This window comes from Pleuronectes platessa, chromosome 20 (assembly GCF_947347685.1).
Source record: "Pleuronectes platessa chromosome 20, fPlePla1.1, whole genome shotgun sequence".
NCBI lineage: Eukaryota > Metazoa > Chordata > Actinopteri > Pleuronectiformes > Pleuronectidae > Pleuronectes > Pleuronectes platessa.
This window is the reverse complement of record NC_070645.1, coordinates 13,463,373-13,607,551: the sequence shown is the minus strand read 5'-3', so window position 1 is coordinate 13,607,551 and position 144,179 is coordinate 13,463,373. Positions and strand designations below refer to the sequence as shown.

Here is a 144,179-nt window from a genome sequence, read left to right as displayed (position 1 = left end):
ACTCGCAGCCCTCAGGCTTTTCTATAATTTCGGTCAAATGGGTTGCCAGTGTGGTCCTGCGGTCAGGGAGGCCACAGCTTTGATCTGTTCAGCAGCCAGGGTTTCTGCCTGTTGAAGGCTCACAGTAGGTCATTGTGTTTGGGATTGAATGCAACTATTAGAGGTTTGTTCATTGCAATTTGACACCTTCGTTGAAACAATGAAATAGACTGTATGTCATCACTGATATCAGTGGGGATCACCTGACGGGGCCCCCTTGAGCATGGAGCCCAGTGTTTCACTCAGATATGGGTTTGCATTTGGAAAGCAAATCATATTCACAGATGTGAAACACAGGAAAACAGATATTCTTAGCAGATTAAATGAGACAACAGCAGCAAGATTTTTTATTTCTTACATTCATAAGAAACAGTCAATTCTGTATGAGCAATTTAAAACAGTCGTCTTTTATTGTGCACATCTAAAGCTGGGAGAATTCCCTTTTGATTCATCAATCTTGAATACATCTAACGTGCACTGTACTGATGGTTGGTAAGGGAAGATTTTTTAAATTGGTATCCATTTAAAATTATGTTTCCTGCCTGAAGCTGTTGATATTTACATATTTTGTTTCATTGAAAAATATTCCATCAAAGAAAAAGAGAAAAGAAAACATAATTCCTCAGCTTTTTTCCCCTGTTCTTCTATGAGTTGTTAGAGTCCAATCCTCCATTGAAACTAATGAAGTTCCTGTGTGGAAGCTTCTTAAGGCAAATTCTTCGCATTTTCCATAATAAAATAAATCTTCCACTGCCCCTTCAGGGAGAAGTGTGAACACAACTAAAGTCTCAAAGCCAGAACTGCTGTGCCCAGCAGCACCACATCAAAATGACAGCTTAAGCTGACTGGAACACTAATTTGACATGTTGCCCATCGGAGGCAACTGGTTTGAAAGGCCCCGTTCAGACTTGGGACATCTTTTATAAAATGTAGCATTCATGAAGTGGACGTACGCACAAAGGCTGAAAATGACGTACGCAAGAATAAGTGAGAATGCAGATGAGAGAGAGAGAGAGAGAGAGAGAGAGAGAGAGAGAGAGAGAGAGAGAGAGAGAGAGAGAGAGAGAGAGAGAGAGAGAGAGAGAGAGAGAGAGAGAGAGAGAGAGAGAGAGAGAGAGAAGTCAGGGGGTGAAACGTCACAATTGACAGCTAAGACTGACTTGTGATCAGTTCAGTGTTATATCGGCAGGTCCTTGAAACTATGGCTCCACACCACGATTACTACTCCACAGAATCTGGCTCCAAATGATGTCAAAAGCACAATATGGCATTTCCTGGATAGTTTGTCATCATTTTTTCACAACATGAGAAGGTGGAGACTCTTCGTCCATCTATATATACAGTCTATGGTGTAGACTAGGAAATGCTTGCGGTTTGCAACCCTTCAGCCAATGAGGACGATCAGAACATCTGCCTCGTCCTGTTGTCTGATCACTGACTGATTCAAACAATAAACCATCACACACACATAAGGCTTCTATTTGTTTCTCGTGATATCCTTTCAATACACCATGAATCAAAGAAAAATGAACATTTAAAATAAACCCACTTTTTCTCAGCTTTTTCCAATACAAGTCCGTCCTCTTACTGACCGAGTGAACAGGGACCAGGGGCATAGAGAAATCTGAGAGGGCGTAGATGTATGCGGACAAAGGGGCAGATTATCCATGTAGACCCAGGTTCTTCAGGCCATATTAAATCACCTGATGCTCAGTATCCAGTGGTTGAAGCTGCTCACAGCGCCACAGGCAGCTCATAATGGCGTGAGCTTTCTGGCTGTAACCTCCGGTCTGACAGGGCTTTAATAAGCTGCAGGCCGACACTTAGACTGAGGCAGAGGAACTCCAGCGCGCTCCTCGCTCTCTGTGACGAGTGAGTGTGTGGCTTAGTTATGGAAAGGGCTGCAGGAACATCCCCGGCTGAAGTGAAATCATAAGATTTTAAATGAGATGTCAAAATTTCATGCCAATGACAGCTGAGTCTGGAGATGGAGCCAGAGCTTTGTGATATGTAATATGTAGTAGAGTAGTTACACACAATAACTGCAGAATTAGGGAAAAAGATAGTGTTTTATTTCCAGCGGTCATGCTGTGTAATAAATCTAGTGTATTGGAGGGGAATAGTGCCGCCCCATTTTACAATGGTGCTCATACACAGTGATAATAGCCTCAAGCAAATCCAATCTCATGATGGGGAGATAAATAAAATAGTAGATCTACATTCAAGTCACCTGGAAGTATCGGAGCGCCCGTTATTACTTGAGTCGCGACAATAAGAACCCAGGCAAACTATTAAAGTTTCCGGGACTAACATTAAGAGAAATGGAACAAATCAAAAGTGTTCACTTAATTGCGTTCAGGCAAAGGCTGTGAATCCTGCAGGAAATAACCTGGCTGTGTGCATCTCATGAGCGGGACATGTTTAATATCCTCCCCCCGAAGAGAGCATTCGAACGGTCGAGGTTTATCAACAACTGCTTTTATTCATCAGGCTTTTTACAGCCTTTTTTCAATTCAGCCTCGAGGAACAACTTATTACTTAGGCTTTCACTAAAGGCCATCTCTCAGAGCGCTGCAGTGAATCTACTGTACATCAATGAAAAGTGCTGCTGCCGCATGAAATTTTTAAATAAGCGTGTAAGCAGTCTGATATGCTGGCTCTCCAGGCGAGGGGCATCCTGAGACTTCATGCACAGTGACCTGATGGTCTACAGAGCTGCTATACTTCCCCCTTTCCTCACCTCTAAGGTCTTGTCAACACCACTGTGGATGCTTTCCCGCCCTTTAAAAAAAAAAATCCACACCGAAACAAATCTTTGTCTCAGCGTGTGAGTGTGGACGAGAGGTTCAAATGCAGAGAAATAAAAGTTTATCTTGTATAATATCTGCACAAGTGTGGATAGGTCATGAAATAAATTCACTCAGACATTTACACCCCCTACCTTTTAAATAGTATTCCTATCAGCCGTCCGATTGACTGAGCGACTTGCCACGTAAAAGAATGGCACTGCCTGTTACAGATTAGAGCCCTATCGCACTGCGTTTCCATTGCAGGGCAATAAAGAGTAATATACCTGGCTGTCACTCACAGCTCACATCGTGCTCAGAGAATATGGAGCTGTGCAGTTTAAACGCAGACAGATAAGCCAGCTGTAATAATGCAGCTGTGGCCCCTTTAGTGGCAGGAGCTGGGAAATCCGTAGCAAACCTTGAGTATTGTTTCGTGGTCGAAGTTTAATTACACAGCTACAGACGAAGTAAAACCACATCAAGTCTTTAAATCGTGGAGAACGAGCAGATACACATCAGAGTCACACATGTTGCCATGGTGACCAGTCCTAACCTTGATGTTCTATGTCTGGATTCTAAAAGCTCTGCCCACTGACACCAGTGTTTTAAAGTCGTCCGGCCAATTAGACTTTGAGCTGCAGTGATGGAAATGATGTGCTGTCAGTATTAACAGTCCTTGTGTGTACAATGCACTTATGCAACCAGGTTACAGTCGGCTAACTCCACTTCTCTTCAACGTCACGTTTATATAAAAACGGTTTGGAAACTGTCCTAATGCCTGATTCCCACAGCTGGATTTCTCCTGGTAGCGCTGGTTTCTGAACCATGTCCGCAGGTAGCTGTGTGTCCAATCAGCTTTATACACAGGATAAAGACAAGAGACAGCAGCAAGGTGGAAATATCACTTTTTGTACTTTCTATTGAGCAAAATGTTACCTTAACTTCACATCTGTACAATGCTCTCCACTGTGTGTGTGTGTGTGTGTGTGTGTGTGTGTTTTTTGAGAAAAGGTCAGTAAAGCTAGCTGACCATCAGTGACAGTACTTTGTATCTTCTTTCTTTTTATTTACATGTACCATGACATTGCTCCTAAGTATTATAATGATCAGGAAAATCTGCTGTCGTTTGCTAGTTTCAGACTGACACAGTTTCATTTTCTTCCAGTGCCCACATCGTTTAAGAAGAAAATACACTATTGTCCACCTGAGCGTCCATGGGCGTGTTGTGGTGAACTTTCTATTTTGAAGCAATGGAGACACATTGACCAACGGATCCCTGCTCTGAAGTCAGAGCTGCAGTATTTCACTGAAATTTTAAGGCTCATATCAAGACAGTGTTCTCTTTTACGTCCTGGAAAAGCCACCATTATAATATCAATCCACCAAGGTGCAAACTCAACAGAACAACAACGATAATGGGAAATAGCATCCTCATTGGTTTACTGCATATGACTCACTCTTGATTCATTGAGCGTGCACCCCTTGTTAATCATGTGGCTGGTGTAGTGACCTTTTTCTTTGCTGTTACAAAGATGTGGACACGTTCTACATGCACTGAACACCATTTGCATTAGACCCTGTGGTTAGATCGTTAAAATAGAGGCCACTGTGCTGAACTACAATGTGAATCTCCATAGAAAATGTTTGCGCTTCCTGTTGTGGTGTGTGTTATCCTGTATTGAGAACATGGATTTCTGGGGTTTGATTACCCCCCCCCCCCCCCCCCGTGACTATCCATCCTGACCAAAATTATTCCAGTCATTCCATTCCAACAACTCGGCGTCCTATCTCTGAGCTTTTTCTGTGTGTGTGGTCTTATTTGATAGCCGGCCCATATGATTTATTTTACATGAAAGGCTGTGAAACGAGGCTTTATCTGTTGTTGTATGTTAATGAGACATCTGGACTCGCAATCTCAGGGTGTTTACCATAGAAAGTTGATGTTCAGGAATCATCCCTCTCCTTCGCTGGTAATAAACTCTTGTCTTCCGAATCTTTGCATATTAGTTGGTCATGTGTTCAGTGTTGCCCACTTGTGAAAACGATGGCTCACTTGTTTGTCTGATTCCTGTTCTGTGTTTGAATACCTCACCAGATCTCAATTGGAGGTCTGTCGCAGCCAAGTCCACAGTTTTGCTAAATCACTCTCGATTAGGGAACAGTCAATTATGCTCAATAGTTATTGTACATTAGAGGACTGATCTCAGATATACCAGTTATAAAAACTGAAATACCTTTATCTCAGTAATGTAGCCAGTTTTACCTCTCATAGAAAATCCAATGTGCGTAGTAATTGCACCCAAGTGCCCTGGTGATTTGCAGGATGTTTAATACCAGTCTCATTGTTCTGAGGTTGTGAAATGAATCCTCTGCTAACAATGCCAACAATGTCAGGAAAAAGAACAGGAACACTTTATGTCCAAGGCTAAAGCACTAACCCCACCCCAAATCTTTTTTTAACTTCAAAAACTCACCCCTTAAGGCTTAAAAGGTGGTTGCGAGAAAGGCTGGCAGTTTCATTCTTCACAGAGTACAGCTACTGCGGTCAGGTTGAATCCATGTCAGCTGGATCACTTTTGCAGCTACGGGTGACTGTGTGTTTAATTCCAAAAAAATTACACTTTTAGGCACTGGAAGCAGAAAACGAGTAAGTGGGAGAAAGGGATTGATTGGTGCTGCGAAAGCCCAAAACCCGGGGAACATATTAGTGCACATTACATTTATGAAGACATCAAATGTTTTAAATAAAACAAAATGTTGTCTTCCAGCTTGGTTGTAGTTCAAGTTAGATTCCCTGATAGTCAGTGGTGGCTGACACCCAAGTCAACAGCTTGCCAGCACAGCCAGGCTGGTTGTGGATAGCAGTAATTAGTTTCAATTTGTACAATAAAGTAAGTGAAACAATTGAATCACCCTCCTGGAGCATCTAATTGAAAATGCATTTTACCGCTGTGGTATGCATAAATCATGCAGAAACCTTTGGTCCAGAAAGTTATCCAAATCTAAATGTGGCCACGACACCTTATCAGCTTTTTACATATAACTTATGAGTAGAACGACTTTTAAAATGCAGATGAATGCTCTTAAAGCCTACGTCACACTGCACAATTTGAATCCCGATTTCCCAGTTACCGGTGAGTTTTGCAAATCTTCTGCGAAAGGTCCTAATCGGCGTTCGATCAATGGTTGCCACTCGCTATGTGGGATCTCCTCAAAGACGAGATTAGAGAGGCTACCGTCGGAAATTACGATCAGAGTTCCTGGCTGCCAGGAGAGGTTGAAGGTGGTGAGGGTGCCTGTAGTTATGAGGTGCCCCCGGATTTTTTAGAACACACATGACTTGAAATCTAATCGGGCAAATCCATCCATAACCATTCGTGTGATGGACAGCCACAGGGTGAGAGAAGAGCTGGAGGCTCGGTCGGAGTCATGGTGTCTCCTCTCGTGTAGTTTGGAGACGAGTCATTGGTTTTTTCCCTGGAGATCGTGAAGTCTGTGCCTTAAGGCTACCATGTAGTGTAAACAGTGTTCTAGCGACTTTGAAGATCGTTCAGTGAGAACTTGGCTTTAGCGATATCCTGTCTAATATGTGTTATATAGCAACAAGTGGCAGCTCAATAACTACAGCTTTTTAGGTCTACGATTCACCATATGCTCCAATGGGGTTGCGTGAGGCAAACACGCAGTGTCAAAGAAAGATTGGCTCATGAGGAAGACATGTCTGTACACGGCGCTTTGATCCATCAGCCTCAACTGCCACCGAAATGTAGCCATGGAAATGCCAAGTGCACCTATACTGCAGGTAGCGTTAGGCTGCACATTAAGAGCTATAGTGTTGGACAAGACTGAACAGAGGCGAGCTAGCCCTGATGCTAACAGACACAAGTGATCTACAGCACAGCATACAACTCCAAACATTCATTTGATGTCAGTGATACCTGCCATCTGTTCTGGGTTCATAGACACACAGATGAATTGAACACATTTGGAGGTGGCTCAGCATTCAGGCTGAGGGCTGCCAGACACCGGACCCCCCCGAGCTTTTCAGAGACACGAGATAAAGAATCTCCTGCTTGCCTCGCAGGTCACTGGCACAGACGCAGCCCTTTGTTAAAGACACTCCTCCCATGGGAAGTGCACTATGTTCGGCCCACAGGACGCTGCCGGAGTGCAGAGGAGTTAGAACAAGGAAGTGTAAGCTGACATTTCCCTTTGTTATTAAGACCCTGTTTTAGGAAACACTGCAGAAAATTACCAGCTTCAGGGAATTTAATGTTACTTTGTGAGCTGGATGTAAAAACCTTGGCAGTGTCTCTTTTGTTTTCGACTTTTCAACAAATGAAACCATCACAGAACCACAAGTTTTACAATCTTTGATAATTATTTTCTGTATATTCAGTATGCAATATGCTCTTCATCATCATTAGTGGATAGACTATGTATCACACATATGTTCACACTGAAATCTAAACTCAACAGGCTTTAGGCCAGTAATACCTGCTTTTAAAGAAACAATTAAGAATGTACTGCTATCCAGTCCATCTTCATTATATCCCATTAATAATAACGTTACTCTTTAGGATTCACTCTCTTTTCAGTTAACTTTTATTTATAAAGCACCAAATGGGAACATGCATTATGTCAGGGCACTTAACAGAGTGACTGCAATATAATGGAGAGCAGTTGTGACCACCTGGAGCAAGCGCTCTTTACACATCTCATCAGATCTGTACTTACTGCAGATACAATCCCAACATTTCCTAGTGCTGCCAGTTCCCATTAAGTGCGTTCAGCTGACAATACACAGGGAGGAGACACAGGAAATGCAATGAATTTGTCAGTGATGTCAGCATTAACCATGGCCATTCATCATAAGTGCATCTGAAAAGCAAGACAACTGCAGGTCAGTTTTGAATATTACAAGACGTCATCGCACAAGAGGAGCAGCCACAGTGGTACATGGAGAGTGTAAAGGGTAAACCCAGTAAAAAAGCCAATTGACTCCTTTCCCATGGCAAGTAGAGGAGTTTACCTCAAATGAGTTTCCATCACTGCCGATAGGAGCCAATCAAACCCTGTGTCTACTACAGAGTCACTTCATTTAATCCATTCCCATTGTAGATAAAAGCCAGATGTCGGTTTTTGACCAGTAAAAAAGGGGCTTTACCTTTTCATTTGAGTGAGCATGTTCTGATTTTGTGTGACCACACGCTCACATTTTCAAATTTGGGAATACACTAAAGATGGAACAGAGAAAAGCAAGAAATCAGGAACTGCCCTTAAATCTGACCCTTAAGGCTTTTTCAAATTTCAGGGGACTCCCCTACCCTTTAGATATTTGGGTAGGTCAAGTGTTTCAGTTTGAAGTAACTACACCCATTTGGCTCCACCTGCTCTTGCTCTCTGACCCTCGGTGACTCCTCACAGGTCACTTCACATCTCATCTGAGATAAACCAGACCGCTACACTTGCTCCGTTTGCTGCGGCTGCTGAGGCAAAGGGACAGGAAATCATTGCCATCAAAACAAGTCTGGCAAAGGTCAGTCAAATCAGGGAAATTAAATTAGTCACCTTGAAGAAAAGCAGAGGGCCAGTAACAGATGTGGGGGAAAGACCGGGAGGAGGAGACGAGCAGTGAACTGCACATGATGGAATGGATTTTGTTTGTGGTTGCGGTTGCGTGTGTGTTTGTGTGTGTGTGTGTGTGTGTGTGTGTGTGTGTGTGTGTGTGTGTGTGTGTGCGTGTGTGTGTGTGTGTGTATGTGAAGGTATGTAATTGGGTCATTCCCATTTCTTAGTGAACATGACAATAAGTAAAAGGATTAAAATGATGAAATGCAGCTGTTTAGTTATATTTGGAAGAAGATAAAAAATAAAAAATAAATCTTTTTCATCTTCTGCACATCACGATGAAGCACTGCATGCGTTTCTACAGCCTGTTTATTAGAGTTAAATGCTGTGAAACGCTTTGTAACGTCTTTGGCTCCAGAGAAAAAGCGTCTCAAGCCAGGCCTCTGCAGCTGGACAATTCTGATGAGGGAACATCTTTCATTAGCAGTTGCATTTAATTTGCAGACCACAGTTTGCAATGTCCTCTCAAAGAAAGGTCTCGTTCGAGCTATCACAGGGAAATATGAGGAAAGGCTGAAAAGGTTGCGACTGGCAAATTTGTTCCTATTGTAGGAGACACAGAGGAGCTGCTGGGTCCGAGAGGGGGATTCATTAAAAGTGCGATTCATCTGGTCGTTAGCGAGGTCTCATTATGTCAGATACACAAAGGCCGCGGCTTTATTCATAGAGTCATCAAGCATTCTGGCACTTGTCACACATTGTAGGAAATATACAATTACACCCAACATAGTGAAGCAGTGGGGAATTGGATCATGTACACAAAAAAATTTAATTTAAGTTTGCACACTGACAGAGCTCGGTTCATTTGGTTTTCTCTGTACAATGTTATCCGTGAAAGAGAAGGAATATAATGCAGCGCTGGACATTTAGTTTAAATTCTTCAGTATTTTAGTGTTGAATGTGGCAAAATCACAGTTAAAGTGAAGCAAAATACATCTCGGTTAAACACTCTGTGGACAAATTTTCTCCCTCACATCTGATTGGTGCACAATCCACCCATTTCAGACCAATGAGCAAATCACAAACAAAACAACAAATACTGAATTTACGTAAAAATGTTGTCTTCATGTAGGAGCTCAGGAAAGTGGTACTTGCTTCGGGTTGTTAATCTTTCTGTATATATCTCTATAGTTCTGTGTGTGTGTGTGTGTGTGTGTGTGTGTGTGTGTGTGTCAGTGGCAAAACCAATGGCCTGCAATAAAGATGGCTGACGTGAAAGCTCCCTTTACATGGTCAATGGTCTGTATTTGTATGGAGCTTTTCTAATCTTGATGACCACTCAAAGGACTTTGCGGTACAGTTTGCCATTTAACCATTTCCCACACATTCATACAGTGCATCTATAAGCAGCCATTTTTTCTATGAGGGGGCAATTCGGGGTTCAGCACCTTTCCCAAATTCACTTCGTCATTCAGATGGGAATGCTGGGATCGAACTGCCAGCCTTGTGGGTGGAGGACAACCCGCTCAGCCAAAGCCAAAACATCTGGATCACCCCCTGCTGGTCCCTGACTTCAGTTCAGGTCACAAGCCACGCCCCTTCCTTGTTCACAGCTGGGAAAGGGACCGGGAAGTGAATCAAAGTATACTTAAATTGTTATATCCCGAATTGTAGACAAGTCCTGCCGTTTATGAAGCCATATTGACTTTATATGTAAATTTAATGGTTTAAGAATAATAAAGTTTGTTTATCGGATATTTATTATTTATGTTTGGGACAATGTGTTCTCTCAGTTTTAATCACCAACACAGGAGGACAGTATGATGACATGATTTCCCCAGTTCGGTGCTGTAAATTATTTTGGATTTAACAACTTTGCATGAGAGACCACGTTTTATTAAGGTTTTTTTTTGAAAATCTGCTGCATCAGAGAGAATATGAGCTCGAGCTTTTCTTATTTAAATAAAGGATTTCTTGACACAACAGACTGGAGCTCGAGTTTGCTTAATCATCAGTCTGTATTTACCGACAGTCGGATATGAAGGTGTTTTTTTATTATGAATGCTGGTGCTGACAGCTGCATACGACCCAGGGTAGGAAATTAAATGCAATTGCTCTGAAGAAAATTTTACATAAGAATTTAAACATTTAAGAACAGCTTGCATCCCACTTCCTGCTCTTGAATATCGCTCTGCTGGATATGAAGAGATTTATTAAAACTCCAAACATTCCCTGGTGCTACAGATTGCCTCTTTTGACAAGAATAGGAGCCATTTTGAGCCGTTCATGAAAGCCAGCGTACATCTGACCAGTTTGCACATGACAACAGTCATCTGAAGTAAGGGAGTAACTATTTAATGTCCCACAATGCAATGGGCCAAATGTGTTGACAAACTCTGCGCAGAACTGCAGAGTAGCTTGATAGTTCAAGGAAGCCAATCTTTTTTTTATACCACACAGCCATCCAATCCTTTGTTTTTGAAAAATAATAATCACTGCAGCTTTAAAAAAATAAAAATGCAAAGTCCAAAAAAAAGTTCTCACTTGAGAATAAGAAACATCAACCCAGGTAGTAAAGTCCATCCCTGTCAGAGTCGCTGACATGAGCGACTCGCTCTCCACATCATTGGTTCTTCTGACTTCTCTCCTCCCGTTCACCACCTACGGCTGCTCTATTTCTGAAAAAGGAAAATGCCAGAGCGAGTTCACATTGATTTATCGCAAAAACAAAGGGTCACTGAGAGTGCGCCGAGGCCCCCCTGTCCGTAATTTACCTCCATGTTATTCCAAGGTAATGCCGCAAAAGAAGGGGATGCTTCAGGAGGGACCCATTCCCCACGCAGTTAGAAAAAGCTCCATCCAACTGAGCGTTTTCTTATTATGCTCGAAAGAACAGAGAAAAAGAGAGGAGTGAAGCCCGGCCGATTATTTACAGCTTATTAGCCGGATGCAGTGGGGCATTACGTAGCTCCACGCTGCGCCGCCTGCCATCCTGACTGCGCCCAGGGACCGCGCAGCGAAATCCTGTCATCCTCCAGCACATTGTACGTCTTTGCACTTTTCTTCCAGGCAATGTGGCAAACTCTTTACCGACTCTCCAGGGACGGAGAATGACCAACTTTAACTAAATGTCCTGTGCAGTGGCTCAGAGTAGCCATTTAGGAAGGCAGCGTAATGCCCCCTTCGGCGCAGACCACCTCGCCAATTAGAGGTCAGGACGGAGGTATTTCTGCAGAGCACCGCTCCAGATAGATGATGTCATTGGTTGGGGAACCGAACACAAAGCAAAAATGAGGAGTCATGGCTCACTGGATCTCCAAGTGCAACTTTTTAAAAAGCTCCAAGTAAAAGTAGCAGAAGTTAAACTCTGAGTAAAGGGATGAGGCAGTGCCCGCTGTTTATATCACATTCAACACATAGCTATAAATCGACCAGACGGCTGCTGCAAAGTTTCCCTGTGTGGAAACCAGTGTGAAATTTGTGTTGGACAGTAGCACTTTGTTTATCCTGCCTGAGGACACTGGCTGTATTTCCCGGGGGCCACATAGTCGCCATGACAGCTTCAGAAAGAGGCATCAAAACCAACTAGGGCAAAACTTTACATCTTATTTTGGGTCAGCTTTATGTAATAAGAATCTCACGTTTCCACACACCAAGGAGGCTCCAGTTTACTAAACGTGTATTAAATTCATTATATTTGGAAAAAGCAGAAAGTAGTTGTGTGAAGGGGGAAAATATTTCAATAGATGAATTAATATTTCAAATCAGTTTAGGTTCTGTTGACCTTCAGGCTCTTAATGTGAAGTCAATGCAAAACGTTAGAAAAACTGAAACACCTAAGGCTAAAAGATACAGGTGAATAATTGAAAACTTTATCAAAATGTATTTATTTATATATGTATTTACTTAAATTAACAGATATATCACCAATTAACTTCCCCACTTGATACCTACATTGAGACAATTAGTTTTTGGACCCAATTTTTTCTGAAATTGTGTGTTCAAATATGCATATTAGGCATTGTCTAATTTAATTAAACCTGCAGTGATTTCCATAAATTTAGACAAAAGAAATCTGAACATTGGACTGAAATGTCTCGTTCCATTTCCGTTTGAAATGTTAGAGCCAAAGGTTTCTACTTAGGGGGTTTTGGATCATATTATCAAAAGCAACAGCCATTAAAAAAAAAATCCATACTCATGATATTTTTATGAATAAAATGTTCCATAAATAAGGCTATAAATTATATATGAACAAATCCCCCCCAGTGAAAACCTCCAGAATATAGACAGGAATACAAGTGGAGAGTTTGGTGAATGTAAGTGATGCTGAAGTGGAGATTTCAGATTCATTTTGAGAAACGCAGCCTTCAAATATTTGATTTAATTCTTGGGAGGGACCATTTTCAGGCTTTAAAATGCACAAAGGATAATTTCACAGATAGGATCCAATGTTGAAAATAAATTAGGGAAAGCACAAGCAGCGGAAATTTAAATAAAAAAAAAAATTATAGCTTGATATAAAGAATAATCATCCAGAGCATGTTTAAAAAACCTTGTATGGCACAGGAGTGATTTGTGCAGAGGCCACATTCATGCACACTTGAATTATTCATCAGTCTAAGCTGAAGAGACCTGACTCTAAAGCTCAGCAAAATCCACCTCAGCTCTGTGTGATCACGCTCTGCAGCGACCGCTTCTATTCATCATGTCTGAATCGGACTGAGGCAGGAATTCCTCTCCGTCCCGGTTTAATTTCACAATTCTGTTTGAGCTGGAGGGAGCTTGAGGACAGATCGATGTGTGCAATTAGACACACAGAGCCTAGCAATTAGCAGTTGCACTAATGTGCCTGCATGGATTTTCTGATTCGGTCAGGGGGGGGAAGCAATACTACACAACTAAATCTCCTGACACCTGTCCTCAGACGGTGTGGTCAGAGCAGCCTGCAGCACTCCGGTCCTACGTCTCTGTGCACCCTGGGGTTATTACTAAAAACCAAGAACAAGGTTTTACTTTTAGGATTTAAACAACTGGTGGTTTAAAGTTTTATTTTTTGGTTTGATAGAAAAATGATTGACATTGACTATAACCTCAATGCTTCAAAGGATTCAGGTGAAATCTATTTAAAATTTGTTATGTTTTTCTCGGCTGTATTAAACATTATAAATTAACATTCATTCATTCATTAAAACATAGCAAATAATGATTACATATTAAGAAAATAATGTTAGATACCGAAGGTCTGACTGATGCCTGTCATTTCTCAGACAGAGAACACAGCTGAGTTGTTTAAACTTTTTTAATTTTGACATTTTGGTTTACCTTCGTGAATCTTTCTGTCTCTATACAGACTTTTATGTTATGGACTTGTTTGTATTTTGAGGTCACTGATTCCTATCCACTATTTTACTTTGAACAGTTTTTCTTTGTGTGTTTCTTTTACTTAACTTCCTGTCTTTGTCTGCTCTGCCTGCTTCTGCATGTCACTGTCCCTATGTATCTCACCTGAGTTCAGTACTGGATCTCCCGAATTCTGCCTATTGAGTGTAGGCCTTTTAATGTCTACAGTGAATATGTTTTTCCCTGCACTTCCGTTTTTTTTGTGAAAATTGGAGTATTAAGAAACACAAGAATTATAAATCTAAGTCTAAATCTCAGTTTCTGCACGACAGATATAATCTTGTTTGTTCTGTGTGGTCTGCAGCAACTCTTGAGGTAAATATCCAGCTCCGTAGCAGCTAGCTGGTCTCTAATTATGTGACCATAAAGAAGCACATGACATCTCCCCAAAAGCAAAGCCAAAAACGTCCTGAGAGTCACCTGGTGGCTGGCTGCAGTACTGGTCATAAATCCCACCTCCTCCATGTTAGTGGATGGGACATTGGCCAAGCTAGGCTTCATTTCTAGACAGTGGGAGGAAGTGGAGATACATCGTTCATCTTTATTTAAAGTCTATGGTGTATATCCGCTGCATAGGAACCAACAAAGTTGGCTATATGACCAAAACATTGAGCTGAAAGACTATAAAGTTCTATAGAATGGATGCTGAAGGATATCTGGAGGTACGTCTCTACAGTGGAGACCTTTCCCCCTTTTACATCCAATCATTTCATCCATTCTAAAGATGAAAATAAAGACATTTCAAGCTGCTATTGAGGTTTGTGCTGTTGGTGTCAGCAGCTCCTACAGGCAGAGAGAGTCAAGTTTGATTGGAGATAAATGAATCCGGCAGCCTGATCCCTGTGTGCCAGTATCACTGACCCCATCCTTTAATGTCTACACCAGTGTCTTCGTGTGTGTCTCTCAGTTCAGATAGACCACTCCACTGACACGCACTCGCTAACACCACAGGTCTCCTCTTCCCCCTGTCTGGCCCAGTGTGGAAGATGCACAGTACTTTAACAGAAAGTGAATGCAGCCTTCTGTCCCTCTGAAAGGACATTGATTTTTTACTTTGCAGCACCCAAGGTCAGCGAGGAGAACAAGCCGGGAGGATCTTATCACCTCAGAAGTACAGGCCTTCCTCTCAGTCTGTTTATTGGAGGGCGAGTAACACAAATGAAGTAGAGAACACAGCCGTCTGACTTATTGTGACCTTGCATAATGGCAGAGAAACAAATAGCGAAATGTTCTCAACTCTGAAGTGAATTTAAAAGAAGAATGAGCAGTGTGTTAAGTTGTTACACGTATCACCTCATTTCATGGCTCCTGCTGGAAGCGATGCATGTCATTGCTTTCAGATCGCTCCATGCCTATTTGTCTAACCCTAAATTTAGAAATGCTTTGGCTGTGGGTGATATCATATTTTATTTACTAAAAAAAAAGGCAACACAGTGGCACACACACTCACAACCCCCCCCACACACACACACACACACTCATCGCCTCTGAGGCAGTGAATAAGTAATGGGCCTAATCACGGCAGGTGACAACTCCTCCAAATGAATTGTTTCCCAGTGAATGACTTAAACTTGGCCCAGAGTACATAAGCAGAATTAGAACTGGCAGCAGAACACAGGAGGCAGCGCTGCATCAAAGGGAGGAATGAAGAGGATGCAAATCGCCCAAACACAGACATTACTCATTACGTGGCTGTGTTGTTGTGTTGTTGTTGTCTTGGAAATTCCCCCGACACATACAGTACCACAATGTGGTATGAATCACGCACAGAGAACCAGTTGCTTTCCTTCATGTTTGCGATTGAAACATGAAGTCTCCCAGCTGACATGATGCCAGTGTATTACAGGGCTGACATACAGGCTACATCCACACTAATACTAGGACAGTATTTATATGATGCTTATCCAGTCTTATCGATCACTTCAAGCTTTAGAGTACTAGTTCCAGTCACACCCTGTTTCTATATGCAGCACTTTTTTGATCATCCACCGTTCAGAGTCGGCAGGTGTAGCCGTGGGGGGCAATGTGGGGGTTCTACATTTTCCTTTCAAATGCATCAATGTTTCTACTTTTCTCCTACCCACACAACTCCTTTTGAGCGCCTAAAGAGGATAAATCTGGAAATGTCGCTGACCCCATTTTAGTTAGAAAACTCTGATACTGCATTCTAGTATGGACAGGAAAAAAAGAATGGGAATCATCACTTTCTGATTGGTTCTAATGCCCTATAGGTGGAGACAAAAGTGTACATGATTTGTCATGTGATATGTGTTGAACGCTCATTCGGACGTGGATGGTTTTAGTTTTAAAACACCATTTTAAAATACAAAGACTGGATAAAGCTAAAAGACAAGCAGCCTTCACACCTACAGGCATAGAGTCTCCAACTAACCTAAGCTGCATGTCCTTAGACTGTGGGAGGAAGCTGGATTACCATGCAGCCAAACTCCAGAAAGAACCCGGCAGCCCGGCAGGTTCAAACTTACAATCTTCTTACCGTGAGGGGACAGAGTTGACCACTGTACTGCCTCTAAATGTAAATATAAATGCCTTAGTAGCCTGTGTTAAGCCATCTGCTTCATTCAAAGGGGCTTTTAAAGATCCAGTGTCCTCATAATGAGAAAGAGTGTGAAAGCTTCTGGAGGCGTTACACAAAATGCCGTCCTCCTCAGCCACCATCCATTGATCCTCTCATGGTAAACTCAGTATGCATTTGCATGAAATTAGCTGAATGCTCAGCCCCTCCTCTGCCCTTTGCCTTGTGTTGCGTGCCTGCTTTGCACCACAAATGAATTACTCTCCTCTTGTAGTAAAAGAATGGAGGCAGGATTGATTTCTCAGTGGTTGGTGTGGACCACACTGATGAGTCATAGTCACTGTCCTGACTCCTGATGTCACTGTGGACGAAGCAGAAGAAGAGTCAGATTCTCACGTACAAGGCAGCATTACCCGATCAACTTGAAATTACTGGTCACCTGACAGACACTTCCAGCTAACAGGTTGTATCTGGGTCAGCTGGTCTATCTGAAATGTACAAATTGTGAACATGTTTTTAGAATTTTCTCAATCAAAATTATTTTACTTGTACTATTACATACATACACAAATAGAATTGCTGGGCCACAGGTTATGGTCACAGTTGCAGATGGAGCAGTTCTCGGACCATCTAAATTTCACCTAAAGAAAACTGTGCACGAGTTGTGCAGCTATTTGATATAACAAACCCATTATTTTTAATGCACAGAATTCAGTGGATTACTGTTCACAGTGGTGGAGGTCTGTGAACTCTGTACTTTCCAGATTGGCCACCACTTTGGTGCAGACAAAGCAGACGCTGGATGGATTATTCTAGAATCATCATCAGGTTAAACTAACTTGTCAAATACTTAGGTTTATCTATGTTAAGTCTGGCTTCATGTTAAGATTACATTAGCACAGCCTCACAGAGTCATTCATTTATTTCTTGTTTTATTGAGGCATTGCTTTTGACATGTGGGAGATGACCTGTATTTATTGCCTTTCTGCAGAGTTAGATGAGAAGAGTCAATGAAGCTAACCAAACCAACCAGCAGGTAATTAGCTCCGCCTAAAACTGCCCTGCTGATGTGGTCCAAAGTTTAACTGCAATTCCATTGTAGCAACTTTCCATGTATAGAGTAAATATTAGATTTTAATAATCACATACAGAGTATCACTTGGTTTTAGTTCAACTTGAGGTTAAGATTTTAGGATTTCTGTTCATCTCATCCAGAGCAGAGTCGTCTTATGTTGTTGGCGGGATACAAAGCCTGTAAAGATAGAAGATGTATCTCCACTTCCTCTCAAAAATGAAGTCTAAATATCCAGGATACAAACACTGCCATCTTGCTCATTTGAATCAGGAGTGGGCACCCTAGCGATCGGAGAATGGAGGCACTTTATTTTTATACACAAACTTGACCAATTGTGAGTCAATTTCAGCTTTAAGTTATGATGTTTTAACCCGTTGTATCAAGTATCAAAAACCCAAACCTATCTGAAACATGAAAATACATCACTGTGATAAATAAAACCTGAAATGACTGAAATCATTTTTGAAAAAACAAATCTCTGAATCGTTTCAGTTTGGTTCATGTCCCATTCACTAACATGGATGAAGCGGGATTCATGGCCTAGCTTGCTGCCAGCCACCAGGTGGCGAATGAGACACTTTGGCTTCACATTTGATGAGCGGTCATGTCTTCGGTCATTATGTACAGTCCATAGTTCTATACGTCAGGAAATTTCACATGTTGTTTGTTTTACCTTTAAACAAATACAAATTTAATTCAACATATTAATATATCATAATAATTTGTCCCTTTTTAAGGAGTACAAGGCTAGCTGCTTCATCCTGTTTCCAGTCACAATGCTAAGCTAAGCTAAGCTAACCAGTGGCTGGCTGTAGCTTCATATTTAGCATCTAGACAGAAAAGGGCTATCAGTCGTCTCATCTGACTTCCAGCAGAAAAGCGAATAATTGCATTTCCCTAAATGTCAAACTATTCCTCTGGAGGCTTAATGCATCTTACATTATCTATATCGATAAATTAACCTATATTTCATTAATTGCTCATTATGGGCCATATTTTGCATTTGTAGAATATGCAAATAATTCTTTTCAAGCAGCAAAGTTACCTCAGCCTGTGGGATTTTGATTTGTTGAATCTCGATGGGACTACTCCAGTATCTCCTCATTTATGTAGTTATCAAATAACTCCCATTAACAAACACACAATATTTTCATTTTACAAATTGCACAGTCGTTTTTTCAGGGAGTCTGCCTAATACCCCCCTGACGCCATAATAATGCCTGTCATATGCAGGTTGTACCTAGTAATTTAATCTAATTGCAGTGTAATGTCAGTGATACTGGGGGAAGTGAGGCTGCAGGGAAAGGGATGTAATTAATGAATTGATCACCAGGGCCCTGGATTGACAGACCAAGATCCTGTGAAGTGATTGGTTACTGTGTGTGTGTGTCTGTGTGCATGTGTGTGCATGTGTGTGTGTGTATGTGGTGGTTTGTGAGGAAGGAAAACGCCCTGGGCAGGGAAATGTAGAGCTGGCCACTGTTAAAACTTCTCCCCTGATAAGTACTGGCACACACTGTGCTCATGCAGAGAGATGTCGAAGCATGAAACTAGATAACACACTTTTGGAAAAGGTAAATCCACACAGATCCGTGTGTGGAACCGTTTCAGATGAGTTGACTCATGTTTGCTGCAAGAAACCGATGAATGAAGAGGTGGAGGAAGAGATGGAAAGTGTGTTATGACACACACAGGCCTCTTTCTCTGGGAGAGAGATATCAAAGTAGAAGGGGTTTCGATCCCCGGGAACAATCAATACGAAGCCGGTGCACCTTAGAATTTGTTGCTCTGCAGTGGGCTTGACTCTTAAAAGGCTGATCATGACACACAATCCCCAAAACTGAAGGCAGAGTGTGCTTGTGATGAAAATGTATTCTTTGCAGGATGTGCCACACGGCCACTGTGGGCTGAAGTGTCTTGAAGAGGCCTGTGTGTGATGTGTGTGCAGGTTAGTATGCATGTGTGTTTCTATGCATGCAAGGTAGGGTTGTTTTGTGTGTATGTGTGTGCCTTAGAAGATGACAGGTCCACGGTAGCCCTGACAAGAAGCAGGCATTTCCCATGAGGCTGTGCATGCTGACAGCATCTGGCCTATAGAAGAACAACAGCTGCTGATGGGCTTCCAGTACATGGAGCCCACATAGTGTCCCTCCTTCACCTCTCCACCCATTTCTACATCTGCATTCACTTATTGTATTATTCACTTTCCCTTTTCTTTCTTCCTTTATTATAATGTCCCTCTCTCTTTCTGTCTCTCTGCATTCATGACACACACACATACACACACCATGAATTCTACGATTCTGTCTTCACACACAACCTTCGGAGCTGGAGCGAGGGGAGGACGAGGGTGAAGAAAGCCGGTTATCGATTTTTACGCGACACCGCTCATTGTCCAAAGTGAGAGGGCTTCCACTCGCCCTGCCACGCTCGACCAGCCCTCACCTCCCAAGCTTCCTCCACCATCTCTCTGGATTTACTCAACATGTTTCAGCCACAAATGGGGCACTGGCACACACACACACTGGCACACACACTGGCGCACACACGTGTACGCTCACACACGCCTCTGCCCTTCCTCGGACCTAATAATCAGTCGTGTGTGTGCCTATGATTTTGATATGCAAACAGGAACTGGCCAGGTTTAATTAAAGAGGATGAGCTGTGTGTGTCTGTGCAAATATGTGGACTTTTTTCCCCTCAAAATCCTGCACTCACCTCGGAGAGAGGAAAATATCCCAAAAGGCAGGAATTCAAATGCCGTGTTTAGGACTGGGTGGTTGTGTAATGTGTGAATGTACAATGTGTGGAGAAGAGGCACAGCGGTATAATTGTACATGTATCAATGATTCCATACCTTGTGATTTATGACCACTGCTAGGTTTTATTGCCCTTTTCCACCTTTCCAATTTTCTGTCCAAGTCCGACAGAGCCTGAGTAAGAATCAACTGAGCCGGACCCGAACCCGACAGGCATTTTTTTTTTCTGTGACTTGTACTCAACCCTTATCCAATTTGTCTCAATTGGAGGCACTTGCAGCATAAAAACAATTAAACATTTTCCTTTGTGTTAACTGTAATCATGATCTCTACCTTATCTTGACTTTACCTGGACCATAGTTTATTTACCACGACACAATCTGTCCCTGACCTTAAACATTGTCTTGTGCAGATTTGATAGAAAGTGAGACTTTAGCGGGGTCCCTCATACAGAGGATTGAGTCATCCTGCAGTGAGTGACCATGAGTTTGGTTCCGACCATTTTGCTTCTGCAATAGCCATACAATGGTCACACAACCGCAATGGGAGTGAGCGAAAACGGATGTGATATATCAGCAGAGCTACTTGATAAGGGTTAGGTGAAAGGTTAATTGAAAACGGTTGTGTTCTTCCTTTTTGGGGGCTCTGAGCACCTGTACACCTCAACACCTCAAAGAGAAACACATCAGATTTTAAGCAGCACCTGGCTTGTCCTGTTTTTCACACGGTTGACCTGACCCATACATCCGTGACTCGACAGGAGTAAGTTACTCGTTTCACTGCCACCTGCTGCTGTCGCTCACCTCCCGTGGGACTGTTATTTGGTTCTGTGGTTTTTGCCGTTGCGTTGCAGTTTTTGCATTCGTGTTTGCCATTATTTAATTTGTGTGAGACATCTCAGCCACCTTCGAAGGCCTGATCTCTCAGTTTTTGAGAATGGAAAAGACGTCTTGATAAGGTTTTGTTTTCATCCTAGCCTGAGACATCTGCTCGCAAAGCCGATCTCCCTTTGTCTCAACACAGATATGCTGTGGTTTACTCCCAGAAAGGATAAAGGTAAATGGTGGGAGCTGGGTGGTGTTGGCTGCATCTGGCCGTGGCATCACTTCTACCTTAAGCTTGAGAGGAGGAGGCGAAGACGACACGGCCAGCAGCTGCTTGTCTGTCTGTTCTGTCCATGCAGCTACAACAACGCCTGCAAATTGCATCACATTTGAATCCCCCAGCCAGCGTTTCACATTCAGATCATCTATCGTGTTGTAGATTCCTGTCCCTCCTCTATTCTCCCTCCAATTTTTCTCTCTCACCAAATGCTCGTGGGTGGCCAGCTTTGATATTTGGCTGGATTACACCACATCTTTGAGATAATGTTTGGCTTCATTGTGTTTCTCGGTTCATCATAAATAAAACATATCCAGAAGGGAAAACTGCAGCTTTGAATGTAAAGTCGGTGTTTACTAGTACAAAGGAATGACTCATGTTCCCTTGATGGTTGCTGGTCCCATCGCTGGACCTGGAAACAATCCAGCTCGTGCAGAAATTACTTCATGCTTGATTCCTCGTATAGTTTGAAAAGACCTAATTATTCGATGAATATACATTTTCCCAAGAGTGGCAGTGCTATAGATACAAATTTAGAAGAAGCATGCAAACACATATACCCACTACAACCCCCCCACACAAACACACACACAATATCTCCTTCTTATTTTGCAGTGCTATTTTGTTTTACATTTCCTGCATAACCATGGGCTGTCTTCTTGTTTTAAGCATGTGCTTCCTCCTCTTCCGGCTGTACTTGGATAGTGTTCACATGAGCCTCCTCCTCTCCCGACGTTAGCTCTGCTTTCAGACATGCACTTGACCTGTGGATAATCTCCCAGCATTCTTCGGAGGGGATGTATGTGAGAACGCAGTTTCTCTGGCCAGGCCCCAGGTAAAAACTCAGGAAACCAGTAAAATATCTGAATAAGCTGACATCAAGGTGAAATAAAGAGCCACACACGGTGTCAAGGGAACAGGGCCAACGCCGGTGTGATGAGCTGTATTATATATATGTTCATGAAATGTGACCAGATCCACTATTAATCACATGCTTATATCAAAGTATTGATGGGATATTCACATAACCAAAAGTATTCAAATGAAACTTTATAAATAATGTCATTTTTTGTTATAGTTCTGAATGTGCAGGTTCTCTACCATTTGACAGGGAGTGCTGCATCCCCCCCCCCCCTACTTCTTCCAGCCTTGCAAACTGCCCCCCTGCCTCTGGTTGTATTCCTCCCCTCAAACCACTGCTTCCTCTCTCTTTTTTCACCCTCATAAATGGGATGTAGCTCCTGCTCATTTGTCCAGTATCTGCTGCCAAACATCTCTGAAACAGAGTGGAGAGGCTCCCACAGGACTGTCCACGAGAGAGGGAGCTGAGCCACAAGCAGCTGTGTTCTGCCTGCCAGAACGTTGGGAAAGATGGATCTGCTGTAGAGGTGCTTATAAATGATAACAACCAGAAATTCTTCAAATTCTGTGAGTCTCTCACAGATGCACCTAAAATGTAAAACCCTTTATATTCTGTTTGACAAGAGGATACCGATTATCTGATCATGTTGGTTTTCCCCTGACCTTAATTTTGCACAGAGCTATAAACAAGAAACCAGTTTGCTCTAACTGGTGTGAGAGGTGGTGATGATAAAGAGCTTCAGGCTAAGTCCATGCGTTTTGGCTCCGTTTCAGTTTTAATCTTGTGCATTGTCATGTGACCACTCACGTACACTGGGCGTGCTCATGCTGGGGTAAACAAATTGCTTGAATAATAGTTTGTCTCCTACACATGTAAGCTGTTGTGTCACTGCAGAATGAAACTGCACAAAAGCTGTTAGCAAAGATCATCAATCAATCAATCAAATGTTATTTGTCGAGTCCATATTCACATTCGTTTTTAACCTTAAAGATCCAACCAGCAAGCAGTTGTGAATGATTTCAAACAAAACTAAATTGTATGGATGTAGCCTCAGGTTCTTTTGTACAGAGCAGTTAGATGTAAGCTTGTGGGTAACATCTCAGCCATTACAAACAAGAAGGCTATGTGGGTTCAGTGGTTTTACAGATGTACTTTTAGATGTCTTAGAATTCATAATGGCGTACATAGATTGAAAAGTAAATGGCACCTTAACCACCCCGACACCAAAGAAAGATTTTTGCAGGAAAAGAAACCTTTCAAGGTTTCTTAGGAAGCACTAAAGTGTTACAGATTAGAGTACGGAGGGTTTAGTGAAAATGGAAAACTTACTGTGCAAGTTGTTTGTGTCTTTCGGCACAGGTCAGAGACACATTAGAGCTAAAAGTACTTATAAAACCAAGTTGCAGTAAAAACCAAATGTCAAAGAAACAATTATAAAATATCTGTTTATTTCTATTTTGGAACATTCCATCAATGTCTCAAATATTAAATAATGTATAATTCCATGGAACAATTGTGTCTGTACTGTCAAATTCCAGTGTAAGCCTGTTGTTCTCAAACACTTTATTCTCCCCTAGAAAACCCTAAATAGCAAGAGCTCCATTTATTATGATGTGAAAATCCAGTGATGTCACAACTCACTGCCTGGTTTGGGTTTTGATTTGTCGTACAATTACCCTCACATGACACATTTGTCCACACACTTAAAAGAAAGGAAACCCAGAGAGAAAAATAATACTGTGTGAAAAATGTACAACAGAGATGATTAAAAAACAAACCTCAAGAGGCAAATGAAGAAAACAAAGTGCTCTGCTTCGAACTGGAGCATGACACTGGATAAAAACACTGAAATAACTTATTTCTACTGTGGTTCTGGCCTGACCTGAATTAAGATTACATATCAACCACTCCTACTCTTACCATTTTGGTATACATTTTTTTTTTGCTGTTATCATTATCATCATCATCTCATAAGCGGCTCCAAATTCCATTATCCACACGTTGAAACATTTTAAATCCCAAAGCACCCTGATCTTTGAATTTAAACCGTATCGCTCCTCTGTTAATCTCCAGGACATCACCTGTTAATAGACTGGTACCATTTAGACATGTATACACGATGACTCCTATGAACGCTATCGGTAAATTAATGGCTTATTGTAGTGAATTAAAATGTTCTATACTGAAATTCATTATTTATAATAAAATATCTAACAAATCATCTGTACAGAGTCCTATCCTGGTATGAAAAGAACATTAGAACACATTAAATATTGGTTAAGTACATCTTTGATTGCATCAAGTCATTTTATGACATTAATATTCAATTGACATTAATACACTTTTTTCTATTTGAAACATTGTGAGGGTAGTTTTACATGATAATGGATCTGGCTCTGATATTAGGTCCAAGCAAGGTGTTTCCCATCATACTTTGCAAAGTAACAACTTCCTTGGTTCCAATGCGTCTCTTCTCATATCACTTCCTCACAGATGATTTTCAACTAAACCTTTCGCTCCTGCCAGATGAGCCCACGTGGATTAGAGAACACCTCCTTCCACTAAAACCTCTTAAGACTGAACTTTAAGTCAGGTCTGAAAATCAGTCTCACCAGCTTAACATCAAAATCGCCTCTTTATCTCGTACACCCACAAAGATCACGAGAAAACCTGGGGGTCATGTTTGTTGACCAGCCGTCCTCGGATCGTGTTTCATCTGTGTCCCAGTTGTGACTCAGTGTGTCACCTCGCTCTTGATACAAGCCACAGATATCTACTACTTATCTGCCCCTGTGGCAGGCCTCCCTTCACGTGCACATGACCTAAGCTGCTCTTTCACCTCCAATGACCACCCACAGTCCCCAGAATAGTTCAAGCCACTAATGTTTGTCTACTGAGAGACTTGTGAGTCTGCACCCATTGATTGAACTCTACTATACAGTCTCCTTCATCTCATCATCTCTTCTGACAGCACCTCCTCTCCTAACACCCCAATGTGCCACACTGTACCGAAGTGTACCCCAGTTCACTTGGGAACAACAATCATCTATTTTAAGTCACAAGATTATTTTCTGTTTTCATAAAATACAAAACGGGAGATCTTAAAATCCTTATACTTTTTGTCTGAAAAATTCTGAAAGTCCTGAGGTGCCTGCACAAAACCACAAACTAATAAGTAACACAAGATTATTCTATAACGATGTTACCTACTTTGTCATTCTCTAGACCGAAAGTGCAAGGATTATGAGCCACGTTGTTAATTTTAAAACAAAAACAGCCGACAACTGAGCACCTCACTTTGACTGCAATTGTTTACCTGATGTTCTGCACTTTGTCTTATTGAACAATTCATATTTCAGGCTCTGGTTCTTTACTGAAGTCTGTCGGTTGTGAATGGCTTTGGACAAAATAGTTTGATAAATGAGTAAATGTAATGCAGCGAGTAAGAGCTCACATTTACCATATTCCCCCTGACTGTGAACGCAGTACCAGAACCCCCTGCGTCACTGTTCTTTGTCTCTGGGAGATGTAGTCTTTTAAAACGCATGCCTCGCGTGTTGTCTGCCGTGTGAAACTACAACTCCCAGGATTATGAGCCCGGAAGTAGCGGAAGTTAACAGAGCAGTTGTTAGCGGTTCTGTGAGGAAGATGTCTCATGTTGTGAAGAAGAGAAAATTGGACAAAAACCGTCAAGATAGACTTTATTTCAACAGCTACACAGATGTGACCATCCATGAGGAGATGATCGCCGACTACCAGCGGACCAACACGTACCGGACAGCGATCCTGAGGAACACCGAGCTAATCCGGGGGAAGGTTGTGCTGGACGTCGGTGCGGGAACCGGCGTTTTGAGCATCTTCTGCGCACAGGCCGGAGCCAAGAAGGTGTACGCCGTCGAGGCGTGCTCCATCGCGGAGCAGGCGGCGAGGATAGTCCGCCAGAACAACCTGCAGGACCGCGTGGAGGTGATCCGGGGCACGCTGGAGACCGCGGAGCTGCCGGAGCAAGTGGATGTGATCGTGAGCGAGTGGATGGGCTACGCGCTCCTCCACGAGTCCATGCTCAACTCGGTGCTGTACGCGCGGGACAAGTGGCTGAAGCCAGGCGGCCTCATCCTGCCCAACAGAGCCGAGCTGTTCATCGCGCCGATCAACGACCCGGTGGTGGAGGACCGGCTGAACTTCTGGTACACGGTCGAAGAGCAGTACGGCGTGGACATGTCCTGCATGAGCAACTTCGCCCAGCGGTGCATCATGAACTCTGAGATCACGATGAACACGGTGTCGGGGCAGGACGTGCTCTCGCACCCGGCGCGCTTCGCCGAGCTGGACCTGCACACCGTGACCGTGGAGGAGCTGCGGTCGGTGCGGGGCCCGTTCCGGTGCGAGGCGTTCGGCTCCGCGTCTCTTGGCGCCTTCTGCGTGTTCTTCACGGTGACCTTCCCGTGCCCGGACAACAAGCCGCTGGTGCTCTCCACGTCCCCGTTCATGCCCGAGACGCACTGGAAGCAGGCGGTGCTGTACCTGGACGCTCCGGTGGAGGTGGTGCAGGACACGGTGGTTGAAGGCGAGATCTGCTTGTTTCCCTCGGAGGAGAGCTCCAGACACGTATGCATCCACGTGGACTTCACTATAGGAGAGGAGAAGAAACAGGGCAAGACCTTCTCCATCTCGGACTGGAGCGCCGAGGCCCAGTCATAAGACTGTAGTTTACTGGTTAGTCTCTGTGGGTTTACAGACGAAGGGGACCGGTGTGGTCATCTGTTATTACTGTCATGTAAAACCGTTAGATCCCGTCTGGTGCAGGGGGATGAATGAAGGGGCTGCAGCAGACACCCTGACCCACAGGCCTCATCCATACTACTACCTCTTTGTTTGAAAACGCATCAGCTCTGCCAGGGTCCACACTCCTCCAACAGTTTAGGAAATGCTGCAATCCAAGCTGCTGCTAACCCTGTTGTGACGTTAACTTCTGCATTTTAATATGATACTTCTTCTTTACGTGCTTTTATTTGAGCAATTCCCATTTACAACAGCACACGCATCCCCAGTGTAACACGTGTGATGTGCGTTCTCAGGCATGTTGGTATTAACGGGGATTAAAGCTGTTACGGATCGGAAACGCTTGTGTGGACAGGGATCGTTTTTGTTTGTAAATGCAGTTTTCCAATGGAGATGTCGTGGTTATGGATGGACCCACAGACTCATGCAGCAGCTACTGTCACCTAACCTGTGAACTGCAGCACACGCAGTTGAATTGAAGCTTCGATGTTGTGTTTCTGCCTAATAAATAATTTGACACCTAAACTGCTAAACTTCTCGACAACCTTTCTACGCCTTTTTATTTTTATAAACTTCACTCAGCCACACAGAAGTGTTTGTATTCCTCATACGTCCATTTTCATGTCACAACACTGCAGTCGTTCAGGGGCTGAGCATCTTTGTATTCAGGTCACGGCGCAAACAGCATTTGAAAACCGAATTTAAAGCGTCACATTGGAGACTTACACCCGCCCTGAACATCAGACGAGTGGAGTGGATGTAGGTGGGTGAGGAGCGAGTGCGGGTTTCCCAAAGCCGCCGAATAAATTCCACGCCACGCCGCAGACTTCTGACATTCTAATACATTCATTCATGCATATGGTGTAGAATCTGATCCAAGAACTGCATTCGGATGAGGATTAAAACAATATATTGACTTGGAGCATCGCACAGGAGGTGCCTGACTTTGACTGCTGTTCAGCTTCTCTTTTTAATTCACAATTTGGCTCATCGGTTTAGTTTAGAACACACACACACATCTGCAGACTGAAACTTCTGATGACAAAAAAAAAATTGTAGTGTGTAAGTGTTTTCTCCAGCCATAGTAGGCACTACTACCAGGCAGCTGTAATTAACCAGTTTTAATAAAAAAAATAAAAATAAAAGTTAAAATTTCACAGCTTAATGGAAACATTTAATGATGAATCAGTGATAATTGGCCAAACTGTGGAATCTGGTCCCCGTTCAGACGCTGATTCAAACCTCCGAGTCAAAGCACGGTGCGTTTGGGCATCTTTGCTGCATCGCACTGTTTTGTTAGAGAAAAAGTAAAAGATCAATATTTTGTTTTATCATCTGTGTTCATTATGGAACAAGTGGGAACAAAGATGCAATAAATACTTCCACTTTTTCATGTGTCACGACTCTTGACTTGTAAAATGCAGGAAGGATCTCTGGTGTGTTTTAACATTCCTAGCAGTAATGTTTCACCCATCTCCATGCTGGTTTTAAACCTCCATATTAAAGCACAGAACTACTGTGCTGTCAGTTGGCTGCTCTGTTAATGTGGCTCTGAGCACCATGTGAGCTTTAGTAGGAGGATTATGACTTTAGAAAGTTCTGTTTTCTATTTATATCTGATGGATTGTTGACAAAACTTCAGAATATGCTGCCAATAATTATATTTTCATACAACTGACACAGAAGAAAAAATGCAGGATATAGCACAAAAACAATAAATAAAATGCCAAATATTAATTCCATAAATGTAGATTTCTTGTTGTGAATTTAGATACATACAAAAATATATAATATTTGGTGGAATATGAATTGTGTGTTTGAATGATTTAAAAATATATTAATGTTATACCAATACAAATAATTGAATCAGGTACTATATTTGTTTAGACACAAAATGGAATTGTTTTTTGGGGGGGACATTACGCAGGTCAAACCAAAGACAGGAGAGCGGATCAAACCTTTTCTGTATCGTGGTCTGGGCTGATACAGGCACTCAGTTGGAGCCACAGCTTGTGGCTGAGTATTAAAGCATAAAGCACCTTTTATTCAGTGTAATTACACAGCAGTTAACAGGCAGTCTTAGATTCTTATGAGTTGAACTGAGGCCCCATCATCACTTGAAACACGGTCTCCATTCACTTCAGTGTCATCAGATCGAAACGTGAAGCCGCTCTCTAATGAATGCATTGGAAACGAATCATGAGCTAGAGTGTTCATTAATCAGGGCCATTGTCAGTCAGATATCTAAAGAGTGACTCATGACCCAGTCCCATTTGAAAAGAAGCCACATATAAAGAGCAACAGGCTGTTTTGTGGCTCTCAACATGCGACCAAGCAGGTGTTTCTTCTCATTGTAGACACATAGTAAAATGTTAAAGAGGTGTGATCGGCTACTGGCTGAAAAAGTATTTCCTTTATTTATAGTGTTGTATCTTAAGTGAAAGCAGCTGTAAAGGAGTCCTTCAGACACAACCTGAGATTCAAGCATTTTGTGAAGATAAAATTTTTTTTTAAATCGACCATCCACAAACATGAACACTCTGGACTGGGATTGTCCTGTGTGCTGGGATGGCAACAACAGCTGAGGTTCCTTGGAGGAATGCAATGGAAGAGCAGGAGTCCGTATGATCGAGTTCAGGTAGAGAGAATATAAACTGATTAAATGTGTAAGTTGTGAGGATGATGAATAGAGAAAAGCAAGGTAAAGTTATTTAAATATCAAGTCAAAGCCCCTCGAACAATTTAAATTGTAAATCTGGCCTTGAATTGTTTTCTCGACCCTAAATGTTCTGTTATTGAAGAGTTGACAGAGGGAAGTGGAAGGAGGCTGCGGGTCATCAGGACCAAAACCTCCCGCCCCAAAAACATTTTTTTACCCCGACCGCTGCTGACCTCATCAATAAGTCACTGTACTGCACTAATGTCCTCGTCTGTGACACTTCAACTTCCTGTGGTCAATAACAGACTAACTGTACTTTGAAAAATCCTTCCTCCAGTGTTTATTCACAACGTATTGCACAAGGGCACGAGGCCCTATTGAAATTGTAAGGATTATTATTATAATATTATTATTATTATTGTTATTCAGGCAAATGAATTGGCTTTTTGAGGGCTTTAACATGCTCAAATTCTTACCAAAATTTGCAGCAAGTTAGAAAGTGGTGAAAATTTACATATTCTGGAGGAATTTTCAATGGGCGTCACAAAATTGCTCAATGGTGCCCCCGAGACCCCCGAAACGTATTCACATTGACCGATCTTCACAAAAATCAATACACAGGTGTATCTTGACCAGACAAACAATAGCCTGCTATTATGCATTTAGTGGCCATGAATCACCAAAGGAGACGATGTTGTCAGAACTCCACTGTGCATTGTCCTATCACTACCATATTTCTGTCTCATGATCAGAGTCCAAGCCTGAACAGCTCTATGTGTCAATATTATTATTTATTTTTTCAGGCAAAACGCATGCAACGCTTCAAAATACATGTGCTCGGGCCCGCCCCAGTGCTGTTTTGCAGTCCTAAAACTTGTAGTTGTTATTGTTATTATTCATATTATATATACATATATATATTTATTTGCTATTGTCATTTGATACAAAACACTCATAATTTGGTGGGATTGTAACCAACCCAACATTTGATTTTGTTTATATGGCCAGAAGTGTCTTCTGTTATTTTATTGTGAAATGTTACAAGCTTTTATTTTGAAATAGTACCGGTAGAGTCACAAACTTCCTGGGACGACGCAAACTTCTTGAATGAAAAGGTTTATGTTTTTAGCGACCCTCCAAGGAAGCACAAGTTCTTACGGTGTCAACGGTTGTTTTAAGGTGTTTCCAGTTGTATTAAGGTGTTTACGGAGATATACTTTGCTTTTGAAACTTAATTTCACTAAAATAAGAGCATTATTCAGTCAGTTTGTATCAATTATTCAACTTATCCAAATATATCTATATCTCAGTTTCTATTCCTTTATCCAGTTCATCTATTAAGTAATTCCAGATATATTTAATTATTATTGTTTGGTTGACATTAATATATAGATTTGACCAAATGTAATAAAGATAAGACACATTGTTTGTCTTCTGTTGCTGTGCTGTGTTCGTATGAATAGTAGCAAATTAAATGAATCACACTGATTTGTTTCACTCCAACACTGTTAATTGATCAAGGAATCCATATATTCAGAAAGACAGAGGTAGATGTTACTGTACTAGTCATATTTATTCAAAAAGTTCAATATATTTACAACATTCACATCATTTAATTATTTCAAATATGTACAAAAGGGGACAGGGGAGGGGTTTGTTTTGAGGAATAGGAAAAGGGTGAGGATGGCAGGGGCAAGGAGGGAAGGAATGGGTGAGGTAAGTGCTTCTCCACCTCTTCTCTCTCCTCCAGCTCATCTCGGCCTCCTCCTTTCTGCAGCTCAGTCCCATAGTTGGAGTTGTCTCCTGCTGCAGATTGTCTCCTTTCGGCCCTGAAGCGAGCACCTTCTCCTTGTTGACCTCCACCGCACTGCTCCGTCTTGTCTCAGGCTCCTGGTGCAGGCTCCTGGTGCAGACTTTCTTCAAGAATCTTAACCTTGGCCTGAGAGTCAGTGAGCTCGGCCAGGCAATCAAGATAGGCCCTGAGGCGAGCGCGCCGTTTCTTGACCTCCTTCGATATGACACCATCTTTGTCTTTCAGCTGATGTTGCAGTTGCCCGACCTGCTCCTTCAGGGCCTGGATCTCCTTCTCCTTCTCCTTCTCCTTCTCCTTCTCCTTCTCCTTCTCCATCTCCTTTTCCTTCTCCGTCTCCTTCTCCTTCTCCTTCTCCTTCTCCTTCTCCACCTCCATCTCACAGCTAAAGCTTGTATCAGGCTGGGGTGGCTCCTGGTGCAGACTTGCTTCAAGAATCTGGGCCTTGGCCTGACAGTCAGTTAGCTCAGCCAGGCAGTCAAGATAGGCCCTGAGGCGAGCGCGCCGTTTCTTGACCTCCTTTGCTATGACACCATCTTTGTCTTTCAGCTGGTTTTCAAGCTGCTCCACCTTCTCCTTCAGGGCCTGAATCTCCTTCTCCTTCTCCTTCTCCATCTCCTTCTCCTTCTCCTTCTCCTTCTCCATCTCCTTCTCCATCTCCTTCTCCTTCTCCTTCTCCTTCTCCTTCTCCATCTCCATCTCCTTCTCCTTCTCCATCTCTTTCTCCTTCTCCTTCTCCTTCTCCTTCTCCACCTCCTTTATGGCATCATCTCTGTCTTTAAGCTGGTTTTCAAGCTGCTCCACCTTCTCCTTAAGAGACACGGTTCCATTTTCAAGAGCCGTGATCTTGTTGATGGCTCGGAGGAGTTCGATCCTGAGGCTCATCACAATATCGGGTTGCTCCATGGTTTACAACAGAGAGTATATCTATTCGTTGTTGAAGCTGTTGGAACAGTTGATGCACTATTTTCCGAAGAAGTTTCCCTTCTTGTCTGGATCTTTAAGTCAAAAGGCTTTATGTCTGCAGGTGACAGGATGAAATAGTGTGTAAGATTTAGGTGAATTTGATCTATCAAACATTCAATAAAAACAATTGACACAGATAGAGAGACACACGCAGAGAGAAGGAGAGAGAGAGAGAGAGAGAGAGAGAGACAGACTGGCTGGTTTAAGCGAGAGAGAGAGAGAGAGAGAGAGAGAGAGAGAGAGAGAGAGAGAGAGAGAGAGAGAGAGAGAGAGACTCCCCTCCTGCTATGTGTGTATCTGGTTGCCATGGAAACTCAGCTGAATGCACCTGTTCTCTCCTCACTGGGACAAGAGAGAAATCTAAACTCTGAGTGCACCACTCAAACAACTATATTTCACAAACTATAAGTCCTATCGGTGAAATAAAGACATCGTGAGAATACCAAGACTTTGCCGGACACACGGATATATTTGAAATTTGTGGGAGTAAAAAAATGGGACCGTGTGAGCAAGTTATGCGACTTGATTCTCCTTCCAGCAAAGTTTTCTCTGAAATAACATTAGACCCAATGTAGAGGGATTGTTTTTTTCCTTCAAGGAGCTACACACCTCATGTAATGTTACAAAAATCACATCGTTTGGTAGAATAAGGTGTGAAATGTGAAAATATCCTGGTGCTACAGGTGTTTTGTCCACAATGCCTCGCTCTGCCTGGCCTAGGCGACCTAACGCTACTTAGCATCACGTTATCACATATCAGTCATTAAGATAAGCAGCAGAAAACACAAAAGAAGCCAGCAACAATATTTTCACCTGTCATAAAACAGCACATTATCAACATGTAACAGCAACAGCAGCCATATTAGACAGTGGTGTCATTTCAAACTTGAATAATGAGCCTGAATTGTATTGGTTAGCATGCTGGGTTAATACATAGAGAGAGAGTGAGACATGACTTACCTCAGTCAAGGTCAGAGTGCAATAGCTACTGTCTGAAACTTAACAGTATTTAAAGTAATCAGCAGCCAATCAGATGTCTCCTACCTTTGATGCTGCTCATTAAAGCATCAAAGGAGGTATTGAGAGGGGGCCCCTGTCAATCAAAATAATCTTCTATTTCAAATCTTAGCATCTGGTTGCTATGGTGATAGAACCACCTACTGATGAGGAAGTTTTGCGATCATTTATTTTTATATATATACTATGTATGCTTGCACAAACACAACATCAAATTACCTGTATGTGTAAACCTACTTGGCAAAAACCCTGATTCGGATTCTGAAACACAAAATCCTTCATATTAGTAGGACGGTTGATAAATGTACGTGAGATTGTAGCTTCCATGAAGTTAGTTGTTTCGTCACTGTCTCACCACTGGTGATGATAAGAAGACAACTTTATGGATGGGAATATAAGTAATATAAAGAAAGAAAGATCTAAGAAGATTATCTGGCCCTTTTTTTGTAGTCACTCAAGGTTCCTAATACACTGTACCTAAGTGTAGCATTTATATCTCACAGATAGTCAATAAAGTCAGATTTCAAATCTCCAGTGTCTGCATTTGTGGTTTCATACATGACTGTGCTAGACATGTCTTTTAGCAACACTGAAGCAGCAAACATTCAACATGATGGACGATGTGATTTTTCAGATATCATGTTCAGCATGGTTATTATGATACAAATCATGATGAAACATGTTTTTGTGGATCTATAGTCTTTAAACCGTGATCATGTTCCTATTCCTCTCATACGTCGCCACATGTGACCAAGTTCGAATCATTATTGTCAAACGTCAAACCTCGTGTCCTTGCTGAGAAAGGGACATATGGAGTTTCTTTTTGTGGGCACCTCTGTGTCTGAGAAAAAAACGATTAAATCCACACTCAGCCACAGAGTCTGAATCTCTTCTCAGCTTCTGCAGGTCCCTGAAAGTAAGAAAGCTCTGCAGGCAGAGCAAGGGACAGGGTCCTGAGAATGGAAGTGTCAAGTGCAGCACAGGCAGCCGCTGTTGAACCCAGAATCACACTTTTGCATGCACGGCCACTGCCGGCTGCTAAACGCTAAACTAATTGTGATCCATTCCTGCCTGGAATGATTTGGAAACCATTAGAAACAAGTGTTGAAACTTGAAATGGGATTATTTGCCTTGTATTGCACAGCAATTTAGGAGCAAATCAATAGACAATATGGTTAATCTGGTTGATTTCAAGACCCATTGCTTACCCATTGAGGAGGACGGCTGGCACAGACAGAGACACCACCGTCCAGGACTCGCTGACCTGGTGTCACAACATGCGCACTTGTCTTCAACTTTACAATAACAGAGACAGTTAGTGAGAAAGGATGAGATTAGATTATACTTTGTGAATATGAAATTGTTTCCAATTCAGATTGTCTAAGATCTCTGAGTATGAGGAAGTCAGGGACGAGATGTCAGGGTTCTACCACACTGTCATATAAGATAGAATGGTATGTAGGGGTTTGGGGGCCACAAGCAAAAGGGACCTAATCCAGACTAAACCCCCCCAAACACCCAAAAGAAACTCATGATACTACCTCCTTCAAATCTTAAACAATTATTTTAGTATCAATATTTTTTTTAAAAGGGCCCCTGAAAAAATGTACACATTCATCACACGTGTCACAACTTGAAATAAAAACAGATTAAATTGTGATTTGATGCTCTTAAACATAAAGTATCTCATTATACAAAGTTCCCTGTAAAAGGTTTCACATATTAACTGAGAACAAACAAATAGAAGTGCAACTTAGTCAGTCGTAACTTGTCAGTTGCTTTCATCACAGAGCTCCATATCTTGAAGTCCTGAAGTACAGTTGCTCACAAGGGTTTCTTGCACATGCAGTACATTTGAACAAACTGTCTCCATTCTGTCTAAATGTTCTCATGCCCAAAGAGCTGTGCAGCTCAGTCAGGGAGCTCCATGATGTTTGACGTCCACAGTCCCCCCAGTCCTGTCTCTCAGCTGGTATGGACACTATAGCTCGGCTCAGCTCTTTGGACATCACAGTCCCATCTCCTCAATTACACTTGTTCTCCTCTTCATTTTCACACTGTAACTATCACTTGAAAATATGAGCATCCCAGTGAATCTCATCCAACTTGTCAAATGTACAAAAAACGAATGCATGCAACATAATTAGGCAAAGACATCACGCTCTCAAAAACTATTTACAAAATGTATTCAAGTGCATAAACTTGTATTTATGTTGATAGCTTTTTGTATATAGATATATGACAAGGACTAAACATTGACAAGCTACATATACAACTGACCATCAATACTCATATATCACATATAACAATTACTTCCAACATATGCCGTATGATACAAAATCAAACAGCTTGAAAAAATAAATAATCCTGGTGGCTGGGGGTGCAATTTAAATTCGGTTTAATCATAAAAGCAATTTTCCAAATATGATCTTATAAAGATCCATGGTGTTGTCTCCAGGGTTATATTAAAAAAGGTCAGAGGCTGCCCTTTCCATTGATAATACATGAATCAAGTGTTATAGTCAATCATCAATACGCCACTAAAGAAATTTGTTTGTGTAATTTTTGTTTATAAATAAGATGCTTTAACCAATACAATACAATACTATCCAGTACGTTTGTATAAACTGTAGCTTAGTTTATGACATCAACATAATGATATGTTATTTGTGCTTGTGTGTATTTTCAGGATATAAGTATCCAGTATATTGTAGTGATAAATGAGTTGATTTTACTTTTTGATATTGAAAGTACAATATTTTCCTCTTAATTTTCCTCTTCCTCTTAAAGAAAGTAGCAAGGTACAAGTACTGCTATTTTGTAGGCTAAGTAAGTACTAGAGTAAATGTACTTAGTTAGTTCCATTCCACATCTGATTTATTTCTTATTTTTCTAAGTGTACTTCCAGAACATCCCTGGAGACAGATCTGACGACAAAACCCTCATGTCCCAGGTCAAAGGAGGACAGGACATGTGGGTGCGTGTCTTTTATGTGGCCACATTGACTCGTCCTTGAGTTGTCAGCCTATTAAAGATGAGAACTCACTTTCCAGCTGCTCACATCTGTGTTGGCCAATCCGTGCCATTCGGTCCAAAACACAAGGACACTGTTGTTCCGTTTAAAAATAACAGCTTTGACATGACTGTAACACGATTGTATGAAAACAATACCAGTTAACAATATGTAAACCAGCTCACACCCCTTCAAATGCAGGATACGCTGTATAAATCATTCAGCGCCTCGTGGTCACCTGAGTAAAATGAAACAGTGCCCCCTGTGACAAACATCATGAATAATGCATTCTGAAACTAAAAGTGTAAATCTCTATTGTGTGATCTGGTTTGATTGGAGATAATTGTCAGCAGAGGTGGATTTCCATTTGAATTCTTGCATCTTTCAATAACCAGATGAACTGTCATAGCTCCCTGGTTGTTGCAGCACAAATGCAAAAATGTAGTCGTCATATAAAAAGTGGAAAATCACTGTGTGTGTTTCTGCCGAGCTGAAACCCGACTGGACTCTGGCGGCGCGCAATGTCTAATCATGGCCGCTCATTCATCCTCCTATGCTAACGACACCAGGAATAAGCCAATAGGATTCAATTCCCACCATTGGTTACAGTAACCGATATAACTGTCAGCATATCCTGTGAGGACAAATTAGGAACACGGTATTGACAAAAGCTAATTTGTGGACAAACCCCCAGAGACGTGGACTTCATTTCCCTGGGACTCAGCACGACGGACAATTTGTCATCGTTATCACCGGCAACAGGAACTGACCCGTGTGCCTACTGTAAAAAACAAACACCGAAATAACTCTGTCCGACTACATATCCGTGTGTTTTTTTTCACTGTAATAATAGAAGATACACTTATTCAAATGAGACAGTGCATTTATTTTAGCCCTGAGCAGCAAATCTCAAGCCGAGAGAGCCGCGGCCTATCCCGATTTGCGTCCAGCTGAAAGCACCGAGGTGTGACTTCCATGGGCGGACACACACCGCACAGCCAGGACCAATCTGGATGGCGCCTGTAAAGAAAGCAAATCCCAAATCGCTCGCGGGGGCCACGTAAATCTGACCGGGTTGCCCCGATTCACAATCAGCCTGAGGCAGACGGCCCTGCGCTTGTGACCAAAGTGTAAATCCACCCAAACAGTGCAGCCACATCATCCCCCTCCTCCTCCTCCTCCTCCTCCTCCCCGCCGCTAATCCCTTTTCAATCATGCACTTTTTGGATTACGCGCCCATGTAATTCTTCTCAGGTATTGTTTTATAACTTAATATGATATTTCAATTTGGGCGAGTTGGGTTATGGGTTCAGGACACCATGCAGGATTGGATAAGCTGCCGAGGTCTGCACGCGGCAGATTGGAGCCGAGGTTAGTGCCAGGCAGAGAGGAGGGAAGCGTGATAAACCTCATGGTCCAAACGGAGCAGATGCATAAAGGTGGAGGAAACTGACCTGATTCCTTCCCGAGGCATCCCATAATGCGATGTGAGCTCCTGCGTTTGCGATGACTCTTTCCAGTTGTCTCGCCTCCTGGGAGAAGTCTGGAAGCTTTGTGTGGTCAGACTCTTTATGAAAGACGCAGAGATAGCAGGTCTAAAGCTGCCATCTTGATTCACCTTGTCCATAGCATGGCAGGAAAGCAAGAAATAGAAAGATACGTAGGAGTGACTGCAAAGAAAAACACATTCCTTTCAGTTTCCTCTTTGCAGGTTTCACCTTGTCGGACAATTCACTGGCAACAAAAGACAGGAGGACAGAATGTCTTCCTCTGAGATGCAAGGATTCACAACGTTCAATGCAATATTATCATTTTGTGACTTAAAGATGAATAATCGTCGTATTAGTTTTACTCATCACCTTCACTGTCTAGAGAAGCTTGTAGCAGCTGAGGTCACATCACACTCTTTACTCTTTATACTTAAATTTGTTCACATCAGCTGCCTCCTGAGATTTAGATTTGACATTTTAGAAACTTCACGTAATAGAGATCAATTTCTAAAAAATATCATGCATGAGTTGAGTACATAAATGATCTAGGTTTTTCAGTGCAGTAATAATTATGTAAGGTCTTATAAAACCTTAAATATGACACATATACTCACGTGTCCATGCTATATGGTATATCATCATATAAGCCAAATATGAATCTATAATAATACTCCATGAGTAAAAGTTTTAAAAACAGAAATTTAAATTGATTATTTTTATTCACATTTTTACAATACTTTCAGGTTAGGTATCCGACTCCCTCGACTTTAGCACAAGCTTGAGTATGCTCACTTTATTAGGAACACACCTGTTTATTCATGCAAATATCCGATCAGCCAATCATGTGACAGCAGTGCAACACATAAAATCCCGCAGATAGAGGGAGTGTGATTTTAACCCTGACATGATTGTTGGTGTATCTCTGAAACTGCTGATCTCCTGTGATTTTCACACACAACAGTCTCCAGAGTTTTTTACTCAGAATTAAGACATACACTAAAAAAAACATAAACCCTCCTGTGAGCAGCCGCTCTGTGGATGGAAACATCTCGTTGATGAGAGAGGTCAGAGGAGACTGGTCACATTGGTTGGAGCAGACAGAAAAGCTCCAGTAACTCAGATAACCACTCTATAACTGTGGTGAGCTGAAAAGAGCTTCTCACATTGAACAATGCCGTCCAAGCTTGAGGTTGATGATCTGTAACTGCAGAGAGCATGTCAGGTTCCCCTCAGAGAGGCTGCAGTGGCACAGGCTCACTGACACTGGACAGTCGAGAAATGGAAACACGTAGCGTCTGCTGATGAATTGAAAAAGCCGTAAATACTGAGGTCAGAATTTGACATCAACAGCATTAATCAACGGTCCCAACCTGCTTTGTGTCAGCAGCCCAGGCAGGTGGTGATGACGGGAGGGAGTATTTTCTTTCCACACTTGGGGCCTTTCATACCAATCAGTCATGTGTTTGAATGCCAAAAGTTATCTGAGGTTTGTTGCTCATCCCTTTCCGGCCACGGTTAATCATCCTCTAACGGCTACTTCCTGCAAGATAATGCTCCGTACCGCACAGCTCGAGTCGTCTCAAACTGGTTCTGTGAACATGTCGGTGAGTTCAGGCCTGATGTGAATCCACCTCTGAAATGTGGTTGAACAGGAGTGACGCACAATTTGAATAAGCAGCAGAAATGATGTGACGAAATCATGAATTTAAAAGGAAAGAACTGAGGCCGTTTGATAGGAAAAGGAAGGACTGGCCTAGGGTCTGTGGAGTCCCTAACAAAGTGCTCGCTGAGTGCACTATAGATCTTTATGAATATCCTGCCCTCCTGCAACTAACACAAACCTCCGGATGAACACAATATCACTCTCCTTTGAACAGGCATAAAAATCCAATACGTCTGTCCCGGGCGTCACCAGACATTGATGAGCGGAATTCAATTTTCTGCAAACCATCAGAAGATATGACACAAAGGGAAAGAAGGAGAAAGAAGGGTGGAGGTGAGATATTGGAACATGGGGCCATGTGATTATTGGTCTTCCCAAGTTAAGAGCCATGTATTGAACCGGCTGATGGATTCGAAGCCACGTGGTCATCTTATGTGTGTTTGAGTGTGTGTGTGTGTGTGTTATCATTTCAACACATCCTCCTTTCACTCTCCTTACTTTAAAGCAGCAATGTTAATACACACAAGCTGTCTATTGAAGCATTTCAGTCGTCTGTGGGCTCCTGATTTCAGTCAGCCCGAGCGCCCTGTGTCTTATGCCTCCGAAGAAAAGACGGAGAAGAGCTTGACCGTGTGCAGACGAGCCTCCGAAATGTGCTGTGAGGGAACATATTATACGGTGCCATTGCGGTGAGTCAATAAGTGAGAATTAAATGTGCTCGTTGGTAGCTTTCCACTGCGCGCTCCTCTCTCCTCTCCCTCTCTCTCTCTCGCCACTGAGTGAATAAAAAATAGAAAAGAAGAGAGGTTCATGTCAGCAAAAGTTGCCCCTGGGCTCAGGGAGAGGCGAGAGGAGGAGAGCGGGGGGGGGGGGGGCTTCGTGAAGAGCTGTCTTCACCGTGTCCTCAGACTCCGTGCCACAAAGAAACTGCAAGGAGCCACTGATCTGTCCCACAAAGTGAAATGGACATATTGACTGAAAGAAAAGAAAAGAGTTTACCGACTTAAAACGCTCCTTCAATTGGAAACACATAAATGAATCAAGATTGATCAAATAAAAGATATATTAGCACAATTGGCCACTTTAGTTTTGAAGAACTTAATAATTTGTGTGGTATCAATTGAAGGAATTATTCAAGATGGTAGACCGTTTAATTTAATGCATTGTAGTCCACAGCTGCAGGGATTGACAGATTGGACTGATTGATAACAATGACTCAACTAAACCTGTTTGGTTTTTGAGATTGTTGCTTCTTCCTATTTTTAACAGCTTTTCCTGCTATGAAATGGGAACAACTGAGCAGCAAGCAATGTATTTTTTTATTTTACAAAACAAATCACCCACAATATAAATAGCCTCCTGCAGGGGAATGTTTCTGTTTGACTATTGTGGACTAAATAGTCCAGTTTAAATAGAGCAACAGCATGCTTCTAGCAGTTATAGTCCACTTCATCTTCTGAATAGAGGTCTTGATTATCATCCATAAAATATAACCATCCATGGTAGACTTGCTACAAGATCGTAAAACGATGTTAGGTGCTCCTGTAGAAGCCACAAGTCTGTATGATATCAACCATGTTTTAAGAAAAACTTGTTGTATTCGCAATGTCAAGTAGAAGAACTACACTACCCACAATCCTAAGGTTTCTGATGGTTGGAATTACCATTGAAATATTTACCTCCCCTCGGGAAACAATGCCGGCTATGATCGGATTTTTTCAGAGTTACATTATGTTTAGTTACGCCCTAATTTCCCACAGTTGCAGTCGGGAATGAAGCACTGGACCATGAGAACACTAACGTTACAACACTAGGTAGCTACAGTATATTCTGTATGAAATGCTACATACACACAAGCTATGATATATAACAACACTATATTAACAACAAGATTAATAGAGAGAGGCACACTGGGAGCTTTCAAAAGGGATTATTCGGATTCTGGGAAACATAGTTCCTTCACTCTAAATAATTGCGTACACAGTCTTGTACCTGTGTTACGGTTTACCAATATTTTTGTTTGCTCTGAACTGTACCAATTTTTGTATGGTCACTTGATCATCTTGTATCTGATCTTTCGGTTTCAGACTTGCAACTCTTTTCATAAGGATTTTCTCAAACGTCAATGGAGAAACTTAATAAGGAACTTAATTCTGGAATTAAAAACTGTTGCGCTTTACGGTCTCCGATCAAGACCTAGCAGGTTCAAGCATCCAAGTATTAATGTCAAATAAGTTGGCATGCTCTTAAATCACAACATCACACCACGTTCCCCATAACCCTCGTTGCTCAGTGTCCCCTGATGTCCCAGCATTGGGAGGGGATCAGTGTGGCCTATCTGTGCAGTGCAGCAGTCCCTTTGTGCCATACAGCAGTTTAACACATGTCCCACCTCTGGCTGCCACTCATGATGCTGCTGCTGATAATCAGATCTGAGTGATATTTCTACAGGGAAACGTGCGGACTGAAGGAAACTAAAACAAACAGCTGATCCCTGCACTGAACATAGAGTAAATGACTCGGGGCAGTAGGAGACAGTCGGAGGTGTATGTGGTGGTGTGAGCCCTCAGCTACACCTCACAGGCTCCAGCTCAGGAATAAACTTGAGGTGAAGTCAGTTGTCAGTGGCTCTCTGCGCATCAGTGTGTGTGGGAGCGGAGTCTGGTCACTGTGCGTCTCCGAGCATCTTTCCGCAGGAGCCACTTTGGATCTGTTGTTCCTCCTTTATACCACCGCTTCATTTTCTCCTACTGTTTTTAAATAACAATTCTTGGAGGGATTTTTCTCCTGTCGTCTCCTCGCGTGTGTCCGGGTCGAAGCGAAGTCGCGTGGGTACACCGGGAGCAGCTACTCCATTCCCCGGGAGCTCCGGAGACAAGTGGGTCGCTTCCTCACGGCGGAGTCTCCGGTTCCTGTAGGATGTCCCGATTCAAAGCGGATATATTTGGCTGCTATGACCTGCGTCCCTCGACGGCATGAAGCCCTGGAGACCGAGGTGAGAGGCTCAGGCTGCACATTTCCCCTGGATGGTGGCTGCTGGGGGGGGGCGCGTAAAGTTTTGAAGCTTCGATGCGACGCGCGCCGGGTGGGTGGTCAAAATTGTGCGTCGTGATTACACAAAGTGAGACCGAGAGTATTCTGAGAACAGACAAATACAGACGCAGTTTCTAATTTTCTTGGGGTAATCGTGTAATACATTCATTCAGCAAACCACATCACCTTTTCCATACGTGGTCTCCTCACATGCGAACCGTTTGGTGCCACAGCCAAAGATAATTCAGGTGTAAATCTCAATGCCGATCAGAGGGAAAACCTGCTTCACATTTCATTTCACAAAAACTTCATTTTGTTTTTTATTTTACGCACAACTCAGCCGCATACAGGAGAAAATGCAGACACATGGACGCGCTGTGAGCGCACAGGTCCAAGGTATTGAAATGCGATCTGTATGTTCACATGCAGTGTGTCCTGTTGTAATGGAAGCGTGTGCACATTATAGCACACATGCACGATTCATTGTCGTTTGTAAATGGCACGGAGCACAGCGTCCATGTCATCCATTCTCCTCCTCACCTTGATAAACAACCTCTCTGCTTAAAATAAGACAAAGGCACGTTTCTTTCTTTCTTTCTTTTTTCTATCTTTCTTTCTTTTTTTTTCCTATCTTTCTATCTTTCTTTATTTCTGTCTTTCTTTCTTTCTTTCTTTCTTTCTATATCTTTCTTTCTTTCTTTCTTTCTTTCTTTCTTTATGTATATCGATCTTTCTTTCTTTCCTTCTTTCTTTCTTTCTTTCTTTCTTTCTTTCTTTCTTTCTTTCTTTCTTTCTTTCTTTCTTCCTTCCTTTCAGCACAGTGCGGGGGTTGAAGGCTGGGGCCCTCTCTGGGGCATATACATGCTGTTGCGTAAACATCGACACATTCAGCTGGTCAACCTGCTGCGTGGTTGACCTGTGCGCAATGTGCCATGACCTGACTTCTGCACCACCCCCATCGCCCTTTTTATCCCACTGTTAGTGGGATTCAACTAAGGTGTGAGGGGGTGTTGTGGCCGTACACTTCCCATGACACACCCTTTTTATTATGAATTTAATATTGTATTTCATCTGGGATTATTTGGAAACACATTTCCATGTCCCCCTGAAATATGACTTTAAAACAGCGGATGTGAGACTTGCAGGATGGCAAATTATCATAAATGTGTTATGATATAACACTCTGTTCTCCCACAGACATTTAATAAATGCGCAATTAAGCACGGCTAATTTAACGCCTCGTTTTTTGAGAGTGGCACCTTCACGTGCGCACCGGAGAGACGCCTTCTTCCTCTTAACATCATTAATAATATTATTTTATCAAGACGATTGAGGGACTTTCACTCTCTCTTTATGTGAACCTAATGTGGAGTTTAAATCAGATTTTATTATAAGAATCAGCAGAAGTTACGTCTCAGCCATGCGCGTAAACAGAAACACAAATTATCACTTCTCCTAGCACACTTTGATTTTTCTCCACATCATCGCCTGGTTGTAACAATCCTCCATTCTGTCTTTATGCCATCATCCCTTTGGGAACATCCACACCCCCGATCTGTGGATAATTTAACGCCACTCGGGAGAACTCCACCTAAACTACATGCGATTCTCCTCCCTCCTGAGTTTCCACGAAGGTCCCGAAAGAGGACTGTGCGTGTGTCGATCTGACTGTGTGTGTGTGTGTGTGTGTGTGTGTGTGTGTGTGTGTGTGTGTGTGTGTGTGTGTGTTGTGTGTGTGTGTGTGTGGTGAGATGGAGACGGACTGGACGGGTAGGTGGGGGGAGAGGAAACCATAGGTGTGCGTGAAACAAGCTGAGTGTGCGTCTCATCTATTAAGAGCCTCGGAGCGCATTTTCTCTTCCCCCCCCTCCCCGCGTCATCTCCGTCTGGGCGGTCGGTGCATGGTGCGCCGTGGCCGGGGAGGAGAAGTGCGTGCGGCCAGGAGGAGACGCGCTGATGCGAGCGGATATTCGAAGCAGCTGAGCGCAATTGGTGTGACTCCTGTCCCCGGTCCCGGTTGAAGTGGCAGGAAACGGTCAACAGCAGAGTGAGAAGTAGACGAGGAGCAGGAGCTGTGTGGAGACGAAGGGATTCAAGACAGGGTGGGAAACAGAGGAGGGACGCGCACGGCTGCGGGTCAAAGTTTGTTTTGCAGTAGTGGTGGAGGTTTTGTTCGCTGCGGACAGCACTGTGCCTTTAGATTGACGCTGCGTGATGGAATGCCACTTGGAGAGAGAGAGCGTGATGGACACTTTGGCACCTGGGCTCGCGCGCAGAGAATCCTCCCGTCTCCAGCAGGCGCGGTGCTGACTGAGCCCCCGGGACGGTGATCAGTCATTTGTTTTGTGTTGTCCTCTGAGTGGCAGGGACACCCTCCTCATCCTCCTCGACCCCAGCCTCATCGTTTTCTCCCGACGGAGAGCGAGAGATGGTGCGCGCAGCGATTCCTCAGAGACTGACGTGCGCACTCATCACATTCCCGCCGGGGAGCGCGTCTTAAAGAAGAGCCTCGTCCCCCATTCATGTTCATTCCGCTGCTGTGAACTTGTTGAGCTGTGTCAAAGAGCAGAGGGGCGACTGGAGAGATGTAAGTTCCACCTTTTCATTGTAAAGTTAAGTTAATGTTTGCGTAAAATCTTCTCTCGTGCGTTAAAGTGGCCGCTGATGTTTCTCAGCTCTGGGCCTGGATGCGTCAATCTCGCGTCCTCAACTTCCAAGACTTTGGAAACACCTAAAACTTTTAAAAGGTTACACACGAGGCCACCTTGAAAGGGGCCGCCTCCTCTGGCCATTGCTGGAGGCGGCCCCTTTGTGGCACATTTACCTAATGTTGCCCAATCCATCACGGATAATTACATTAGTGTCACGCTGCAGCCAATTGACCTACCTTTAATACGTCATTATATGAGCAGCCTATTACAGATGGCTGCGGTGGTCTCAATATGCTTTGCTGCCGGAATCCAGTGTCATCTGTGGCTCGTTATCACTCTCACGTTAGTAGTTATGATATTATTCACATATAATCTGCAACACAGCCATGACTTCACCTCGGCCTCGCTCTGGATAATACCCAGTGACTACTCTCTTTAAAGGGTCGCTCATAAGCTTTCTCATTAAACACGGTGGCCCCCTGGGTTCACGTGCTGAATGGATGAACAATCTGTGTGTTTAAAGTAGTGTCTAAACACTGCAGCTGCTCCTTTACACTGACTATACACGTGTGACTGATAGTGACTGATTATTGCAACGCCATAGTAATTTGTGAGTTTTCAATGACAGCCACCATGAGTCATTCTGTGTGTGGTTCAAAGCAGCTGTCGCTTTAAACCTCCGACCTTCTCCCAGTGTTTCCAGCCTCAGAGCGAGAGAGAGGAGCTACCTGGCTGAGCACATTCTTTGCAGCTAAAGTGGACATTTCCAGTCGCCACGCATGTCACTGTGGTTGCAGAATAATGTGCTAGCAGCCTTTTAGGAAAAGTGTCCTCAATAATGCATTAGGGTGCTCCTACATGTGTCGCAAAGAGAGCATGCTTGGTGGCGAGGGGAGAGGGAGGGATGGAGGCAGGGTGGCGGTGGAGGAGCCTTGTCTCACTGTCTCATTGGGTGCCCTCTGCGGAGTAACTGACGCCCGAGGGTGTTCGGCTCGACTTGGGGGCAGCGTCGCCGGAGTCACCCCTGTCAAACACGCTGCTCCCTGCACACACACACACACACTCCATCGTGCATGTGGCGGCTTCGGCTGCTCAGAGAGGAGGAGGAGGAGGCGGCGTCAGACTGGTGGGAGTGATGGAGGACTGTGGCAGATGCAGCTGGTTGGAGGCAGGTTGAGCACGTCTGGAACACTCGGGGACCTCGCCGTGTCCTCGGAGGCCTGACCTGTGGGGATGTGAGGGGAGGCTGCAGACACGCTCCTGGCAAAGGAATGATTACCTCAGCAGCAGTTGAACCAGCACGGCTTTTTGATAGGAACAGCAAATCTGATATTTCTGAATTGTCAGGACAGAAAAGCCCAAAACTCCAAACTAATATTTCCTTCAGGGCTCAAAACTCGACTTGGCTTTTCCTTGCGTGCAAGTTTCACAGATCTCTGATTATTTATCACATTGCAGGTGGAAAACAAACCAAGGTACAACCCACCGGTTAAAAACCCCAAACAGGCAAACTATGAGTCTAACCCTCGAGCAGAGCCGCAGCTTTGATTCCTCCTGAATCTGCCCACCCATCCCCACCACAGTCGGTTAACCAGCTGTCAGCGCTCCACCCATTCACTACCTGTCATCATTATTAAAAGATCATAAGCCTGCCGATTCAGGGCGGCGACATTTTAAGGAGAGGGAAAGAGCTCTAAGTGATGGGCTGACTCGGAGGCAAGCCCCAGGGATGCATTATAGGCACGCTCGCTCCACGGCGGGAACGCTGGCTGTCATGTTTGCAGGACCATGCTCCACTCGCCATATGTTTATTCATGAGGACAGCGGCCCGATTGGCAGGTTGTTAACAGGCAAGATTAGGGATTCTGGGAAGAGAAATCTGGTGAGTGGAGCGGGGAGAGAGAGCAGGAGGCTTGTTTTCTTTTAATTTTCTTCTTTTGTGAAGCCCAGCCAGATTCTATCTTTATCCATCTTTCATCTGCTTCTGACTGCCTGCCCTCCTGTCTTTCGGCCCCACACTCGCTCCTGCGCGCGTGTTTCTCCTTTAGTGAGGCACTGGTGGAGAATATGAAACAGGTCGAGTCAGAAAAGATGAAAGAAGGAAGAGACAGGACAGAGGCAAGGTCAGAAACTCCCCTTGAAAGTGCATCAAATGTGTAAAATAAAAAATGCAAAAATAGCCGAGACACGAGGAGTAAAACATGTAATTATGCAACCTAACTCATGGATGAGCAAATCCTTAAAGCTAGAGTGGTGAAGCTGAATTGGTATGTAGTTAAGACAGGCAGGTGTGAAAGTACTGCCCCCTGTGGGCCATCGCAGATGATCCCTGAGAGATTAGGACTTAACACTTGGACAATTGGGCCTTTTTCATCACAGAAGGAGTCGAGCCGTGGAAAATGTTTGCACCACACAGCCAGCAGCAGGAGAAAGTGCTGAACCCACACAAACCTCTGGTCAACAAAACAAATACAACAATCAATATGAGCAAAAACAAACTGAAAAGAGGAACAGTGGGAGGAGAAGAAGTGGCGGATGACAGAGGAAGGAAAAGAACTTCAAATCGAGACCTGTTTAGAAGTGAGAGCGAGTAGCTGGATGAAACGTAGGAGGAGCGGGGCGTAAAATGACGCGTGTGTTTATATCCGCTCGTCGGGAGATATGCATGATTTACCAGCGACCCCCTCAGTGGCAGAGAGCTGCTCCAGGGACACACGTGTAAAATTTCCCCCAATGGTTTGGAGAAACACTCAGTCACGCTCGAGTGGCCCCGGGGATGAAATGGAAGTGGACACCAGGGGCTGTTCCACCGGCGAAAGGTTTGGGTGTAATGGGCGGGTGTTTGGTGCGAGGAGAGGGGAGGGTTTGGGCGGGTGGGCGGGTTGGTGACCTCACCGAGGCAAACGAACCCTCGCAGACTGTGTGAAAGATTCATGTGTTTGAATATGAAATAGAAAAACTAAAAGTCCAGCTTGCAGTTTGCAGCAGTGGCAGGACGGGACCTGCAGGCAGCACACATCACAAACTGCTCCACAGTGTGTGCTTCACTAGAATCATATAATTAAGCTCTATATCACTCAATCTTATATATGTTTATTTAAAAAACAATTGTTACTTTACTTGGATGTTTGAGCTTTGAGCTACATCTTGTTGATTTAATTTTAAAGCACTTCAGTTTAATAAATAAATAAAATTGTTCCCAGTGAAATAAATATACGTCTTAAGGGGTCTTTAGAGAATTGTCTCTGTCCCACCACTTTTTATCGCTTCAATAATAATCTTAGTTTTTAATGTGAGACGTATGTATCTCAGTCACATCAAAGAAGAATCACACATTAAACGAGGCCGGCAGAGTAAATACAAACCTACGTTCAGAACACTTCACTTCACAAGTCCCCTCTAATATACTACTTTCATGTTTTTTAAGTCAGTGTGTCACATGTTTTAATTCATTTAACTCCTTTGATTGTGACACAATGATATTGTGCATTAGCCCTAATTGTTTTTTGAACTTAAAATATGCTCTCAAGTTATTTTCTCTCATTTGAAACAACAGTCTGTAACTGTTTTTTTTTTTTTTTTGTTTCTAGTTTTGAAGTCAACAAAATATGGACAACTTAAATAAATGAAGTTAACAAAACTTAAAATCAATTGATAGTTACATAAATGGTTAGAAGAAAATGTTATTTTATATATATACGATAGGATCATGTTTCTAATGGTTTTACATCCACACAAGCAAAAATGTAATTTGTCCTGCTGTTGCACTCAACTTGTTTTAAACGTTAATTTTCATTTTTGTAAGAATATTCGATAAATAAACATCACAGCGACTTAACAAGTGAAAATAGGTGTTTACTCAGACCCCTCCCCCCATTTGACGACCTCCCACATTTACTGTAAGTGTTGATCGCTCTGCGCCCGACGTGTATATTCCTGTAAAAGGCAGAATTCCAGACTTCCTGCTTCCCTCTGATGTCCTCAAACCTTGATCGATGGCCGGAGGAAGCGTCCTGCCCTAAAATAAACCCCCTCTTTTTTTCCCTTTCCCCTCGCTTAAAATGCACGTCCACACTTCTTCTTCCATCTGCTCTCCCTTCCCCTCTCCGTCACCCCGGCTCCATGGGGCGATGGAGGGTTATGAGCAGAGAGTAATGAGAGGAAGGGGGCCGCTATGTCCAGGACGGCGAGGTGATAATGACCCGACGCTTTTGTGATCTCTGTTGCTTGTTATCGAAGCCTCGCCGGCGCTTGTTGTCTCATTACCCAAGACTCCAGCTTCCCTTTATCCAGAGGTTGCAAGTCAAGCACACACACACACACACACACAGACACTTTTGCGGCCATCCCTTACACTCCTCCTTAACACGGTAATATTATGTCTCGTAATGGGAACAGGAAGCTCAGTGCCAAGAGTTCCTCTGGATAATTTGCTCCTTCTTCACCTGCTGACATCTCCCCCATTGACATTCTTACATTTTACATTGAAGGTGCTTCATTTCTCTCCCCCGCTCACCTCGTCCTCCTCCCTCCTCCGTCCTCCGACTCGCAGTGCTCGCTCCTGTATTCCTTTTTTTTTCTTTTTCTCGTGCTGATTTCACATTGCCGCTCTCAATCATCCTCTGCAAAAAATGTAATCCAACTCTCCAGACGTATCTGTGGGTAACACTCATTTTGATTGATGTGACGGGTTTTTCCCTTTTGAACTAGAATGAATGGTATTAAATTCCCGGACTTATATGCAATAGTGTATGCAATCATTCTTTTTCAGTTTGCAGGGTTTTGGAGAATATTTTTGAACTTCTCGTGTCATAGCAAGTTTTTCTGCCATCATCTTTTTTTCCAGCAGCGTTAAATTGTTTTTTTTTTCATATGCATTTGCTGCTTTTTACAGGACCTAGCGAATAACTGCTCCCTGATCTTAGCTTTTCCTTAAAAAGATGATTTACATTCTACCAGACTGAAGTGACTCAGGTAGAAAATATAAAACAATAGGTTGAATTTACTGAATTTATGAATAGGCAAATCGTGAATAGTGTACATCCACTTGAAACTGAGCAAACTGCTACTTCACGAGGTCTCTTCGTATTTACGTCAAACCCTCACATCACTACTGTTCATCACTGGCTCTCTGTAATGACGTCAATCATCTGGAGGGTGTGTGCTTGTGTTTGTCTTCAGGCCACAGCCCGACTGTTAAATGTGAACACAACTCCCATATACTGTTCGCTTTAGTGTCAGCTCGTCAGTCCGTCACAGCGTGGTGCTCATCAAGCTCAGGCTGAAACGCAAACTTTCTATACAGCTGTACGGTCTTTATGCAAATACACACCACCCCCTACTCTTCTTTTAATTTCACGTATTGCTGCTCTTCTCACTGTGTGGTAATAAGTAGCACCAGTCTGTCCCTCCTGTGTCCGACCGGTGACTCCGGTCTCCATTAGTCACCTGCTGCTTAAAGCCGAGAAACCTGCACTCAGCTCTGTCCTTTGGTGCTGTATGAAGATGATGATGATGATGATGATGATGAGGAAAGACAAGGTTACAAAGATTTAATTTAACACTAAAGTCCTTTATGATATAAATGAGTGTGTGCAGTTTAGGTAAGGATCCAAATGGACATTTTATAGTGGTTTCTTGAGGGGACTGTTTTCCTTGTGGCTTGTTGGAAGGATTACACAAAGACAGATTTCATTTCAACTTTGTGGAAGGGTTGAGTATTTATACTTCGGGCTGGATTGGATCCAGGAATTTTTTCATTTTCTTTAACATCGAGAGAATTTCTCAAGAAGCCACTTGAAACTGTTTATATGAACAGATGAATTTAGCTGCGGCTCCAGGTAATGATCAGGTTGTGTCCGATCTCAATGAACGTGTTTACAATATGGTGATAAAGTGGTGCGGGGGGGGGGGGGGGGGGGTGCGCTCTTCATGTGTCCGATTGATGCACAAAACTTTGTATCTGTGGTCTGATGGTAACAGTCTGTGTTCACATGCTCAGGGCGAGTTTGAAGGTCACAGACAGTGTTAAAATGATGAGCTGATTCATTGGTTAACCTTCAGTCTAACTTGAATATAGTGCACAGACACTTGGAGCTATATGATTTTACAGTAACGCCGAACCATAGTGATTAGAGTAAAGTAAAGAAGTTAAAAAAAGACCTGAGGGGAAGAGAAAAGATCGTCTTGAGATATGAGAGAAAGGTGGTTGACAGAGCCCCGTTTTCTTTGTATCAATCTTAAGAACATTAGGATCAAGGAACACGCTGGTTGGAAACCATCTGATTTAAAATACATCTTAAAGTCAATTCAAAAACAGAGGAACAAAGACCCGTGAAAGAGGGGTTAGGAGAAAAGTTCATCATGTTTAATACTGCATCTGTTCCAATACTAAAACTTTAGACAAAAGGAAAAGTGAGGCCATGGCCCACAACGGTTGGCAGTTATAAATGGATGCTTTGCGTGCTGGGAAGTAAATCACTGTGTGTGATGTAGTGCAGTGACTCCTGCTGTGGACAGAGCCACCATTTAAACAGACGAAAGATGAAAACAGTCTCAAGATATTTATGTTAAGTGGCAAAGTGGGGCTGTGCAAAGTAATGTGGCCCCTTTATTCCGTGAAAGAGAAACTCTGCTGTTTATACTTTCAGTCGATCAGTGGAAATCAAATGAAAGCAACTGTTGACTTTATTTTTTAGATCAGTGTGTGTGTGATGTGTGATCAGTGTGTGTGATGTGAAAGGTGTCGCCTGTATAGACGAACCCATAGACCCAACATGGAGGAAGCAGGGTGTATTACCCATATTGCAGCCAGCCACCACAAGGCTATGGTATCTGTCAGCTCACCGTTTAGATTTGATGGTTAAAAGGAGATTGCCATACATAAGGGGAACACAAGTGTGGCACCACATCTGCGAACAAGTTTGCCTGATCAGCTGATGATAAATAGGGTGTTTACAACTTGTTTCAATGCACCCAAGGGACCAAGGAATGCACATGCTTACTTTTTGAAAGCCCTACCCTCAATATGTTATCTTCTGTATTTAATGACATCCAGATAAAAACACCTATAACTCCACAGCAACAGGTTGTTGTTTAACTGCAATTATACTGTATTTAATTTATGGCAACACAGACGCACGTCACCCCCGAGTCTCTGGTGAGTCACTGTGTTCAGCCCTGTGGGATAGCACTTTAAATATCAGAGCTCAATACAGTGGATGTTTTTGTCCAGCTTTTATTTTCCATGCACAGATATTCTACCAGCGGACACAGAAGAGTTGAACAGTAAAAGGCTACGATTGCTGGATTTTAATATACAACCTTAAGCATTCAACATTAGCCCGTTCTTGAGTTTGTATGATTAGGATTTCTAGCTTCACTTGATGCTAGAAATCAGAACATGTTGGGTAAAAATGGCCACGCTTTATTTATTTCCTCTTCCCAAATGCTCGTTATCATTTCCACCCATGCAGCGTGAGGTGTTAGAGGTGTGCAGGGTGCGAGCAGTGTGCGGAGACGGAGGTGGGGTGAGCTGTGACACTGTGCGCCTGACACCGCTGAGTGAGATGAGGGTTTCATGTGTGAAAGCAGCAAGATCCAATTTACCCTGATGGCATCGCTTACCGACTTGCTCTATTTGGATGCACAACAAACACCGACATGGCAGCCCGTCCCAACGCCGTCCCAAAACCCATCCGGCTCCCTATTCACACATTTCACCCTCGCCATGGCGCCAGCTTGTGTTTCCATACTGTCAATATTCACTCATCCCCTCTCTCCTCCCCCTTGTTTCTCGTTTCTCTCTGCAGCCGCATCGCCACACAGGACGAGGACCATGACTGACGGCCAGGCGAGCTGAAGGGACTTGTCACTCATCTTCCTATCTCCGTGTCAGGGGGGGACTATCTCCTTGCTCACCTCCCCTCCTCTTCCTCCACCTTCTCCTCCACCGTCCTCCTCCCTCCCTCAGTCCTCTCCTCTTGTCTTCTCAATGGGCTGGTGACCTCAGCATCATTGTAGTTATCCACCGATCCAGAGAACTCCCCAGAGGCCGAGACGTAGCAACAAAGAACTTCAGAGGACAACTCTGAACCGACCCTCGCTCCACCTGACGGGAGTGTGGCATGCCTCCTCCCTCCAGCTGAGTGACCTTTACTGAGCGGAAGTAGAAGAAGAAGGGATCCCTTGTCCGTCCACCTTCAGCGGGAGATACAGCTTCTGGAGAAGGAGCCGCGAGAGGACCAGTCATGCGTTTCCGTTTTGCGTTGACGCTGCAGGCGCTGTGGACCGCGGTTTGCCAGGCGGCCATGCAGCACTACCCTGCAGCGTGGGGCCACTACGACGTGTGCAAGTCCCAGATTTATACAGACGAAGGCCTTACCTGGGACTACATGGCCTGCCAACCCGAGGCGACAGACATGACCCATTACTTGAAGGTTACTCTGGATCCCCCCAACATCACCTGTGGAGACCCTCCGGAGACGTACTGCGCCCTGGTGAGTACAAGCCAAACTGACAAAACTGTGTTTTCAAACTACAACTATCTCTGTTCAGACAAATGTTTGGGATATCACATGACCACTCACGTACACTGAGCATGTGCAGCTGTGTTCAAGTGATAGGAGCCAAATGAATCAGCAAAGGCTAAGTTATGACTGAAAAGACCCAATCAGCAGGCGGCTGTGAGCATCTCTGCTATTGTTACAAACTTGTTTCTGTACGTCTAGACTAAAACGTAGCCCTGGAGATTTGAAACGAAAACGGGTCAGCACTGTTTCCAAATCCTCAGTTTACTACTCGACTCTACGTTCTCTAGGACCCTGGAGTAGTTTGGACAGCAGGTGTATCCGTACCAGAGTTGACGCATTTTCAAGCAAAACAATAGTAAATTGGGTGTTGCAAAAATCTTTCCATTAAAAAGAGCAAAGTGCAACTAGTTCAAACAACAACAGGGCAGCTTCATCATCCCTGTCTGTATCTTGTGTATCTACTCAAGCTGAGAGACACCTCCACAGCCTGTGTGGCTCAGATACGTGGCTGCAGATGAAGTAGGAGGTTTTTGCCCATTGACGTCACATTCTGCTGTTTGGAGAGCTGCCTCCCTGTGTGTGTGCACAGCAAACGGCGTCTCATGTGCTGTTGATGCTGCTGACGCTCAGTAAAACACAGTGTAATGCGACTTAAACACTGAAAAACAACACGTCTCGCTCCCACAGAAACACAGCAGCCTCAGTCGCTGGGACTTTCAAAGTGAGAAGGCGTCCCAGTGTGTCTTTTGCCAGAGCGGGATGAATGAGTGGCCTTATAATTCAAATTCAAGTGCACAGGATGGATAAAAATACAAACATAGTGGAGCACTATTTATGTGAAAATACAACCATTTCCCGTTGTGGTGCTTTAAGTGGCCATTGTTTCCTCAATCAAATACATTAGCCCGATTAATATATCATAATATTCTGTTTCAGCTTTCGTAATAGATTTTTATTTTACTCTAAGAATTTATCGGTGGAATCCAGGGAACTTTGCTTTCCAGTCATTTGCTCCTTATTCAGGCATTTGGGGATTTTAGTTTAAATATGTTCTGCAGAAGTTGTGTCTCGGCTACATTCTCTGTTCTCCTGTTAACCACAAGCAGTTTTTTTGGGACAAAATTCCAGTTGTTACTAAAACAGTAACATCTGCCTCAGCTGTAATTTGTTATATCTACAAAAAGTGAAGCCAAAATGTCTTGTTCACCACCCGGTGGCTGGCTGGAGTAAAGGTCAGACAACTTGTTCTTAAAGATGGTCTCAGTTCAGTTTGGATTGTTTATTTGATGTTGTGCAGACTCTGGCAGCAAATGTGCAAGATGGCAGAAGTGGTGTCTGGGATATTTTGGCTTCATTTCTGGATAGTGGGTGGATAGTGTCTATTGGCTCTATTTGGATGTCTTTGACTTTCGTCCAAAGGGAAAAACCTCAGCAACAATCAGATTCATTGCCAAGAAAATCTTTTCAGACATTCATGGTCCTCAGAGGTTGAATCTTACCAACATTACAGCTTGTATGACTTTTCCTCTATAGCGCCATCATCACTTCAACATTTGTGGATGTATTTGCGATTACATTTTGTACCAACATCCTGTTTTGATTCATCCAAAACTTTGGTTCATGACTTAAACAGTAACATCTGCCTCAGCTGTAATTTGTTATATCTACAAAGTGGTTAGCGTAAGAATGCTAACATTGTCACATAACACTGTGAGCATGTTAGCTGGTTGACATTAGCATTTAGGTCAAACTAACGTGGCTGCAGACTCTTCTTCTCTTGTTTCTGAGCAAACTATGAACTGAATGTAATGCTGTGCAACAGATATGGTTTTTCTCATGGGTCAAATCATTATTGTGGTGTTTGAGTCACAGAGTTAAAGAGTCTTAATTGCCAGTTTCCAAATGATATAATTGAGTCAATCAGCTTACTTAAAAATGAGTTGTGCCTAACAGTGTATTATGACCCAAACACTTAAAATCTAATGAAGCTTTTTAAAATAATGAGCTGATTAGCCCTTTTTTCTGTTTAATTGAGTGCAAGCCTTGTTGAGCCGCAGAGCAAATTTGCCATGATTGACTTGAGTTGATAAAAAGGCTCCACATGGTTGCACGCCGGTGAAATCCTAATGCATCAGATGTGCTGTTCTGTTGAATGAGAGGGATTTAAGATTTAAACGGCGCAATAAAAAGCAGTGATTGGATGAGTGGTTTGCACTGATGCTGTTGATTCTGCAAATTACACTGCATCATGAAAACCAACAATATCTGCTGGAGCTGAAAGGAACTATCACAGGACAAGAGACATATCAGGTCAAGTATTTAATTATCAATCCACTGCGCTCTTTACTCCGGGCCCCTCCCGCTTTGAAACTCGTAGAGTCGCCTCCGATTAACGCTAAATGACGAGTCCATCTCGGGTCTGTTACCGAGTCATCAAAGATTCTCTCAGAACAAACGCACCCCTCGCTCCGACAGCTTCGAGAGCGCTTCAGATAAACTGGGAGACGTTCCAGGAAAAAAAAAAAGAAAAAAAAAAGTAGTAACTTGAGGAGTATAAATAGACAGTCGCGTCAGCAGAAAGTCAGCTGAGAGCAGAGAGGGATTAACAAAACGCAGATGACAAAGACAGCGACTAAATGATCAAGAGAGAAGTGAGAGGGAGCGAGGGCGGGGGGGGGGACGGAGGCTCGGAGGACTCGGTGCAAAGCAAACTGTGACGGAGGAACTAATATCTCCTGCGTGGGGCGGGATGGAGGCTCTGAAATGTGAATTATTCAGCATGTTTTGTAGCTAATGTGTTTTATTCATAGGACACATTATTCAGCCCGACGTCTCTCAGGCACTTTTGGGGGAAAAAAAACACTTCCTCCCTTGATCGGCAACTGTTGGTTTAAGGCACAGTGAGTCAGGGTTAGAGTTGAGGGATGATCTACCCCCCCCCCCCCCCCCCCGTGACCTCTGATTGATCCACATTTGAACCCTAAGCCTGTCTGGTTTTTAGCTTTGCAGCGATCGTGTTGTGGGTAAACTGGCCGTGTCTGATTCGTCACCGGAGCAGCTCTGTTTCTGGACGCACGGCTTCAAACGAGGTTTATTATTAATATTATTGCCAACCTTTTAACTGATGATCGCTTATTGAATAAGTGGCAGTTTGTCGCGCACCGCCACCCGCAGGTCTCCGGCAGTCAATGTGATAGAAGTGCTTCAATTAAAGAGGCAGCGGTTAGATCCCACATCACCATATCCTCCCTCCACTGTACTCGGCTCATCACAAATCACACAACCATCACTGAAATATGACCCCGGCCGCTTACCATAGAGGCTAATTGCTTTATGTTTACCCCTGGCAGTAACATGGCTCCGAATCAACATGGAATAATTACCATTGATATTCCAGCTACTCCGGCTGCCAGTACGCTGCTGCAATGCCAATAGTGGTTTGTATCGTAAGTCAGATCATTGCAAATTCGGGGCAATTATCATTAGGCCGCGTTATCGGAGAATTTCTTCTCTCTGGTAATTGATTTTACGCTCGCAGAGGCGGGCGCATCTCAAAGCCCGGTGTCTGCTTCCTGGAGTGCTGAAGGTAACGGACACCAACGCCTGACGAGAGGAGACGGAGACAGAGGGAGAAGCTGCAGCTCCAGGGCGTGGTGCTTATATGAGCATGGTTAGCTCAGGTTGCGGCCTTCGTCCCAGGGTCACAGAGAGGAAGACGGCATCACACACACACACACACACACACACACACACACACACCCTCTCCAGTAAAGACTTTTCATTCTGCTTATAGCCCAGTGACCTTTTCTATAGCAATAAGCTGGCATTCACTGAACTTTGGCACAGGAATCTGCCATCATATGAGATTTCACTGTCCCCTCCAGTTAGACTCAGACTGGCCTTTAGAAACATGGACAGGTTGCACACACTCAACACCGCTGAGGATGACAGAGTGTGTGCAGGCTTCGGGAGAGCAGCTTTGACTTGAATACAGAAAGTGAGGGAGCTGAGTCGTGTTCCAAAATGACCGACTGACGGCTTTGTGTGTTCGGAAAACCTTCAAACCTTTAGAACAAAAAGTATGACATGACAGATGATTGGGTTTTTGCTGACTGGTGCAGGTAGATTAGACTGAGCAGCAATGGTGCTTTCTCTCTATTTCCAGTGGTTGTGCCATTCGGTAAACAGGAGGACACAAAAACCTTGTCTACGCCACAGCAAATATTTTATGAACGGATATTTGTGCTATGATTTGATAACAATCTTCATCCACACGACCGTTGTTTTACAGAATATCTCCGTCTAGACACACAAAGACTACAAACACATGATATTTACATCAACAATAAATCAAATAGACATAAACGCAGCAGAGAAACTGTTATGTTACCACTGTTGTCGTTAAATCTGGCACATGATCAAACAAAGCAACAGTGAGCATACTCAAAGTAAACTGTGACATCAGCGTTTCCCAAACACGGCATTTGAAAATGATTTGTTCTTCTGAATTCATACAAATCTCTGTTTAAGTGACTTAAAGCCAGAGCCTGAGTGACATTCTGACACAGCCGCTCCCTGACTTCATAATTTACACGTTTCTATTGTGACTCGTCAAAATGTCGGAGAACGAGACCCCAGTGGTGTAAACTATAACAACATCACTTACATGTGTTGGTTCTTGTTTGATGCACATGGCATTAAACATTTCTAGGTGTAACTCCATAATTAATACTACATTTAAAAAACATGCATGCTTGTCTGTGTGTGCTTCTGTGTGTGAGTGTCCTCACGCCTTCGCATGCCAGCACTCGATGTCTCCATTTGTGCCATCAATTTACAACAAGGAAATGCTGATGAATGCTGAAACCTGAGTCCCAGCAGGCCGGTGCATTTCATAGCCAATCAAATCTAAATGAGGAAACCAAGCAGATTATTAAAAAGGCTGTGCAGCATGCGGCTGTGTGTTTCCCTTGTTTTAGCACCAATGAGGGGTCATGATATAGAGAAGGTAGATCACCAGAGTGCTCGTTATTCCTCTGCTTTGCTAATAAGAAAAATAATGTTATAAACTGAATTAAGCTGTCAAAAGTGGACGCTGGGCTCTTTTCTAACCATGTGATTTTTATTGTTCCCCTCAAGCTGCAGTGTGAAACATGTTTTTCCTTTTCTCCCCAAAACCTACATTGGAACTCTGTGTACCCATGTTCCAATTTGGGTTTGACGGAAACGGTTATATAATGATGTTGTCATAATATATATTGTCCATTCATGCAGAAAGTACTTTGTAGTATACATGTTTGATGGATGGAAAAGTGTCCTATGCAGAGAGGTAAATAAAACAGGATATTAAGCAGTGAAGATAAATTGACAGAGCTCAACAAACAACCGACCATCCCCTTAAAGTATTAAGGCCTTAACTGATCAATGGAAATAAACAATACGAAAAAGTTTATTTTTCTGAGGCAAATTTCGGGGCACCTGATTATTCACATTAAGTGTGATAAAGGGTTTAACAAAATAATGCCTCAAAGACTTTATTTATATTATTTTTAAATAGCCGAGCAGAGAAAGTTTAGTTTCACAGCTTGGTTGACAAGCCTAAGTTGACAATAGCTGCTTTAGGACAGATTTCAGAGAGGAGCGGACAGTTTGAAGAACTGCTGCAACATCTGGCACAGCTGTTTCACTTCGACTGCTTCTGAGAATGATGTTGTCAACAACATGCTTTCTGATTTGGATACCTAACGTAGAGACAATTTGTAGCAGAAATTTAGCTCAGCTCAATTCCAATGCTGATGTGATAAATATTAATATTTGAAATTGTGGTTTTAGATTGAACTGCTGAAATGGTTAAACCCACTGAAGATTAGTTTTGAGGATTTTTTTTGTTTGCATTTTAGGAGAGGACGGGTCGGTGCTGTAGAAAGTATAAAGGTTTTTTATTTGGTCGATCACACTCTATAATACTATGTGTGCTAGATTGCTGTTCTTATATCTGTAATGCACATAAGTGTCAGTGTTCAAATTTAGAATACTTGTACCCGGAGGAACCCCCCCTGTGCTTACCTGAGCAGATGGTACATTCCAGTTGAAAGGAGGCTGTGACAGGAGCAGAGTGGCTCACGTCTCTGCAGGGGGGAGAGAAGCAGGAGCGCATTGTGAAAGACTTTGTTTCCTTCACTGTCGTGGCTTCGATTTTAAGGTGTTGTTCTTGAACTCTGGCTGTTAAATTATTCCTGTTATTAGATGGTTCATTGTTCATCGGCTCTGTCGAACATTTCCAGCACTCGAGCCACACTCATGATGGTATTTTAGAGAAGAAGTGATTCAAGCACCAGTACATGATGCTGTTGGTGTTGTGGTGGTGGTGCCATCAGCTCCCTCTTACATTGTGATATACAAATCTGACCTTTTTTGCAAAGCTGATCCTGATTAGAGGTTTTCAGACACACAAAGCATTTCAACACCCCCCCCCCACACACACACACACACACACACACACTCGCACACTGTGCCGCCTCTCAATAGGCTCCATGCTGATATTTCCTTGACAAACAGTGCGCTGTCAGCAGCAGTATGTCTCATCTCATATTGTAACACTCAGTCAATGTAAGGGTTAGAGGAGATGAGAGGGAGAGAAGAGAGACGGCGGCTGGTTCTCGGGGCTTCAGCGCGTCTCTGACATTCTGTCTCCTCAACTTGTTTATCCTGCCTCTTTGTTTTTGTTCACGAGCGGGGGGGGGGGGGGGCAGATTAGAAAAATGAGCAGTGAGACAGCTCCTCAGATCTGCGCCTTGACTCAAGAAAGGGTCACTTTTCAGGAACGTAGTAGCAATTATGCAGCATTGAAAACCTAATTGCTCTTTCAGCAGGACGGTTTAACATCAGAGGACTGAGTCGACCCGATCCAGTTCATGGGTTTTCTCTCATCTTTGTCAGAACAAACCGAATCAAAGCTTTCTTAAAATGTAAGGTAATTGGCAATTCACAAGATCCTGCAGCACAAGTCATCGTTTTTTTGTCTGCTGGATTTTCACACATGGCCTCAATCTTTTTTAATGTTTTCAAATTCTTAAGTCTTATCAGCCCTGTGCAAACTTTTTTTTTTAAGTTAAGTGAGTAAACACAGCACTTTACAGTAAATTCATGATTGCACTGGACAGAAAACTCTTCTATGAGTAGAGCAACTGTCATTATGCAGAAGCCATAAAGTACACTGGTTCAACAAGGTTAAAGCTCATGAGTCACATTACCACCAAACATAAACTCTCTCTCTCTCTATACTCTATATTGCTGTGATCAGTCCATTAATGCAGATGGGATTTGGAGTTTGACTGGAATCATTTATTTAATTTTTCAATTTAAAAAAAGGCTTTAAAATAAGGATTTAAAGCTTTTTAATGTGAAGAACTGTAATCGCTTTGGGTCTTAGACTCTTGGTCGAACAAACCAGAGAGTCCAAAGCCCGTCCTGCTGGGCACGGGTCAGGTATCCTCACTCTGCTTCAGACACCTGCACATGTTCACTGTGCCTTATAAACCCAGAGGGGTATCAAATCTCTTTCACGCAACCAACAAAATGGCTGACCAATGCTGTCATTCTTAAGACAGCACGTGAGAAAATGTGTCTTGCACAAGATAATAATATGTTTAAAGCAAAGCAGAGTTATTAAAAAACCTTTAAATCATCCTTCTTGACAATTTTTGGTTCTGAGACAAACACCAATCAGATTCTCCGGCGGGTCCTTGTAGTCAGAACCTCCAAATCTGCCTCTTTGAAACCTGCAGCCCGTTCACCTTTTTCTCGTGTTCTCCTAATCTGAACTCAGCAGCATAACAAGCTTTCAGTTTGTAGCTTGATACATTCAGCTGAAACTCTACCACTGCAGAGAGAATAGTTTGAATACTGTCTAACACAGCACAGAGCTGTCGGACAGTCAGACTGCATCTATCCGGCCCGTGTGAAGGTTATACGTGCTGCAGTCACAGGAGGCTCTCATCATATTCACTCCGACCCATCCTGCCATAAAGTTTGCATGAGCGCCGGGCCCTGTCTGAATTTTTATCGTTTTCTTATTTCCTGCAACCACTCGGCTCTTCCAGGCCTTCAAGTGCCAAGACAAACACAGACTTGTCAGGCAGCCCAGACCGGGCTCAAGAGAAGTCCATTAAACAGGTGTTGGCAGAAAAACCCACACTTCCTGTTATGGGCATGTTGTGGCTCAGCATGGTTCACAGGCTGTGGAAGACCGAGTGAGGAAACATCCATCCTTCTTCTCTCGTGTGTGTGTGTGTGTGTGTGTGTGTGTGTGCCACATTTACTGAAGGTCCCAGAGTGTCTTTCGTACACAACCAGTAAATGTATATTATTAGTGTGATCAGATGTAGTTTTGATCATCGTTTGTAATCAGACTTGTGCTTTGTGGTACAAAGTGACTTTAGTATAACTGGCTTTCAATATAAGCGCTCGTGATAGAAACACATGTCGTATGAAACACATTTGTCCACGTTCTTGACAGACACATTTCTATAAATAAGGATAAGTTTGACTTCCTCAACCCCACTGAACAACGCTATGTGAGCTGTGAACTTATTCCTCTCGCCTTCAAATTTCACAAGTCCCCCCCCCATGGTGATTGCGATAAATCACATGATCAGAGCTGATATTGCACACACTCGCTTCCAGGGCCGGGTCTAGACAGGCATGTATGAGGGGGCAGCCACAAATCTTGAGGGGGCATTGTGCCTAACCCTAACCCTAACCCTATTTAGTTTGAGGGGGCACAACATTTATTTGAGGGGGCCAGGCCCCCTCTTGCCCCTGCCTAGACCCGGCCCTGCTCGCTTCTATTCAGATCCATAAGTAAAACACAGTTGAAGGACTTTTCCTCTCATCAAAGACCGGGTTGGCACCTGGCTGAAGTATCTGTGTTAAGTCCCGCCTTCTCCATGTTAACAGATGGGACATTGACCATACTCAAAAGGCAAAGTACTTTTTCAAAGATGCTTTCTGTCAATCTAAGTAATCGTAATTGACAGCTGAGGCTTCCATTGCTCCAGAATATTAGTCCATCCCCTGATGGCTACTGCACAGACTCTGGCAAGACGGCGGCATTCACGGCACCAGCTCTACACTGATACAAGAGAAATCCTGGTTTCCACCATTTTCCGCCGTTACCATCTCCACATTATTATCATGGGGCTTTGTTTTTCTGTTTCACAAGTGTGAATGGCAATGAGAGTACCGCCTAAAGAGAAAAGCAAACAAACAGTCGGACGTGTTCACTCCCAGGGAGAAAAGTTTTGCAGAAGTGAAGTTGGTGAGAAGTTGGCATGCAGACAACATCAGGTGTTTCTCTGTGATGTTGCGCTGTGCGAGCGTGCGCCTCGTCTATCTGGGCTCCATCAAGGTGTTCAGTGTTGTCTCACCGTTTACACTGCCATAACAAGATAACAGGGGGCCACCTTGACTCCCGCCTCCCACAGGGTGTTTTTGTTGACTTTTTACTTTCAAAGTTTGGAGGAAAAAAACATCTCTTCCCTTTGCAGGGGAAGAGCTCGGAGAGGCTGGAGGTTTGGAAAAGCATTCGCGTTGTACAAAGCTGAAACTCGGAAACTATTCCTTTGCACAAATGAGACTGAAATCGTAAAGAAGAGCTAATCTATCTTTTAGGGAAACAACGACATGTTTGAGTCCGGTTCAGTCTCATTTCAGATCTATCATAGCTCAGATTTAGCCCCTGAATATCTTGAAGAGACTCAGTATTAACTAGAAGTCAACCAGAAGTAAAGGGTTGCCTGGTGGTTATACACTCAGCCCACTCACTGGGTTTGAGGACTCATGCGTTATAGAAACCAACCACACAGGCCTTTCTATGACACAGGGATTTGTCTCTCTCTCCCTCATGTATAGATTATTATTTAACAAATGACCTTTACCCCCTTTTCTCTTCAATTGCTCTTCAGGCTCTCAGTCCTCTGTGTGGTAACAGGGGGGCTTTTGTTGCCTTTCACAGTTCAACACTCAACACACAAATTATAGTTTGAAACCCCCCCCCCCCGCCCCCCCGACATTATCCACCTCTGGCCGCTGGAGAAATCGGCTGACTTTTAACTGATCTCGGAACCTCTGGCGTAGATTCCCAGCGCCAACCTCCTCCGACGCTCATCTTCACGATACCCCCCCCTCTGCGACACGGCTAATAAATGGTAAGCACACGACACAGGCAGGCTGACACAGACAAGCTTACAGAGCCCAAAGCATCGCACTCATATTTACAGGCACTCGTGATTTCATTTGTGTGTGTTGGGGCCTTTTTAATGTTAATTGCAGCAGATAAGTGGGAGTTTTCTGAATACAGCAATCCCACTAATCCCATCCCTCATTTTTTATCCATGGTGGGGGGTCAGATGCTCCTACAACCGTGGCACATGCTCCTCTCCTTAGCATTTCAAAGCAGCAGCAGCGCCTCCCGTCCTTTATCAGCACGATAAATACCTGTTTTTTGTGTGCTTGTGCCTGTGCGAGCGTGCCTCACTGTCCGTTTCTATTTGTGTCTGTATCTACATCCACACCACAGACTTTCATGGATTCCGAGCTCACATCTCAGTGTTTCAGATGACTGTTCACATCTATTTTAGGATGCAAGCTACTGTGCAGGGCCAAACCCATGTGAACTGCTGTGCTGGTGTTAAACAGAAGAGAAAAAAAAAGCCAAAGATGTGCAAGGTAACAGTTTCTTAACAGCTTTGAGTCACAACCAGCATTAACGGCAATTACCGTTATCTGTCTCAGGTTGAGCAGCGTTGACTCACTGCAATGGCAACGCCGACAAATCCACACTGCAGAGTTGAGATACACACCCCACATAGGCCACACACCCTGGGATCAGGCTTGTGTGACGATCCCATGTCGTCCTGACTGGAAGTGAAAAAACTTCCATGTTCAACGTCATGGAAGTAGATAGCAGCATGGGGGCTGGGGACTATATTGCAGAGATTACTTTTCATTTCTTATCTCTTCAAACTCGGTGTTGGATCGCTGCTTGAACAGAGATGAGTGGAATGGGTCTCTGAGGAGCCAGAGAGGGACAGAAGTTACTGAAACATTCACAAATTAAACGTAAGTCATATAATTGAGTATGAAAAGGTGCTGTAATTTGCATCGGGGTGTGGTGAACAAAGCAGGAGCCAATAAAGAAATACTGCAGAGCCATGTGATGCAGGAAGGTACCGGGTCAGACTGAGGCCAGATGTTAGTCGGCTACTAAAAGATCCTTAAATGTGCCAGAGTTTTTTTTCATCAAGATCCATTAATCGTACCTTGGAAAAAAGATGACTGTCAGAAAAGATGACAGAAGGGTTTTCCCTGATGTTCATACCACATCCCTTCACCCAGTGTTTGGAGGTCATTAAATGAAAGCAGAAGTTGACTCAATGCTTTAGTTAGTGATTATTTTACCTCAGAAGAATATTTTAAGTGGAAGACTCTTTGACAGACGTTTAATGTCTCCTATTTGGTCTCAGTGCCTGTTCCTCTGGAGCTCCCCTCCCCTCTCAGACAGCATTTAGGCCCAATCTGTCATCCTTCCTGTTTGAGGGGAAATGTGAGGCCGTCAGCCTGACAGCCTGCGAGAAAGACTCCCGGATTACCTTGACTGACAGCTCCCAAACCCTGAGATCTGTTGTGCCTGGCCCGCGCAGAGCAGTGGGCAAACTCCCAATCAATACCAACGCTATCACTGATGGAAACTGAAGGCAGAATCTGAACACGAGTACCCCCTCGTGAACTACATAAGAGCATTTTTCCGCTGCTCATCTCAGGTAGTTGAACAGACAGCTGCTGAGAGGGTGTAGCGTTTTGTTGGGACGTGCACCTTTTTTCTTGGAGGATCAAACAAATAGAAGTCAGGGAGACGAGAGGCCACAGATGGAAATGTCTTTAAAACACTGAGTCGGCTGCGATAACTACAGTTCCCTGCAAGATCAGCTTGATCCCTGCACCGAGAGGTAATTGGACGTTTGCTGCCATGTATCATTTGGGATGAGTGCTCATCCACTCTGGATTACTACTTCAAAAAGACAGCACCAGTACAAAACAAGTCAAAGGGAGTGAAATTCGAGCTCGAAACCCTCACACTCACAATTAAACAGCTTTATGAGCTGTCACTGACACTTTTAGCCATTTCCACCTTTAGGGAGAGCTCTGAAAATGGCCGCTCCGCGCACCTCCCTACACATGACAGAGTTGCATCGTAAGCTAACATCTGCCCCGCAGAGGGTCCGACTCGCCGCACAGGACGAAGGCCCGGAGAAAGTGCTGGCATAATTAAAGAAGGGGAATAACCAGTGCAGCTATTTACACCTAGTTCTGACATAAATCTGTAGTTATCGCACTGGTGAGACTGTCCTCTCCCCAATTTAGAAAGCACCCGAGAGCTTTTCCTTAATAAGCAATCCTACTGATTAAGCAGAGGCAAGAGTTACAGACTCTTTCCGTGGGAGAGAAAGAGGACAAGAGGAGCTGTATTTAACTAGAGGGGAGGTGGTTAGCAGAGTGCAGTCATGGATATTGAGATGGTTAGCATTTTATTAACCCGAGTCAGGACAGCGGGAGAGCAAATTGGTAAATTGGGTGTAGACTTGCAGTGTCTGCAGGCCTTTGGCCTGAGGGTGCTGGGATACAGACACTTGGCATTTCAACCTCTCCATCTCCCGAGTCGTCCACTCGGGCGATACTGTCAGCCTCAGTCCATTTCTCCACTAATTAGTGAGTGAGTTTTATTTCCTGTGGCTGCTAAACTAGTTTCAGTCATTATCGCTTGGGCCTCACTCTCTGGAACGAGAGGACAGGCACTGAAAAACACCCCCCTCAAGGTGCCAGCCACTCGTCGGAGGAGCACAATGGGACAAGGGTGCAAACGGTAATCTGTTCATTATGTTCGCAAGGACAGCGAGCGATTGAGAAGCTTGGCGTGGAAATGCATTTTACATCCCCTCTGTCTGAGCATCAGAGGCTCTAAATGAAATGATTTAGCTAGAGGTGCCAGACATTAGCTGTTACTCTGGGACAGACATTGTTGTCACGTTGAAGGCTCTCTTTCAACGACGCTCAGCGCGGCTTCAGACTGTTCCCACACCGTAAACACGGGGGCAAGACGCCAAGCTGCAGACTCTGTGGCAGGGAGCGTTGGCGTTTGATATGAGTCTGCTACCCCTTCCTCGCCTGAATTCCCTTGGATCACATCAAGGGCTTTCTTCTACTCGTATTATTAGCTGGCCTGCTGTCTTGCCATCACCCTTGCTGCTTTGGTGAATAGCAGAGAAATACTGAGAAGCAGACGATAACCGATCCGTTGTCAATTGCACAAATACTCGATTTTCATATGGATGATGTCTTCATGTCTTGCCTATCAGCACATGCGGCATCCCCCTGTTGTGTGGTTGCCTGCATGAATCCTAACACTGCCTCGGTGCATCGCTTTGGAGTTTTTAGGTGAAAAAAGTCCAAGAGGCAACAAAAGTCTTTACTGCAACGAAACATGAAAGTGTGTCACAGGTTTAAAATGTGACACCTCATGCTATTTCACATTTTCCACCCGGTGTAATCCAGGTGATAATCCCAGTGATACCTGCACTGTCTAGTTCTACCTTGATGTCTAGACACTCTGTGGTTGTTCACGTTGGGTAATCCTCTCAGGAAGATGCCTCTGATCCTGACCAGGTACCATCTCCTCTCAGTAACGCACAGGAAGATGAAAAATCTCCTGCTTTGACAAGTGAGCCGTGTTTTTCCCAGAGAACCCCTTCCCCGTTAAATCAGCTTCTTTTTTTCACCAGATTTGGTTTATAACAATATCCTGCAGCTGGTGACACAGAGGACTTTAATCTCCAGTTTGTCGTCGAGAGGCAGTTTCAGATGTATGTGGTAGGAAATAATCCACTTAAGTCTTGTAGACACGGCTGCTATCAGCTGATGACTCCTGCCTGTCACTAGCTGCATAGCAAAGGGGTCAAAACCACCTGATGTCAGATCTGTTATCTGATTTTGTTTCCTTTTATTTTCCGAGACTTTGGACGTGGATAGTTTTGTTTTACCACTCGAGGAACTAGACCTTTTTGAAGTCTAGGACATTGTGTATTATTTTGTTCTTTGGTTAGACATGTAGAAAAATATGCTTATTTTCCTTCTCACTGAGAGTCGCCACCCAGACACATGGAAGGACATCTCATGCATCATTCAATATGTAACCACATCCTAATCTGGCTGGACCAAAATCGTACCTTTGCATTTTAGCTGAAAGTCTGACACTCAGTTTTAAATTTGCTCTGCAGCGACTGAGCAATTAGTTTTAGTCCCACCACATAAAACAGGTCCTGCTAATTATCCTAGTTACCCTATTGAAGCCCCCCCCATCCTCCTTGAAATTCTCTCCATGAACCCGTTCAGACCTGTCACCACCCTCCTCTGCAAGTCTGATGGATCGGGACTGATGTCTCTCATTTCATATTTCTTTTATTTGGTCCACTCATTCCAAACAGTAGCTATATTACATGTTCATAAAGAAGTTGTTGATATTATAGAAACATTTTAAATGATGCAACCATCAAAGCCCGTGCCACACTGTCTGTGTAACGGCTGCAGAACGGCTTGGTCTTCATTTCCTTGCCTATGTTAACAGATTAGAGCCGCCACGCTGCCTGTGGTTGAGCCGCGGTCGAGCCGCTGTTCAGCTGCTCTGCTCCAGAGGTTTGAGGTCTTGTTTTTTTTTTCTTTCCTGCGTTCCCATCAGCAATACACAGAGAAAAGCTGTGAGATCACTTTGAACGTCTGAATATCTCAATGTCTTGCTCAAGAGCACAATTACAGGAGAGTTGTTTCACTTAAACACTTTAAAACCAGCCTCATCTTCACATCTCGGAATTCAAACCAGTCTTTCTCCTCTTCCTGCTAAATTGTGTCTGATGCACCTGCTACTGTGTACGAGTGCACAAAGAGGGAACACAACCGTTTTTAGATCAGATGCAATGGCCATGTTTCCAGCTTTTACATAAAAGCCAGTGTGTGTCTACGTGTGAGTCGGTGGCTGCGTCTCTCTGTGTGTATCCGGGAGCCATGTGGCACCGAGCGACTCAGCGCTGCTCTGCCAACAGATAAGAACACGGGGCAAAGCGCTCGCTGCGCCAGCCGACTGGATTTCACCTACCAGTCGCCTCCGTTGGAAGTTGTGGGGCTGTTCTATTTCTAATGTGACGGTTCTCACAGAGCTCCTTATTGACTTCATATGCTGTACACGCTCAGTGTGAGAACCTGAAATAGATTATTAATGACAAAGCACTTGTGAGCGGGTGAGAGAGAGAGAGAGAGAGAGAGAGAGGGAGGAAAAAAGCTGTTAAATCCTGTGAGCTCCGGAGAGTGTAAGGTTGTGAGCATTGTTCATGGATGACAGGTTCACATGATGATTAGCAATATCCTCATGTAATAGGCTCTTCTAATTGTTTTCATTGTGTAAGTACTTCAATCTTGAGCACTTTATATCATTATACCATCACAGAGATGATGCGAGAGATGCTGTTTAATCTGGTGTGTTGCTGCCGATCAGTGCACGGTGAAATAAAAAGGGCGCCTGGCTCCTGAAGCCAAGGTGTTAGACTGTTGTGCTGACTGGACGCATGCCTTAACAGAAGAGTTTCTGCCAGTGAAATGTTGGCAGCAGTCAGCCAACAGGTCTGCAACAAGAGGGCAGTGCCTGCTGGGAAGTGTAGGCGGGGACTGGCATGTGGTCAGCGGCTCGCAGGCCTTTGCTTCACTAGTGCTCGCCCTTGTTACGCCGCCTTTTTAGCTGGTTTCCAAGTGTGCAGAGCTGAGATAATTCAATCCGACAGGGGTGACTGGGATTCAGACTCTTTTCTTTTTGTCCCAATAAGATGTGTCATTCCAGTTGTTACAGGGACAGATTTATCTAAATTGAGGTTTTACGTAATACATTTTCTAAAGCACATTGGTGTCTTCTGCTGTATGTGTGTCGCTCCCCGTTTTTAATCCCCTAAATATTAGTGTTGTCTTTTCTTTTTTCAGTTTTGCAGCCCATACATGCTCCAAATGTCACCAACACTCCCACTGAGTTAAATCCTCCAGAGGATCTCCTGCTGTTACATGATCTTACACTGACATTATCCAGAGTTCTTACTCAGGGGCTGCCAGGGGTAAATTGGGAGAATGTCCGCACCAACTGACTCAGACATTTGTGTTCTCACATACAGCCTAATCGAAAAAATTCAGAGCAGAAGCAGAGTTCTAACTGCAGAAGCGCAGGCTGGTTGGGGCAGCTACTGATCAACTTCACTATTCAAAAGTACATATCTTGTCCCCCCCCTGGCTTTAAGTGGCGCAGGTTGATTTTCTCACTGGTATTCTGGACGTTGTCCTCTCACCGTCCTGCTACCAGCGCACAATTGGGAGAAGATGTGAGGAGGTTAAAATGTTTATACCCTCCTGAGATGCCTTCAGTTTTTACTCTCTGCTCAGAGCTGTGTGCAGCAGTGAGCGCTCTGAAGACAGGCTGAGGTCCCTTGTTGGGGCTGAGTGTGAAAACCTGTAGACACTCCACAGGGCTGAATTAAAGGTGATGACAGCTTTACCTGCTGATTAATAGTTATAGTTAGTTGTAGTTGTATTGTGCCTTTTATCCAGATTAAATGTATATAAATATTAGTTAGGTCCATATATGTAAACATGTATATTATTGGTGAGATAACTTATTTTGAAAGTCTGTTCTATTGGAGTTTGTGTAGCCTGCTGTGAAACCGCTGTGGAGGATTATTCTGTGGTCCAAGAACTGAGACCACCAGCAAATTTTGATGATGATCACACTTTGTTTCACTGATGCAGCTCATTATTCGATTGCTTTGCCTCCCTCACCCCAGTCCTGTAAAATACAAAAAAAAAAGTATTGCATAGGCAATTTGATTTTTAAAAATCATCACTTCCTCCCCAGGATTTACTGCTGGTGATTTGCAAAGTGTTCTGTTGCGGTGCGTTTGTGGGAAGTGGTGCCGTGGTACCGCAACTTCCTGTTCAGGGAACATGAAGAACGAGATTGCACATTTATTGTTTTTTGATGATTTCTATGTTATTCGTGTTCTGTGTTTGTTTGTCTAACAACAGTGTAGATGACTGTGTGTAATGTAATAGAACCGAAGCACAAGATGTAATGGAACATAATTGCACCAGTTTTTCCCGGTGCTCTGGCTACAATCCATTTTTCCAATGCTGCTCTAAATGATCTCTAATCTCATATTAAAATCCTGTTTGGATTATCGGTAGAAACTGTATGTGGTTTATAACTACACTCATCAACCACTACATTTTAGTGAGGATATTCTTTGGGCTTTAAGCTTTTATTTGGGACAGTGTAAGTGTGACAGAGGGGGAGAGAGAGAGTGGGGAAGACGTGCATCTAAGAGCGGGTTGGAACCGAACCTGTGACTGACTGTAAGTTAAAACCAGTTTCATATTTGTGGCTCATTTGTGTATTTAGATGATAAGGTATAGGGCAGTACGTTGCTCCCTGAAACACTTATAGTCCATATGAAAAACTTGCTGTGTTTTCAGCTCCTGCTCACAGAAGCAGTGTTTACCTTTGTTATATAATTGCTCGTGGCGTAGTTCTTGTTTGTGCCTTTTTTCGGGACAGTTATAAGTCATCGCTTATGAATATTCAGCACTGGAACATCTACCACATAAAGGTCTGGCGGAGCGACGATATACGTTTGAGTGACAGCCGCTAAACAGACCCTCTCCTCCCAAACCTTGTCTTTTCAAATCCCTTCTGGACACCGCCTGGCTGCCTCCAGCATAACAATTTAAATCCCACCTGATAATACCTCTTGTCACACTGACAGCTGTCATCAAGTCAGCCGTGTTTCGCTGTTTAGTTTGCTTTTCAAATTAGCAAGTGGATGTTCTCGCCGTGGTCTTTGTTTTTCCTCTTCAGAAAGAGGAGAAGTGCACCCTGAGGGAATGCAACCACACAGGCAGCGAGTTTTGTTCATGTTGCTGAGAGTTGACGGGCAGCTTGATTTGACATGTACTTTGGTTTGCTGCAGCAATTATTGAAGTTCAGAAGTTTTGCAGTTTGGATTCAGCAGTTTGCTGCAAAATTTTCGTTGGTTGTAAACTGTGCCCCTGACAAGCTGCTTGCATCTGGATCTTTATCAGGTTCATTATAGAGACTATAAAGCTTCCGATCTCTTTTTGAAACAACCCTGTGAGGTAGTTGTCAAAGTTTTATTTCTAGATAGCTGCGCTTTCCCGTATCCAGTCGTCAATTTGGGCAAACAGGCTGATTATTGTGCAATATCTGATTTGAAGACATGCTTTGTATTTCTGAATTCTAGTCCAGATGCCAGCCGACGCACTGGCTATTTAAATCAATGCCTCTGCTGTGAAAAGGTAGTTACAGGGAAGTGTTCATTCCTCAGCTGCGTGCGAAATCCCAACAAATCATTACGTTGAATTACACCAGCATGATGCCGGTGATTGTGGGCCATAAAGCAAAGTATAAGTGGATCCTGTGGAATCATCAGCTAATGTTCTGAAAGCAACAAACAATAATATGAAATCAGCTGCGGGGTTGAGGCAGGGCCAGCCGGTAATCACTCACCTCCTGCCCCGCGACCCGTGACTTGGGTGGTAGCGGCATGCAGAGCGTGTAGGCTGGAGGTGAAGTGGTTGTACAGTGAGTCACCTGGCGCGGTGTTGGTACAGGAACCAGGCAGAACTCAGCTTTTTTCGGAAAGGGAGCTGGGCGTGAAGCAGACGAGCCTGAATTATTGAGATGCAGCCTGGCCGCTGATCCCACCCCCCCCCCTGCTGTAAGGAGATTCAGGTTGAGGTAAACACACCGGGGCTCCTCAGTAACACGTCCACGTCCACATCGCTTTTTCTCTGCATCGCTTCGTTGTTGCTCAGAGTTTCCGAGCTAAAAACGATTTAACTCCAACAACACAAAGCACATTTTTGGAACGATGAGGTTACATATAAAGTCAATACAGTCGTAAATGTGACATTCAGTCCAAGCCACTCCCACAAAATCAGCACAGGCAGATTCATGAGCATCAGGCAACAGATGACCCACGCACATTTTATTAGGCTTATTGTCCAATACGCTTTTACACTCTATTTTCATTATTCAGTCTTCCTTTTTTTGTATTGCTATGGCAGTTGTTGCCATTGCTGGAATTGCGACCTTCCCTGCATTTTGTATTTTCCACCATTAATTAAGTGCTGTGTTCTCTAAGAAGGAACGGGCCCATAGGTCTGCCCTCTCTGTGAACTCCCCTGTGATTGGTCCAAGGGGCCAGATTTTCCCAAGGCTGGAAACAGAGCATAGAGGAGTGCAGCGTTCCTGTTTTCTCTCAGAGCACTTGATAAACATTATGTTGAAAGGTTGTTTTGAGATTATTCTTACTCAATGTCAACATGAAATGTAAGATAGCCCAGCTTCATCTTAAACCCAGCACGACTACACAACCACAGGACAGTACACACAAATCCCACCGGGTGAAGCTCCCCTCTCAGGGTCTCCTGTGTTCATCTGTATTCTTTCCTCCACATCTGAATTTCTCCCGAGCACGAGCACATGACCTCTGTTACCCAGCCGAGAACAACACGCCTTCCCTTGCTGCACAGCTAAGCCTTCAGAATCCAATCAGGTCGCCCGTGCGACCTCTTTCCATATTACAAGACAAACTGAGGGAGAGGGAAGCAGCTCCTGACAACATACTAATTATCTCTTGTCATTTTGAAAGACGTTCAATGATATTGTGTGTTTGTGGTTGTGTCTTTCAACCATACTCATATAGATTATATTATATATGAACATTCTCAGGATATAAAAGCTTTTAATAAAGAAGCAGGATTTGAGCTCATCTTCCTGGGAAATGGGATTGAAGGCAGATGAACAACACCTCCGCCCCCCCCCTCTTTCTAACAGTTACCACTGTAGGTGTTCTGATCACATTTGTTCCAGTGCAGCTACAATAAAGCGTTAACACACTCTTCCTTTTCATAATAGACTTACTGTACTTTAGGTGACTACCCTTTTGTGTTTGTGCAGAACATACATCAGCTGTTTACAATGGACCTCAAGGTCTTTACACTAAACTGAAGACAGGCAATGTGCCATCTGCACACTGTAGCCTTTATTCACCACACATGAGAGTGCACTTTGTGTTACATGGCTGCTTTTGTGTTCTTCTGCAGCTCGAAGGGCAACAAACATGCTTCTAATTAAAACTCCAGTGGGTGCAGCATCAAATTCCAAAACCTCTCCTGAACTTTACCTTCACACTTTTGTGGAGGAGGAAATGTTTGTTAGTGTTGGACTGTGGGTCTATCATTGGTAACATCTGCGTTAATTCATAGAGACTTTATGGTTTCTCACAAAAATAGGATTGGTTCAAGATTTTAGATTCTTAAGCAGTACAAGTCTGGTTCTCCATGCTGGCCGTGGTTCCATGCCCAGTTTTCCATGCTGCATATTTCCTCAGAAATAATGTTTCCCCATTATTCTCTTAAAATTTAGCTTTTCTTCTCAATTACAACATTATTCGCTTAAAATTACAGGTTTCTTTCTGACGAAAATAGACGATAAATGAAACAGTATGTGACCAATTAGCAAAGCTAGGATGTTTAACAGTCTTGATATTCAACGCAACACAATCATTTCACAACCAGCTTCATTAAAGTGAACCGGATTTCTATTAAAAGACGGTTCTGTTGAGTTAACAGCAGCAGCTGTGAACCTCTGACTGTAACACGCTGTTTGAGGTGAAATTGACACTCACACTCTCAATTATGTTCAATTTCAACACAGCACCACACTCTGCTTTCAGGGGTTTATTGATATTTAGGAGGTTTATTAATTCAGGTGAATTGGATGCCATATTCCCATTAAGAAGTTAAAACTAGAGGGAGATTTGGCAAAGCTGTTCTGTCTCGCTGCCAACAGACTCTCTCCAAGGGTTTGAGTCTAGAACTCCAGGCAGACACACACACACACACACACACACACACACACACACACACACACACACACACACACACACACACACACTCACACAGTTTAGAGCCAGTGAAATGAAACCTCTTCACTGTGAGTGTCTGTGCGTGCATGCAGCCTTGTGTGCTCAGGCTTCATTTTTGGGATAAGAGTAACCTAACAACCCAATTTTTTTTTTTTTTTATGAATTAGCACTGAATTCACATTTACATATTTTGTCTCGCTAATTACTAAAAGACAAGAAAGACTCCATAAACCTCAAATCGCTGTTTCTAATTCCTGATAATCCGAGAAACTCTCAGACGCACACAAGTAGAAGAAGAGAGGAGAAAATGAAATGTACCTATGAGTCAGTGTCTGGCCTTTGTAATTGTTGACAGCCTCCATAATGCCAATCCCACACTGCTGCATCATCATACAACTAGGTAGTTTGTTATTGTTACAAACACAACCTGTCGCCATTTTGTTGGAAACACAAATATTTTATACCATTTTATTTGTTTAAGCAAGTGACAGTTTCTTGAGAATGGGAGCCCTCACACACTGGGTATCTGCTGATTCCACGGTGTCACCTCTGTTAAACTAGATGTTCATTAAATATTTATGTGGCACACTGGAATAAAATACAACTGTATCTTACTCAATTTAGACCAGCATATATTTCCACAGGCTTCCTGGAGGTCCTGAATTAAAACTGTATTGTTTACTGGTATAAATTGTTGATATGATGTGGTTGAAAGTTTAACTGGGAGGATGTGACTTAGATCAGCTGTTAGGTTTGTATTGTTTTAGGTCAGTATTCCAGCGTTTCCTCTAGGAGTCCGTGTGTGTGTGTGTGTGTGTGTGTGTGTGTGTCTCATCACACACATACTCACAGTCACATGTATTTAGGTATTAATTGATTGTGTATATCATGAATTCGGATCATAGTGTCCTTGCTGTGCATCTCGTGTTGTGTGTGTCAGGTTAACTGAGTGTGCACTAAATGTGTGAGTGAGTGTGGGCGGGGCCAACCTGTGTGAGTGGGAGAAACGGCAACTCGCAAAATATTGTTGACTTTCCTATACAAATAAACAAATGTAAACACGATGGGCAATTTATCAAGGTCAGCAAAATGATCAGGTTCATGTTTATATATCGTCTGATAAGTCGATATAATAATTATCGTGACAGGCTTGACATTAATAAAGTTCAACAACCTGGTTCCAGAAGTAAAAACCCCATCCGTTTTTCTAAATATAGATTTTGATTATCATCAAGTTATTAACCGTCCAAGGTAGACATCTTATAAAAGTGGGCGGTCACCGTTTAGTTCTATTCGACAATTGACCTTTGTCACAGGTCAAAACGTTGTGTGTGCTTTGTGTAATCCTGAAGCACCACCACCACACACACACACACACACACACACACATGCATACACACACACTCGGGCATTAGATCTTTTTTTCGAATCGAGGAGGTGGGCTGATAATGCAACAGAGATTAGATCTATAAGGAAGACTGAATTACAGCCGCCTAATGCTGTTGAGTCAGAGGAGAGGGCGAAGTTTGATACTCCGCAGTGGCATGCATTAACTTTTATTTTTTCCACCACCGCTGCACTGATGCCTTATTTACGCTGAACTCAAACGCCTGTTCGAGTGCTATTGACATCGCCGATCCCCGCTGCATCATGAAAAGCTGCCGTTGTTTGCTCCGCACTGCTCAGCGCTTCTGATCATGTGTCTCGTTTGTAGATCTGCCCGAAACCTACAGTAGGTGTGTTTAACCAAACAGCGAACTGTGTTTACTCTTCCATGCCTCATTGAAGCCATACATATTTCCCTTCACCCGGCGCTCGCCTCACCTCTCCCCCCCCCCCCCCCCCCCCCCCCCCCCCCCTCGCCGCCGCTTCCCCTTCAGCACATTCATTCTCAAAACTAGGCCAGCAGAGCAGGGTAGGCAGTAGGCACGGAGCAGTTTGCCGGTGTGGGTGAGATGAGAGATAGAGGCTGAAGTCAAACAGGCGGTGGCGAGGCAGAGCACTGACGCCAATTTTCCCATGCCGCATCCGAGAGCTGTCGAGGCGCTCGCTTCCTGCCATGTTTAGAGCGGTGACAAAGCATTTGTAACACCTCCGCCCGTGGCTTCCACAACTGTCACGTCAGATGAAATCAACTGTGGGGAGGGGAGACGTAAAAGGGAGGGGGGGGGGGGGGGGGTTGGAGGAAACAGAGAGGGAGAGAGAGATGCAGGACTGAGAGAGAGATCTTTTTTTCTGCTTGGCGAGTTTGAGATGTTGTAGGGGCTGCAAACACAGAAGCTGCAGCCCTGGTTCCACCACTTATTGTTGTTGTTGTTGTCAGTCACAGGTGGAAGCTTCCAGCCTCGGCTTAGGGTGATTGGATGGGGGGGTGGTAGGGTGGTAGTCGAACAGGGAAATCAAGGGTGAGAAATTAACTTAAGGAGAGAAACCCATTTTACTTGATTTAAAAAAAAAATGTGGAAGCTTCTACGCTTGAATAACTAATGATGACCACAGGTAATAAATGGTCAAATAAAGAAATGCCGATTTGGGGCACAGCACCATTCCAGTGTAATTCATGAATTCAAAATGGGCTTTTTAATTCAAAGATAATGGTTACAAACAGTCGTTCTTCAATAAGGACTTCTGACATTTGATGGCATAAATTGACTCAGTAAATACATTTTCAAGTTTCCAAATAAAGATCTTCAAGGTTCATTATATATGTTTACATGGCTGAAGTACCAATTTGCATTAACCTGTGATCATAGCTGTAAAGCAAGAGGCCTAGCAGAGGAAAGTGATGATTTAGACTCTCAGGGTATAATCCCACGTGTGAACGATAAGAGGCTTCAGGTGCTTCTGCCTGAGTGGTTCTTTAATGGAACAGTGTGTGATTGCAAGATGGACGCTTTATAAAGAGGGATAACATGACAGTCTCCCCAAAGTAAAGCCAAATCAGCTTGATCACCCCCTGGAGGCTGGTGGCAGTATGAAAATAGAGTCAAAGTCAACGTTAAAAACACATTTGTTCAATTAAATTGTTCTGTTTTGTTTTACTTCATTATTTGATGCTATAATGTAGTAGTGGGACCTCGATACTGTGGCTCCACACCACAATCACATTCTGCACAAACCACAGATCCAGTATTTTGTTTTGTATATTCAGGTCAGGTAAACATGAACCAAACTTGTTATACTTTTATGAACATGAACGATGGAGCAGTCTGGTATGAATCTGAAGTCATAGTAGACAAATATGGCAAATAAAGTTATTTTCTGGGTACAGACTGTCTATCTGGCACATTGCCTGTTATTTCAGATATTTTAAGCCGTAATCTGTCGGCTACTTATGAGCACAGCCTGTGTGCAGCGATCACAAGATCAACTGCTGCTTCTAATCCTGCTTTAAAGTGGGTTGCAGCCCCAAACCAGTGTGTTTCCACACCCGCACACACACACACACACACACACACACACACACACACACACACAGCTCTGTGTGGTCTCATTAGTTTGAATCTCTTGGTTTAATTAATCACTAACAGAGTGCTTAATTCATCTATAATTTCAGCAGAGCGGAGTTGATTATTGCAGTATCTCCCTCAAGCCCTGTTAAAGTTTGTGATTTCCATTTCTTTTTTCTTTTTTTTCTTCTTTTTCCCCCCCACCACCCCTCACTTCCCTCTCATCTCGTGTAATGGCGTCTCATCAAGAGCTCACATACAATCAGCCGGTGGAGAACCCTTGACTCCCCTGTTTTTGAAGGGTTGTGATTACAATGGCGACGGATGCTTGATGTCATTGTCGTTGGAATCAAGTGGATCTGCTTGTGATTCACTGTTGCCGGCTGCAGGCGGTTAGAGCCGGTTCCTTTTATAGGTTCTGATTTACGGCCTTCTGTGAGCCTGACAGGTCATGAGGAGATGTTTTAAGACGTGACAGTGAACATCACAATGCGGTCCATTGATGCCTGCGCTTCAGAAATGTTCTCTTGTTTTGACCTGTGATGCTCCGGAGCTACTTTAGAATTATTTATTGCCATTTGTGCGTCTCCTCAAACAGTTCTACAATATACTGTCAGTTTGTGGTGCAGGGTGAAGTTAGACAACTTTATGTACATCCTTGGTTTATCTGCAGTGAAGATTTCACAGTAAAAACATCTTTTACAAGATAAAACTGAAGTTGCCTAATGACCGTTAATGTTTGTGGCTTTTATGTAAGTTTGAATGATTGACTCCTCTGGTTACCTTTTCATCCATTACTGAACTTGAACCTGAGGTTTGACCCAATTGCAAACCAACTCCCCGCTCCCAGTGACAGTGTATTGTTTTCAAATCGCACCAGAATCAACATTGCACGTTCTTGGGGAATTTACAACTGACATGCCAGGTGTGAAACTAATAAGTTGGTATACTAGACATTCGTTCCACATACAGACTGACAAATAGACGGTTGGGGAACTGGAAGGTTTTATATTTCATTATTTGATTTGTCATTCATGTTTTTTTCTTATGGCTGCCTTTGTATCGGGGAGTGTTTTTCTGTAGCTTCAAACTAAAAGAAAGTCATATATTCGTCACACTGAAACCACTTTGAAAACAAAATCCTGAGGCAAAGTTTGAAGTGGCGACTGCGAGGGAACCAAATGGTGCTCTGTGGTTACAGCTGCTGCTGATACTGGGTATGAAGCCCTTTTATAAAGAGAACAAGGGTTTAAGAGTTTCATTAATTTTTTGTAAATATACTAAGCTGTCGCAGGAATAGTGCTAAGTCAATTCCTCTGTGTGTGTGTCCTTATTTATATTCAGCCTTCTGTGCGACTTGCCTTTAAGATGTGTGTTTGAGTGTCGTGAGCAGAGAGAGAGAGGAAAAGGCCCGGGCTCTTTTTTCCCAGGAGTCGTCTGCCAATCATCTTCTCCGATTCAGTGGAAACAGAAAAGGAAGAAAAAAAAATGTAGGGAGGGGAGGAGACAGAGGAAGAAGAATAAACGGTGAAAAAGGAAAAGAAGAAAGTCTCCCTGTAGAATGACTAAATAGACCTTCAGTGATCTGACAGCGAGGCCTGGAGCTGAATCCCAACTACGCTGCGCACAGTTAAATATCCACACAGGGAACACCGAGCTTTACCACACTATTGATTTTAATCATCTCTTAAAAGCTCAGTTTAAAAATAAAAAATAATATAAGAGGCCCTGAAGACTGGAGCGAAGAAAATAGAAATCTTTTAAATCCTGAAGATTTTTTTTCTTCTTTTCTAGTGAACATGCCCACTCCTCTCAGCTCCTGTGTAGACCCCTTTGAGATAATAATAGGGGGCTAAATCCCCCCCCATGCCCTGGTCGCTGCTGACCGAGTCACAGAGCCGCTCATTAACAGGCGTAGACTACTCGTGTACTCGCAGCGCTCTGTAGAGCCACTAATGAGGGGTGAAGCTTGATGACGGGAGCTTGATTGAAAAGGCTTCACCTCGAGTCAAATGTGGTGGCACTTAAATGACTGTAAGAGCTTTCAGAGGGAAAAAAAACATGCGGTAGACACTATGCTGCACACTTATTTTCATCACTGCTTGTTTTTTTTTTATGCGAGAAACTGGCAAATGTCCAATAACTCATATCTCTTGATTGATTTGAGGCCATTTTCAGAGTGAGCGATCAAAATAAGATATTCAGAAGGACTGATTTTATTGATTGAAAATGGTCCTTACATTTCCGTCCACTTCATGTGACCCACGGTTCTAAATCCGTAGTGTGAGTCTGTGTAACTCTGATCTACAGCGATGCTAGAATACAGTTCTACCATGTTGTGTAGCAGGTATGTTCATTATTTCAGTTAAATTTGTGGTATGGCTTGCTCTCATGGGTATTTGGTCATAAACAAATGTAACGCACAAATTCACATTTTGGCCTGATGATGCCAGATAGAAAATTAAGGGAACACCAAAGCCATCTGGAGACATGAATGTATGTACATAAAGTGATAATTGAACAGTTGTTTGGGACTATTAACTTAAAACTGCAAACTTCAGCCACGTGGTGACATTAGAGGAGGCAGCGGCAGATCTGGGATTTTCTAAAATCAGGGGCCATAAAAGGGCCACGATTTACAACCAATTATATCTCCAACACCCATATGCAATTCCCTATTCAGCACATTTAAGTCATCCCTTGTTTATTGTTAGCTCTATAGCTTTGAGCAAAGCCACACATCCTCAATATATTTTTGAAAATTCCTGCTTGTGAAGAAAAAAACGTAGAAAAAAATATTCTTAACAAATAGCCGTATTTATTGTTTGGAATTTTATTGTGGATCAGGGGAACTTCAGGGGCCAATCAGATTTCGGCAGGAGCCAGTGCCCCCCTGGCCCCGCTCCTGGAGTTGCCCCTGAGAGGAGAAATGGTGGTACACCAAAGTCATCATCATAAATCTGGGGACAATGAATCTCTGTTTAAATATCTGTGGAAATGTTGCACTGGATAAGTGAAACATTACACCTGTTGGTGGCGCTAGATAAAAATGAGGGGACCACTTAAATGTTCAGGATTCATCCTGAGTGTCAAGGCTTTTCATTGCATTAGGTGTTGATGTTCAGTATTTTAGTCTGGACCAAAGTAGTTGACCAGCCAGCAACAGGCTAAATAAAGGTTACAAATATATGTTGTAATACAAATAGCCCTATATAGACTAAGACTAATAGACTGTTATAAATCCCAGCTACTGTTTATATCCACATTCTTCCGCCTGTTGGAGGTGTAAGGAGCGGAGGGAGTGTCATTGCTGCAGGAGGTTGAGGTTTGCGTCCACGTGGGAGCAGCTCCTTGCGGTTGATGTTTGCCTCTTAGCTTGGTCAAGGTGACACTGATGCGTGTGTCTCTGGAGACCTGCTTCACAGGATCCGTGGCGTTATTATACCATTAAAAAAATACTAGGAGGAATAGCGATGGGGGAGGGGGCGGCGATGACAGCGTCGCGATGTCAGCTCCATAGGGATTCCTCATCTAAAAAGATCAGGGGTGATCATGGCCACAGGCCGGTCTTAATGTGCAGTGAAAAATGCCAAAGTCTTCCCGTTATGTGATGGGACACTTTGATTGAGAGATGTAGCTCTGCAGCAGGCAGCGGATCGATTATGCCCTGGTGTATCGGCTCATCGTGGAAGGACGTCTTCATAAAAGATGAATGACACTTGTCGAGACGATGGTGGGAAATAACAGTGATCTGTTCCTGATTTGGTGAAGCAGCCAACGTAGGAGAAAATTGTCTGAGAGTACAAAGAACCAGATGAATTGTCTACCTGGGAGTTAGGTTTTCACTGCATGACTCAGTTTGATCTAACAAGTATAATGTATAATCCAAATATCTGTGACCTGTTCCAGACTGCACTCAGCCCACAATGTTTCCGTTTGATTTACTCATACATTTATAATCCTTCATTTCTGTTTAAGGCTTTGGTCTGCTAAATAAAAACTTCCAGTTTCTCCTAACATTTCAAAACACTGCCACCACCACCACCACCACCACTGCTGTGTTTTCATAAAATACTCCACACAGCTAATTCATTGTTGTTCACATTGGATCAACTGCATTGGGACCCAATTGTCTAAACAGGTGGTTTCCAAAAAGGATCACTCATATTCTCCACTGCAGAGGTGAAAAGAGCGATAGTAGCACAATTGAAGAAACTTCTGCAACAAGTAAAACATACAAAATATAAACAAGTAATGTAGATGTCTCAATTGGAAGTGTAGAATACTTTTTGCTGGCAGTAGAATAGTTGAAATATTAGTCCAATGACTGCAATACTCTTCTGATAGGACTCAATTCATGTGTAGTGAAACTCTTACAAATGGTTCAGAGTGCGGCAGCACCTCTGGTCTTCAATCAGCCTAAAAGGGCAGACATCCCTCTGCTACCCATCAACTTCTACTGGTTGACCATGGCTGCCAGAAGCAAATTGCAGTCACCAGTTTGTTTCAAGAACAACTTGTGAACTCAATCAAAGAGAAGTGACGTGCCTCTTTTCCACTGTGTTCCTTCAAGGATAGTGGTCCTGCATTGCCATCCCTGCTCACAAGCCAATCACAGTCCGGACTATTCTCATTTGTGGTTCTTGCGCTTGTTTAAAATAAATCATTCACCTTTTCACTTGTATTACATGTATATATATATATATATATATATATATATATACATATTATAAATCTCAGTTGATGCATCAGTATCGACATTTTTCACTCTAATATTGTTATCGGCATCATTACCAAGAAATCCATGTCAGGGGCTAATGTTTTTTTACACAAAACACAACTTACTTGTCTAGATAGAGATGCAGTGGATTGCATGTTTTGCGCTGCATGAATGAGAGTCCTTAACTCAAAGTTAACTGTGCGGTGTGCTGTACCATTATCCTGTCAAGTTAACGGCCTGTGTTAAAGGAATACCTACAGCCATCAAACAACTTTGGCTATAAATCTTGATGTGTGTACTCGCCGCGCTCTCGCAGATATACCATCACCTAAGCAGGGGATATCGTCCTGTCCTCCAGACCGTATCACAGTGGCACCCGGTGGGGCTTGCCACATAAAAGATAATGGAATATAAAATTGTTTATTATATCCCGCCAATGCGCAGAAGCTGGCTGCCGGAGGCCTTCCTCACTATTGTTCTAGGGCTCATGAATCTTCTAAATCGTCGCCACTGATCACGACGATCGCAACACGAGGACATTTACACATCGCCGCGCCTCATAACCTCCGCTCGGTCGACTGGACAGCCCACACTGCGGTGCTTAGGGCGGCTGAACGGTGCTGCGCGCTGCCTTTGGATCACTGTAGGATTTCCCCCGCGGTGCCACTAAACGGCCTAATTCATGTGTTGGACTGCGAGCTGTTCGACCTCAGTCCACTTCAAGCTGAGGGCTGGTGGAGCATCACTGCTGCTTGTGTAACTGTGCATTTAAAAGGCAGGCTAGCAGTGCCCCTGTTTCCAGGTTTAATGCTAAACTAAGCTAATTTTGACTACTAGCAGTTTTAATCGAGGTAGTTTGCCTTTGGGATTTTATGGCTGATGAGGTAATCGTATACTTAAAAAAACAAAATGCAGATCAATTAGCCGATCACCTGATTATCGGCCGATAATGATCGATCAATTTGATCATTCCTGAGAGCTCTGTCAATCTTCTCATGTATCAAATAACAATCTAATCTATCTATCTAATAATCTCTGCTCAACACTTAAAAACCATGCTAAATCTTTTGCTTTTTATCCATTCATTATAACAAATTAATTGTTTAAATGCTCTATCAAAATCTATGACGATATATGCTAACCCTACCTGACACAGACATAATCTGCAAGAGAACCTGGTGAGTGTGGGGGGGGGGGGTGTGTGTGTGTCCTATGTCTCCTTGTTGACCGTGGTCCAGGCTGCTCGACCTCCGGCCGACCCTGAGCCATATGAAAATATGATTGTAATCCTTGTGAGGATTTGGCCTGGGTGTCTATTACCACTGTAATCTGTCACACTGGCATCCAATATTCCTTCCACGTCCAGGTTAAGCCCCTCTCTCTGTCTGCTCCTCCCACCACCATGGGACAGACACAGAGAGAGAGAGAGAGAGAGAGAGAGAGAGAGAGAGAGAGAGAGCAGGATAGGGGGTCCAGTAAAGGTGTTGGCAAGACAGGAAAGAGAGAAAGAGGGGGAGGGAGAGAGAGAGAGAGAGAGAGAGGTTTTGAAATTGAGAGAGCGCTGCTTCAATCAAGCCGCTGGCTCGAGGTGAAGAAATCTATCGTGGAACACAAGGTCTCATTAATGCAGCAGGGATAGCTTTAACCCCCCCCCCCACACACACACACACACACCTTGCTGAATAAAGAGAGGTGGGAACATGCCATAGAAATGGATGTAAGAAAACAGATGGTGTATTTCTGAGCAGGAATCCACACCGTTGATGCAATGAAATGTCCACACACAGTTGGAGCAGGAGTGTTCGAACAATAAATGTTTATTTCCATTTATTTCCGGATTTTTATTCTGGGTCCTGGTTTTATATCACGTCACCCATGGGCCACTTCTCTCAGGATCTCATCACTCTCACAAGTTGCACCTTCTATGGCTCTACTGCAAAATTGAATGTGATACCCAGTGTTTATTTAAATTAAGAATCAATCTTACTTCTTTTGATTTTTGTTATTAATCTGGATAAATACTCTTTTATTTATCAAGTGATAAGAAACAGATTATACATACAAAACAATAAAAGAAACAAGCCAAAAATCTTCAGCTCACACTATCAGTTGTTTAAGAATTATATGTTTTTACTCCTTAAAAGTATTAGTTTTCAATATCAAATCCCATGTATACATGACATTCCCTTTGATGTATCCTGTCTGATCCCTTTTTAAATGAACTGTTTTAGTATGAGAACTAAAGAAAGAGAAGGGGGAAAGGTAGAAGGAGGAAAAACATGGAGGGCGGATCTGTTCACTATCTGGGTAACAAGAGCAAGACATCTGTCACACAAGCTGATGGGTTTGATTGGTGGGGGCCCATCCATCTCGTTGGCTTGTCGGCAGTCAGGAAATTTATATTCCCCCAAGTCTCATCCTCCATCAGCGGTTACGGTGTGATCGGGCCAAGGCTGTCAGCCGCCACGGTCATATCTTATTTTAAAACTAGGCACAGTCATAACATCAGTAACTTATCTGCGCCACACTTCTGCTGTATGAGTACAGTATATGGAGCTCGACTTTAGTATCAAAGAGAGAATAGAAAAAGAAACTCACAGATTTTTATGTTGTACACAGAGCCTCAATGAGAACACAGTCAGTGTGTTGTTTTTTCCCGGGACCAACAGAATCATTCACATATTGAAGTGGAGTAATAAATTTAAAAACATGAGAATTTCATGGTTGATGAAGTTCGATTTCTTTGTAAAAAAGATAGTGCAGCAGAGGAGCTTGACTGATTGATCAATGATCAGTAGAACCGTGAACGAGGCTCGATCAAATCAAATATTTCAAAATGGAAAATTGCAGTCGAAGTGTTACCTCGATTTTTAGACGTTTGAGAGTCAAATTGCCTCGGATGAGCTTTGACGCATTGTTTTAAGAGGTTTATTTTTTCTACCAATGAAAAGCCTCGGTTGGCAAAACAAAAGAAGCAACACTTCCCAGTGACCGAAACCCGACAGATATCGTAGTCGGTGGAGTGCAAAATTAGCCTGAACACTTTGACAATAAGTCCACCCACAAACACACAACATGCACATGAACCCCCCGACTCGTGCGCTCCCCCCCTCTCTCTCTATCGCGCTGCCACACAATGCTAATAATGGGATTAAGCCACGGTGTGTTCTGGGTGTGTCGTCAGCATCTCTATTAACGCCGATTTACTGTGACCTATCAGCTCTTGCAGACTCAGCTCTTGCAGCCCCTTCCTCCTACTGGTCACTTCTCATCACACTGGGATTAATAGAAACAGCATTTGTCACGCTGTAATTGCCGTGCCGGGTGCCGTCAGTGATTTTTAATGTGCGTACAAACCGTCAGCCCCCCCAGCAGTACCCCCCCCCCCCCCCACAGTAAAACAGGAAAATCTCCGTTTCATGAGGACCTATACTCAGCATTTCATCTCCTTTCTCTCCTACGGCCTGACCGGTGAGGATATTGATCTTCATAAAGGCAGTATTTTGTCATTAGGCCAGAAGCGGAGGAGACAGTAATGAAAGCTTTTTAACCTGTGTGTTCGGGGCACCTCCGGACAACTGGCTAAGGTTGCCAGGTGCTACACACAGCAGATTTCAGCGCCCCAGCCGCAGGGATCGATAGGGATACATCTTTGTCTGATTACAGAGATGTGCTGGTGAGGGCGGCACTTTGTGTGTCTGTGTGTGTGTGTGTGTGTGTGTGTGTGTGTTGCAGTGATAGCTGCATCATTGGATCTCCCTGATTTAGACACAAAGGTACAAAAAGGTTTCACCACAGACATGATACAGTTTCTCACAATGAGACGCACTAAGATCCATTATCTTGTTTACAGAGGGACGTTTTGGGACAGTCACACTGGTGCACTGTGGGTAAATGCGTCCCTACTTTGCTGGAACATCACCCGATATACTTAATTTAATATTTACAATACTGAAGTGCAAGGTTAACGGTACCTTTACTTTGAATACTTCCATTTGCTGCTACTTTATTCATTAACTCCATCACATTTTCACATTTAATTAATAGTTTTTGCAGAATATGGGAATTACACAAATATGAAATAAAAAAGAATAATCTACCCCACAGTGAGTTAAGATATTAAAATAGTGTTACAATGCTAAATATTTATAATTGTATATATATAAATACCAGTAATAATAATCCAATAATCTCATAATGTAACCAGATCAGGTGGCATTTTGTTGGATTTCATGAAACTTTAGGTGCAAGTGTTTGGGTGGATGGCTTTTAAGGACTTTATCCACCTCTGTTTATACAGTGAGAGTGAAGCAAATATTACACAAGAACAGACTGAATGTTGGGAAATGAATCATCTCTTTCCCCTCCTCCCCAAAAAATAGAACATTGTGCCATTTGAGGCAGTTTTAATTAACATGTTACAACACATAACATTTTAAGCACACTTAAACAATTTACAATAGAATATTTGTTTTTTTCTGCTACTCCTCAGTTAGTTTTATGCATTAAACATACAGAATAATCACCAATAATTAACGGGACAAGAAGACAGGAATAAATCTAGTTCCATTCAGGCAGAGCCCTCCACTGTCAGTGAAATAAGGTTTTAGGTCTCCCTCGATGAGTGCGTGTTCCCGACACAACTGCAGCAACACAGACAGCCGTCCTGCATGCCAATGTGTCTTTCAGAGACTCTCCTCACCCCCGAAGCAGGCATAACTGTCGCATATGAGATATTACACATCTGTCTGTGGATACCCCGTGCACCAGATGCTGCAGTTAATAGCACACCTAACCTCCCGCCACGAGATGGTACACGGAAAAAACCCAGGTGGAATATTCTACTGCCTTCTTCCTCCTTCCCGTTTTCTCCTCCCAGCCGCTGCCGTCCAGTGCTGGGAGACGCCTGTAGGGGATGGTCCAGACAGGATATTAATGGGGCCCTCCAGCAGTCAGAAAGCCTGACAGAGCCTTGTTTCATTGTCACCTTGCCTTGGAGGACGTGGAAAAACTTGCAAAGCTTATGAGCCCAGATGGAGCCGTCTCTCCCTCGAACTTACTCGATCTCTGCCTCACCGCTTCATTAGACTGTCTTACATCAGAGGCCCGGCTCCTCTCCCGGTTTCCTCAGCACCACTTCAACACACACACGCACTCACACACACACACACACACACATGCACAGGCAGAGGATGACATCTCCCACCTAATCAAGTAGTGGATTATCTTGTCCTGATAAATTGGAGCTTGTAGCACTTGAAAGGTCCTCGTGGAGGAGTGCCTCCTCCCCCCCGACAGCTAGATCGAGTCCCCAGGGAGGAAGGAGCGAACATCGCCTGGTAATGATTTGTGGTAAATCGGACAGATGTTTTTGGGCAGACCTTTTTCAACCGAGGAGCTTGAAAACATGGAGAGACAAAAAAAGTCAAATTGAGATGTGACAGAAAAATACCTGAAGAGATAAGGTGCCATGCTGTTAAGAGACTGAATGTATTTTTATTGTTCACCAAAACTAACTTTCCCTTCCTTCCTCTTTCTCTTTGCAGGAGAATCCTTACATGTGTAATAATGAATGTGATGCCAGCACTGACGAGCTCGCCCACCCTCCAGAGCTCATGTTCGACATCGAGGGCCGCAACCCCACCACCTTCTGGCAGTCCACCTCCTGGAAGAAGTACCCAAAGGCCCTCCTGGTCAACCTCACGCTCTCTTGGAACAAGACCATCGAGCTGACTGACGACATCGTCCTCACCTTTGAGTCAGGCCGGCCCGAACAGATGGTCCTGGAGAAGTCTCTGGATTACGGCCGAACCTGGCAGCCCTACCAGTTCTACGCCACCGACTGCCTGGACGCCTTCACCATGGAGCCCAAGACGGTGCAGGACTTGACCCAGCACACCCTGCTGGACATCATCTGCACTGAGGACTACTCGCGAGGTTATGTGTGGAAGAATGACAAAACTGTGCGCTTTGAGATCAAGGAGCGCTTTGCCCTGTTCGCCGGGCCCCGGCTCCACAACATGGCCTCGCTTTACGGCCAACTGGACACGACCAAGAACCTGAGGGACTTCTTTACCATCACAGACCTGAGAATCCGCCTGCTCCGGCCTGCCACGGGAGCTACGATGGTGGACGAGACCAACCTGTCCAGATACTTCTACGCCATCTCGGACATCAAAGTGCAGGGCAGGTAAGACCTTCATTTATCTGTTCACGTCTTATAGGGAATTTCCAAATGGTTAAAATGGACTGCTCACTGCCTCGGGCTCTCAGTGGTCCTGAGGGGGCTTGACAATTGGTTCTTGTCACTGGATTAATGGAAAATTTTCACCAATCAACTCAAGTGGGGTCATTAACGCCCCAACAAGACACGTCTGGCCCCTGGGTGTCCTAACGGATTAGTCCGACCGTGGATGTAATGACGACTCTGCGGGCCGACACCTCAGCAGCTAAGTTCTGTGGTGTTACCGCAGCGACAGTACAGCCACACAGGCGTTGGAAGAAGAATGCGTTTACCGTTACAATTCTCTCCAATTAGGCGGCGGATCCATAATGATGTGCAGAGTTCATCAGCTGTCAGCATGTCTTAATTAACCAGGCCTGCTGAAGCACTCTACATTTTGACGCCGAATCCACTCAGCTGTCCTCGAGCCTGTAAAAGACATTAGACGTAGCATTTCAGACGGCAGGTCAGTGCGCCTTGTAATTGGTGTTTGATTTACAGAATCCACACGGGGTCATATAGCATGAAAACAAGACGCCATTATGCCGTGAGGGGGGGAGACTGACGAACGCTCACCCTGCTGCCTCGAAAACACTATGAGAGCCACTGGGGCATACACTCAAGTGGATCTGTTTTACACTCTGCGTTTTATTTTATTTTCAATTTACCAGATGTGAATATGGTCGTATGGGGCTGAAGGAATGAAGATTTAATTACTCTTGTTTTGCTCTTCACACTTGAGAGGGTCGCGGTGCCGGAGCGCAGAGTGGCGGAACGTCACAACAATTTGAGGATGAGGGTAGAGGCGTTGAAGTCGGGGATGCCAGGCTGTGGCTCGTGAAGAGGGAATAGAGACGTCACTAGTGTCCTGCTCATCTGCAGCAAACTTGTTGGAACCAGTGTGGAAGAATAACTCAGAGTTCAGTCAGCTGAATAAGAGGGTTAGCGTCAGGTGATCATTTAAAGAAGTGGGGCTTCAGTTGCTGTCTGTCTCATGCTGCGCTGGCTAATAGACAGTGGCGCTGTAATAACTGGTTTGCTATTGTTTATGAACAGATTGTCAAAGGCTATCAAACTTCAGTTAGACCATTAAGACGAATAAAATGCACTGTAAAACAACCATTTAAAACCCTTTTCTGAAAAGCTGACACAATTGCCATTGTTAACAAATACTTTAATTTCTCAGCCTCTGAGGCAGAAAGAGAAATGGAATAAAAACATTTACTTTATATAAATCTTTTCCATAAACTGAAAAAACATGAAATACTTCAAACATCCTCAAACATGTATCCCACAGACCGAGCCTTGGTCAGTGGCTCAACAAGATTGTCTTGGTCTAAATTTTCTTCTCTGTTATTTGAATCAATGAAACTCTTCTGTAATCTGCTTCAACATCATTAATGTCGTTTAGATCGTCAGCCATTGTTTGAAACAATTACTTTAAAAATGTTCTTGCAAACTAAGAGCAACAACAAACACACAAACTACATTTCCCTTCCCTGTGTGTATTTCAGAGAACTTAGATCTATTTCACATGACACACACGTTTTACCTGCTCTAAAGGGAGAAGTATGTGAACAGCAACTAGTCTTAATGGTATATATGTTGCATCCAATCTAAATGGGTTAATAAACCTCTGATTTGCTGATTTCCTTAATATCACACTGCATATTCCATTAAAATTGTGTATTTCTGCAGGTGCCCTTGAACAACGGGGATATTATAATAAATGTCTCACTCAGAAAATGGAATTTTTGACTTTTCTCGTGATTGAGAAGGTCATTGAGCAAAAATAACTGGAGGGAATTTACTAACACAAAAGAGCTGCATTGGACATCCATTCACCACCCGCTGAAATGAAGGGGGCTGTCACGAGCGCAGATTATTTATTCTATCTGACTAATCATGACCGCACTCATACCTCCCTGTGGGGCTGTAGATTTGAGCAATGGCTGCGCGCCACCATCGGGCCGCGGTCGTTTACCAGCCCGCTGCGTTTAGAGTGACGCTCGCCTGAGAAATGTTCCCCCACTGTTTACCAAAGGTAACACACAGTTCAGCCATAATGAGATACACTCTACACAGAGAGGCTTCACTCCCCCCCCCCCCCTCCCATGGCAAATCACTGCTCAGCCCCTTTCTCCATGCATCGTATACAAGACATAAGCTCCTTAACCCCCAGAATACAGTTGGGTGAGACTCGCTGGGAGCGATTTTGCAGGGGCAGTGAGGTTGAATCTGGCATATTTCAATGTGCTGGACTCGGCCGCTATTGGCCCGGATCGGGAGTGTGTGGGGGGGGGGGGGGGGGGGGGGGGGGAGGGAAATACAGTAGGAGGTTTTTCTCTTCTTGCCACAACAGTGTGAGAAACAAAGACAGGAACGTAAGCTCTTTGCCGAAGTAGGTCAACCCAGAACAGATAGAGAGGGAAGGAGCGCAACTCTGCAGAAGTGCTCGTCTTTGCATCTGGTGCTAAAGTTGTTGCAGGGAAGTGCCAGAAGTGTCATGCATGACCATTCCATTGGGCTTGTCTACAGGGAAGGCCTGCACCACAAAGTCGCTTGGGTGGGGGGGGAATCAATGCAAAGAATTTCAAATCAAACCAAGCATGGAGCTGTGAGATGGATGTGAACATTGCATACTGCCCGCTGACTTTAATAAATCTGACACGCTCACTGTTTCATTGTAGCAGCCGCGAAAAATGGGGTTTGTGGAGAGAGAGAGAGCGTGGAGAGTCGGGCCGATTTTTCTAATTATCTACTGTATGACTTTGCCGTAATTGCTCTGCCTCTGTTTTTTCCCGTGCTTTACAGTAACCGCAGCCGGCAATTTCACCAGCTGTCACTCCCCCCCCTCTCGCTCTCCCCCCCCCCCCCCTCCCCTCCTCTTCCTCTCCACCCTGTGATCAATACAGTGTAATTAAAGTCGGAGAAGATTCAGGCGACTAAAAGATCTCGTTCTGGCTCCTGGTTTTCTCTCGTTTGCCCACTACTCCCAGTCGTTGTCAGGTTTTCCTCTGCAGATTTGGGTCGTTGTCTTGAATTATGAGAGAAGACCAAGCCCCTCTCCATACCTCTACAGCTATTTTTGAGGGATAAACACCTACCACAGAGTGTAGCTGCTAATACACTACCCACCACACACCAAAGAATAGCATTGTGAGAACTCTAGGTGGGACTTCTGGCACTTTTTAAATGCCAGAATGAACCAGAAAAGCTCTTTTGGTGACTGAGCAGAAAACAGAACTCAGGGAAAGCAACAGCTTGTTTTGGCCGGTTTACAGCAGTGCGAGTTGTGATACAGCATATGTGTGCCGCAGGACATTATCGGTGAAGAACCGAAACAACCTTAAGGGTTCACAATCACTTTGACTGCAGGGTAGACACGGGAGGGGGAGAATCGGTTAGTAGACCTTTTATCTCTGGTCTAGATTTCCCGCGGCCTCACGGAAGGAAGCTACCTCTTTGACTGTGAATCCCCATGCTGACAATGAACCCCCGCCTCTCGAGATAATACTCTCGGTCTGGTTTTAATTGTTTCATTGGGACCGCTACTGTACGCTTCAGCTCACTTACAGTATAACTTTGCATATTCAAAACTCATTTCGGGTGAGGAATGGTCTCGCCTTTGTCTTTAGGCCCTGAAATCCAGGAATTTTGTAGAAGTCAATATTGCAGTTGTGAGTTCACTAGGAAGGAGCAAGCTCACCAGACCTCTACCCTGATGACGGCTCCAGGGTGCACATAATATATTTAAAATTATATTTTCGAGAGATTAGAATGTGTGGAATAAACAAAAAAAGACTTCTCCAGCTGCTTCGATGTTACAGGACTGCGAAGCTCTGCAGCTGTAGTGCTTCCATTTACATCTTAATGCACGTGGTTGACTTAATCTGTGGATCTGGATGTTACACCGGTGAAAAAGTCTCCATCGGTGAAGCACTGTATGGATTCAGATCAGTCCTCCAAAACATATTGAATTGTACGTCGAGACTGATTGACGTATTGATCGAAGCTGAGGCCAAATCCATCTGCAGTGATCAGATGTGTATTTATTTATTCATTTGGCTCATTACACTGCGTAACTGCAATAAGAGGACTGTGTATTTGTGAGCTTGTGCCAAATGCAGCGCAGCACATTACACTAACACTGGGGATGAATTATAAGCACCGAAGCGCCGCCGCTACTCTTTAGATATTTGGATCAAGTCCACACGAGTGCAAATCAATAATATTCACAAGTGTGATAAAGGGAAGCTCTTATCTGAGGCGCACAAAATATACCATATGTGGGAGATTAGACACTTCATCTGTCCCCGGGTGCAGGGGTCATGCTTTTGGTGCATTCTAATCACCGTGTACTTTAGTGCATGTGTGCTTTGGATACAGCTGTTTCAACCACAGCTCAGCAGTTTGGTGAATGATGGCTCTATCGGCTCTCCCCTAAGGGAGGAACAAACAAGAAGTCAATCTGCTTTTTCTCCCCGCTCCCTCTCCCGCCATAGTGCTTGGCTTGCTCTTAGGCCGGCCCCTGGTCGACAGATAATCTATTTGTGCTAATTTCATGTTTCTTGCTGCCCACTTCCCCCCTGAATAAGTCATTCCACTTGTCTGCCCTCCTTAGTCTCACTCCGTCTGCCTGACTCCGTGCCACCATAAGCATCTATTCACCTCACCTTGCGCTGTGCTCTGCATTTCAGCCTCTTTTTTTCGGGTTTTTGAATCAGCAGTCTACATTAGTCATTGTGTTGGAGGGTGCCATGTCTGTAGGATGGGCTTTGTGATTGGTCCAGATAACTTGGGCCATCTGTTAACATCCACGCCACATGTTCCTTTAATGGCTGTAAGTGACCCCCGCCCTTTTATCAGCCGAACACTGAGTTAAGTGAGGTTTCTCTAATGTCTCTAATGTGAGTACATGGAGTAAAAAGTAAAAGTACTCAATCTGCAGAAAAATGTCTCCTATAACTAATATAGTATTTATTGGTTTGATAATGATGCATAAAATATATAACAATTTCCTTTATATACAGTATAGTAGTTAACCAAGGGCTGGGGCTTCCTCCAAAGAGTGCCAGCATTAATATGGGAATACATCTTACTTCTCTAGGTGATGATGTCAATCTATGATGAAATAACTCATAACTCACTGCCATTCAATATGACATGAGGACTTTAAAAGGACATATTTTAAGAAGCATACAAAAAAGTTTGAATCCGATCTCTAACCATACATTGTATTTTATGAGCTTAACCTTTTTTTGAAACTGTAAAAAAAATATTAGTCCATGTAATAACTTTCAAATAAGTATCATCTCTGAAATTCAGTAAAGGTGTAGAATAGCTTTAAACAGATACACTCAAGTAAAGTACAGTAACTTCACATCTAAGAGTACTTTTGCAGAATACTTGAGTAAATGTTCTCTCCAGCCGAAGAGGAATCTTAAGGTAGTTTCTTAATGGTTGACCTATAGACTGCCTTTGAATTTGAAGTCTGAATGAAGGTTCACAGTCACCTGCTGATACTTAGCGTCTTTGTTTCAAGTTGTTATTCCCCAGCGGACGTCACAGAGGTCCCACTCTGCCTTTGACCAGCTCCGAACCTTCATTTATCTCAGTATGACACCGGTCCTCAGCTGATCTGTATCTGTGCTTGTTACTGACAGAACTCAGTGAGCCTCAAACACAGCCCAACAGCCTGCAGCTGCCCGCCTATGCCCTTTGTCTCTCGCCTCCTTCTTCCTCCTGACTTCTGTCCAGGCCACTTCTCCACCTCCCTGCCTTTGATCGCCCCCAACCCCCGCCGGTTCATCTCTCACTGACGCCCTCCCTGCCTCCGTCTGCCAGGTTGAGGGTTCCAAAGGAGATTCTAATCACTCATGGCAGGAACCTGCTCAGCCTGCTCCTGTGCTCTGGAAGTGCCTTCTTGATGAGGCTGTCTTTGAAAGTATGCGTAGGCTCGGACAACGGCATCTTAAAAGTTTTTGGGGGCGAGCCGACAGACAGAGAAACCTACCTGAATGAAATAAACCCAAATGTGGTATATTCTTTCCCTCTGTTCTTGTGGAGCCTCAAGCCAAGCCACCTGCACCCCCCTTCTATCAGGCTCTAGTGACGTTACCCAACGACCAACAGTCAACAGTCATTTACTCAAACACATACTCATCTAGAGCCAGCTGTGGTGGGTGTGTGTATCTGTAAGAGGCAGTGTTAATATAGAAGTTGACCCCTTCTATCCAATTAATTGGTTATTCCCAGCAGCAACAAAACCTCCCCAAGCAGTGCACATGTGAACCGTGAAGGTAAGAATAAAGAGAGGTGGGGGTGGATTTAAAAGCTGCGGTAGTGTACAGGCGGGGGCAGAATAGGAAGTGCATTGCGTTGGCAGCAGCAGGAGTGCACTGCACCGTATCTGGAGGCCCCAGCTGCCTGTGCACAGTCATCTGCATATGGCTGCTGGCAACATGGAACCATCGTGGTCACGTCTGTGTCCTTTATGGCAACAGACAAAAACAGGGATATTACTGGATGGCGGGACGGAAATATTCTGTGTGGTGATGCTTTTGCTGTCAATCAAGCCTCGGTTCAGATGATTAATTAGCTTTTATCAGGGAGCGGTGACATGTTTGAAACCACGCTAGCGGCAGAGACATATTACCACTGTGCAGCCATTGTTATGAATCTAAATATAGGCACTTAGGAAGAAATGACATGTATTGCTTGATTCACAAAGTGGAGGCCAATTAAAAGGCAAAGAATCTGCTTTTGAGAACGAGGACATTGTATCACAAGAATAAAGTCATAGTATTATGATATATATATCATTTTACACTATGAATTTCACATTAAGTTACAACGTTGTTCTTCTAATATTCTGACTTTTTTCATCAAAATTACTTTTTTATTCTTGTAGTATTAAGATTTCTTCTTAATTACGACTTCATCGTTGAAATCTTCAATATGGCCCTAATACTCCATTGTAACAAACTGTTAATTGCTTCCAAAAAGTGTTTTTAATTAAGCAATTATTTTGTTGTGTGATATTACTCTTCAGCTGCAGCCCACAGGGTTACGCGAAAGGGAACATCATTTCTTGAAACACATTGGGCAAGTGTATTTTGTCTGAAATGAGGGAACAGCATGTTACATTGTCTGTCTCACTGGGGGCTGTGAGGGGAACTTAAGAGGGGAGTCGGGAACCTTGGTCGTACCGATGTTTGGTCCTAATTAGCTGGTACTGTGGTTACTGCCAGCAGAATCATTGTATACAGTATGAGTGCAGGGGACAGCTGAGTTGTTAAAGTTATCTCCCCAAGCATTCTCTCGTCCAGACTCATTTGTTCTGCTTTCATTTGACATCACTGCAAAACTTTTTGACTGAGCAAGTTGTGGTACTATACGTTTGCATCTTCGTCCTCATGAGAGGAAGAGTGGTGATGTGTCACTTCCTCTGGAGGAATAAAAATCTAACAAAATATCCTGTAGTGTGTGATGTGCCATTAATTTCAAATCCTGTAGTGTGTGCATGTGTGAGATTACAGTGGAGAATATTTGCAGACAGTGTATGATGCAACCTGAAGTTAATTTTGAGAGAAAAAGGGCATTTCATTATGTTTACTCGGAATGTATTGTCTTGAATGAAATTCAACTAAATTTGGTGTAAAAACCACAAGCTGATTAAATTATGAGAATTTAGTTTGACAATTGTGATACATTTACATACACTTGCTTTAGTACAGCTGAGATCTCAGCGAAAATATGATCACACCACTCAGACGCTTTATACTGTGAAAAGTAAAACAAACAGTTTATCCAAGGTTCAGGGAAGGAACGGACACCAAAACGAAGTGTCTGTTGTTCTGCGTGTTGTTTTCATTCTGAGAATAAATATGATCTTGAAGGAAACTTTATTGTCAGTGTTCAAGGGCGTCTGTCTGAGTGGCACATTTCATGTTTCCGTCTTTAGTAGGTGAACAGAAGTGTGTGTGACCCAGAGTGTTTCCACACATAAACTAACTTTCTCCAGGCAAAGATGTTTTTCTAAAACCTCCCGTCTTTCCCCCTCACTGCCGACCACTCTCTCATACAAATAGCAGGATGAAAGAAGGATGGATTTTCACTGCTTAGTCTCTGTTTGCTGAATTGACCCTTTTCCATAGACAATCCAGCTTAAAACCTATTGTGCTGTACTTTCACAAGAGCCCTGATATTTCTTGTTTTTATTATTATTCATGACAAAAACAGCAGCGTGTTGACTTTTAGTTGTTTTCAGTCTGAATGAAGTCCCTGCAGATGAGGCCGTGCTTTAGAGAAGGCTGCCTATAGAAACCTGTTTAGGTGCAGGTGATAAATGGCAGTGACGTGAAGGATGCAATCTCTGCTTTCCAGGCAGATCAAACTTTGAAATGACTGGTGACTTAAAGAACTGATTGCTGACTTCTCCTGATCGGTTGGTTTGTATGAAAGCTGATTCAGCAGTTTGTTTTCCTTTACTTTTTGCACAGGACAGCTCTGCCTAACTTTCTGGAGTGGTAACATCCTGCATTGTTTACCAACTCAGCATTCACTCTGCATTTTCACCAGGAAATTGATTTTCAAATATGTGATATGTGTCAAGAAAATATCATTTTAAGTCAAAATGATGCAGTTGCAGTAGAAGTTAGTTTGTCACAAAGTAAGCAGTTATTTTAAGTACTTTATTTAGTTTTGTTATGTATTGTGTGCATCAGTGAGGTATAACAAATTTTAATGTCCTGCACATAAACCAAAGCTTTTATAAATCCCTTTATCTTTGTCTCGGTTCACCCTTTTCTGTCTTTGTTCACCCATCATCGCCACCAGCTGGTCTTCACCAGAACTGTTTGAAACTTGCGGCAGGATTGTGTTTGAAGAAAATAATTTCGCGTAATCCCTCTGACTGCAATAATAACATAACCTCCTTGGCTGGTGTAATAAAAATTACTGCAAAACACTACCAGTAGTCAGAAATCCCAAAAGGTGATTATACTAGAAACATATACAGAATATTCCAACTAGATTCTTCCACTTCACCTGTGGTGTCTCGTCTGAAGTCTCCCAGCGACGATGAACATGAAAATGAAATCCTGGGAACAGTGTTAGAAGTAGAGAACAGCTCAAGTGTAAGATAAAATCAAGTCTCTGAAAGCTTTATGTACGAATAAAATCAAATGATAAGCCGCCATGTCACTGAAATTGAACCCACAGAATGTGTACTAGCCAATTCCTCACTGTTTATCACAGACCAGAGGAGTCGACTGGGTCCAGAGATATGAGGAGCAAAGCTACGAGTGACATGAAGATTTTATCTGCCGAGCAGAGGACAGGAGGCCTCGCCTCAACAAATCCCTCTCCCCGTCTCAGGGATGAGGCAACACTCATTTTCCTCCTCAGAGAATGAAGGTTACACTTCAGCTTGATACAATATCGCTTGTTTTCCTATTGAGCGCCGCAGTGCTGCATAATGCAGATCTTATATTTTGAGCATTGATTTCCCCTCCCAGTGGGTTTACCATTATTAGAAGCCGGCGCAGGCAACAAATTGGATTTATTTCCTCGTACTGGAAGAGTGTACTGCTGATGTGCCCGGCATGACCAGACAACTCGCACTTCACTGGTATATGTTGTGTGGGAACGAGACGACCACAAGCTCAAAAACACAAGAGGAGGGCGGCATGTCAGAGTAACAGTTAAAGCAATACATGTTTTATCAACAAAATAATATCATTAGATTAAACCCTGGGAGTGTGGAGGCCTGGCCAAAAAGATCTTGAGTGATAGATAGATCAGGACCAGGCCGTCAGACCCAGAAACCTCCCCCTGACTAAGTGTATGGGAACAAAAAAAATGCACTAACAATGATGAACTGGTGGAGAGAGGGACTTCCTCACCAGCCTCCCTTTAAATCCCCCTCTGCGTTATCACTGTCATCACATCCACCTGCAGGAGAACATGAGGGAGGAGAAGGAGGAGGAGAAAAAACACAAGGGGGAGTTCGTTACATGGAATCATCGGCGACATATGCAGAATATTCACAGCTAAGTCCGGGTGTGTTTGTGTGTATATGTGTAGACTTCAGACACACTTCCACCCACAAACACTTCCACCCACACACACACACAGGCAGGCAGGCAGGCATCATCTTTGATTCCCTCCACGATTCTTACATGAATATACATGGACATATACCACATGATAAGTCAAACGTTTACCACAGAGTTCCCTTATATCACGACCGTCTTTGGTTCCACTGAGCCGTCACGCGAGCTGATTTCTCACAAAGCTTTTTTGTGTCCAGGGTAGGGCCGGCCAGATTCCTCCATTGTGTAGAAAAGGGGTCTCGGCACAGATATGGTCCATATCTGAGGCGTTTTTCTCTTTCTTACTGTCGACGGAGCACATTCAACATTCATGCGGTGACCCATTTCATTAATGGAGGAGCCTTTTTTCCACTCCCCCCACCCCTGTCTTCATCGTGCATAATGGCCCCTCCTGTCAGGGCCTGGTGACGAATCCCCTCATTGACCTCTCCTTCACTTGCAGCCCCCACCAGCTCGCTGAAGACATGGTATCTATAAGCGAGTGGGGGGGGCAGTTCTCCTCCATGTTAGCATTTCTTGTGAAGTCACATTTAATCACGCGACTGCTCCACACTCCCGTTCAGAAGGTGGTGGTGATGCAGAAGTTGTTTGCCAATCGCCAAAAAGAAACTGAAGAAGAAGAAGAAGAAGAAGAAGAAGAAGAAGAAGAAGAAGAAGAAGAAGATATTGCAAGTTTCTGTAAGACTTCAAGTCTCTGGAATCGCCGCTGTGAAATTGTTTCCTACAAACAGCAAGTGTGTGGTTGTACGTTCTGAGCCAATCATCTAGTGTGTACATTCTGAAGATTATACGATTATAAAACTTGTTAAATCTATCATCATATCTACTGCAGTGTATCTCGAGCTGTCAGTGGAATCATTTGATTTTAAAAGGCAGCATGTTTATCAAATGAAACAAGTGTATTTGTTCAGATTTCATTGAGATATGATTGAATGTGTAATAAATACGGAGATGAATGGGATGCCTAGGGCTTAAATAGAAGAGAAACACATCTGCCCTGTTTGTGTCTTTGTGGGAAATGAATACAGAATTATGATTACAAATTGATATGATGATGATCTTTTGCAGATTTATGGATAGATAATTATCAGACATTATCAGTGCAGCATCCGCGTCTAGACTGACAAATTAGAGAGAAAGACATTTGTTCACTCAGATGTTTCCATCCCTACGGCAGTCATCTGACCTGTGAGTGAATGCTGATTGTATCAACTCCCATTTCAGACAAAACCCCGATGTTAGTGAGTGTTAGTGGGTTTTTTAACCAGTAGAAAAGGGGCTAGGGTCATGTTAGCCTCGCTCACCCTCTCCTATGCTTTGTTGCTCTCTCACCCAGATACACTCTCAGCTACCGACAATTTGATTCAACGTGAATCGGCTCTCAGTTGTACCAATGTCATTGGGTCTTTACCCTTAAAAGCACACACATACACACACACACACTCAGACACACACACACACACACAAAGACAAACACACACACACACACATCCACAGTACTGACGTGGTAAGGTCCTGAACCTCCCCAAGCGAGATATTTGATTCTGAAGACGACAGGGAGTGATGAATAAAAACTGCTTGATAATGGGATCATTGAGTCATGAAAATCGATTCTGACTGAGTTATCTTTTGCGGAGGCCAATGAATGCAGGCGCTCATTATGCGTGGCCATCGTATGGTGCTTTAGCCTTCAAGCAGAACAGGAGCGCACAATAGAGCTGCAACCCGACAAAAGAGGAGAAGAATAACAATCAAACAAAGAAAGAGTGCTGTATTGAATTTTCCAGACCTTTGCTCCTTTAGCAGGTAATGTGACTTACTGGAGCACGATGACTCAGTGGTGACGCGGGGGCGACGGCCGAGATGATGGTGATTATGATGTTGGCTGATGGTGATTAGTGGGTCTGGGCAGAGTTTGACTCTCTTAGCTGACCACAAATCAGCAGCAATGGCAGCGTACATCTGCTCCCCCACTGCTTCTTAAGCAGCGGGCTCACTGACCGAGTTCACGTGTTGAAGAGCTGAACCCTGAGCTGTTATAAGTTATAATCCTTCACTTCTGGTCCGCTCACTACCTGACACCAGTGGTTATTGCTGCCAACAATGAGAACGTCTTGATAATTAAATGTCACATTAATCATTATGTGGTGGCAGGACACTTGTATAAAGACAAATGTATTTCTTTCCTCATCTTTGCCTCTGATTAGTTGCCTCTTCAGAGGGTTTCCTCTTCAGGCTGTTCCACTTTCCAGGATGTGCGTTCTGAACTTTGACGTGTACAGTGTCAAGTCCTGCAGATCCCTTGTGTATGTATCTACTACGCAAAGCTGGGGTTGGAAATTCTGAAATATTCAACAGATACATCCCACCCCTCCCATTGGCCCCTCCGTCAAAGCCACACCCCCAAAACACATGAACGTGCACTGCCTGACAACTTCTGGCAGCGGACTTCTTCGTGAGTCACTCGCTAGCTCTGCTTCAGCGGCGTCTCACACGCAGTGACAAGCACAGACAGTGTGAGTGCAGGCAGGCAGCTTGTTTACTGACAGGTACGCAGACCAATCTGTCCAAATGGAATGATTGGTCTGTGTTTATTACAGTTCTTCAAGGCCACAGAACCCTTCTTTATTTATTATTTTTTTCCTTTTTATATGATTTCAAGGCTATCAGTTTCATCAAATGAGATCAAATCCAACCGTTTAATCCATTTGAATTTACACACTTTAAAAGGTCAAAACAACATAAATTGTATAAGAAGTTGTGTTTGATAGGATGTACTTTTAAATTACGTTAACTTTAACTTGTGTATTGTTCAAATTTGAAAAGAAAAAGTCTCCTCAAGCTGAAGATATTAGTCTGAATAAATTATGGAATTTGAATCATACATCTTTGAGCAAGAAGGAAGGTCGCACAGAGGAGATTTACCTCTGTGTTCTTTATGCATGTTTAAGCTGCTGTGTTTGTGCCCATTGTTTATATGACATATCACTTCTCAGCATCCAGAAGCTGCCCTGTTTTATGGCTGCTGGGTTATCACTGACCCATTAAGCTCTAATGAGCCACTGATTACTTAAACATTGCTTAAACACTGCTGTCAGCACTCAGCTAAGAGGTCAGGGATTTAATTGAGAGGGCCTCTCGGTATTACAAACAATGAATATGGAAATCTTTGTGTTTTGTGTTTGGAAATACAGACCCGGCTGCTGTTAACGCTCAGTGGGTCTTCTGGCTTGTGCTGTGGTTTTGTGGTGCTGAATGGACAGCTCCCTGTACCGTTAAATCTCTGGAATAGAAATGGTCCTCCAGTGCTCCATTCACATTTTGGCTGACTGTGGTGTCATTTCTTGGATCAACTTCAAAAACTTCACATCACTACTCTCTAAAGAACATAAGCTAGAAGGTTATATAAGTAGATCAACTATAATAAATGGTGAAATTACTGAAAGTGTCTCATAAATCCAAAAGCAGAGTGTTCGGGTGTAAAATGGTTTCGCTAAATAAACACATACAGCGGATCCAAAACATTTCTAAATAAAGAAAAAAAATAAGATATCTTGTTTACTGTAGTTAGATTGTTTGTTTTGATCCCTTAGTTCATGTAATAAAGATGCTTATAAAAAGCGTTAATGAGAACGGAGGCAATAGCCATATAAAATTTGCATATAATTCCTGTGTTGCAGTGGCCAATCTGCAGAGACAAATCAATTTCAGGGACCATTTGTACAAATGGTTCATTCTAACCTCATATATTCTGCAGTTTTACATTGGAACATCGTCTAAAACAGTTTCTTTCAACCCTGATATGCAATTCTATATGGCTGTGCAACTTCTCTGTCATTTTCTCAGCTCAGAGATTTGATGTGACTCCAAATTAAATATAGAAAAACTCTATCTCACTCAGTGGAGTCTGAAAAACTGCTGCATTGTCGCTTTTTTATTATAGATGCCTTGTTTGTGTTTGGCTTATGTTGTTTTGTGTTGCTGAACAGATATCTTCCTCAAGGTTCACTGTTTGTGTCTTTTTTCAAAATTTCAGCAGGATTCTTTTTTATGTCACTTGAAATATATATTTATAAGATTATATATATATATATATATATATACTTATACACACTGAGATATATATATGCCGCGTCTGTGTGTACGTTAGTTGGTACTGAAACAGTGATAAGAACGACCTGTTTCTTATCCGTCTCGCTCTCCTTCCTTATCTCTCTGTATGTTTCCCCTCGTCTTCTTCATTACTTCTTGCTCTTTCTCTCACTCCTTCTATCAGTGAAGTGTTTTGCATTTTACTTCAGTTTATTGGTTTGAATGTCAGGTGAAGATATTAATAAGCTTTACGGATAGAGTTATCCAGGCCTCATGTCGTTCTTCATCTATGGTTAGACTGTGGTCACTGAGTCTGTACCTGCTCTGTATCTACAGTTATTTTCTATAAATCTCTCTCTCTCTCTCTCTCTCTCTCTCTCTCTCTCTCTCTCTCTCTCTCTCTCTCTCTCTCTCTCTCTCTCTCTCTCTCTCTCTCTCTCTCTCTCTCTCTCTCTCTCACACACACACACACACCTGCATGCCCTCCTTCTTAAAATCTCATGCCTCCTCATTAATCACCGGAGGCCTGCAGCCTCTCATTTGCCTCAACTGAAACTTTGGCCTCTGTGGTCTTTCTGCTTTCAACTCAACAGTGAACACTGTAACCACCGTGATAACCCTCAGCCGCAGCTTAAGAGGGAAAGTAGATGCTAAATGCACTAAGAGTTAACCCCTGCTCCAGCTGGAAAATGGCCAACATTTTCTGTAATTACACCTGCTCTTTGGGTCCCTGGTTTCAGATGCTGGCCCCTGGAGAGTGTAGCCATGGGACATCCCTGTGCCAGATTGTGGGATTAGGTAACAGGGGGAGAACAGTGGCAAGAAGCACCAAGGTGACCAGAGACATTTGGAATGTGGTGATTTGTATTGTTTTCCTCTTCTTTTGAATAATTCTCCTCGTTGTCCCTGACGTTTGTTAGACACCAGTGACACCAGAATCAACTCTTTTGTTCCTTCAGTGTTTCCAACCATTTATCCACCACAGTTTCATTATGATCAAAACATTTCTGCACATAGTTTCAGCTATTGCAATGCAGTTTTTTCTCTCATGTGAGGTCTTTTCATTCCCTATTAGGCTATGTACTTATCACTAGGATTTTATGCGGGTGAGAGTGATCGTCATGTGCGGGTACAAGGCCTCCCCCCCCAATAGATTGTATTAATTCTGTGGGAAACCCAGTCTTTCTTCTTTTTAAACGTGATTCACACTTTTATTGCTGTAAGGCGAATAATTCAACAACATGGTAGTACCAAGCAGAAAACTCTCTGGTTTGATCCTACTGCAGTACACATACTCTCTCTCTCTCTCTCTCTCTCTCTCTCTCTCTCTCTCTCTCTCTCTCTCTCTCTCTCTCTCTCTCTCTCTCTCTCTCTCTCTCTCTCTCTCTCTCTCTCTCTCTCTCTCTCTCACACAGACACATACTGAGGTCAAGTACAGTCTCACCTCTGTAAGTCTGCAGACGAGCTACCAACCCAAACTGATCAATGCTGCAGGATCTTGGCCGAGCGGCTTCCTTTAAGGGCTCCTATCATTGTTGTCACTTATGAAAAGACAAGATCGCTTATTGTCACTTCTCCACCTGGCCTCGCTGCATCGTCCCCGCCCTCCATGGAGTTTGATCTCTCCCTCCTCCGCAGTGCATCTCTTTGTCCCCAGCAGTCTTGAGCTGGGAGCGCGGTATCAGCAAGGCCCCGCTAGTCGATTCTATTGAACTGGCTTGGCATGTCAGAGGCATTAAAGACCTCTTGATTGACTCCTGCTTGGATAGCATGTCCAACTCCATACATTAGTAATGCTGAGGATTCGATAGATGGATGGGCTGGGTGGATTGGTGCTGGCAGGCACCTCAGCGCAGGGAACCAAAGATGAACTGAACTGGAGGGGCGGTGAAACACATGGTGTGTTGGCAGTGTGATAAAGATACATACTCATTGTTGTGACCTTTTTAGTTTTGTAAGATCTTATTATAATTTTTGCTAATCACTGCTCAAGCTTTAATCTATTACTTTTCCGATATGTCCTTTTCCAGCTTAACAGTCACGACAGTAGCCTCTGTAGAGCCTTGGTTCCTTGTTCATATGAGTTGCCTCTTTATACAAACTGGAATGAAAGCTGTTGTTTGGCAGCGACGCCAATTCTGGCCTCGACTCATCTCCTGCAACGTCTTCCTCTCCTGTTTGTCTCTCTCTGGTTGCCAACTGTATGAATAAATAACAACGGCACTGAAGGTGACAGGACTGACTGGCAGGTGGCTGCAAAATGTAAGCAGGGAAATGCATCGAGCACAAACACAGCGTGACTCTTCTCAGGGGTTTTCTTCATTTCTCTCTTTCTTACCAGACCAACATGTAACAATTGCAAATTCACGAGGAGGTTCTCCTGTGGATGCTTAACACTGGGGCACAGTCTGTGTTAAGGTTGCACATTATCTACAGTTGTGTAGGAAGTAGAAGTACTCTGTAGTGACAATTGACAAAATATACTCCAGTAAAGGTACCACATGGAGTTTTCTACTTGAGAAAAGTTAGTGCATGCTTTTAAATGTACTTGAAGTGGTGTCTCAGCGTCTTCTCAACCCATTGAGGTGTTTCTTCATCCTAGATTGCTGCAGGCGTCCATTGCTCTCGTTGAAGGAGGCGGGGTCTAATGATAACAGCCCACTCTGATTGGATCAGTGGATCAATTCCCTCCTTTATATTTAAAGCAATGATTCGAACAAGACTAGTGCGGTTTTAGACCTGCCTATTTGAACTGGGCTGTTTCTATTTGCTGAGGTGATGCTTTTTGCAGCTTTCTCTCTGAATCTGTAAAAGTGACCTGCAGTAATTGAGTTGTGATAACTACATTTTTCACACAAGTTCACAACTTTTAAAAATAAAAGCCCTGCTATGCAACTCAGTATGAAGCAGTGCAACAACAAAACAAGTGTTGCGCTCTTACTTTGAAGACTGTTTTGCTATAGGAAGTGATTCTTCAAATGTAGTTGCCATGACAGAGATCACCACCAGTGAATGCCTGTGTCAGTCCAATGTGGTGGAATAAAAAAAACAAATGATGCTCTGGCAGCGAGTTCGACCTGCAGGCCATCAGTGGCTGTAATTTCCCCAAGGACGTACAACGACACACAGCCCCGCCCCCAGTGACTCCTGGTCACCTCAAATTTATTAAGTCGATATTTTGCAGTAGAAAGTGCAGATATTCGCTGATATTAGGTTTAGTCAAAGTGAATAGTACCAAAGAATAAACTACAAACACATGAAAAGTACAGTAACAAAATACCGTGGTGGAAATTTGATGTTTTCAAGATCGTTTTTAAGTGTATTGATAGTGAATCAGGCTCTGTTAGTGAATCTATTCCCTCACGCTAACTAACTGAACCAAAAGCCGACACTTAAGAGAAAACTAACACCGAGACTCTGCCTCCACGTTTCTTTAAGTGTCTGCTGTGTAGTGAGAGGAGGAGCAGGCGGGACGGGGGAAGAAGGATATAATTACTTTTTTGGGGGAGAAGGGGGGTGTGGAATGGAGTGTACATCCCAGGGGGGGCTTGTGCTGAGATCTCACTCCTTCCACTTCCCCCACAATGCACTGCGGCCCGGGAGGGGAGAGGTAGAGGAGGAGGTAATTAGCAGGCAACACGTTAGCAGACAGGCCGATCTGTTTTAAACCAATATAGGTGGCAGCTGCAAGAAAGTCAGTGGGGAGGAGCCCAGTGGTGTGTGTATCGCTACAGATGTGTGTGTTTGTGTGTGTGTGTGTGTGTGTGTAAACAAGTGTGTGTGAGAACGCATGCGTGTGTGCTTGGGGTGATCAGATGGGACAAATATATTGTACTTAAAATTGTCTGCGTTGTGTAATTATTATCCATTCAGCAAACCACCTGCGTATACACACACACACACACACACACACACACACACACACATGCTCCCATGCACCTCAAGGTCTTTTTTCCAGCCCACTCCTGTGTAACTGTTTCCTCACATATAATTAAACCAGCGTGGTCTCTGAACCATCTTTCCCCGCCCCTTTGAACCCCCGGTGAGTTTTTGCACATTTACAGCAAACACAAGCTAAAAAAATAAAGCGTTTATTAACATAACAGTGTTTGACCCAATTGGCTTGCGTATGAAAACACCTGGGCGTTAGATTGAAATGTAATTGCTTCACTTAGTTAACTCACTTAAGGACCATGTTGAGTTTAGTGCGCTCAATTTGTCGGGATCAGCAGCTTTGTGCGCCGGGGATGTTTCAGGCTTGGATTGCAGATAATTACTATTAATTAGCGGCGGATACGTTTAGCTCTGACGTCACAATGTAGCGATTTGGAGCGATGCTTGAAAGCTGAGTGGCAACATGTCGATAATGGCTGACCTGACGTAAAAAGGAAAAGGGGGCGTTTTCACACAGGCTTTATGTCGTGTCTTGTTTTTGTCTGTTTCTGCTGCCATCATCAGTGGCGAGGCACAATATGTCCCGTCAATCAGAATCCCATTACTGCAGAGGTCACAGACGCAGAGCTCCAGGTAAGCCGAGTCCCGGCGGACCGCTCTGCTTGCATTTCCACCAGGATAAAGAATAATAATAAATTTACGCCAGACAATATCGCCTGGCTCCCACACTTCAAGGGAAACTTCAACCTCCTGTCAGGTAGAAGAATATGTTTGCTCCTTTCGCTCAGACAAAATAGAATCAAAACTTCAGTCGAGGTTTCTTTTTCTTTTCTTTTTTTTTTGCCACTCTGGCAATTTAAGCTCATAGCCTCATGGGTAATTTTATGAATACATATCAGGACGTTTCGCTCACAGGCAGCGACTGGCACACTCCATAGTGCCCTGAGCAATATCACTTTGAGAGCACCACACAAAAAACAAAGGTGCTTTAGCCCCATGCATATTTATGAGTCGGTGATACTGGAGCAGAGTTTAAAATGACAGACTAAAAGGTGGATGGAGGAGAGAGATATGAGGAGAATGATACAAAGACTGATGGAAGTCGGAGGGAGACAACCCGCCGAGCAGGCCCCGCAGGAAACGGAGACACAACATAGTCGGAATGGGAAACCTATGAAGATGCTGTTAAATACCCGTTTACTTGGCTGCGTCTCGGGGAGCCTCCCCCGATTTCCACGGCTGATTGGCAGCACAACAGCGCCGGTGGCCACGGGCCCCCGCGGGCCTCGCTGGAGGTCTCCCTCATTATGTCGACATTGCTATCGTTTCTGGAAGGTGATTAAAATTGTAGCGATGTTAAAAAGACGCTGAAGGTTAAACCGCAAAGGGCTCCGTGTGGAGTCATTCCACAGCCACGTCCCCTACCCGCTTCTCCTACACATACACACACGTGTACACACTGACAAGCCAGACTTTATAACCCAGAAAAGAAAGTCTGTGGAACGGGGCCGGTTGGGACTTGATTCTAATCTCGTCTTGATTTAAGCCCCTCATGGACTCAACTGAAACCTCATTTAACTCGATCAGCCCCTCCAGGTCTCAGCGTTGACTGGACTGTATTGTAACTGCTGATGAAGTCTTGTGTTTCTAGTGGAGCGCAAAGTGGAGTCACTGGGAGCATCCAGAAAAATGTGTTATTACTACTATAGTATTATTATCATTACTTTATACACGTTTAGATTTTTGTGTGAGAACCTCATTATCTCTTGGCAGTAGTATTAGCAGCCCTTTGTACCACTGCAACAGTGTCATCATTCTGGCTTTGGAAATCCTATTGCTCAGGATAACAGGGTTCTCACCAGGGTGTGTGATCCGAATCATAATCCAAATCAGTTTGTGTCCTAAACTTGATTTGGAATTTGACTTTTTGACATATGTGTTACTACAGCCTGAAAATTAATTGTGCAGCAAAAAACAAAGACCACTCCACGTCTAGATTGCTACCCGTTGGTTGGTATAGGTCATAAACCCTGCCTCATAAATGGTAGTTAAGGGGACATGGGCCAAAATGAAGAAATAATTTGTTTGAAAAATGGTTTCTGCATTTTAGGTGGTTCCTGTCACACAAATGTTGGTTCAAGTGTACCTGTTTCCAGTTAATTTGGTTTTAAGTAGTTATTTGATGTTATACGTCATGATTGACAGCTGAGACTGACTCACCATTGGTCGAATGGGTGAGTCGGCGGGACCTCAGGACCATGGCTCCATCCATTGATTGCAACTGCACTTGTTCGGGGATATTTTGGAAGTGGAAACGTTTTGCCTCAAGATGTCACGGTAACTGTACTGCTGTGAATGTTATTAAATGGCTCTAGAGTATTAATAAGTAATGTGTAGTTGAATCAGTGCCAGGAGAAATTATGAAGCCTCATAGGAATGTTGAATTCTCTGCAAATAGATTGCGGAGCAAGGAGAGACAAAGGTTTGATTAAAAGATTTGATGACCTCTGAGCTTTGTGAGTCCAGGTATGTTATCGACCTGCAACAGGATTTAAATGAAACCAGCTAACAGACTCTAACCAACCCAGTCAGCACACAGCTTTAGAATCTGAGGCAAACAGCAGTTGAGTGGTTTGAGTATCAAGGTCAAGAAGCAGCGATTGGTTTAACATTGTTCTTTCTCCTCCTAATGAATTAAATTTATTAAATTGAGGATCAAGCTAAGCTGTGGTGAAGCAGGGTGAATAAAGGGAAAGAGGCCAGCTGTCACCGGAGTTTCTCCCTGAGATGGTGGCAAACACCAGCGTCAAGGCTATCTCTGTCATCTACCTCCCTAACACCCTCCCTCCCTCCGCCTTAAGAACAAATGCTAGATGCCTTTCACTTGGCTCCCAGTTCAAAAAAAATAAAATAAGGAGCTGAATGAAAGGGCACTTTCACACAGACCTGAATAGTGCCATTCGGTCTGCCTCTCAGCATTTTTCTCGAAATAAACAAACAGCCACAGAGCCATTTATCTGCGATGAGTCATGCCTGTTGGAAGTCCGACTTCCAGCCTCTCTTAGAGGTTTCAGCCGGTGTTGGCAGTGGCGTTGGATCGTTACTCAGGGGGATGCTTTGGAAACAGTAAGGTTACCTTTGAGAATCAAGCTTCCGGGTGCTGATGTTTTGGGTGCATATAATTCACATTTCCACCGGTCAGAAAACCCACTAACATCTGGATTTTGTCCGCAATGGGAGTGGATATGATCGGCATTCAGTGTCAGGTCAAATGTCTCTCAAGTAGACACAGGTTCTTATCGGCTCCGATCGGCAGTGATGGGCACGAAATGTTCGATTGTCTTCTTCTTCATTTTGGCAGTCGAGACACCAACGCTGCACCAGCGTTACACATTGACTTCCATTGAACTTCAGGGCATTTCCCCGTAAATAGCCATGAACAGTTGTGTCCTTATTGTTTTTTTACATCCTGGGAACAGGACACAGGGTTTCTGCTACGATTTTAGGAAGGCTGAATATTAATTCACCAAGTTGCTATAAAGATCAACTCTACGTGTGAGTGATAAGAAAGGAGCGGAATAGCTGAGTATCGCAATACAGTGGCGCTGCTCATGAGGTCATACATACTGGGGGAAAATAAGAAAATAAAACTCTTCTACTGGCAATTTGAGCAGAATCGAGCTCCTTCTTTAGTGGGTTTATCTGTGTTTAAAAAAGCTATTAATGTACCACCCTCAGTCAGGTAGTCGCAAAGTTCTTCAAAGAGAGGTCTAGTAACTCAAAGTTCTCTGTATTCCTCCGAGTACATTATGCAGCATGAGGATCATAAATTCATTTAACAGACAGATTCCCCCTCAACACTCATCTGGCCATGGCAAAAAATGAACTTGCTGAGTTTATTGTTCTATGAAGGATCTGGTGAGCGGGATGTGAGTGAGGATTTAGTGCACCTTCAGGGAGCCCCCCCTCCTTTCCAGGCTGAATATATGCTTCTGAGCTCTCATCTCATATTAATTTGTCTTGGAGAACGTGCTGTTGCTCCCTGCCGCCCTCTGGCAAGCAGAGCTGCTCTTCGCTTGCAGAGGTACAAGCCTCAATGCTTCAATTCTACCAGTACTTGTTCCACAATTTTTCTCAGCCTCCCCTTGCACCCCTTTGTCCCTCTCCCCCTCTCCCGGTCTTCCTTCGCCCATTGACTGTGACCTTACCACAATTATGCATTCTCCAGTGGGACAATTAAAACTGAGCTACCTTCCCGAGTGGAGACGGGGAGACGGGGAAAAAAAGGGGAGAAAATAATGATGCCAGACTTGCTCTTGCGATCGCCTGCCTCCTTTTGAACCGGCTCCTCTTGAAGTGGAAGAAGCAGCCAGCCGTTCAGACTGTGTTCCGCTGCCACTCAAGGACGCGCTGCCCTTCAGCCGCATTGTCCAACAAAATAAGAAAAAGCTCTCTGTTTTACATTCCCTGCTGGAAAGATTCACTCATGTTCGTGTGCTTGTGCTCTTTTAACTCCTCCCTTTCTTCTCCCCCCCCCCCCCCCCTATCTTTGACAGGTGCAAGTGCAACCTTCATGCCATCAGCTGCGTATATGACAAAGACAAGTTGGGCTGCGAGTGTGAACACAACACCACCGGGCCTGACTGCGGCCGCTGCAAGAGGAATTACCAGGGGCGAGCGTGGAGTGCTGGCTCCTACCTGCCCATCCCTAAGGGCACAGCTAATATCTGTGAGTGCACACACACACACACACACACACACACACACACATTCAATCTTCTTACATGTATATCACAGTCTTACTTTAACTTAAAACCCCTAGGCTTGACCTAACCTTAACCTTAACTTTAACCTTAACCTTCCCCTAACCTAAACCTAGCCTTTCCTTAACCTAAACCTGAAATTACCTTACCGTCTCTACGTTATGGGAAATTGCCTTTTTGTCTTCAAGCCGCAGTGAAGCGTGTACCATAACTATACCACAAACAAACCTTAACGATGACCAACTCGGGCCATAAGTTAAACCTAATATTAACCAGGAACTCAGAAAATATGTTTTGTCTCATTAGGACCAAGCTTTGGTCCCCATGAGGTCTACTGGTCCTGACAAGGTCAGTGTGTATGCTGGGAAAGGTCACAAAGAGGCAACAAAAACAAGTACACACACATGCACACTCACAAACAGAGTAATTATAAGGATGGGTAACTTGGAATACTAATCAGTTTGGGTCTCACAGACACAAATACAACATCCTGACAAAATGAAAAAGAAAGATTTTCCATGAAATTGGGACTTTGACTAACAAAGACACCTGCATATACAAGTGATCACAGTTAAATCCCAATTAGCAGCAGCCTGTGAGTCATGTTTGAGAGTTCTGACAATGACATTAATCGTGAGATATTGTGTTGTGAGATTTCCAAAGTGACGTGAAGTTATTAACAGTTTTTCAAAGGGATAAACGACAAAGAAGCAAAGACGAGAATTAAAATGATCTATATTTGCTTTGTCATCCGTGGAAACCTATGCATCGAAATCCAACAGGAGAAGCTAATCCAGGTGAGGTGTTTGTGGCTCAGCCTCATAAAACAGGTTTATATTATCAAAATTAAATAAATATGGGAAAATTGCACTTGCAAAGAGAATACTGGTGGAAGCTCATAAGCATCTTTAGCAGACAATGCTTGAAAACCACTGCCCTAACTTATTAGCATCATGTAGCCGGTGCAGTCAGGTTGTTACATCTGTGAGTCTTCTTCTCTGACTCCTGTGTCAACACAAGTGTTAGCAAACGCTGCCCTGTAGCATCTGCAGCAGCAGCAGGTGTGTGTTTGTCTGACTTCACTTGTCGTTACCATCTTCACATCCTGTACAAAACATCCATGACGTCAAGGTCGTTGCATTGACTGAAAAGACCGTACATGCTCAATTCTACGTTTTTAGAACTCCGTATTCCTCTGGGAACGGGACGTTTGGATGTCAATCCCGACTTATAGAAACTCGGAATGTAAAAAACCTGTATTAAAATAACTATCATTGTGAGTGACGCAGTTTTTAATCATACCAGCCACAGTAGAAGTAGGAATGCTGAAGGAGAGTAGTAATGAATACTACATGAAAGTGCAGAGTCTCAGTTTCATTTGAGTAGGTCTGTGTAAATACTGAAAGGACTGCTGATTGAAAGATGGGAGATTGATCGCCCTATTTCAAGTGCGCCTGCAATGTAGGTACATGACCAAAAGAACAGGGTGAAGTGGAATATAAATCAAATTGAGTGGTGTTTAATAAATCCACTCTTAGCCAGTGAGATCATTTTTGCCATCGCTTGAAGACGCTGAGACAGTCACATGTCATTTTGTTTTTAAGCCTCCTTCTTGTGCACCTTGTTGTGTGTGCATGGCCACAAGCTACAACATAGACGCTGCTACCATAACCCAAATCCTTTCAAGGTTCAACATCCTGGTTCTGCTTGGTATGGCCATTGGACTGGGTCAAGAACAGGGTCAAGCTCTATCAACGCATTGGTTCCCAAATCGTTAGGATTTAGAAGTAATTGGCTACTAAATTTTTCAAATGGCCGATATGTCCTTTCAAGATGAGTTTATGAAGAAAAGAGCTTTGAGGTGGAGTTTTTCTTTAGAGTGACAAGGTGACCGTGCAAGTGAAGAGGACGATAAAGAGGCTAAAGAAAGCAAATGATTTACCAGAGAGAACTCAAAGGTCGTTGGTTTGTAAAAATCATCCGAAATGCATTCAAACCAAACTGGAAAATTAAATAATTAAATGAAACAAATTAGTTGACCAAGGAGCACGAGTCTTACGGATGAGCAGCTCTCCAGAGCAGACATGTCTACTCCAGAACCCCAGAGGATTCACCACAAGATACAAACCCTGGTTATCCTCAGAAAGACCAGGGCTGCAGTTCCCAAACACTCAGAAAGAAAACAGTGGAGTTGTGGAACAAATGTCTGTGGACTAATGAAACAAAAATTAACCTCTATCAAAATGATGGAAAAGGGAAAGAAAAGGAGAAACATCTCATAAGACAAAGCTGCCACCTCATCTGTCCGAAATAGTGGTGCATCTATTCTGGCTGGAATGGAACTGACACAGTGGTACTCAGTGAGGATTTCTCTGTTGATGGAAACAACAGGATGAATCTAAAGTTATACAAGATTATTCTGAGTTAATATTCAGCAAAATGCATCAAAACCCACTTCATCATTCAGCAGAACAACAAGCGTGGAACCTACGACCAAAGCAGCCAAAGCTGTTTAAGGGCGAGGAGAAGGGATATCTTTATCTGTCTGAGTCAATCACCTGATCCCAGTTAGACCAGACTAAAGAGAGAACACCACAACAACAAGAGCAGAAAGAGGCTGCAGTGATTCTCTGATAGAGATCCACCGGGGCTGGCCACTTCAGACGGTCACTGACTGTGGAGGAGTTTACAAATATTAACCAGGATGATGGTGTTTATCCTCATGCATCACAAGCCAATATTTGAGCACTGTGTTTAAATAACTGGATCCTCCCCCTGACAATTATTTCCAATTGATGTAAAACTGGCCAGATAAAAAATGAAACTTGGCAGTTACTTGTGGTTTCCGTTATGTGACTGAAACTTCAAGTCTGAGCAACAAAACTTGTTGATTCACAAAATATTCGGGATTTAAGAGGATTTGGTGAAGAGTTTACATAAGCAGTTACATGATGCCAGGCTCGTGCTAGAAACAAACCTGTGATGCAATGGAGGCATGTCACAAACTCTACTGCCATCTTGGAACTGGGAGCACTGGTGAACCTTCTCCATTACATCCATGTTTACACAGGTCCATGTATATGATCCATTCATCTGGCAGCAGACTGCATTCTATTGCATCATTATTATTTGAGGGACACAAGCTTTGCTTTATACTTTTACACTAAAAGTATTAGTGTTCATATATAATGTTCTCCAGCTGCAGCTGCAATGCTAATGTGGGATAGAACCGATTACTTACTCCAGCTTGAGCTGAAGGAATTGGGCCAAGTCCTTTCTTTTCTCTAATGTCTTGTGGTGTCGTCACAGGAGTTTTGTCATTTTACAGCACTGGTGAAAACCTTTGTCTATGTGGGTCATTATAACAGATTTGTTCTTAATTGCTACAATTATTTTAGATTTGATCTGCTGATCTCTGACAGTAGGACGGCAAAGTTTTCACACAAACAGACCAAATTGGCAGCAAAGACCCGACACTGCCACAGACACTGGTAGTGTTATGTGGCAGTGTCGGGTCCTTGTTTATGCCAATGACCACGTCTTGTGAATGCACACCTCCTATTCTGTGCAGAAATCTTTGAATCAGACATGTAGCACTTGTTTTAGTAACCTACCTACAAACCCAGGCTGCTTCCACACTGATTGTATTACTCAACAGTATTTAGATCAGTCCAGATGAGCGGTTAATCTCTGTATCAGAAATAATCTCCATTCATAACGCAGATAATAATCCAATCACATGACGTAGCAATGGTGAGAAATAACCAGTGATCTCATGTGACAATGAGATGGAACTGCCCGTCCAGACTAAAACACAACCTTAGTTTTCGCTTCCAAAACTCTGGTGTGGTGTGTAAAGAGTAAACAAGGCATAAATTATACATTTTAAAACTCAAAATAAAAAGATTAGTGTGGCCGTAGCCTGAAAGAGATTTTAGATAAGAAAAGGAAAATGTGTTTTGCATGATGCCAGATGTTTGCGATAGTGATATATTCTGATCAACTTGACTTTCAAGCCATTGAAAATGTAAAATATACTGTATTAGGGTCTCAGTTTATTCAGTTGCTTAGACATTTTTTAAAGGTTTTATCTTTTGTTGAAAAAGCGAAAGCAGAAAAAGCAACAGCTCATCTGAGGAATGAAGCGAACAAGGACACAGCGTCACCCAGCTGACGTGAGGAGCCGAGCAGAGAGTCGGCTCTAGTGCCTCACATTGACACGGCACACACTCACTGAAGTAGTTGAAGTAGTAAGTGTGTGGGTATGTACATCTTTCATGTTCAACATAAAAAACATTCAACGTCATCTGAGTCCTGTAATCGTGTCTCAGGAGACCAGATTAACACAGGCTCCATAGCGGCCGGCGTTCTTGCCATACATCAGCTGAGTGATCTGCAGCAGGGCCACAAGTTTCAAGTGTCCAGACATTACTTCAACCCCCCTCGCAGCTTCATCCCGCCCTTCCTCCTTATTGCATCCACTGTGTTTTTATTTTATTTTTTACCTGCCGGTGCTCGAGGTGTCTTTGCCCCCGGCTGATGACTTATTCCCCCCCCCCCGGAGGAGCCGCGTTATGAGAGTTAGGGAGGGTTAGTAAAATGGCCATCCCCAGAGCCCAGATCGACAGCACATTATTAAAAAAGGTGACACACACACACACACACACACACACACACACACACACACACACACACACACACACACACAGGTGCTCATTCAGCCCTGCATGCTCACACATACATTCGTAATGACACTAGGACACACACACACACACACACACTCTCCCCCTGCAAGTGAGGAGAAAACAGTCTCGGTATAAACTGTATTATTATACTTTTGTCTTTTGGGGGGACAAATCCATAATCTAATAACTCTGCTAAAAATCTATAGGAATGCAAGGCTGTCCCTCCAGAGTAGAAGGCCTGACAGAAAAATGACTTTGTGCTGTTGTGTAATTTTCAAGCTCATTCAATTCCCGATCCAAAAAATCTCCTTGTCTTCGGTGTTTTCCCCCCCGAACCCAGAGGAGCATATGGCAGCTCCGCAGAGACAAATTTGTCAAAGATGAAAATTTAATTAAGATTTAATTTCTTTTTACTATGCCCATCAAGACGTCTGATGCGATAAGGAGATCGATGAATCATCATCTGGTGGGGGGGGGGGGGGGTGCGATATGTCGTTTTACAGCGGTGCCGTGTCGGGAGCAGAAGAAGAGGAAGAAGCGGGGTTTAAAAAGTGATAAAGAAGGAAAAGGATGGCAGAGATAGAAGGAGGGGAAGTGGGCATCACTCTCTGTCACAGCTAACTCAGCCGTCTGGGGTGGCTCTGTCTCTCTCGCTTTCCCTCTCTCGCCCCACCTCCCCCTCACCGACTCACTCACGCTCGCTTCCTCCCGATGTGGAGACAAAAGGAGAGGGATCAGTTTGAGAATTAACCATGGCAGTTCATTTCACTGTAGGGCTGAGGGAGGCTGAGGGAGATATGGGCTGACGATGGATGGGGAGGGGGGGCATCTGAAAAGTTTGTTTCCAACTAAAAATGCACTGTTAACCTTTGCTGTATTTTTCAGTTAGATACCACAAGATACATTTGAGCTAATCTGGTTTATTTACTGCAATTTGATTGGCATTTTGGGTTACTTGCATGATGCAATACATCATTTACATGTAACTTAGAATATTTTGGGAAATTGCAGTAACGTACTAGTTAGGACATTCACTGAAGTTCTATGTTAGAATAACGGGGGGAAATGGTAAAGTCTTTAGTTAAATGGATTTTGAAAAAATTTACTTCTTTTTTTTCCAAAGTTTTTCAAGTCCAGGTGGCTCCAACTGTTTACTCCTGTTGGGGCCGTGCAGAGTTCAGAAGTCTCCCAACTTATACAAGTTAATTCATATCGTTATATAATTATATAGGTAAATATGAGCTTAAATATGTTTGTGCTGTGTTGGTTTAATTTGAAAGATAATCCTTTATTAGTCTCACACCAGGGGAACTTGCCAGAATCTACTGCCTTTTGGATAACGGTAGATAATAACACATTTGACCTTTTTAAATCACTGAGCTCATTAATAACAAGTTGAATGTAAATTATGAAACCACATTTAAATTAACAAGTCCCTTAAACATGCCCTTTTTTTTAAAAAATATTTGAATATTTGTCCAGATCCGTGAATTATTCTCTGAGAAATCAAGCAAAATATTAATCTGGCAATGTTAAGAAAAGTAGAAAAAAATATATGGATCTGCCCCAAAAACTGTTTGGTTCTTCCATGACTCATACTGCATCCTTCCAACAAGTTTTATGATAATCCATCATCCTGCTAACTAACATACAAGCAACCAAATGTAGATAGAAACATAACCTCCTTTGCCGAGGTGGTAAAAGTTTGAACCAAGTTGTAATAAACTAAATGATCACTGGTTTTGATGGTTAGCGGTTAGCGGTCACTGCTCCTGTCCTGTCTATCTCAGTCCCAGTAATCAGAGGAGATTAGAAATAAACTTTCCTGCTGGAAACGGCTCAGATGATCACAACCTGTTCAAACAATTCTGAGCTGCCCAACCAAATAAAAAGTCTGTCAACACTGTTACTGACATTACTGACACACATTGTTGGGCTGGGTCTTGTTGACGGTGAGAAATTAATGAAATAATAGCAGCGTCATGCATGGAAGAGTGAAAGTCTTGTGGCACATCCGACTCCGGCAACAAGCTAACACAGAAACCAGGAACTTAATCATGTGACGCTGATGGACTACATTTTTAATTCGCTACAAACTGTAAGATAATGTAAAGTAATTGCTCATTATGTCCAATTTGTGGGGCGTTCCTTTGTAAACAGAAAACTTGGATTCGCTGCATGCCCTACATACATTATTCATTTCCAATCGCACTGCAGATTGCCAACTTTGGAGCTGTTCCTCTAGCTGAAGACACATCCCGACTCCATCCAGGATAAACGTCAGTGCAAATGAAAAACCTTATTGCCAGTAAAAGACAAGCTGAGATTGTGCAAAAGGGAAAGAGGGACGCTATTTGATGGCTGTGACGTTTCTTTATCTGGCAGCAGGAGCGTTGAAGTTATTTTCACCGGCAAGAAAAAAGCATGTGAATCAATAAGCTGGTTCTCTAAGCATTCATTTGTGTTAAAGTGTGATCCGATCTCTGTCTAAGAACAGGCAAACACAACGTGCTCGGGCCGACAACACACCCAGAATATGATCTTTCCTGTCTTTATTGAACATGAGCCATTAAACATTCACTGCGCTGTTGGAGAAAGTAAGCAAACCCTCGGATTTAATAACTGGTCGAACCTCCTTTGGCAGCAATAACCTCGGTGGCTGTGGATCCAGGCCCGTGCCAGGTTCAGGGGGGAAGTTCGGAGCACTCGTCCTGCATCTCGATCCGTTCCCGGGGAGAAATTGTCCTCATTAGTTCTGTTTGTATCTTGATAAGAAGCATAGATTTCCTTGTCAGGGCAGGATTAGGAAACACTTGCTCAGATTTAGCCCGAGCCAGCCGTAGAGTTTATGGATCTCCTGTGATCAAAGCGGTGAGAGGCGTGGACATGCAGTGGATTTCACTGTAATGATTCATGGCCTGCCTGGAAAGAAGATCCACATCAGCACTCATCCTCCTCTTCCATCCCACTGGAAACGCCCGATATCCCCTGCAGATGACCAAAATAACTGTCACATCTGCAGTTGACAGTCACAAACACAAATAGCATTTTTGCGCAGTGTATGTCAAATTGACACAATGCTAGATTTGCTCCCCCTATGGGTGGGACGCGTAATTCCCAGATGTACACAGATGTGCAATTGGTTGACAAGCTGATGGAGAAGAAACTGGAGACATCACAGGACAAAGAACCATGTTGACCGTGGAGGTAGAGACTTTACACGAATATGACAGGCTTGTTTGGTTAATCAATAGAAATGGGTTTACCTGACTTCGGAAATTTAAACTAGCGAGTTAACAACTTCACTTAAGCCCCTTTTCCACTGGTCAAAAAAATCCACTGTCAAAAGTCACATCTGGCTATGGTCTGTAATGGGAATAGATACAATCACTTTGTTTTGGCAGTGACACCTGGGTAAACGCACTCATTTGGCAAGAGTGCCTCTGTTTTCAGTGCGTTTCATGATGTCAAAGAGAAAGAGGGGAATGAGTCAATTTCCATTTTTAAACTGATTTACCCGAGTTTTAGAAAACTGTGTATATCCAGTAATTAAGCAAGTATTATGCAGCTCAATGTCAGGCAGAACAGCCCAGCACGGACATGTGACAAAACACACATACACATGCATATAGCCTCACACTCATCTGCATATACACACATATAGACCTTTTGTGATTAATCCCTCTTCCAGAGGAGGTGTATTTCAATGGGAGGACCAAATCCCAAAGGAACTGGACTCATTATTTTGTGAGTGAACACAAACAACCACTACTGCATATGCACATATGGTTTTATGGTTTTATGTTTGTCATATATGTTCCCTTCATGGGGTCAGGGACCGAGATTCAGATTTCATGGGAACTTGTTTGCAACATACAACTAAACATTTCGATGGAGGTGATTGTTAAATGAGCCCTGGGTGCAGCTAATGCATCAGACAAGCATCCACATTACTGTAGTTAAACTGGTGAATTGTTCCATTTATTCTAAGCATCAGTTGATTAAAAAGAAAATATTTGTTTTGAGAGACATTGCCCTCTAAATATAATTGCATTGAGTTTATGCGTCTTCACACATAAACATTTAAACATTCTTTATATGTGCACATATCTCCACATCCACCTTCACCCACTCATCTCTGCTTTTATTCCTTTTTCCACGGCTGCTTGAATTTACATTTTATCCCATTTCTCCTCCTTTTGTTCTCTTTAAAATCCACTGCCTGTTGTTTTGCATGCTCTTACTCCGGTGCTCCTTCTGCCCTCCTTCCATACCACCATTTTTTTCTCCCTTTCCCTTCTTCTGCCTCTTCTTCCCTGCCTCCGCTGCCTCCGCCTGTTCTCGCTCCATCTCTTGGTTTCGTTTCATGCTCACATTCTCTCTCTCCCTCATAACACCCCCATCCACCCCAGAGACCGGGCTTGTTTACTCTGTCTTTCCCACATCTCGGCTCTGTGCAGCTGTGACGGTAATCTTTCTTTCAAATATTTGTTTCTTCCATCTCCAGATTTCTCCTTCCCCCCCCTCCTCCCTCTCCCCAACCTTTCTGCCACCTCCGACGTACACGCCTCATTCCGTCCCTGAAACCTCAAACTGTGCTCCTTCCAACTCGGCTCCGGGGCACTTTAAGACTTGCCACCTTCAATTCAGATCTACACATTGAGCGCAAGCGAGCCACCCGGGGCACTCCGGCAAGGCAAGCCCGTAATTTTACTCTGGAGGAATTCAATCAGGTTGCAAACCGCGCGCTTGTGTTTTTGGCCGCCTTTTCTGGAGCTAACCAGTTAGCGATGCCCGTCACCGGCACTGGGCTGCACGCGGCCAAAGAGCTGCAGATGATGATGGATTGCTGTAAAATGACGGTCGCCAGGGAAAGTAATTACCAACTTTGCCTGCGGTGGAAATTCACTAGATAAGCCCTTTTTCAGAGCAGTCCAGGTAAAGCACCAAGGCAAACAGGTGAGACACATCGAAGGTCAGCATAGAATGGATAGTGACCGACACAATGTAATAATGCCCATATCACACACACACACACACACACACAAACACACACACACTGACTTCCACACCAGCAGCTGAATGTGCTCTCAACTTTCTGTCTGCACACGTGAGGACACACTGAGGCTGAATAAATGACAGAGTAGCGTGTTCACAGAGGAAATGGGATGTGTGCCAATAGATCCATGGGTTGCACATTTCATTATGGCTCTCTGATAACCCATTAGCAAGGTTACAGCGATGGTCTTGGATGGTTGACAGCGTAACTGGAACCGAACCAGTGAAGGATGGACATGCAGCAGTGGGAATTGTGGCCGCGCTGCTCTGTGAAGTGACATTTATTGTACATCAGTCGCTGCTTCCATGACTCTGGCCCTCTTCTGTGTTTTAATGGTCAAATGTGCACGTGTGGCATGTGCTGACCTCACATGCACACGTATCATGTTCAGTGAATCGCACGGCCCTCGCAGATCATGTTCACCACCCAGCGGCTCGCAAACCGTGATCCCCGCACCGCTCGTAAAAATCAATGGAGCCCACCGTCATATAAGCGGCTCCTAATGCTCTTCCTGTACGATAGGACACAATTAGATTGCAGCCGTGCCCGTAATGGCGGGGGCAAGGCAGGTGAACGGGATTGGAAATGATGGTGATTGAAAATTAATCGAATGACCCAACATGGGATCCCGGACATCTGCTCGAACCCCACAGGTAGTTCATAAAGCAGCGGATAATTACAACGGACGGAACTGGTGTCCCGGATCAGGACTCAGGAGAAATGGTTATCTGACCTCGAATTCAAGTGACAAAGGAGCGCTTTCTTAAAAAAAAAAAAACTTGCCCACAACATGATTTATATAACAAATACATTATATTCACATCAGGAAAATGATAGTCAATATACTGCAGTAGATCAAAGCACCACAGGGAGGACTGTAGGCAAGTACATGCAGCAACTATTTTTCACTAATTTAAGAAAGTAGCTTTTTTCCCAATGTTGATATGAACATGGTCTTATTGGAGGTACAGACCCCTCCAGTGCATCAGTGTCACTCATGGGTCAAACATCAGTCATGTGCTGTCACTACTGTGCAGCTCATCATGATAGTTTTGTCCATAAACACTGTTATAAAGAATATTCTCTATGAACTGTGATGGACACCAATAGAAGTCTTTGCCTGTTTAAACAAAGCTGCCTGTCTACCAACCACTCAATGTCAAGTATATAAAGACACAGCTCACGACGACAAGATGATGGATGTCATACAAAATTCTTTAGTCCAATCCCCAAATCACGATGTTTGGATCAAATGCAAACAATGTAAACAAGACATCAGACTTTCAGAGGTGAAAAAGACCATAGTTTGCAATTCATGTGCAAGTAGATCAAGATAATCTGACATTCCTATTCTCGGTTACTGTTTCCACAATGGGGTGGGGGGGTTGGTTATTCACATACAACCTGCATATACTTCCCACTGTAGTGACTTATTATTTATAGATGTGAGCTCGTCACCTGAATTCATAGCAATTACACATTTAATCAGCTTTCACAAAGACACACGCAACGCTTTTAATTAGTGATCAGACTATGAAAACATGAATCATGATTCTTTTCAGATGCTCTTCCAATCACTCTGCAAATTAATAATCCAATGAGATCAGATTCAAATTCCATTGCAGCAATTGCTGGCACTATTAAAAACACAATAGTGAAGCCACAGGTAATATGTGTGTGAACTGTTTTTAGTGTCCGACGTGTGTCCGTGTTGTGACAGCGACGCTGCCGGATCAAACTGCACTCGGTGATTAAGGTGATCGCGATCCCGATTGTCCTTGTCCTCGTCCTTCCTGTCTCCTGGTTAGCATCTGCTCAGCCCCTTGAGGTTTGACATCCATTATGCTCTGCCTCCGCGTGTCAGCGCAGCCTCCTGTACTTCACTGCTCTCAGACAGGTCACAGGTTTGGCTCCTAAATACGGCTGGCAGGCAGAGATCACAGGGAGAGTGATTGAATGACAGGAGTTGGATCAAAGTCCACGCGCACTATCATACACTCTCAAACACACACACACACACACACACACACTCTCAGGAAATCCTCAGGTTCCCAGGATATTGCGGGATAGCTCCATTAGATGAAAGGCCACACAGATGCCTGCTCGCCTCCTCAGCTTCCTCCGCCGTAGGTTGGCGGTGAGCTGGTGACGAGACAGATGTAAGCAAAGAGAAGAGAGGGCTCTTTTTTTTTATTTTATTTCTTCTTCTGCAGTTTACATCAGTGCATTTCTCCTGCTGCCCAGGAGGCTTCCCCTCCTATAGCGAGGGGGTTGTTTGTTTTTGTGGGTAGACTGCGGTATTGAGGGTAGGAGGTAGAGGGAATGGGAGGGTGGGCTTCTGCTGAAAAGGATGATTTGAAAAAGTGGAGCTGGCGTTGACGTCCCGGAAGCAGATTCCTCTGAAAAACGAAGGCTTATCCCAAAATACACAGTGTTTTCTAACACAAGTGTCTGAAGTCACCAGAAATATGAACGAGTGTGCCATTCCCATTGAGAGACCCAAATATGACCCAAACCAAGATGTTGGTAGTTGGATCAGATGGCGCGTGCACGTTTCCTCAAACAGCCAGCCAGCTGCCTGGTGTGGGGGAGATCTGGTCACCATGGGGATGAGACAGACTGTATTATCTGCTCAGTGGCTGTCTGGCACGAGGGATTGCTTGATGGAGGGACAGGCAGGCAGCAGGATAAGACATGTCTTCCTTTGGCGTCGGGGGCCAGTGTTTGCCATCTATGATGCTATTTGATATGTGTGTGTGTGTGTGTGCATTCGGCATCATGTGTCTTTGGCAGCGTGTTTTTGAGAGACTGATGAGCCGGGAGCCGTCTGAAAGCAATGTGCGACTTTACTAAAACACTAGTGCTCTGACTGTTTGGAATGGGCTGTTTCCTTGGCCTGTGTTGATACTCCAGAGAACCCTCAGAATTATTATTTGTCATTACAGAGTCCTCAGATGGTTCTACAATGCACTGTCACTTTTTTTTTATTGTTTGCATGGTTCAAGTTGTGTGTAGAGCTTTATCTAAACATTCCGTGGTGCAGAGGAAAGCAAGAAAACTATGTGTTCATCTGGTTTTCCAGCAATCGAGCCGTGGCACATCCATGATCTTGCAACTTCTTTCTTTAGCACCCATTTTAGAGTCAATGTCGTTCATAAAATTAATCAGATTGGCTTTATTATTGACTTGTCGTGAGCCCAAAATGAGTTTGTGACATGTTTATCATTTGCTCTGTGACCTTTTCCTGGCTCTTCTAGTACAGATATCAAGGCAGACTTAAGAAAACAGGATTCAAACAAAAAGTGTGAAGCTTGAATAAAGGTTAAACACTTACAAGATCACTAGCACTCAGTTTATACCTTATTCCAGGTGTCTCCAGCTCATCCTGATGGATCAGGGTCAACAGTTTATTTCTAGGGGGGAAATGTTGCAGTAACACGGTTGTATGCCTGTAATGTAATTCTTCTTCTCTTCCTCTCTTGCAGGTATTCCTAATAACATTGGTCCAGTTAGTAAGTAAACAGTTACAAAGGATCTATATGACTGCTTGGTGCCTTGCTTTGCCTATTGTATCCCCCTGCAGCATACATCCTCTTCAACTCTGTGCCAAGTGTTCATTTCTGATTCCAATAATCCTGTGAAGAATCACTCAACACTCGAATGACCTTTTCTTTATTTCTTTTGTGGTGGGCTGTAGGTTGAGGGTGTAAGAAGTATTTCATGATATGGACGTATTTAAAAAAAATTGTTATTGTTCATTTAGTTTATCCAGACTCGACTCAACCAGATGACACTTGCCTGGCTCTGAATGCCGAATGCCATTTGTTATTTTTACCTCTCTCCCAATGCATTATAAATAAATGGCATCTAGACTTTATTAAAGTGCCAGGACCTCTCTGGCAGTATAATGTCACAGGAGGTCATTTTAATATAAGCCGCGAGCGCCTCGGCTGGTATTATCTTCGTCAACCAGTAGCCCCCGAGGAGGAGGAGGAAGAAGAGAGGTGCCATGACTCAGGTTACCGCTGCCTGGAAGGCTGTGTGGTGCAGGAACCGCACGACTGTATTGAACAAGTCAAAGTGCATTCACAGCCTGGCTCCACTCTCCTCAGCTGCTCCCACTGAGTCGGTTCGCTTCCCGGGGGCACCACATTGATCAGGCATGTCACCCCCTCCCTGTCCAATCCTGGACCCACATAGAGCGGCTGGTTAAAGAGAACTTTCTGATAAACTTGCCCAGTGATAAACTTTCCTGTTAAATGGTGATAAACACCAAAGCTGCCTGTAGTCGTAACTGTCGGCTCCAGATCTATTCTAAGCCTTTAGTGAGTCATGGACGTCCACTGGTTTCATCCAAACATTAGTTGATACAGTTGTTGCTTTAATGCAATAGCTATGGATTTAGACACGCAGTATTATTTGAAAACATTATGAAATCAGTTTCCCTTTTGGTCAGAGTCACAAAACCCTCAGACTTTCAGGTTCATTTCTATTTAGCTCAACTTGAAATCCGGTGACTTGCTGGGAGTTAGTTGAGAGGACTGATCACTCTCTGTTTGTCAAATATAGAGCTGAGACCAGGAGACAGTTGGGTCAGCTTATCATAAAGGCTCAAAGCAGGAGGTACACCTCCAGCTCGGCTCTAAATAAAGACTGGCATGCTGGTGGAGCCCAGGGACCCAGTTTGAATCCTGGTTCGGCCGGGCCTTTCTGTGTAGAGTTTCCATATGTCCGCAAAAGACACGCAGACTGGGGATTAGGTTAAATTGACCATATACGTGAAATTGTAAATGAATTTTTTGTGATATTTCGGTGACCTGTTAGGAGTGTACCCCAGTCTCACACCCAATGTTGGCTGGGATTGGATCCAGCTCCCTCTGCAACCCTTAAAGGAAAAGCGGTGTAGATAAAGGAGGCATGGACATCTAAAGCTCACTGCTAAACTCATCACGTCTTGTTTATTTAATCTAAAGAAGTGTGAAAAAGAAACAAGTCGTTTCAGTCTCTCTGTTCCACGTGACATTGGTTTTGATCCTCCTCTCTAACTCTCAGCAAAAAAAGGAACAAGTGCATCTCACAACACATCAAACTGTTTTTAAGCTCTATTATGTGGCTAATGTTCATATTTCCAAAAACAACGCTAGTGCCTTACTTTCACTCAACAATTAGTTAATGCTCAAGTGTTTTACCAAGGGAAATGTTGGACTCTCTCCCACACACACACACACACACACACACACACACACACACACACACACACACACTGCTCTTGTTTTCACCATTTAAGAGCTAAGACGATCGCTGGGCAAGTTTCCCACAACGTGCTGTGACAGACGCGGGGTGGAAACAGATTGTTCCCAGGTGGTTTTTTAATCCGGCTTTAGAGTGGCGGCCGACACAGGAAGTGAACACTGGCTGCAGAGTCTGTTGCCTTGTCGAGAATCAGAAATGGACACGTGGCCGAGAAGAAAGAAACTCCCTCCTCCTCCTCCCCCTGGTGTTCTCCAACTGCTTGCCTCCACCACCACTGCCTTACACTGAAGGAATTATGCCTCCACCACAAGCATGGCCTGAGTTTATTATATGTGTGTATAGATGTGTGTGTGCATGTGTGTGTGTGTATGACTGTGTGTGCATGCTCTTCATACATGCTGTTTGTACATGCATACATATCCACATGATTCCTCTCCGTCCCATCCAAATGCCAGGCCAGATCATGTCCAAAGGCTGACCCTCAAATCCTTTTTATGGGGAGAGTGCGCATGCTGATAAATCTGTGTGTGTGTGAGTGTGTGTGTGTGTGTGTTGGGTGAGGGGAGTTGGCGATGTAGAAAGGACACTCCGACAAACCAACGTCTTCACTTATCATCCGGATTGTCCCACAGGGATTTAGAGTTCCCACAAGTGGCCGTACTGTCACAGCAGTCTCTCTCACTAAAACCCAAACAGCGACTCGCTGAAGAGGGTGAGGATGTTTGTCGTGCAAACACGAGCCCGGTTCACGTCCTCGTTCTTAAAAGACCTGAGAATAAAGTGCATACAAAGAATGCTGCACAATGTTGTTAAATGGACGAGATGTAAAGCTAAAAAAAAAAATTAAACAATGCACTTTTCATTTTGTTGTTGGAAGATAATAGAAGTCCTTATTGACTTTTCTCAATTCTATTCCAAGTTTATTAAACCAAGCAGAATTGTCTAATGTGGACCATTAAGGGGAAATTAATATTTTAAAAAAACAACACAAAGCAGCCCTGGCTCTGTAAGATTGCATTTCATTATGGGTATGACATTGATTAAAACCCATCACCACTCATTTAGTTCGCCTTACCTGAACATTCTCCAAATCAAAACAATTAATGGAAGCCAGACGTGTGTTACATCCAATCAATGGCCAACATGGGATAATTAAAATGAAGTTACTTTGCCGGTCATGCTTAATTCACTCGTTGAATGTCATACTGTTTTTGATGACATAAATGCAAACGTGTTGTTTAAAAAAAACACACACCACTTCACAGGTTTGCAGCTGTGAGCCCTGAGTGTGAGCGCTGATGTGGTGTGCCCTCCTTCTTGAGCTCTCTATTTGTTAATGTGTCATTTCCAAAGAGCCTCCACTGACTTTAACCCGCTGGAGACGCCACGGTTGTCACCGATGCGTTGGTTCAGCTGGGGGATGATATAATATAAAAAACAGGAGATTGTGGGATAGTCTTATGTTCAGTTTCAAACCAGAGCCTGTTAATAGTAGGTATTAATGTGGGGTCCTGATAGAGTCAAAGTTAAAGTAATACTCGATTCCAGTGCTGTAAATAAAAAGGTCAGAAGCACTTCTCCATGTGTGAAATGAATTATCTCTAAAACCAGCCTCGTTACGAGCCGTCATACTCCGGCTGATAGGCGTCTTGCCAGGACGCCGCTGGATGTTAATTACCCCCGATTGCATGATTAATGGAGTCAGTGGCGAAAGGACAGAAAGATCAAGTGAAGAGATGAAGGGGCAGGATGAGAAAACTTATCCATATTCCTCCCTCTGCTTGAGTCCTCTCCATTTCCAAACCACAGAGTATTTCCCTGACACGGAAATACCGACTTGTATGTAATTATGAGGTTATGCTGCCCACAGCAGTCCGTCATTCCAAGTCCCAACACCTGCCATTATTTATTCATTGTTATTCCTCCACCAGTAATACACTGTAATTAGATATCGATTACATAGTCGATGTGATGAATTAAACAAAATGCCCCCTAAAGGCTTAATTTGCCATACATAGTTTAGACCCGCTTGCATTAATCATGACTTCAATACAGAGTTTAAAAGGGGTTTTATCTCTTTTATTTGTTTCCTTCAGTTTTTCACTCATCATCGTCATTGCCATGAACATGCACACACACAGCAAGCCTATGTGCGTCACACAAATTACATACAACGTCTCTCCAGTGTCCGTTTACTGGCTCTCTGGATGCATTCTCTTTGCTCGTCCATGTCAGCCCTGCCCCATTATGTACTTGATGTTCCCTCAGTTTATGACTCTAGCCATGCTGGACATGTTCATGTCTCCAGTTGTGTGTGTCCACTATCATGTAGTCCCCTCCCCCCCCCCCCCTCCACCCCCTTTTAGACCTACAGGTAGAGTGCATCACACAAGCGCACATGAATAACTCCTGGTTTCTCTCAATTGCACGCAGTTCGGCCGAATGTGTCATCCCTAGGTGTCGCTAACCGAAAAGAAGGTAGGCATCACAGATTATGCAACAACTATGTTTTTCCACAGATTGTGTTCCTATAGAAAGAAGAAAAAAATAACTGGTGGTAAAGAGTATTTGTGGGTAGCATCTTCCCCCTTTCTAAACTAGTCTGTAGCGTTGTCCTGTCTGGCTCGTGATAAAGGATTATTTGGGATCCTTTAGTGGATGCTTGTGTATTAACGAGTGCGCCCAAGTTGTCACTTCCTGTAATGGCATGCGTTATCTTTTGTACATTGATGCATACGCACTTGATCTTAATTAGGTGTAGAGACATTCAAACCTGTCTGAGCGCGTCAGGAGGAGAAGCAGGAGACGTTACACGTTGGTTTGTATGCAGAGTGATGTCAGGTTAGCTTCTTCCATCTTGCGGATGTGATGTGCAGCCACCTCGCAACAACTAGCACACAACCACTGGGCTCTGTGTTCCCATGGCCGCAGCCAAGCGCACTTGGTGAATGTATCAGGAGCTTATGTCACCCGGTACAATGGCAGAGGCTAAGCCTGCTATTTCTTTTTTTCCCACTGTTTGTTATATGTCTGGAAAGGAACGGAGGGATAGATGTGTTCACTGTGAGCCAGCTTCCTTACCCACGCTCCTCTGCACAGATTTATAGGGTGAAAATTCTTGGCCGTCCTCCCCCGAGGTGGAGAGTAGCTTGTCAGGGGACAGTTTCTGTCTGGGGAAACGAACAGAGGCTTTTAAATTCTACAAAGCACTTGTAAATGAAATGAATCGTTAAAGAGGAACCAAAATATTTGAATTGTTCGTCATCTGAGGCGTTTGTAGCAGATGCTGCTCCGCGCAGCCAACTTCACTTGGCAATGTCACTCTTTATTTCCCAATGCCATCAATCATCATTATTGCGTATGTTTCTATCTTTTTTTTTTTTTTTTTTCTTTTACAGTTATCAAACACGATGCTCACTATTCTTAATTCTCTGACATCACATGTTTTGTGTTGAATTTTGCAATATCATGTTTTTGTTGTTGTTTGTTTCTTCTTTAATTTGTCCAGTAGCTCCACAAGTTGCATTGTCCACTGCCCCTTCTGTCCACGTTGCAAACAGCAAGCGAGGTAGGAGCTCTGGAATTCATTGAACACCTTGCCCCGCCCCCCAACCCCACCCCAAAGATGATCCCCAAGCCTTCTCACTGTGTGAACTGATGTTTCTGTTTAGCTGTAAGCCCCCTAACCCCTGCAGCACCAACCCAATGCAAGAAAACTCTGCATCTGTATCCTCAGCTCAGTGCTGGACTGATGGTTCTCTCTGTCGAGGGCACGCAGAGGATCCCTCCGTCTATGGAATCGTCTCTAAACACTATAAAAGTCCCCTGGAATCATATCTTTTTCAAGGCAAATGAAGTGGGTGTTTGAGCCTGCAACTATTTTTGGGGAATGTGTTTCTAAGACTCCTGACTTTTTTATTCCCCGTGTGTGAATGATTTATGACCTTAGCCTATTTCGGTAAAGGAGAGATTATTTGTCTTGTGAGACTGAGGTATCTAATGCAGATAGCTTACAGTCGGAAAGGACTCTCTGCTTCAGGTGAAAGGTAGAGTGGACTAGACGTGCTGCTCCTTCATTTCCAAGCCTTTGTCCGACTGTTAGTGGCCAGACCTGACCTCAATACAGATCCTTAATAACCACAATCCCTTGGACCAAAGCCCCATCTATTCTGGATCCGTGAGTGGGCTTTGTGTCCGAGCGGCTGCCAGCGAGGCTTAAGGGTCACATCTGTCTGCGCCGTGACACATGGTGTCAGTGGTCACTCAGCGTGGCAGACTGATCCTCACTTGAAGAGAGCTGAGCTGGGGCTGCCCCCTCCCATCCTGCTTCCCTTAGGGCAGGCCTGTCAGTGACTATCATGGAGTGCGGCATGAGGTTTTGCAGTCCAGCTACAACTCCATATTTCTAATTTAGCACGACATAACACTGCATAGCGGGCAATGACACACTCTCCCGACTGCAACTCAGCACATGCTCCCTCGCCTTACTGACCGCTGAAGTTGCAACGAGCCTTTAAGAACGACTCCATAGCTACTTTAAATGCTTCTGTTTGACAAGTTCAGGGTTTCTTGGACTTGAAACTCATCGGGCATTTCATTCCACGGGTTTTGCGACATGAAATAGGGATTAAAAGTTTCATCTCATCCTCTCTCATCACTTCAAACCAGATGATCAGCTCAGTAACACAGATAAAAAACGGGTTTTCCCACAGCCTATTCCCCGAGCTGAAAGATCCATTTCATTCATGGTTTGACCCCGCCTTGCGCTGTGTGGTGCTCCCGATGTGACCGTGTCTCTGTGCCATCACCCCGGAGTCTCCCTCGCCTCGTGTTGTGGTGTGTTTGAAGTGATGTGACCCGTTAGTCCTACTAACGCTCTGCTTCTTTATGTGATGCCTTCTCAGACTCCGGCTGTGTCCATGCCGGATTAAACATGAACTGCCCCTCCCTCTCTCATCCCTTACCCGACATCTCCTCCCTCACGACGCAGCCCTCCATTTTAAACCTTGCATGCCATCGCGCCTCGCTCAAGTTCCTGCTAACCCTACCGCCGTAGCACTCCCAGCAACAACAGCAGCAGTTTCTACACTCCCTACCGCGTCTCTCTGTCTCTGTTCTCCCCCCCCCCTCACACCTCCCTCTCTCTTTGCAAGACTGCGAATGCTTCGGCCACTCCAACCGATGCAGCTACATCGAAGTGCTAAACACCGTCATTTGCGTGAGCTGTAAGCACAACACTAGGGGCCAACACTGCCAGCTATGCAAGCCGGGCTACTACCGCAATGCCTCGGCAGAACTGGACGCTGAAAATGTGTGCATAGGTCAGTCCCCCACTCGGGCCCCTTTCACCGCCACCCTGCTTTTCACATGAACACTTTCGCCACCTCACCTCCTGTCTATGATTTGTCACCAGAGAAAGTGTTGCATCTCATCCCCCACCGCTCCATCACCTGTGCGCCCTCCCACCTCCATGTCTTTCAGTGGTCTCCACATCGTCCTCTCCTGCCTCTTCAGCTCACCGGTGTCACCCATTAACCTCCCTGTCAGAATGAGTGTTTTATGGAGGACTCTAGTCTCTCAGCTTTAGTCAGACACACAGGAACTTGAAACTGGTTGTCAGTCTTTCTTTCAGGTATGAATATAATTATCTGCAGAATGAAATTTGGGCTTGATGCAGTATTTTGTAGATAGCTTGTACTTACTGTACTCTGCAGTTGGTTTCTAGCTTCTAGCCTGGATCTAATACAATAAGACAAGCATTGATTTAAAGACAGAATGATTCTGATTAGCAGATAGAATGATAAAGTATGTGCACAGACTAATGAAAACACTAAAACTATGGAAAACATTATCATAAAGAGTGGAACCTTGGGGGAAACAGTTACTGTAACTGTAACTAACTATTTAACAGGTTTCAATCACTTTTGTTTTCGTACCAGAACTGAAAAGTGTCTCAAACAGAAACCTGCTGTTTCCTCTCCTTCTTGTCTTTATACTGATATCTCTCAGAAATGTCATCCCTTAAGTATATGTATCATTTGTGAGCAAAATATTACAATTTGAATCATTTAAATGCTCATATACGATTAAGATATATCTGTCAAATTAGTTTTTCAGCATCTGTGAAAAAACAGACGATGACAGATAACTAATTCGTTATCGGTACAATCAATGCAAGGAGTTAAAAAATGAAAGGCCATTTTCATCAGGTGTTTCCGTTATTTTGTCCGTGACCTTTATGCAGGCATTCATTGTCTGTTTTTCTTATGTGGGAAAAATTGCATTCCCACGTAGCTCCTCAGGCAATAGTTTGGTTCTCCATTGGATTCCTTAGCTGGCATGTGGAGTGCGGGCTCTGAGCGCTCACTGCCATGTGCATATGTGAGTCCTTGGGGGGGTGGAGGTGGATGAGGCGCTGGGAGTGGGGATGGGGGGGGGGGGGGGGGGGGTCTGACAGGCGACAAGAGTTCTGAGAGAGATGTCGCGGCGAAGTCACACCGCCACAGTCCGAGGTGCCACACAAGTGCACATGTCATATACATGAAGTGGCCTCGGGAGTAGCAGCTGAAACCCGTCGGAAGGCGTTGGAAGTCACCGAGGCGTTACCTCGTGCCAAACTCGCCGTCACCCTGCCTCTCTGTCACTGACCCGTACCCCCGGCCCCCCCTCCCCCATCCGTTTGTCACCCACCGCCGCCTCCCTCCTCTCGCCTGACCCCTGGATGCCACTGGGGCGCAGCCACGTGCAGCCAGTGCTGCCGCAGAAGGTGTGATGTGATGGTCAGGGGCTGTCAAATAGGTGTCACTTGACTGCAGAGTGCTTCAGTCGCAGTGGGAAACTGGAAGGTCAGTCGAGCGTAGGTAACTAGAGACTTGATAGGTTCCTTTTTTGAGTAGCCTTTTATAAAGGATATCCAGACTAATCTCAGTGAGGAACGAGTAATGCTAAAGAGGCATTAGAAGGTTATTTCAAATTCTTAGATGGGAAGTAAGATGGATTACAACAATGCCCATTTCAATGTTCTGCATTCTCATTCCTACAAAATCTTCACCCTTGTCTCTGTGTCATTTGCCACCAATCGATCTGACACAAGCTCATCACATTCCCTCTCCTCTTTCCATCTTCCTCTCTCTGTCTGTATGAATGAATCAGATTTCAGAAAACGCATGTGCAGATTAGCTCATTATATTCACCATAATTCAAAGCTACTGATAAATGCTTGGCATATATGCTCATTGCACAATGTATATATCAACATAAGAGTAAAATAAATTCTGTACAGACTGAAATGATAACAATGTGTTCATGCATCTAGAATCAACTTCATTCTTGTCTCATTCTGTCTCCATTAAGGTTGAAATGGTTGCATTTTTTTTAAATCTATTCACATTTTTGACCAGTTAAAAGCTTCTAGTCGAGCTCGAGGACTGTGGTCTGCACTGTGTGGAGGAAAGTCAAAAGCACCGCCCTGTATCCAGCCTGTGTGTGTGTGTGTGTGTCTTGTTTTTCCAGAGTGTAATTGTAATCCATTTGGCTCAGTCAGTGATCGCTGTAATGGCACAGGATTTTGTATATGTAAGGAGGGCGCTACAGGGCCCAAGTGTCAGGAGTGCCTACCCGGCTATTTGTGGGACGATGGCTGCAAATGTAAGTAGAACCGCAAAAAATCAACCTCCCTACGCAGCTCCCGCCTGTGCTCCCCCCCCCCCCCCCCCCCCTCAGCTCTGTCTCTCTCTGCTCTCCCTTCTCATCTTTTATCTCTCTGTGTGGCTCCTGAGCTTCACCTGGACGTGTGTGCTGCACATGCGCAGGACTGCCTTTACAAATACAGACCCACACCATGAACTAACCCAATACACTCAGCCATTGGATTCACTAACTGACCCCCGCTTTATCATCAATACCGAGCGCAAAGGAGAAAAACAACGGCCTGGCGGGACGTGCATGCTGCTCAGTTATTCAGCCATGTCGCACATCAGCAACACAACAGCTGAGTCAATATTGACCGCTGGACACGCTGCGTGTGATCTGTTTGAGGAGCCATCACCCGCTCGCTGTTCTCCACAGAAGGACAATGTCATCCAACACCAACATTTGTTTGAAGGGGAATGCAGGTCATTTTGAGTTTCACTCCATTTATTAGTCTACCTTCTTTATTTCCCCCTGGTCATTGTGCACTGCATGCAATGCCTGGTCTAGTTTTTTTTTTGTTGCTTTCTTCAAATGTCACCAATTTGTCATTGTTTGCTTCAAACATCAACGACAAAACCTACAGGAGAGAAAGTGCACGCCTCACGACGAGGTGATTACTTCCTCTCTGACAAGTTCGAGAACGAACCCCTTGACCTTTGAAGACGTGAAACCAGCGTCGCAGACACTGGTTATTCTTAATGGCAGGGGGCGGATCCAGTGGAGCAGCTGAAATCTGAATGCTCCCTAAAATCCGTCTTTCCTGTCATTAATCTTTTTATTTTGAATGAACGAATCACTCACTAACAATGCTAACAGTACATATGACAATTGGTTAAGACTTAATATCTTAGCTTTTTTGAAGAACACAATGTGCTTGAACAGAGAACAATTTTCTTAATATGTTCAATGACGTGTGGGTTTCTACAAAGCTAAAGAGCTAACAGTAAACAAGGAATGACTTACATGTGCACCTTGCCATTATCTTACTATGTGTTGGACCTTTGTGTAAAATGTGGCCCCTTCATGTCGCCTGATTGAGAAAAATACTTGATCCTCCACCATTGCAGGAGCAGTTTAGGTATAAATTACTCAACCTCTTTGCACTGCTCTCACTTGTCTTGTGCTGGTTTAAAATGCTTGCAGAACTTATTGCCAGACAAGCTGCTAATTGCTGCTAATTGACCGACCATGATTAGGTTAATTGAGATCTACAGAGCTTCTCCACAAGGTGGTGACACCTTTGTGCCTGCCTCCTGTAGCTCAGCATTAATCTCTGTCCTGGCGAACAAAGGGGTCCTGAATACAATCCTGTAACGTGGCATAAAGCTGTGGGATCATCTCAAGTTTTATTTCTAAGTCAGCCTGAAAAATGAAAAAAAGAGGAACTACCTGGCAATGGACGGTCTCCTCTTTTTATTTACAGTGATCCAAATCTGCAGCTTTTTATTGTGTGATTATTGAAAATCCTAAGAGCAACGATCATTTTGATTGAGGATTTCTACGTGGTAGAAATTTGAATGAATTAGCGCTTCGTGAAATCAAAGTAATTGTGAAGTTACTAAACCAAATGACCTAAACCAACTTCAATCAGACAGTTGTTTATATAGAATTTAATATTGATGATAGGATATTGATGAATTCATCAATCTAACTTGGTAAATTCAGAAGCTGCTGCTATGCTGTGGTTTTCCATCGTACACAGAAAAAAAGAAACAGCAAAGACACGACTTCTCTCATCTAATAGTGACAGACACCACAGCTTCATCAAAGACTAAATTAAAGTATTAGTAGAAATGTTTGGAATTCATCGGCTTGATGGAATATAACATCATCAGCCATTAAAACCTGCTTGTTTTTTAAACGATCTGAAAGCAGTTCCTTATTATGATGTAAACCTGTTTATTTTCATGGTGCCTGACAGAGATGGGCGTTTATTAAATAGCATAAATATATTCAGCCGCTTGTGGTGTGAAGACACAGTCAGCATGTGCTTCAGTGAGTGTGAAGACATATGTCACCTTATCATGAATGAAGGGTACGTACAAACCATGAGGAATTAGCACGTAAAACACTGAGAACGTTGACCCGGGTAACAGCTGTAATTAAAAGATTACAAGTAAGAAAATATGTGTTTTCATACAGAGCTGAGTCAACAGATGGAAGAACATTCTGGATGTTCTATTCGGAACAATCTGTCCACAAAAAGTTTGGGCTTGATATTCTATAGGGGCTCGGTATACGTTTGAATCCCTGTCTGTACTAACCCACATCACATAACCACCCACATGCTGGGCATTGCTTGAATAATAGATAGATAGATAGATAATAAATTGTAAAACACAGAATTCTACTACACAACAGCTGTTAGCAAATACTACAGGATCAGCACCAATTGTAGTTGATAATGTTGTCTTCCACACTGGTAGCTGAGGCTAATGCCAGTTTCTCCCAGAAAGGGGCTCATGTGATAGAAAGCTGACGAATCAGAGAAGGCTACATCAATACTGAAAAGACCCAAAGTCCATTTTAGCGGCTCTAAAACATCATAGCAGAGTTGAGGCATGTTCAAGTGGTGAGTGTAGCATAAGAGGTTTCAGTAAAACTGCAACTCCTGAAATGTCCCATCTTAAACTGGAGATTTCATTTACTCTCTTGATGAAATCATTCCTTCCTTAATCTACTTTTTTCAGCAACTCTTTGCAGCAACACCAACACAAGGAGACTCTGTGCTGTATATGTATATATAAAGAAGATTCTCCGGCTGAGTTGTTCCACGGCTGTGGAATCTTTTGAATACTTTGCAGTCTCGACCCTCTTTAGCAGCTGCGATGTTCAAACGCATGGTCAAGACTCTTCTCTGCATGCAGAGCGAAGGATGCAATTAAAACTCAGATCTCTCGTCAAACACATCACATCCCAGACAGGGACCTAGTCCACCAGTCCCGCTCTCTAAATATTATCACTCATATCAAAAGCAAACTTGACAAAGCTTGTGATTTGTGTGGGCTCTGTTAACATGTGGAGAGATTGTTTATGTGAGATGAAGGTGCAGAGCCCTCATGATAATTATGCTTAGTCCGACTGACTGTTCAGGCTTTTAACAGCAATGGTCCCCGCTCCTCAAAAAGAGCTAGAGCCAATCAAACAGCATGAGGAGCAGATCAATCCCCACGATGCATAGTGTTGCACTTATCCCTTCACAGTGCCACAGCATCCTTAATCTTACCGAGGTGACGTCTCTGACGCATCTTGTTTGCGGTGCTCATTTTGAAATAATCAATATGTCGGTTTGAGCAGCCGACAGAGCGCTGCAGGGGTATGCTGTTACCTGAACGCTTTTTAGAGTCTGGCCGTGCTGAGCATCATGCAGATGGCTCAGCTTCAGATGAAAAGCCTCTCTCAGTATCTCTGTGTAAACCATAGTCTGCATCTAAAGAAGGACATGACAGCTTCCTGAAAGTGACACCGAAGCATCTTAATCGCTCTTTGGTGATTTGACTGCAGTATAGGTCATAAAACCCACCTCCTCCATGTTAGTGGATATATAGTGGTGTCTGTCATTATTACATTTGTTCAAGTGCGTGTTTTTACAGTAAGTTTGGTATAAATTAGTTATTTGATGCTATAAAAAAGGAGGTGAAATGCCATGATTGACAGCTGAGACTAATCCAGGATTGTTTGAGTGCATGATGCTCGATTCCACAACTCCATTCTCTAATTGCGACTGGCTCCTAATTATATCACTAGCATTAGAACGCAGTGCTGCTATCAGGGATGTTTTGGCTTCATTACTGGATAATGGGAGGAAGTCCATTGCTGTCCTTCTTTATCTGTAGTCTATGGTGTAAGTAAACTACTCAGCTGATGAGAGTCAGAAGAAAATTTGTCCTTCCTTTAAATCTATTTTTCCAGTTATTGCGGAAATACGCATTTTGTGTACTTGGGCTTAGCCTACTTTGTGGAACGCAGTGAACCAGTTCAAAATTGAGGCTAAATGCAAACCTGAGGAGAACGTCCATGGTGCTGAAGGTAGCGATCCCTCACTGCTATTGTTAGCCGATGGTGTTATCCTCTAAATGTCAACCAAACCGAGTGCAGGCCAGAGTCTCATTGTGGCACATCACCTTTATTCTGGGGTGAAGGGGAATGCTGCACATTGGCCAGTATCTCTGATCAAAGCAGCGGGAGATCCAAGGGGTGGGGCCGGGGGTCACCCCAGCTAAAAGAAAACACGGAATGAGTTAAATGTGCACCTTTCGGAATCAAGAATTGCTCATGGATGTTTGACATAGAAGTGGCCCCCTCTGTGTAAATGTGGCCCCTTTATGGCCCCTGATTTAGACACACCCTACCACGGCCACTGGATCAAACTATCCCAGCTTGAACATGGCTTCTATGTCCCTCAGCCACTCGCCTGTTGCACATTTCAAGCTTATGAAGAATTTTTGAACGCAGAAAAAATACAAAGGCCACAGGAGTTTCTGACCCGCATCAAAGTCTCAATTAACACATTTGATTCTTCTTCTTTGTTATCTTGAAGGAGACATTTTATGACCCGGGGAGAGAAGCTTATTTATTGAGTCATTACTTTAGTTTTTTTGCACAGCGGCCGACGTGCTGGTGAAATTGATATGTCAGCTGGAAGAGGGGAAAAGGGGACAAAGTTTTAGTTGTGCGTGGTAAATGGGGAGCTGTGGCCTGAAGCGAGAACTCACTGAGCCAAACAGCAGCACCCTGTTTTCTGCAACTAACCAGACGTGGCACAAATAGGATTCGCAGAGTCAATGTTTCTTAACGAGCCTCCTATCAAAGCCCTATTTGGCTACTCCTGGGAGACAGCATGCATCCAATTCTGGGGTATTAGGAGAGGGGCCCTGCTATTTGTTGTTGTGATATTTATGTCCCATAGAGTTCATAGATTGCTCACCACATTGTTTTTTCCACTCCCATGAAGGGCTGAAAATGGGCAGAAGTGGCCTCAGTGTTTATCACTGTTTATTTGTCTCTGCTGGTTATTAGTTTGTGCGGCGCTGCTTTGTTTGCCTCCAGCTTGCTTGACAGCTTGCCTCCGCCGGGAATAGAGTGGCCTCGGTGTCCCAGCTCTAAATATACAACAATTTTCACCTGACGTTCAGTTTGTTGAAAGTCAGTGCTGTATTTTTTTTTTGGGGTGGGGGGGGGGCCCTCAAAGGCTTTGAGGAAAGTGTAGATTTATGGAGTTCTCTTATTTAGAAAATGGGAATTACTGAAATGTACTCATGTTACAGACAGAATGATTACATGCAAACAATGGGTGAAAATTGTAAGTGGTTTCTACAAGGGGTTTTAACGGGGAGTTGTATCTGTTTAAATGTCAGGTGCCATGATGTTCAGTTGCATGTCATAATGTTAGAGGAGATGTGCACACTCTAAATATAAGGTGGTGTTAAATTCACTTGTTTAAAGCACAGAGGGCTCAGAGTAGAATACGAGGTGTGATAGACGAGCCCTCTGAGGACACTGTGTGTTGGAGCTGATGTTTCATGAGTTTGTCTCACAAATGAAAATGAATGTTATTACAGTGTGATGCATGCACAGCAGCATTAACAATGGATATATTATATTATATATTATATTATATATAGTTTAAACCTGTTGCAGTTTCCTGTATGTATCGGGAACTTCTAAATTTTGTATTAAAGGAATCATTTGGAATTTTGAGAGTTCAAACTAATACAACCCTCACATCTGTGTCCTAATCCAGGAGCTGCAGCTAGGGGGCAGCACCTCTACTTCTCACTGACCAACACATTATCTCTTGTTTGCCACGTGTCCCATTTGTGACTCTATATAAAGATGGATGACATGAGTAGAGATGTATCGTCCATTTTTATACAGTAAAGGTTTTTCAGAGTTTTTATTTAGTTTATTTACATATTCTTGGCACATGCGGTTTAAATAAATGAAATGTTTGTGTTAACTGGTGAGCATTGAGGTGCTGCTGCAGTAGGCGATAGAGCCAAGCTAGCTGATCCCCCCTGTTTTCAGTCTTTCTGCTAAGCTAAGCTAACATGCCCCTGGCTCCAGCTTCATATCTAGCTCACAGGTGTGAGAGTGAATCAGAGTGAACGTCACAATCTCAGGATTAAGGTGAGGAGGCAGATGTTGAACTATTCCTTAAGGACTTTGTAATAGAAGGGAATATAATGTGGTGGCACTTTACTTGAAGAAAACCTGTGAATATGAGAATCAGTTCGTGTGACAGTTCCCCGTTTCTTCACAGTGAACTCTAATTATATGCTTCTGTTACATTTCAAGTAAAGCGTCACCAACAGCTCTTCTGCATGTTTGTCGCTCACCCCTCTCTCCTGTCTTCACATTGCTCCCCCCCCCCCCCGCCGCAGCCCGGGTGTGCGACAACGAGCTCCTGCGCTGCCAGAACGGCGGCGTGTGTGTCAACAACGTCCGCTGCAACTGCCCCGCGACCTACAGCGGCCTGCTGTGTGAGAAGCCCCGCTGCAGCTCGGAGCTGGGGGGCTGCGGGGGGCCCCGGCTCAGGCCAGGCCCCGCTGACGCCTCCGTCGGCCTTCAGGCTGCTGCTGCTGCTGCTGCTGCTGCTGGGCCCGGTGCTGCTGGGAGAGGCCGCCGTGCTCTGAAGAGACCCATGACCTGGTGGGAGCGATACAGTCCCCAGCCCCCCCTCCACCTTCGACCCGCCCACCTCCCCCCCAGCCTCCCTTCTCAAAAATAACCAACGACCATTAAACGAGAACCACCATGAGCTTTCTGGACTGTACCGTACCGAGCTGTCTCCGCCCCCGCCGGACTCAGCGGACACTTGCGCTGACGAACAGGGAATGTGCCAGACCGACAAGTGCAAAGACTTTTCATTTCATTTTCAAAGATAATATAGAGATGAACTATAGATGCCAGATATTATTATAATAAAAAAAAATGTATAGAGGGACCGAGCGTATGCCTGAAAAGAGTTAAATGAGCAAAGAACAATTATCCCCCCCCCCTCACCTCTCCAACCCAACCACCTCCCTCCTCTAAGCCATACCAGGTTCTTGAGCTCCTTCTAGTTCGAGGAGGGGACAACCGGGGCGATGGACTAGCAGTTCGCTTCCGCTGTTATTGCCAAGGCCACTTAAGCTGCGACCAATCAGCTTCCGCACGGGCCGGCAGTTGGACGCCGATCTCCTCTCCCCCTCGCTCCCTCCGGGGAGGACGCTTCTCCGAACGACTACCGTGATGCTTCGGAACGAGACCGAGAGAGCAGGACAACACGGGGACGCATTCTTTGCTGTCAGTGCATTGTGGATAGAAGGGAATCTGTCCGGACTGCCACTCTGTGACACAAAAAGAAACCTTGCCCCCCCCCCCCACCCTCCACCGTCGAGCCCCCTCTAGCTTTCTGTCTCCCCTTCGAGCTCTATCTCATCCTCCCTCCTGATCACCCCCCCCCCACCCCCGATGCCCGGCCCCCTCACCATGCTGCCACTGACTTGTGCTTTCGTGAACGTTACTCTGTAAACCCTCGTTGGTTGAAAGAATTCTTTTGTCCGATGTTAGTGATGCACATGTGTAAGAAGCCCCCCCCCCCCCCGCCCCCTGCCCTCCTCTCCCCTCTTAAAAAAAGATAGTCCAGTAAAAAGGTGTCTCGATTCTTTTTTTTTTGTCCGACCTCAGAGCCGCCACGCTCCCTGCGATCGTGGTCCGAGGGTAGTTTTCACCTGAGCAGACAGGAAGTGCATAGAAAAAAAAACATCAGTGTATTTGCAAGTTCTTTTCTCCACAGAGCAAAACAAAAAAAGCGTCATGTAGTCCTTTTGTATCTTTGCCGAACTGTGATTGAAAAAAAGGCAACCTTCAATGTATCTATTTAAGACGTCCACACGCAGAAGCAGTCGTTTTAGTTTTTATTTTCTTATTTTTTTCCTCCCCAATTCTTTCACCCCCCTGACTTTATTTGTTATCATTTCTCTTTCGTTGTGCAGTTGATTTTCCTTTGTATTGGCAACGTGCAGGCATCAAAGAATATCAGTTTACATATACAGTATTAATAAAGTGTAATAAAAATCCCACCAAAGGACATTATAAATGTTTTGTTCTTGCTTTAACACGAGGATTTAAGTGAATAAAAGTTTCAAAACAGAACAGTGTGGCTCATGTGTCGATCACAGGTAGGTGCTCTACTTCATTCACTTTGATTCAAGGAGGCTGGTGATGTTCTGTATCTGCCGGTCGATTTTGTCTCTGCTTATGTTTGAATTAATGCATCAATGTTTGAATGAATATCCATTAATATCCTTAATGATTTTCTCACACAGTTTGGTATCTTTTACAGTTGTGCTGTCAGGGATCATAAAGACAATAGGGTACTGCTTACATGTCAGCATATATGGAATATTAACCATGCAATGAATGAAAAGGGTTAGGGTTAGGGTTAATCTAATTATAGTTTTTAACAAATGACTTAACCCTTTCCAGGGAACATCTATAAAAAAGAATTCCCATCAAGATCCATGAATTATTCTCTGAGAAATCAATGAAAATGTTGAAGAAAAAAAACTTCCCTGCGGGGGGGAATGAGTATGTTACACTATGTATGTTACACTATGTATGTATGTTGGCACATTTGACATCAGCTCAAAATCTAGTGGAATAATCTCTTATCAGTTTACATATGATTTATACTATTTACTCATTTCAAGTGAAAGGTGAGCAGTTAATGATGATTTCTAGTTTCGACTCCCATACTGCTCATTAGATTAAAGTTATTAAAGAGACAGGATCAACATATTGAGTTGAACTAAATTAAAATGTTTTTTATTAAATTACATTTAGTAAAGCAAATCAAATTCATTTTACTTGACATTTGCTTTCAATCAAGTAAAGCATAGGGAGGGTGTGCAGTTATTTTCTTTGGGTCCTGATGAGTGAAGCTATCTGCAGGACTGTTAATGATATTAGACCAGAGGATTGGAAATCCCATTTACAGCCTCTGACACTTGCTCTCCCACTGAATATAAATCTTAGTTTGTGTCTTCACATACTGTGTTGTATTGTCTTCTCATTGTGTTATAATGTGCTGCTGCTGAAACGCTGACACACAAGATAAACTCATATGTGATCAGTGGAACCAAACCCCCTCCGCGGCGAGGCCACGCTGACAAAATGACTGCTTAAAAGTCTGCAGTGATATTTCCGTGCCATTTATCTTGAATTCAATCTGGTGAAGATTTGTTTCAATGCCGCGCATTGTCGGAGGCACTGAATTAAATATTTACGACTATCGATGTCTCCCAGAGAGCCCGTGTTCAAAGTTTATATAGTGCGGCTTGTCAGACACTCAACAGTTCATCCATAACCTGAAATATTCAGGCCCAATTCCGACTGAACAGACTTGT

The 144,179-nt window shown here is 43.6% G+C and overlaps 2 protein-coding genes across 2 annotated transcripts; both read left to right on the top strand.

The window, feature by feature from the left end:
* The first annotated feature begins 25,732 nt into the window (after positions 1 to 25,732).
* Positions 25,733 to 28,307, top strand: prmt6 (protein arginine methyltransferase 6). Its single transcript, XM_053412376.1, has one exon. It carries the CDS (start codon positions 25,784 to 25,786, stop codon positions 26,834 to 26,836), a length of 1,053 nt encoding a protein of 350 aa, XP_053268351.1. The 5' UTR covers positions 25,733 to 25,783; the 3' UTR covers positions 26,837 to 28,307.
* A 25,161-nt stretch (positions 28,308 to 53,468) lies between these two features.
* Positions 53,469 to 141,422, top strand: ntng1a (netrin g1a). The gene is given in 8 exon segments (XM_053413068.1): positions 53,469 to 53,717; positions 88,555 to 89,198; positions 111,892 to 112,064; positions 125,328 to 125,354; positions 132,249 to 132,416; positions 134,608 to 134,742; positions 141,171 to 141,307; positions 141,309 to 141,422. Coding segments are annotated over 8 exon segments (1,647 nt in total).
* The last annotated feature ends 2,757 nt before the right edge of the window (positions 141,423 to 144,179 follow it).

Bases quoted from the DNA above. Each gene is read 5' to 3' on its own strand.
- prmt6 (XM_053412376.1), top strand. From the start codon at position 25,784: ATGTCTCATGTTGTGAAGAAGAGAAAATTGGACAAAAACCGTCAAGAT.